Genomic DNA, 144,179 nt, shown 5'->3' on the forward strand with positions numbered 1-144,179 from the left:
GCTCTTCTTTCAAGTTTTAGTTGTCAGCTCCTGAATGGTATGTTTCTAGGAAGTGTTATGTTGGAAACTCCAACTCTGGTTTGTTCCTAAGGTCTTATCTCAGTTGTTCCAAGTGGTCAAGATTGAAAAAATTCAAAACTATGTCCTGAACGTTGATTGTTTTCTCCTAGATTTGCCAAAAAGCTAGTCTTGGATATCCCTGAATGAAAATGGAATTTTGAAGCCTTAAACGACATTTTTTTCAAAGTTTGGTCTCCTCCCTCTCTAACTCAACCGAATCCTCTTCACCTACTTTGTGTTGTCATTCACTTACCTTGAAAACCAACAGTAACAATAGAGCCATTGAAAACTTGAGCCACTCGGATTTGTTGGTGGCTTTATGCTTTAGTCGCCTTTTCATCCCACTTGCAATCAGCATCAGCGAAGTCTGAAATAAGTGAACATGTATATCGTGCCTAGGGGTACTCAATACATAAATTGTCTAAGGGGGTCTTATTATAGCATCTGTCATATCTCACAAAGAGACGGTTCCAAAACTAAAATGTCAATCCTAGAAAACAAGTGACTCAACTAGGGCATGGAGGCATGCCAAGAGGTTGTTTACTTACAGAGTCAACTTGTTTTGAGAGGACATGAGCAAGATGTGCAGAGATGAAAATCACCCTATTTTTGTTCCGTGAGGAACCTTTCACTACCGTGTTAAAAGATTTTGATAAGAATAGTAGGATTTTTGTAGAATCTTGAACCAATAGGTACTCTCTAGGAGCTCTTAGAAAAGCCATCCCTATAGTACTACTATCTTCCCTAGTGTCATAGACACACAAATACTCGTGTATATGAATCTCTAGATGAGAAAGACAAATACTTGTAAGAGAAGCCTAACAGCAACAACATTGTCTCCATTTGTAATTATTTTTATGAGGCTGGATTCCTCTATAAATGCAATATAAATATTTCTTTTTGTTAAATGGTGTCGCACTGAGTGAGAGTATTTTATTTAGATTACTGGAGTTTCATACAGATTTGAGAAATATTGTTGATTTTTTTGGATATTCTGATTTGCCTGTAAGATGTTTGAAGTTTCAAGTCTTAATCATTCCACCATGAAGAAATTCATGCAATATTTTGATTTCAGTTTAATCACTAATGGTTATTCTTATTAAGTGGATCATAACCTTTGTCAAGATGTCCTCATTTGGGGATGTTGAATATATATCAATAGCAACATTTCAAAAGTTGAGAAAGCTAAATTCTTGCTTTCCAAAATGTTATTGTTTCCATACTATGCCTATGCCAAGCTTGTGACTTAGAGAAATGACAACTTGAGATGGAGGTGTAGATATATAGGGGTGACTTATTATTGATTCTTGTTTCATCATATATATTATAAAGCCTTTGAGTTTCCACCTTTTTGAGTAGTGTTGACAAGTTTTTGGTATCAAACCTTCTTAAATATCCCTATTCATTCGCTATTGGTAGCTATTTATTTGGTATTGCTAAAGATCATACCAATAGCTATCACCTTGTGAACTTAATTATTGAATTGCGGATTTGATTTTTACTATGTAGCTCATTTGGATAGAGAAAGTGTAAACATAAATTATAGATACATGCATTGTTAACATAGAAGATATGTATCACTCGAACCTATATAACTGCTAATCAAGAAACCTTTGGTCAGATACTATAACAATAGGGGTCACATGTGGTTTTAAATACCAAAGAAATGGCTTAACCAAAACATTCCCAAGAACATGAGGTGAACACAAGGAAGTAAAAATTGGCTCCTTGTTTGGTTGATTTCTAGTGCTAAATGTTCTGAGTGCACAAAATTTGTGAGGCCTTTGACCTTGGGAGTTCACTAAAGTATATGTAACATGGCACATGTGTTCAACAGAAGGGAATTTATATTCTTGTAAAGTTACAGAAACATGTGTAGGTAAGGCCTATAAGGGCTACTTTCAATCCATTGTGGTGAACGCACATGATATAGGAAAATTTGACATAGTGAATACTCCGGACATCAAACACTACAACTCTATCTCATTGCCATACATTAAAACAAAGCTCCTATTTGTCATTTTGAAGCCCCAGGGACCCTCAACAAGAGGGACCACAACGGCACGTAGAATGCCCATCCAGGCACAAATAGGGACCAAGATATTTCCAAGAACAGGAGATGGACACAAGGAAGTAAAAAATGGTTGATAAGCATGATACAAGGTTTAGGTATCTGCCATTTGGGGGGGGGGAGGGGTTGCTATGAACACATTAAACTGCCCAGTTCTATCTCATGGCCATGAATTAAAAAAAGCTTGTACTTGTCATTTTAGGGGCCCAGGGACCCTCAACAAGAGGGGCCACAAGGGCACGCAAACTGGCCATCCAAAATTTTTGGCATGGCATGGCATGATACAATGTTTAGCTATTGGCCATTGGGGGGGGGGGGGGGAGTTTGCTATGAATACATTAATTTGCCCAATTCTATCTCATGGCTATGCATTAAAAAAAAAGTCATTTTAGGGCCCCAGGGACCCTCAACATGAGGGGCCACAAGGGCGCGCAAATCAGCCATCCAAAAATTTTGGATGGCTGATTTGCGCGCCCTTGTGGCCCCTCATGTTGAGGGTCCCTGGGGCCCTAAAATGAGAAGTACAAGATTTATTTTTATGCATGGTCATAATTCAAGTGTTGAACTTTTAGGCTGTTTTCAAGAGCTTCTAGTGTTCAATTGGCTCCGAATCTGTCTGGGCTTGTCTCACATAAATTTGTTCATCTCGTCGCGCTCTTCGACCATTGTGTGATGCAAAAAAATCATATCCTACTCGGATTTTTCAAAAATCAACATGCAAGTTAGCAATTTCTTAAAAAATGATGTAAAACAGACATTTCTTACTTTTTCCTTAATCTACGGGCTCGATCGAACGGGCATTAAAACCATGGAATCTGAAAATACTCAGAGAACCAATGTTTTTTATTATGTTAAGGACTGCATTTCCTACATACAAAACTTTCTCAAAATCTCACCCTAACACCTTCAAAAGTGGCTTCCAAGGAGTGCCCTCGATCAAAAATTGAAACTGAAGGAAAAAAATCAGATTGAACTCCTAGACTGTGTACAAACTTTAAAATAACCAAAATTTCCTTTTTAAAAAAGTTATTGCTAAAAATTTGAAAATAGACCACCCTTAGACTTCCCACAATGATAGAAATCAAAAGGTTAAAGGAGAGGTCTGGTGTCACAAGTGCATGATAGGAATCTATTCGAGGCTTATTCCGTCAAGATCTCTTATACTTTAATATGTCTTCTCATGTACAATCTTACCAAATAAAAACAAACTTACACTTTAAATGACTACAAATTTTATTTAACTTATCAAACAATCTAAAATATGGTAGACCTAGAGTGCTCTTACACATCAACAAACAAAAAAATCCAAATTTCTTCTCATTAACTTTGATAAACATATATCTTTGAACACTTTCCAAGGAGTAGTGCGGTCATAGTTCTTACATCCATTCCATGACATGGTATGCTCGTGGGGTGACCTATCACATAAAAATATCTTTGGTAGGAGTGCCCTCATGTTAGGAAAGAGTGTGTTGCTGCTGATGAAAAGTTTTTGCATTGTCCTACTAGGGATCTCTTCATGTCAGCATAATGATTTTTGGTGTAGTGGGAGCCACATTGCCGCTGAGGAGAGCTTTGTGCCACCGTAAAAGCTTCATGTTATGCCAGTTCCTTGAGCCATTCTTGCAAACAACGCCACTCAACTAGCATAGCAAGAGGTCACCTTGTAACAAAAACATGTATGAATTCAACATTTGCAAGCTATATAATGAAGACACTTGTTAAGTATATGTTGTACAAATTTGCAAGTATTTCTATCTAGCTGGGAATAAACAATACAAAAATATACATTAGGATGAGACTACCACCCCTAATAAGCATGGATTTGAAGCACCTACCTACAAGATGTAACAAAGAAGACTGTTTTAGAGGAAAAGTGGTGACACTTGGCCTCTCTAACCTGCAGCCTTTCACTATTTGTGCATAAAAGCAACCTTTGTGCCAAGCACTACAAAACAAGTAGAGGCAACACCTTAGACTTCAAAGTTTATGATAAGAAGAACACAATCAAAAGTAAGAAGTATATTGTTACCTTGCATAAAGGGGTGTTTTATTCAAATATGTGATGGTATTGGCAAGATATTGAAGAATCGTCAACATTTATCTCACCGATGGTACGACGTTCCTGGGATGACCTCTACTCACCCTCACGTGTGGCCTTCGGTGCAAACGTTGCGAACAAGCAAATATGTATGCATACGATTTGTGATGTTCTTGAGCACCATGGTAGCTGTTGCATGAGGAAGCAAAGGATGAAAAGAGAGAGGGGGGAGGGAGAGAGAGGAACATGGGAGAAGACAAGGGGGTAGTGGGGGAGAGAGAGAGTGAGTGGAGAAGGAGGAGAGAAGGGGGCAGGGAGGGAGAGGGAGGAACATGGGAGGAGAGAAGGGGCAGGGAGGGAGAGGAGAGGGAGAAAGAAGGGAGGAGGAAGAGAGAAGAAAGGTTTTTTTGGGGGGGGGAGTTTTTTTTTTAAAATTGGACTTTTAGTGCTTGTAAGTTTAAAAAAATGTCAAAAAATACTTTTTTGATATGGATATATGTTGGGAGGGATTTTTAAGTAAAAAATAAGTAAAAATAACTTTTTTTTTTAAAAGTCAAATTTTGGCTCTTAGTGATCCACGTTTTTGATGATGTGGCCGCACCTCGTTACTCCCTTCACTTTCAAAAAGCTAGAGAGAGAAGGTGACCTCCTAGGTCCACATCCTACATGTGTCTAAAAAAAAGGCTAGAAAAGCCTACTCAAAACTAGCTTCTTGAATGCCCTTGTCCCCTTAACCCTACACACCATTAGCGTTAATCCCTAAAAATTAGGATTCCTTACAAGGCCCATGCAAGGTTCATATTTCTCCTAATGACTTTGATCAACACCAAACTTGGCATGCATAGTTCTTACTAGGTCAAAAACACTTTTGAGCTAGCGAAAAAAACGTATTTTTTTCCCAACAACAAAATTGCATATCATCAAATCTAATGCTCGTGCTCCTCAGCACTGGGAATTTGATGCAATTGATGAAATCTAAAAATAACGATCGGATAGTATATCACCTCGAAGGTTGTGGAAGTTGACGCTTGAATCTTGCAAAACACTTGCAATGTAGATATCGACATGAAGAGCTTCTTGAGGCTAAATCGTTGATGCTCTCTGCTTGTGGATACGATAACCGTGCAGTGTGGTGCAAAGAGATGAAATCTTGATAACAAGAGCGTGCTCACGATGTACAAAGACAACCTTATCTGCTTATTTTCTATGATAAGAACTGACCGTTCAAAACCTTACAAAAATGCCTTTTATACCCTAGCTAAGGGTCTCATGTACAAGGGCTGAAACTACTTCAAAAAGAAGTGACCTATCTTGGCAATTATCTAACTTATGATACAACTGGAATCTTGTAGCCCCGGATTCCGCATAAATAAAAAGTGAACAGATATCTAATGGTTTTCTAGCAAGAAAATTACAATCACTTTCTGTTACAAGGGCTCAAAAAAACTCTCGAGCATCTTCTTTTTTGAAGCAAGCATCTGTTGTTGGAATCTTCCAACATGAATAGAGGTCACGTTGTGCACCAACAAAAGCCATTAATCATGACAATACCTACACAAATACCTTTCATTAATATCACTTGAATAGATAAAAACACTTACTTATTGATAGTTTGTAATACCACAAAAATCTCTACCTCTTCGTTCTCCTTAAACTTGCCACATGTGCACTCAACTTTAGACACAAGTTCCTTAGCCACTTTTTTCTACTTGATCCACTCATGCCAAGCACGGAGACGGTGCTTGCCATTCCAAACTAGGAACATCTTCTTCAACATGTGGCTCAATTTTGGGATGGCCTCCAGATGCACCACCAACTCATAAGAGAGTTGTAGGTCCCAACCATCTGCAAATTGTCGATCAAAAGATATGGGCTCCTTCCTTCAAAGGCTCTCCATAATGATGAAGCATGCCTTGATTGGTTGATACAAGTTGTTATGGATTGATGAAACCAAACTCTTGATGTGGTCGGTGTTTGAACGAATTGCAAGATCCTGCAAGATCTCATACAAGGGGATGCGATGAAAGAGGCACTGAAATGCCACTGTATGATCATCCACCCACATGGAGGAGATATGCCTATCTACTATGCAACCAAAAGTATCATTTACATTCTTCGCATCGATGTGAAATGCATCGCTAGAAGTACCTTCACTTGTATCGCTAGAAAGTGCTCGTTCAACGACATTTCCTTGGGTCTCAATGTAGGACGTATCGTGGACCTCGCTCTTGCATATTGCTTGCGATGTTGGTTTCTCCTACGTTATCTACATCTCCTCGGAACTCTTAATCACACGGAATTTCATTTGCATGTGGGTTTGGGGTGCCATAGCCAATGGGGGTGTGAGAGTGTGTGTGTGTGTGTGTGTGTGTGCGTGCGTGTGTGTGTTTTTAAGTAGGGGAGAGGCGAGTCCGTGAGAAACATAGGGGTGTGGGTCCATGAGAGAGAGAGGGGGGGGGGGGTGTCGTACCACACATACCCAAACCCTCTCTCACACGGACCCACACTTCTGCAAATACACATGGCAAAGAGAGGAGAGAGAGTGAGTGCAGCCTCTCTCTCACTACCACCTCTATCTCTCTCTCTCTCTCTCTCTCTCTCTCTCTCTCTCTCTCTCTCTCTCTCTCTACCTCCTCCCCCAATAGCCCAGTGACACGTGTACACTCTCTCTCTCTCTCTCTCTCTCTCTCTCTCTCTCTCTCTCTCTCTCTCTCTCTCTCTCACACACACACACACACACACACACACACACACACACAATTTGTGAGAGAAGGTGTGTGGATGCATGGGAGGGAGAGAGAGAGAGAGAGAGAGAGATAGTTCTATTATCATCCTCGGAGGTCAAATATGACCTATGGGACCAAATGAACATGTCACGTGGTGTGAGTGGAGGTCATAAGTGACTCTCGATGCTCAAAAATGGCTGAAATGAGTGTCGCAATAGAGAGTCCACATCGTGGTTGGGAAAGGAAGGTATGTAGGGAGAGTTCATGGATGAATATATGGGAAAAAGAGGACCTAATGTGGTCAAAAGCTGAGCACTCAAGTAGTGTGTGGTACTCACTCTCTCGCACTTGACGAGGGCATAAGGGGCAAAGTCGATGAAACTCCTCGTCAGTGCCCCAACGTCCTGTCTCGCAGCGTAGAGAATGGGAGCTAAGACGAATGGAGGCAATGGTGCGGATCACACTCAACGGGATGGGCTCAAGGATGTAGGGATGGGTTCGGTTACCTCGTTTGGAGAAGAAGAGAGATTTGTAGTTTGGGGCAATGTGTGTGGTGTAATGCATGAATCGAGAACCTCCGGATTTCTCCCAAGCTGTGATACATTGGCGTTGTAAGAAGGCCTCATTAACTTGGGAGTCGATCGACGCATCCTTGACCAAGTGACATGCATCCATCTTCCAAACCATTTCTTGATATCAAGCATCCACCCCGAACTTAGTATTTTTCTCTTGCATGTCTTTTGGACCTTTTGACTTGCTTCATATGCAATTCTAGGAAGTCGATGCAAAGGGCTACGTTGTGTCTTAAGCATGTACTCCACAACCCTTTGCATGCCCAAGACCTCAATGGGAAGCGATCCGGACTCAAGAAGTAAGAGCATGTAGGGTGTTTGTGTCTTGACTTGGAGAAAGTTGGTGAGAAAACGGTTTCGGACATTCTCAAACTCTTTCCAGGTAGACTTCCCGATGCTTCCACACCACACCTCCACTCCAGAAAGAAGCATCGGTGTTACCAATGTGTCAAAGAGGTACTTTTTGAGATCCCAACACTTGATCTCTCCAGCATTGCACATATTCTCAAATTCATAATAAGCCCTCTTTTTGGCTTCCAAGCGACACATTGCACAATCCTTCCATTTATGATTGGATAGAATCTCAAGGCCAAGGTGCTTGAAATGATCTACCACTTCAAGTTGCTCATTGTTGTATACAATGCATCGATTTTCGTCCTTAAGGGTCTTTACAAGCATAACCTTGGTTTTAAATCCATTCATGATCAACCCGCTATGTAGGCAAAATCGTTCCAAGACACTCATAAGCTTTTTTGCATCTTCTAAGGTATGTGCCAAGAGCACTACATCATCGGCATAAAGCAAAAGCATGATCACCGCATTTCCGATCTTAGCCTCTTCTATACCTTCTTGCGGCATAAAATCAAGAAACATGCATTCCATTTCATCAATGAGTAGCCCAAAGAGGGTTAGAGAGAGAGAGAGAGAGAGAGAGAGAGAGAGAGAGAGAGAGAGAGAGTGTGTACAACAAGAGAGTGTGTAGGGAGATAGAGAGACATTAGGTGTGTGTATGTGTGTGTGTGTGTATATATATATGTATATATATATATATATATATATATATATATATATATATATATATATATATATATAGAGAGAGAGAGAGAGAGAGAGAGAGAGAGAGAGAGAGAGAGAGAGATTGTGTGTATAAAGATAGAGAGGGAGAGTGTGTAGGCAGATAGAGACAGAGTATGAGTGTGTATCTGCATGGAGAGAGAGAGAGAGAGAGAGAGAGAGAGAGAGGAGAGAGGGAGAGTGTGTGTGGCAATAAAGATAGGGTGAGTGCATGTGTATTTTTGACATGTCGACTAGAGAGAAATTGTGCGTGTGCAGAGAGTCTGTGTATAGGAGAGGGAGAGAGAGAGAGAGAGAGAGAGAGAGAGAGAGAGAGAGAGAGAGACTAAGTGTGTGTAGAGAAACAGTGAGAGAGATAGGGAGTGTGTATGTGCATAGAGTGTGAGAGAGAGTGTGTGTGTGTGCATGTGCATGTGCATGTAATGAAAGTGTGTGCGTAGAGATAGAGATGGGGAGAGAGAGAGAGAGAGAGAGAGAGAGAGAGAGAGAGAGAGATTTTATGGAGCCTGCTTTGGTGAAAGGAAAAATATAATCTAAAATTGAAGTTTTCAACTAAAAATCTTGAAATTTGAGGCGACCTCAAATCTTCCTTGGAAAAATCCTCAGAGAGAGATGGTTAGATTTAGAAAAATCTTCCTTGGAAAAATCCTCAGAGAGAGATGGTTAGATTTAGATCAATTTTATTATCGTCCTCGGAGGTCAAATATGACCTATGGGACCAAAGTTACACGTGATGTAGAATGTGAGTGGCTAATGAGTGATTCTTGATGCTCCAAAATTGTGGTGATGAGAGTCGCAATGGAGAGCCCACATTGTGGCTGGGAGAGGAAAGTGATAGGTCTAAGTCATGGCTAAAAGAGAGTGTAAGAGCAAAGCTTGTACAAGTGTTTGTACGACAGTGAGAGAGAGAAGTAGTGTGTGAGAGAAGCGAAAGAGGTATTCTTGAAGTTTTGTTTTAAAAAACATGATTTTGTTTTAATGTTGATAATGGGCTTACATACCTAAGAGAGCTCAAGTCCGAACTTGATGGTGATCAATGCCCCCAAGTCAATGATCTTCTGATTGTGGTAAATGCAATCAAGTACATGAAAAACAAGCTTCTTGAGGGTAGATACCTCACTAGTTCAACAAGGTGCAAAATTATAAACTTGGTGATGGCAAAATACCAATTCATACTGTTGACCAAGATATGTAGCAGTAAAGATTATAGAAGATCTGGCCAAGAAGATACCAGATCAGCCCAAGTGCTTGGAGGCCAAGACCATCCATAGGTTGCTGCCACAGTCTTCAGTGGCTCAGGAGGATAAGCCCATCAAAATGTCTGAGGGGCCATACAAGTCGGACGCTGCCTATCCAAGGGTTCACTAGGCATATTCAAGTGAAGACTGATAATAGTAGAAGCTAGAAAAAGGCGATGAGACCATGAACACTACAAAAATTATGGAGCAAAGAAGATTGAGCCAATGCTCGCATTTATGAATACTTTTCCTATTGCAAAGGTTGATATGAATGTTGTCTTGATGGACAAAAAACATGCTAAGAGACAAAGACGACTATACCCTGACCAGATCATTGAATCCAACCGTGGTGAGAGGATAGTCTAGCTTGATAGGAGAACACCAAACCGAATGGACTAGGATAAAGAAGACCACACAATCCCAAGAAAATAAGAAGGCAAGGATATTCAAAAGTTTGAAGTTTACCATCATTGGAGGTGCTTTGTACATACTAGGCATTGATGGGGTACTTTGGAGATATGTGCCTATGCAAGGGAGAATGCAAGTGATTATAGAAGCTCACAATGGGAGTTCAAGAGGACATTTCTCCATTGATATCACATAAAATAAGATTTTGTAGGCAGGTTTATGGTGGCAGAGTATGATGGATGATGCTAGGGCCTTTTACAAGACTTATGATATTTGTCAGAGAATCGGAAGGCCAATAGCAATAGACATGACACCTTTGACCCCTATACAACCATTAGGGGTGTTTATGAAATGAGGATTGGACTTCATGAGTCCATTCAAGAAGTGACCCCCAGAAAGAACAAGTACATTGTAATGGCAACATGCTATGTCCGTAATAAGTGGGCTGAGACTAAAACGTTACCTAAGACTTTGGTGATCCGTTCGCAGAATGAAAGGAGTCCCCAATAAATAGTGCTTCCATGAGTCTAAGGCATGTAGAACTGCAAGGAGTTCCTTTTCATATATGCCTAGAGCTTGCTCAACAGGGTCGAGCCTTCGACTTTCATAGCCTATGGCGTGCCCTTCTTGGAGAAAAACAACTCCAAGGCAATCACCACAAGCATCACATTGGACCTCAAATGGTTTTGAGAGATCCGGTAGTGTAAGCACAGGTTGAGAGATAAGATCTTCTTTAAGCTTTTCGAAAGCATTGTTCTCCTTAGTAGACCATGTATACCTAACACTTTTCTTTGTTAGGTCATATAATGGTCCCGCAATTTGTGAGAACTTTTCTATGAAGCGTCTATAGTATGCACACATACCTATAAAGCTTCTTAGTTCATGAAGATTCTTTGGTTTAGGCCATCCTTTTATTACCTCTAACTTTGATGGATCCATTTGGATGCCATCTTGAGAGAGATAATGTGACCTAAATACTGAATCTCTTGCAAGAAAAATTCACTTTTCTTTCGATTAACATAAAGTTTATTCTCTCTTAAAACTTGAAATATTACCTGGAGGTGTTGCTTGTGTTCGTCTAATGAATTAGAGTAGATGATAATATCATCAAAGAACACTCCAGTGAAGGTTCGATGAGGCCTGAACAACTTCTCCATCAAGCGGTTGAACTGGTGCATTGATCAAGCCAAAAGGCATGACAATGTAGTCGTAAAGACCAAATGTGGTGCGAAATGCAGTCTTTACAATGTCTTGATCAACTATCCTTATTTGATGATAGCCACTTTTTAGGTCAATCCTACTGAAGTAGGTCGATCCTTGTAGCTTATCAAATAGGTCTTCTACCCGTGGAACGGGAAACCTATTCTTGATAGTGATCCTATTTAGTGCTCTATAGTCGAGACACATACGATATGTGCCGTCTTTCTTTTGCACTAAAAGCAAAGGTGAGCAAAATGGAGATGAGCTAGGCCTAACCATGCCCTTCTCAACTAACTCATGCACTTGCCGCATTATCTCCTCTTGTTGAGCTTGAGAAACTCTATAAGGAGGTTTGTTAGGCGGTGAACTTCCTGGAAGAAGTTCAATTGCATGGTCATCATTACCTCGTTTAGGAGGTAGCTCACAAAGGATGTCGTCAATAAAGACATCTTGAAACCCCTTGAGAAAATTGGATAACTCTAATTCCTTTTGGTTGCTTTTATTTTCTTTTGCTAAAGCATTAGGTTCATTTTGAGAATCTTTAACAAAAATCATATACATGGAAATAGAGCTCTTTGTTGACTTGTTGAAAGCTGGTGTATGTACAATGGGGATAGTGTTACCCATTTCCTTAGCATCTATATACATGTCTTTTTCCCTGAACTTAAAGGATATTCTCCTTTCAAGGAATTTAACATTGGCAGCCAGGCTATCAAACCATGGTGCCCCTAGGATTACATCCTCATGCTTGAGAGGAGAGATAAAGAAGTCCTCTTTGTCCACATAGCTTTGGACATGAGGCCTCAATTTCCCGATTAAGGAAGTGACTGAAGCTTCTTTCCCCTTGAAATCACTGTCTGCGGGTAGGACATCTCCCATCTCGTAGGCTTGTGTGCCTAGCTTGGTGGCCAAGTATATAGATATAAAATTGTGAGTAGAACCAAGGTCAAAGAGAATAAAAGCATCATTTTCTCTTACCTTTCCCCAAGCATGGCATAGAGGAGATCCTTTGTGGTGATTTTGGTGAGTCTCCTCCTCTTGGATTTCAACGAAGGTAGCTCTAGGAGGATCTTGGCGGTTGTTCTTTTGGGGACAAGCGCGGTACGTATGCCCTTGTTCGCCGCACTTGAAACACCGGTTATCCTTGCGATAATGCTCAAGCTCTTCAGGAGAGAGTTTGTTTTTACCTTTGTAAACTCCCTTCTCTTTAGCTTTGTTGGAGTTGCCCTTAGGAGACTTTTGGACATTTTCCTTCCCCTTAGGCTCGTTGGAACCCTTGTTTTCCGTGGGCTTATTATTTCTTTTAGCCCCCGTTTGGAAATTGATTCGAGAGGCCACCATAGTATGGTGTATTACTGCCGATATGGTACGTGGCCTTTGGGAGTTGACATACTCCGCCATTTCTTCGGTTAAGCCCACACAAAATTATTGCTTTTTCTCTCCAAAATCCAACTTTTTGAAGACAGTGGCTTTGAGTTGTAGGTCCCAAAACTTGTCTACATATTTGTGGATGGATTCATAGGGAGAGAGCTTTAAGCTTCGCCATTCGGTGAGTACTTTGTCTTTGACATCGGTGGCCAAAAACTACTTCATAATGGAATCTCTTAAAGCTTTCCATGTTCGTGGAGCTTCACCTTTGGCTCGTAGGCTAGACCACCATTGCCTGGCGGACTTTTGAAAGTGCATAGCTACATGGAGTAGCTTAGAGGACTCCATGAAGCCCTCATCTCCAAACGCTGCATCAAGCTGTTGGATAAAGGCCAAGACTTTGTCCGTAGCACCAAAGGTGCCATCATAGGTAAGGAAAGAGATGCTCTTCCCTCCCTCTTTGAACTTCTTCAGCTTGGACGACCTCTTCCATGCGGCATAGGATTTCCTATGGCCTCTTCTTTTTGATGGTTCAAAGGTTGCACCATCACTTTCTTCAGAAGGTGAAGAATTTGAAGAAGGCGGAGAAGAGGGTGACCTTTTTCTCGCCTTTTTCTTGTCTTGATCTTCGTTGTCTTCACCATCACTTTCATAAGAGGAAGAGGATGAAGAAGATGGAGAAGAGGGTGTCCTCTTTCTCGTCTTTTTCTTCTCTTGCTTTTTATCATCCCTCTTTGAATTATGGTGTGGAGAAGGGTGCGATGGTCTTCTCCGCTTTGGTGGTGAAGGAGAGCGTTTAGCCCGCCGTCTTTGTGGAGCCATCTCCGCCGAGGTGGCGGGAGACTCACTTCTTTCTCATTCCTTCGGTGGAGGCTCTTGAGTTCTCCTTTGGGAAGGAGATGCATCATCAAGAAGTAAATTCTTGAGCCCTTCATATGGATTCTCTTCTTCTTCCCGAATCGGAGAGAGACCTCTTTTGGAAGTCTCACAAGGAGGCTTCCTAGGTGTTCTCTCGTCATGGTGGTGAGCTTGGAGAATCCCATGAGCACGGAGCTACCGTTGCACTTCACTTTGGAGAGATGGATTGCCCATGGCTTGTTAACAAGCATCGGAGCATCATTAGTAGCTTGCTCATTAGCAAAATCAAAGTTATCAACATTAATTTCACTCTCTTTACTATTGTCAGCCATTCTAACAACTTTTAGGTGTACTTTGGCACTTCAATCCCTAGTTGCTACTCCTCTTTACCCCTTTAGAAAAAGCACTCAAGCTACTGTACCCGTGGCTCGAATACCATTAATTGCAAGGAATAGAAGAGAGGGTCGTTCAACACCAAAACAGCATCGGCTCCTGTCAAGCTTCTAATAGCTCAATAGTGGTTAAGCCATAGGCAAGCCCTGTAGGACTCCACTATTATTAAGGCCATAACTCTCAATGGTGATGCCCCGTTAGCTGCACGAAGGCAGGCGCACTGCAAGGCTGAAAAATCCTTATTCTACTTACTCACAGGCAATTAATAATACCAACCATTTATAGCTAGCTTGAGGACCTCCCTTCTTGAGCAAAAAAGAGAAACCTTGTGCTCTGATACCATTGTAACATTTAATGGCCTAAAAACTTGTGAACCTTGATCAATACACATCTTTTCCTCCATCCCATACTTCTTATGAGTTCGGGAGATTGAGAGGGCTCCTTCCCCAATCATTTCTCTCAATCCTTCCAGATGCTTAGAAAAGATTGGAAATACTCCTCACTTTGACACAAACATCTTAACTGATCTATCAACGATGTGTACAAAAATGGCATTATCTCTTTTCTACATTTATTGCAATTGAAACATCTTTCACACCATAAGTGACAATTTGATAGTGGCATCTTGATCGGACCCTCTCTATGAAAATAAACATCAAATTATCTCTTTTAGCACTCTCTTTACTAGGAAGAAATACTTGAGGATCATGGGGGAGGTTCCTAAGTGTATTGAGATAATTAAGATTGCCATCCCAATCTAAGAAAGTCATGTTTATAATAGTCAATGAACCCAGGAGCGAAGGGCTCTGCATCAGCTCTCAAAATTTTGCGGGAGCAAGGAGGCTCATGGGCAGGCTGTCTGGGGGAGGTGAGGGGGTTCTTGCAACTATGGTGCTCCGAGCTTGGTGGGGCATCTATTCGGGGGGATCTATGATGCAAAGGGTCAGGGTTGGCTCTGGGTGTGTGCCGCTTATTGTCCTTTTCCCTTCTTTCTCGATAAAATTGTGAAACTTATATTTTTCACTAGTGGTGGAGGTCACCCCTCCAGGGCATCCATGGGACAAAATGGTGGCTAGTTCTCTCCATGTGGCTCAATGAAAAGTTTTGCATGGGTGACAAGCCTATGGCTCTTGGTGGCATCATTCGGATCTTCTTTTTGATGGGGCAAGACTCCCATCAAACAGCCTCGCTCGTGTTGTTTTGGGATGCTTCAGGTGCTCCTTGGTTGTGTGTCATAGAAACTTCCTAGCATGCTTTTGGCTAAGATCAAGAACCCTAAAGATAAGATTAGCCTTAGCACATTCTTGCATAACAGTCTGATGCAGCAAACTACAAAATTCAAAAGTCAAAACTTGTTCAAAGCATGGTATGCTTAACAAATTCTATATTGGGCTTCTTGTATTCCACCTCATGTGAATGCTACCAGTGCTTGGAGAAAAGCCAAAGTGGAAGGATCTGAAGGCACTCAAAACACTGCACAAGAGACACGAGAGGGTGATGGCAATGATGAACAACCTCCTCCTCTAGCACCATGATCTAAAACTGGTGGTCAACAAGATGGCAATAGACAAGGAGCCAATGATACTTGTGGGCAATCTGAGGGTTAGACTGAGAACCGGACGCAATTTGATCAAACCCAGTAGTAGACTCAGCAAGAGTCCACGGGGCAACAACATGCTCAAGAGGCTTAGCAACTAAGGAAAGGCAAGGGTATTCGTTTAGACACTTATTTAGATTACTCTATTGAATTGTTGAGTCTGAACAAGCATCTACATAAGTAGAAGGCTACGTAGCTCTAGGAATACTTGCATGATAATGATGGCTATTCATATTTAGAGCGATCCTAGATTCTCTATGTGGGGGCTAGACAGATGGCACAACAATGGTATTTACAAGCTATCATGATCAAAATACTTGCCAGTTACCTCCTCATCCTGATACCATTCAATTGAAGGAGCGAGTACCAGAGTATTTGTTACCAATGATGTTGTTGTGGTCAATCCTCAATTGTAGCAACCAAGCACTGCGAATCTTCAGAGTTTGGCACTCCAATTGGAAATACTGTTGGGTGGTGTGACTGACCAACATATAGCTGCACGAAGGATTTTAGCATGGAAATCAAAGCCATGTTGGTCAAAATGCAGATTGCAAGAAAGGTGCTAGATCAGAAAGTCAAGATGTTGTTGGAAAACAATGTTAACAACAATAGAGGGCCCAAAACTAGAGTGAGCCTAAGGGATCAAGTGATGGCTATGAAAAGTGTGTTTCATTCGATTTGGATCTTGAAAAGTATGTTGCTTCAAGAGAACCAAAATTTCATTGAGTTTGTCCTTGATTCTCCAATTCTATTGTATGCATTACCAATGAAAGATGAGAAATTGCCAAAGTTTTACCCGATTGTGTACCCTAAGTATAATGAACCAGCTAATCAATAACAGTCTTTGAAAATAGTGGATTGGTTGAGAGAGTGGTATGACAATAGTAAAGCCATGTGGGTAGCTTGGAAAAATATCTTGAACAACACTGAATAGAAATCTAATGTGTCTGAGCTGAAGGAAGACCTCCATAACTTCCGTGTAATGATGAATCAATGGTGGGATCAAATCCGTGCATTGTTCAGATGTACTAACGAGCTCCTTCAGCTGTCAATTGAGGCTTCAAAGATTCTAGGAAAGGATCTAGCAAACAATGTATCATCAAAGTCCCAATTCAAGAAAATGGTTGAGATGTTGCATCAAGGCAAACCAACCATTACTAGAGCTAAAATCACCAGGGGCAGGCACAACCTGTATGATGTTGTCACAAAGACTTGGAATTCTGTGACGCATACAAAATGGAGATAATGATTAATCATAGGGAGGAGCTAGAGCAGGAAGCTATTTTTTGGCTTATTCAAAAGGAGAATGTGGGCACCACTGCTCAAGGCATAGGTCAACCTTTGGCAATTTAGGTTCCACCTCAGGCTCCAGATAAGAGGAAAAGATGACACTCAATGCCATGTACAAAAAGCTCAAGAACTAGCGTTTTTGAGAAGTCTAAGACCTATTGTAGAAGAGCGAGTTGGAAGGAAAGTAGGTGGATTTAGTTTACCTATTCCCAAGGATATCAATCATTTTCAGAATCATACCTGTAATTTTGAAATACTCCAAAATTCAAAACGAGGAAGGAAATGTAGACAGTGGGAACAGACTCTATTAAAAAATGAGAACAATAGTAGGTCCTCCATTCACCGACCACCGAGCGACCACCTTTGCCTTTCCTTTTTCCTTCCATGTAGCCTAATGATGTTCCCATCTCTTTGCTCCTTTGGTTTGCTTCACTTCCTTTTCAGATTCGTCTGGAATGACCTTAATAACCATTCCTCTGCTTTTGGTGATGAAACGAACTGGGACTAGTTTTGCTAGCTTCGGTTGAGCTCCTTCATGCTTCACATTATCAGGGCACTAGGCTACAAAATGACCATATTTGCAGCAAGTGTAGCGATTCAAGTTTCTCTTTGCAAACTCAGCTCTACCTTGCTCTCATCTATTGCCCACAATACCTACCTCTACTAGGTCTAGCACTTGTACTGGCCTCATTTTCTCTGGAGCCAGATGCTCCATCTGTTTTCACCACGTCTGGGTTTGTTAGTGCAACTATTAACAAATATTTACCCTTCTTGAAGGGATGGATTATGATCTTACAATTATTCCAGACATGGCCAAATGCCTTGCAATATGTACATTGAGTGCATTCATCAAATATGTGATCCTTAGATCAACACTTTGAACACCAGGTCTCCAATTTCCCACCTGAGGGTCTGGTCTTAGACATTTAAGTTATTTGCTTTTGACATTTCCTCCAGCTTCCTTGTCCATGATCCTTTGTTTTTCCCTTTAACGTGATTATTTGACAGATGAACTAGAATTGGAACTCGACTCCTCATTTAATGCTCCACTGTCAGTGGAATCCTCTCTACTCTTATGGCCCTTTTCTTTCTTAGCTTGCTGCTTGAGTTTCAACGCTCTTTGGACCATATCATTATACTTTTTAGTTGGTGCTAGGTTCTCATGTTCCCTAAGCTTCTTACTTCTGAATCTGAATCCACTGCAAAACCATGCCCTCATTCTCTTCTCTGATGGGGGTTCTTTGATCTTTTCTACGTAACTCTAAATTGAAAGTTTCCCTTGCTTAGTTTTTTCCATCTCACAAAGAATGTCCTCATCACCCCTATTATTAGAATATTTGAGGCAAAGAGCTTTGATTAACGTTGGCATGTCGGGTAATGATAATATCATTTTTGTGCCGCATCCTTCAGAGTTTTTGGAAAGTATTCTCCCCACTCATCTTCATCAATTAGCTCAGAATACTACTCAAACGCATGAATATGCATTCAGGATCATCCATTTTGTCCCCTTTGAATATTGAAAGGGATATTTTTGAATCAATGGAGCATTCACGATGTCTAGACCTATTCTTTGAAGTCGATTTCATGTCTCTGGTCTGACCCTTTCTATAATGATATGTGTCGGTATCCCATTTATCATTATCATCTGTTTCAATCACATTATGCGACTCAACTTTTTTTCCGACTTCCTATGTGTCAATTTGCGACTTCTTCTACTGCCTTCATTGTCCTCGGCCTGATTTTGTCCCTTGCTCTTATCCTTCTTCCAAGATCCACTTGACCTAGAGCGCCTCTCAAGTCATTCTGAATGCCTTCGCCAGGACTAAGTGGATTGTTGGGAATCTCCAAGCTCCTCATCATTCGTTTGGTCCAAGTGTGCATCAGTCTCATTTCCACATAAAGTGTCAATGTTAGAGGCTCGCTTTGACTCCTCCCATATGATATAGACATGATCTTGCTCTTCCATGAATCTCGTAGTCGGCCTTCTTCCACGTCCAACTTTTCTGGGTGGCATGGTTGAATTTTAGCTAACTCCAAACTCCAACTAGGAGATAGATTCTTTGTCAAGAGCTATTCAACTCACCACCATGATCGCCAAAATGGAATGAGCTAGTCACTTCTAACAACTATCCTAGGTTGGAGTGTTTAGAGTTAGTCAGATCAGATCAAACAAGTAGATTTAAAATAACATACGATCAAAACTGGAAATAGAAACAAGAGAGATTGGAGCTGGAATATATTCAGATACTGAGAGTACAATTGATATTAGATACAGTGATGAAATTCAAGTAATGCTCGGACAAATTCCAAAAGAGTGACGTGAGACTTCGAGAACAACTAATAGCCCACAAAATGAAATGATGGGCTCTATATATAGGTACCCGACTGGGTCTTTGATTGACTCTGCGTTGTACATTTACTGTGGTAATTGTATCCAATAATCCCCAATTCCTAACAACTATTCTAATTTTTTACCAGGATCTATTCCCACTATCTGCACAAAAGCGCGCGCGCGCGCACACACACACAAAGAGAGAGAGAGAGAGAGAGAGAGAGAGAGAGAGAGAGAGAGAGAGAGAGAGAGAGAGAGAGAGATTACGTGCAAAAATCGCTCCCACATTGACCCTATGGCACACAAATCATTAGCATATAAATCCATGGCAAATTAGTTTCTTTATATAAGAAACGACAATGAGTTGTCCAAAAATCAGATGCGAGCATAAAAGGACAATAGCAAAAAAACATCGTCAAATTTAAATATCTGTCTATAGGCTATTACTAGCATATGCTGGTGAAAAATGGTATCAAGTAACCAAAACATCCTCTCACATAGAATAATTGAAATTAAAAAAATATTTAATTAATTTAAATTTCAAAAAATAGCTTTTAAGGTTAGCAAGACCGTACTATTCTGTTGCATGCACCACTTTGGGCTCCATGCCCTTCCCTTGCTTTAGTGCCATGTCTCAATTCAATCTTGGACTTCATGTCTGGGTTTGTGTTGTCTAGTACATCGGTAAGCACTGGGTGCCAAACTGGCATCCACTTCTCCTACAACTACTGCTTGAGCATCATGTACCATCTAAGTGCTTTGAGCTCTCACTGCCTTTTGCTCCATCCACTTGACAAAAACTGAACTGGTTTGTGGTAACTCAAGCCCTCTAGTAGTCGGTCTCAGGTTCCAGATGGTTAATCTCAGGTTCCTCTAGCTCTACAATTGCAACATCATCCACTCTTGTTGTTGTTATTTTCGGCTAGCTGTTGAAATCGGCTTGTAATTGTAGCTTGTCGAGCTATTTTGTGTTTATGCATCAAAGGACAAGTATTGATAACATGACTTGGATCATTACAATAGAAACAACCATGGCTATATTGGCCACCTCCTCAACTTTTGTGGAAGCTGCATCCACGCCCTCGACCATATACTCCTCTATAGTTGTTGATTCCCCATCTAGCATTTTGGTTAATGTTCTCTTGACTCAAGATTGGCTGAGTTGGTGTGGCAACTTCTACGACAACTACTATTGATCGTGGTCATATTTGGCCGACCATCTGCATCAGCATGGGTTGGAACTATTGAGGGTAGATACCCATAGATTGCAATGTGGGTGATGTGATAGAAGGTGAGGCTATGGGGCATTGTGACATGAAACGTTTTGGGGTTTCGTGCATTTTGAGGTTTTGAGGTTTCTGAAACGTTTCATTTCAGAGCTCAAAAAAAGTAAAACACAAGTTCCGTTTTACATGTATGTACCTATAATTTTACATTGAATATACATTTAATTACACATGTCAAGACATATGAAATACCAAAATCTAGATGTGTGACTTGAGTCATGAGTGAACAAAGTATGTCGGCAGTGTTGCGTAAAGGCAGTGTGCCTGCACGCGGGGACTAGTTAGTGTACGACCGTCCACATGTGTTCATACCTTATTCTTTATATACATATGAATAAGGGGCTCACTCACACATAGTTGATAGAGAGTGAAGCTCCACCCACATCATGTGTGCTCTCTTCCCTTCCTTCTCTTGCGTGTCTTTTCTTCGCTCACACACCCCCCATGTCCAACAACTGGTATTAGAGCTGCGGCGGCGGTGGTGCGGTGGAGTATGACAGTGCCTTGAGCTCGGAGCTCGGCTATGGTGGAGAGAGCTTGAGATGCAACAGATATGAGCTCATGGAAGCTTGAGGGACATTCCCAAGCTTAAGGGGAGAGTGTATTGCATGTGTGTATGGTTATTTGCAGTCACACTTGCAGGAGGTTTGCAAAAATTGATTTCTGCAGGTGTGGTTTTTTGCTCGAAAAACACATTTTTGGGCATAACTCCCTAGCACGGACTAAGAACTACGCAACCCAGGACTCTACCCCAGGATTTTGGCACGTTCCGGATGCGATGGTGGTGCCTATGTGACCTAATTCTGACCACATAATTTTCTGCAACATTTGTGTGTATTCTGAAATTTTTATTTTCGGAGCGTAGTTGTCGGCATCGGCACTACAGGTGGAGTCCTTTCCCTGATCAACACAGATTACATCCTGTTTCACCTTCTTTTGGTGAGTACAGAGCAAGGTAGCCCATAGCTTTGGTGTGTGTGTGCTAGCAGCCGACTCGCCATAGTAGGTACAGGGACAGTTTCTCTCAGGAGGGAGCATTTTCTGGTGGCGTACAGATTCTTGTTGTAGATACAGGTGGCATTTTGGTTCTGCAATTTGCAGATTGTGAGAGCCTGGTTTGCTCTTTTGTGTTTGCATGCAAGTTATCTACTCGCCATAGATCTGCGGGTTTTGGCAGATATTGTGAGCGTGCTATGCTTAGTGGTTGGCTGTGCAGTGTTGCATACGAGACAGTTATACTTTGTTGACGTCAAAGAGCTTTGTGTACATAGCGTTGTGGCAGTTGAAAGGCATTTTGGCAAGTATATGGGCTGATTTTGCAGCCATTGTGGATGCTTATTTGATGCACGGTTAGTGCATAGGCTGGTGCTCTATTGTATTGCCATGTGGTTGCACTTGTAGTGCGCTTTTTGGACATAGTGCTCCGTGATTTATCGAGGCAATAAGAGCTATTTTGAGCATCATTTGTGCCTTGATTTGGCATTGATTATGCATCCAAGTATCTTGCCATTTGATATGCCTATTTCCACAGTGCATGCATGATACGATTTTGCATATCAGGAGTGATTTAGCATCTATGGTCTCATGAGGTGATATGCACAGTTTGTGTTGAGCTTTTGGGATAGCTCATATGTATTGAGTGTAGATTGACTGCGCATTGGCTCTTGTTGAGCATGTTCTTTTGGCCTATGGTTATTTTGGGTTAGATAGCCATTTTACGTCAGAACTCTGGCAAATTTTTCCCAGGAGTTCTTGTTCTTATGCGCATGATTACTCGCCATAGTTTTTGATCTTGAGCATTGTTTGCTTTGTTTTTAATAGTGCTAGCAAGCTTTGGATTGCGACGAGTTTCCGCATCCAGGTTTGTGGCAGTGTTGGTCACAGGTTTGCCATATTGTGTGGCAATTTGGATTGTGACGTGTATTCCGCATCCATCTCTTTTGCCCATAGTTGTGGTTCTAGTGGGAGGAGACCTTGTGCGTATTTTGTGCGTCGAGCTATTCCGCACTTGCTTTTTTGGTTCTGTCTCAGTTGTGTGGTTGTCGACAGTTTTTTGGATTGGTTTGACCGCTCCTTGGTTGTACAGGTTGCCAGACATGGCAGTACGCACGTCAAAGTTTGAGCTCTTTGTTACGAGATTTGACAGGTCAGATTTCGCTTGGTGGAGCTCGCATATGCTTGATGCATTGACTTGTTTGGGCCACGCATTGCCACTGCAAGGCAAGGATGCAAGGTCAGAGTCTATGTCTAATAGTGCGTGGGAGGACTTGGATGCACTAGCGCGATCGATGATTATGTTGAGCCTAGTAGAGTCAGTCTATTGCATAGTTATGCAAGCACGTACAACTAGAGATTTATGGCAGCTGTTGTGTCAGGGATATGACACTTCAGAGTCCAGAAATGCGCCTAGAGTGAGATGCAGGTCTCAGAGACGGAGACTGCGCACTTGATGGCATTGTGGACACAGAGGACACATTCAAAGGCGTTGTTTTCGCAGGATGCGACACCGCAAACGTCAGTACAGGTTGGATGCTTCAGCTTTGACTACATCGGAGGCAAATGTTGTGTATGAGGCTACACACGACGGTGAGGTCGTTCTTGCTTCCATGTTTACTCCTGAGGTTCTCATGTCATGCGTCGGCACATTACCTTCGCAGTGGATGTTAGATATTGATGCTTCATTTCACGTCTCGTCGAGACGCGAGTACTTTTGCTCGTATGCTAGCGGTTTCCTTGGACATGTGCACTTGACTCATGGTTCAGTCCATGACATTGTTGGTCCAGGAGATGTTCAGATGTCATTGCCGAGTGGAGCAATGCTAGTGCTGAGGCATGTTTGCCATGTGCCGAGTTTGACTTGGAGTTTGGTCTCTGTGAGTCAGTGGGTGCCATGTTGTGCTAGATGAGCACGGTTTTAGTTTGCGTCGTGGACAGCTTGTTTTCACGAGAGGTGCTAGTGTTGATAGCACATATCTGATGCATGTTAATCACGTGAGAGATGGCACTATCTCTGTGACATTGCTGCAACCATGTAGACAGCAGAGACGAATTTCCTTTGCTAGTGGGTTGTATGATGCTTTGCCTTTGTGTCAGCAGAGCACTGAGACAATTGTGTGTGTGCCTACTGAGGTTAGGCAAGTAGAGCAGGCAGGCTCTTGTGAGACACAGTTGGTTGTGCATTTGGCTTGTCGAGACAATGGTATCGACCGATGCATTCTTTTATGATGCATCTGATACATTTGAGGGCGATGGTGTCCTTCAGACAGCTGTGTGTGATTGCAATGGTGCTGATCATTCGGTTTTGCAGTCATTCTCAACAGATATGCCTTTGCCAGACGATGCTGACATGGTGATGCATAGTCAGGTGGTTCCTGATGAGGATGCATATGGCACTAAGGTTGCTGACAGGGATAGGTTGGCACACATAGTGCATGTTTCGTCAACTTTCGGGTCTCATATATGACCTTTTGGTCTTGAGATTTGATTGCATATGCGGTTGGTACATTTGCAGCGGGAGTTGTCAGTCGTGCGGTGACTGACACTAGCATGGTGCATAGTGGAGCATTGCAGATCCTTACTAGTTACATGCACAAGGAGTGTCATCGTGGCTCTAGCCCCAGTGGTACGCACATTGCGTTTACGCTAGAGCGGTTACAGATGCACTCACATACTTGGAGTGAGCCAGTAGACGTAGTTTGAGAGCCGTCTTCTCTCACCTTTTGTACATACTAGTTTAGTCTAGTTTTCTCACCACTTACCAACACATAACCTTTAGTGGGAGATTGTTGGGTAAAGGCAGTGTGCCTGCGCCCGGGGACCAGTTAGTGTCCAATTGTCCACATGTGTTCATACCTTATTCATTATATACATATGAATAAGGGGCTCACTCACACATAGTTGACATAGAGTGAAGCTCCACCCACATCGTGTGTGCTCTCTTCCCTTCCCTCTCTCGCGTGTCTTGTCTTCGCTCTCGCACCCCCAATCTCCAACAGGTAGCCAACTACAACAGCAACATACAGGTAAAGACGAGGAGGCTAGGCTGACGTGTAAGGTTCAGAGAGAGAGAGAGAGAGAGAGAGAGAGAGAGAGAGAGAGAGAGAGGGATTATTTGATGTTAGGAGGTCAAAAGATCTATCAATTTTTTGAGGCGGCCTTTGTACATGGCTTTAAAAATCCCCAAACAAGTGGTTTGAGGTCAATTGGTCAAAAAGGGTTTTTTTTTTTTTTTGGGGGGGGGGGGGGGGATCAACTCATTCATCTGTTCTGTTGAAACGTTTCAGTCGTTTCATGGTTTCGGGGCTTCGGAGGGCCGAAACGTGTTTCTATGCTATGGGGGCTACATACCAAGGGATTGTTGGTTGTTGATTTTCCATTATTTGGCTCCTCTCGCTAAACAAACACCCTATTGTGGGATGGTTATCAGTTTGGCAAATGTCGTATGCCAAGGTCTGCCACACTCAATATCCATGTGACCTTTTGTTTTGCAGCATCCAAACCACACTAGGATTGAATATAGAGGTTGCCCCCTCCCCTCCAAATTGCCTACACTGTCAAAAGCGACACCGCCCATTCCTTTCTGAGCCTTTTGGTTGGCCATGCTCAACACTTTCCAATATGTGGGGTGACTACATGTTCCTCCCATTGCCAAAGCATCCAATGCTCTAGTGTTATTTGATGAAGGGTTGTAAGGCTGCTTGATTGGTGCCTTTAGTCTTTATGCTCTGGCCACCTTGGCCACCAAGCTATCAAGCGTTTAGTCCAATATGTCACTGTCGACATAGGGATCGTTTTTGTCGAGCCTTCGAATAAATGTTTCACACTGAACCAAACCCTAGGGCTGGTTGACTATGTCAAGCTAGTTCACTAACTTTTGAATCTCCAATGCATACGCACAAATTGAGCATCCTTGTTGTTTGATGTTTTCAATGCATTCAAAATGTGTGTTGATGTGTGCTGCAACCAAAACACACCCAAAGACTCTGTCTTAAGCTTGGCTTATGTTGTTGTGGATATGTATTGTGTCACCCAAGCTTGTGCCGCACCAATCATTGTGGTGGAAAAATTCATTGTCATCAGCAATTATTCGGTTGCTTTCATGTTGTTATCTACCAGGGAATTGTTCACGTAATACGTGATGCAATGATCATCAAGATCTTGCATGGACGCTATAACAAACTTAGGTTTAACATATCAACCACGACTAATGAGATTGAAAAGAGCTTCAGGGATGGAAGGTTGGTCGCCTAGCAACAAGGAGCTTGAAGGTGCTTTGAACAACATGGTTCCAAGCAGACTCGACAATTCTTGGGATACTGGCGGTGAGGGTTTGGGATACTCTACCCATATTACACGATTTGTTGACCAGATAGAGAGAGTAGTGCTTAGTGATCTATATGCCTTGAAGCTTGAAGTTCAATGCTCAAAGCCGATTGAAGGGGCTTGGAACCCTTGGGAAGAAGCCGTGGGAAGGGGCTCTTGAATGGGTGAGGCTTGGGAGCCCTTGCTTGTGAAAAGATTTCACAAGCCCGCGAGAATAAGTGTGTTGAGTAAGAGCCAACCCGAAAATAGGAGCAAAATGAAATTGAAGATTCTCGACCACATTCGCCGACCATGGTCCAAGTGGCATGTGCACGAGAACCTAGGATTGCGGACCCGCATAGGGTGATAAAGCCAACTTTACGCAATTTTTTGGCGTTTGTCCACCTTGCACAAAAATAGTGTATAAAGTTTAACCCCAAATCGGAAGATTGACTCCCACCTTTAGTGAGCAAACCACATGGCCCTCCACAGTTGGGCGTGAGGGCTCCACAAAGTAGACTTATGAACTCAGTAGGGCACAGTACACACACACACATAAACAATTTAAAGCCCAATTAAGATTTTCTAATCACCTCAATTTCCAAAGCTTAAGGGTTCTAATTAATTATTACTCAGATTCCTCCATGGAATCTTTGGTCCCAGCTTAGTCAATCCGATAGGACCCAAAAGCAGCACCAGAGAATTCGAACCTAGCCCCTATCGTACTACAACCATTCTACAGCTGGCTAAGACCACCCCACCTCCGTAAAATCGTTGTTACAAGTTTCAATTTTAACATATAAAAAAAAGAACTTTGCTTGTCAACGACAGACGCGTCACTTGGTCCCCATCTTCGCCCCCTGCTTTGAGTTCAACGCCACCTCCGCCTTCTTCTTTGTTACAATCTCTACCTCATGCTCTCTCTCCCACCCTCCATTCCTTTTTTCGTGCTTCGATGGCGGCGTAGCATCATTTTTTATTCGGCTCTGTATTATTTTTGTTGAAAATGGGTAACACCTACTTGGAGCAGATGCAAAGAGCTCTTTAGTAGTGCAATTCTCAATTGAAGTGAAGAGTGCAAGGGCAATTGAAAATCTAGGAGAACCACACCTAAGAAGAAGGAAAAACACCTAATTCTTAATCCCAATTAAGTATGCCATTAGCAAAGAAAGTGACCATATAGACATTTCCAACGCTAATGACATGATCTAATTAGCATCAAGATAATCCATCCTATAGAGGTATGACTCAACCTAGTGCTTGCAAGGAGAGGGAACATTAGATCTAACTTAGGATAAAATAGAGTGGAGTGCATACACAAACTTGATTGCTGGATTGAACAAAAATGTGTACAAAAAGGCTCATTATATAGAGCTAGTGTACGCATTTCATCTGGCATCATACATAATGTCATATGAAGCTTCAATTTAGCGCAATCCACTTCATGACTCGTAGGTGACCTTTTAGACAACTTTAGAGACCTATAAACTATCTCTAGATGAGTCCACACGCTCTAGTTATTGCGCCCATAGGTACCCACAGCCCTTAAGTGCCTTTGCCACATGCAACCGTATGGTTCTATGCCACTTACGCATCTCAATAGACAAGAGGTGTTACACACAAACATAGGCTAAATCCCATGACCTTAACAATGTCTTTCATCCATTCTTGCAACCATGTGTTCCAACAAGGTACACATGTTGGGAGAGAAGCCCTTTCCATTGAATGAGAATATGCCAAAGATTCTTTCCTTGCCCATCTCAAACAAGAGTATCAATACTAAAGAGTATCCGCATCAACGAGAGGGTATCTATATTGGAAGGAGGATATAAGGTCATTCACATTCAAGCTTTTAATTTCGTGACGTACTTTTGATTGTGTTTACAATCAAAGATATTAAGCAATAGACTTAAAGATTTTTTATGCATCGACTTCTTTTTGGCTTGTTTAATTAAGAAGAGTATTTTTTGAATAGGGTGCACGTGGATGTTAGTGATCTCTTGCTTTTTCTATCTATCTATTAGGTAATGGAGATAAAGAAGCAAATGTGCCCACATGTAAAAATCCATGTAAATTTTTACATGGATCATGTGCCCACAAGTAGTGTGCACATGATCCGGTCTTTATTGAGAAGTTTCCTATTCATTCGCATAAATTTCAAGGTAGATATTTGGTATTGTAACAATACATTCCAATGTGTACACATTTGTTGAATTAGTTTTTCTTCAAAAGTAAAAGTTAGAAAAGAAATTTTATTTTGAGGAATGAACGAAGGCCAACTTCTTGTGTAATTTCCAATCATTAAATGCCCGGTGTTTCTTAGTGTTGAGGCTAGTACAGTTTCCAAGAACTCAACTAAATTGACAATCACATAACTCAGAATTTCAGGACTTGACTGAGGCATCAAGTATATCCACAATCAAATCACCCCCCTAAGCCCAAATCTTCATTGAAGTGAACCCAAGAACCAGAATTCCAACAAACTTTGATCGCAACTTATTACAAGTATCAAAATTTATCACAATTTTGTTCACCAAACAAAAAATTTAAGATGATTATGGAAAGAATCAACAAGATGGTCTTGAGGCACATATATTGCAAGTGTTATATTCTACTAGCGTGTTGCACAAAAGGCCCACAAAGATGTTAATGTACTATGAGAACTATGTACCTTATTCTGTCCACAAAACTACTTCATTCAGAGACCAATGAGCCAAAGTAACAATGATGTTTATTGAAAAAAACCTAAATTTGCAAGAGTTTAAGGTGCACGATCATTATTTGGATGACACATACGGTAATCGTTCAACATACATCAATACAATATTCCACAAAGCAAGTGGAAAGCCCATGGTCTTGCACCCCCTTAAGGGCAAACAAATGTGGGATCATCAATCAAGCGTTCAAGTGACAATGCATCAAGCTTAACGCAAACATCCACTGCGTTCAAAGAACATGGGAACAGACAAATTTCACCATCACCACCGGCACGAATAGGGCGAGCACAAGTAGGTGGACCCCATCCAAAATCAACAAGGTGGGTCGGGAAACGAGGAGAACTAGCAACATTAATGTTGACGCCCCCATACCACAAGGGTTCATCTTGGCTACGTACATCAAAAAGCTCGAAGCAATGAATCATTCCATGTAAGTTATTAGGATGCACACAATCATCAACCACTTTGGCGATGCGTGCTAATGTTGTTGCAAATGTCTCGTTTCTTAAAGTGCGAGGGGTTGATTTTGCACATGTCCATGTAATGGCATTGCCAAAGAAGTTTTCAGGGACTTGTGGAGGAAGGTTTGTGTTTGGGCGTGTTCTCCGCGTATCCGCGAGCACAATAAAACTAAGTTCTTGATCATCTGGTAGCATCCTTGCTTCTGTTATGTGTCTCCAGCAATGTGCAAACAATGCCTGCAATGAGCTTACTCCCCGTTTTGGACCCTCAATCTCGTTTTGTGCATCTACTCCCATATCCTTAAGCTTTTTCATAGCCTCGGCGCTAAAGTGAAAAACTTTGTCAACCAATGGGATGCTTGACTTTGCGTTTGTTATGTCAATAGGCATCATTTCCAAAGGAATCAACTTTGCAATCTCATGTGAAACATTAGCAGGTTTGAAAATTGTTCTTGTAACGATTGGGGGTTTTGATAGTGGAATTCCCCGTGCACATTCACCCCACGAAACCCAAAATTGCCAAAGAGAGGGCCCATCCATGGCAATATGGCTATGACTAATAGCCACTGCCACCCCTCCCTCTAAAAATGTAGTAACCTGCAAATTTTCCAAGAGGCACACACCAACATAAAAAAATTATTTGTGACGAATAAATCGTTACTTTTCTTCAAACATTCTTAGGTGACATGCTTACATCATACATAGGTGCATGCCTCCACAATGGCAACATGCTCAGTCTACTGCAACTATATGAGGCACAAAGGGCCTAACAAATTTATGAAAAATCAACAAGAGAGTGGGCATAAATACCAAATACTCAAAAGTAGAGGCTACAAACTTTTTTTAAAAAGGCTCAATTGCATTTGTATAAGTGCGGATGTACGAATGTATATCATACGACCGTACAGTACAGGCAGTCATGTGCCGTACGGAGACTTTTAAGTTCAGCAACATAGCCAAGACAAACGTTTTGTATAATATCATGCTATCAGCTTCTCAAACAAAACGGATAGCTTGTATAATACTCATTGTACACCAACAACTACTTATGTGATGTCTCCTTGACAAAGTAGCCATGAAACAAACAAATGTGCAAAAAGAGAACAATATAGAGGAGACAATAGCCATCCCTGCCTTGATGTTTGGTTCAAGAATGCCCTTGATCTACTATGATTAGAGATATTTTCATGCCTCGGACAAACTGTTTTTTAAATATTATGTTTCCGTCTATGTATAATTCGTGGCTAAAGTCCTACAAAATGTCACTACTTCCCTGTCTACTAAATTCTTGGTCTTAGAGAGGTTCCATAGATCCAGCCTTCACCACTTTCACCAAAATCTTTGGTCAAAACTTATAAATTGTATTGGAATGTTGATATACATGTCAATAGTACACGCCTGAGTTTGCACCACGTCACATACTATGGGTACCCCATACACTTCAAAAAAGAGTTCTAGTGGTTGATGAAGAGACGTTGGCAACTAGAAGACTTTCTCATTGGACCTTATTGCATCAACTAGAGATACATGAAGATGACTTCCAAAGTGGTAAATGCAAGGAGAGAATTACTTTTCTTTTGTGCTTATTATATGGATGACATCGATAACAGGTGCTTTGTGAACTTGACACCTGCAATCCATGCTTGAAATACTGATTCGATTTTTGCATGATGGATGCAGGTAACATTTGCAACGCTTTCGACATACTCTAGAGGTGGCGGATAATCCCTACACACAAACTCCTCCTTTCTCCTTTGATACTTAAATTCCATGTTCTAAGATAGTTAACATATTTTAGCTCCTTATCTTATATATTGACAGGTATTGTTACCTTCATTTGTAACCTATACACACACACACACACACACACACACACACACACACACACACACACACACAAACACACACACAGTGTTAACCATCCTTGTGCTTCATAATTAACTAATGAGAAAATCAGTTAGATACATCGTTGAGGTCCCCTCGGATTGTTCCTACGATGCTAAAACTTCTCTTCGTCTTTTTCTTCTTCTCTCATTCTCTGTCAGATTGCCTGCAAGCTCTCTGCCAAACCAAAAAAGAACGAGGATGAGGAGAGAAGGTACCTGAACGGCAAGAAGGGGCAAATTGGGCAGATCCGAGCGGGTGAGGTGACCGAAGGGCGCCAATTGGGAGAAGAGGGGGGTGAAATCGAAGTGGGCGTCTTGCAGCTCTCTGAAGGAGGCAGCAGTCTGCGCCTCCACGAAATCCACGCCCGCATCATTGCAATGGAGAGCAAGCCTGCCACAGTCGTCGTCTAGGAGGCGGCCGGCGAGCGGGTAGAAGTGCACCAACGCCTCTGCCAGGCTCTCCTTGAGAGTGCCCACAAATTCAGAAATGTCTGCTGGCTTGATCTGCTCGTAGAAGAGCACCCTCAGGTTGTAGTGCACCTTCGCGAAGAAGATATCCAAGCTCGACAGGTACATGAGCTGCCTCTCGGTAGGTTTGCTGGGTACGACCGTGCTCGACCTCACGATACTTACTGCCATGGCGCGCGCGCGCGCGTGTGTGTGTGTGTGTGTGTGAGAGAGAGAGAGAGAGAGAGAGCGCCTGTGCAAGAGCATGTCAGATCCTCACGTCTCTTACGAGCAATAGCCACATGAATCAGACTGAGTCTTAATCTTAGTCTTTAGACTGTGCTAGAAAAAAACCGGGTCTAGTGTATTTTAACAGACTAAAATTGTAAAATCCCCGATAGATTTTGAGCTTGCCTGTAAGAAAACCGGCAAGTTTTAGTGTAATTGGCTTTCATGTCAAAATTTGAAGCTTTTGGGAGAATTTCAAGTTTCCCCTTATTTTGATCTGTTAGGAAAAATGTGTTTTTCTAGCCCTGCTCACATCAACGCAGCTTTACGGCCATGAAGCCTTCGCTGAATCTAAACACTGACAGATTTGACACCTCTTGTCACATGGGATCGACGGTCCATGATCTCTGGATGATGTGGACCGTTTGTTCATTCTCAAGAATAAAAAGATTTCAGTCGGATTTGTTCCCGTGGCGTAAACCCACCGCCTCCCACATGAGAGGCAATGACTCTCCCAATAAGCCATTGGACGGCGCAACACCAATCTCGTCGCCCCCAACTAATAGGGACCATTGATCCTACCTGACAGAGGAGGTGTCAAATAATCACGAGGGGCCCCCTCGACACTATTTGATACCCCCTTGTCAGATGGGATCGACGGTCTACGATCTCTGGATGATGCGGATCGTTCGTTTATTCTCCAAAATAAAAAGATTCCAGACGGGTTTACCCCTGTGACTCAAACCCACCACCTCTCACACGAGAGGCAATATCTTTCTTATTAAGCTATCGCGCAGCACTTGAAACGGGGGCGAGAACGTAAAATAATATGGTAAAAGTGACGAGGTGGGGATCACATGGTGTTCACTTAAAGATCACTTTGGGATGGATGGGGCCACACAATGATCACTTTGGAATAGGTGGATTCACAAGGTGATCACATCTCGATTGGGATTTACATGAGGATCAATTGGCGATCACTTGATGTTCACATCGAGTTTCCTTGGGGTTCACTTTGGTTGCGATCACACGATGATCACTTGAGGATTAATCCACCATCGGACGACGCAAAAACCAATCCCGTCGTCCCCAATTATTAGGGACCATTGATCCCACCTGACAGAAGGGATGACAAATGATCACAAGGCTTAGGTCCCTCTCACACATGACCGTCGGTCATGTGTATCATGTCAGTCCTTGGGCCCTCACCTTTTCCCTTCACGCAAAGGATGTCCAACCTGGTTGTCACACTGAAAGGCTTCGCACATGTGTTCAAGGATAAGTCGCAGCGTCCAAACTGATGACATGGATCAAATTATTCCACCCACCATTGTTGTTGCGTGAAAGTAGGATTCATCACACAGTTAGCCGCTGCATCAACGTGATTTTCGCTCTCGAGGACATTTTGTGAGGCGCTCGGTGTGGAAAAAGGGTCTTCATGTGCGTGCAACAGGCATAGCGGCCGTCTCCGAAGATGAAGGCCCTTTGAAAACTTTCTGCAAGGTACCTTCATGTGCGTACCCTTTGAGCGGAGGACATCGACGAGAAAACGGACAGTTGAAGATCGTACAACCAATCAACGCTTTAAGAAAGGAGGCTAGCTAAGTGCAAGGCAGCTTTGGAGGGGTCGCCCACAAACCAAAGAATCTTGGACATTAGCTAACTGCCAAGTCAATTGCATCCATAGAGTCCGTTTGCCTTGTGTAACAGCCATCGCCAAAGGCAAGCTTGCTAATTGGGCCACGTCAAACTGCAAGAAAGGTCGTACGACCTCGTTGCACATGGACCTTAGTCAATAGGGTCTCAAGGGGACACTCTTCTTTTATAAGACTATGGCTAGAGGTGTCTAAAGCATACCTAGGGTGGCATATTATGAAGCCGCAGGGCAGTGTCGTCATGCACAGGTCATCATGTGGCAAGTCACGATGCACACTTTCATGGGTATGGCCAGGTACTGCATGAAAGACCTATAGAAACCACACTTCTTATGGTACCCAAGGTTCGCGAAGGGAGTTGAAGCGAACGAGATCACAGAGGGTCGAGCATTGCACGCTCAATACGGCCAAGGTGAGTTGAAGCATCGTGTGGTGTACATGCCCATCAACATGTTTGACCAAGCATACTTGTACATGTACATGCGGGACTGTCGAGTTGGGAAGAGCTTGCGCAAGAGCGCCCGCCTGCGGAGCCAAAAAACGCCCCAAATTTTGGTTTTCATAGAAATGCTCACGTCCGGATGCTGCGTTAAAATGGGAACTCCAGTTCCACACGTGAATCACAATCACGAACCCACCAATGGAATTAGGCCAAAATTGACCGCATATCTCACGTCCGCCCGCATAGCCCTTAGGCGACCTATATTCGAACTCTTTTCGAGCTCGTGACCTCGTGAGTCTCCCCATCTAGGGTAAGCCACTAAGCCTCAAAGCTTTGGTGTGTGAGAGAAGCCAAAAATGAAAGTTTTATTCTCAACTGAGCAAGGACGCTCGCACGCACACAAAAATGAGCACACACCTAATTATAGAATAGATTGGGGGATGAAGATGAGGGGGCTCCCCGTGCTCAAAATGGAGACCTTGAAGGCCCATAGAAGAGAGCTCGAAGAATTGTTTCTCCACACATGGATAATGCACACAAAGGATTTACGGGGCCGGAATAATTGAAGATGCAAAGTATGTAAAACCGATGCCAAAATGCACCAAAAAAAAAAAAAGCAAATGCACTAATTGCTAGCCATTGCCATTAATCGAGCGTTCCTCTCATGGATGAAGATAGCGACTCGCCATGAAGATGCCCAAAATCCAAGAGTCGCACCGCAATTGTGTGGCTTATTTGCTACTAACTCATGATTTTTTTTTAAAAGTAATCAAGTGTGCAATTAGAGTAGCTAATTAGTGAATGTTAATCACACCAAAACACACAAAATCATAACAATCCTAGCTAGCATAACCTGGAGCTTTGATATCACTTGATGGGAATGGGATCGTGCTAGGTAAGGTGAATGAAAGAGAAACATCGTTCACACAAGTGAATGTGTATATGCTAGATTATCACTCAAGCGAATTAGGTTCCAAGATGAATTAACTTGGACTCATAAACACAATCTTAAACACAATCTTGAGTAATTGCTAAGTCATCACAAGCTCACCAAAATGGAATGGTTTTGTTTATTCATTAAATGAGCTTTAAGTAGCTCTACAGCCTTGCACCAATACATGTGAGATAATTCCACTTCTCTCCTTGACTCACACTCTAGTGACTCTAGGACAAAGCTCACACCTTACACTATGTGCAAGCAGACAGATCCCAATGTGGATTTGGGAAGATGGCAGGGTGAAGGGTGGTAAATGTTAAGGCACCGCCTGAGTCAAGGGGCTTGAGGTGGGCTGGTGGGTAAGGAAACGGGTAAATGTGTGGGTAGTGTGGTCAATTGGTGTATATACAGCAGCTTTTGCAAGGTTCCAGTGAGCCCAAATGAGCAGCGCATACAACTCGCAGGTCGGTCAACGAGCAGCTGAATGATGCTTAGAATTGTAAAGGATGCAAAAGTTTGCAAAAGAGATCGAAGTGTGTGGTACAACTTTGCAGCAATTGATCAGCAGCACACAGTATCATCAGCTCTTTAGTGAGGGAACAACATAGCTAGCCAGCTTGCAAATAAATGCTATCCTCCTCATAACTGAAATGGCACACACATCCTCCTGCATAGCTATATAAACACTCTTATGTAGACAGGACAATCCGTAGCAACGGTCGCCTGAACAAAAAGAAGTGCAAGCGAAAATAAACAAGCACAGTAAATCCCTATTTCCTGACAGGAATATACATCAGGTGTAAGAAGCAATCGTATGATATTCTTCAACTCATTGCATGTACATACTGGCGTGAAACTCTCCACCTCATAACATATACAAATGTAAGTCTTGATAAGCAGAGTTACTAAAAATTTACATGACCGCATTGCCAACTTGCATGGTCTGTATCAACAGAAATCCAGGCAATACACAACTCTGTAAAAAATGCCTGAACTTGCTCGGGTATGTACAGAGTGGCCTCCCCCTTCTTCCAGTCATGGAAAATAGCTTCGGGGAAGAGCATACTCTATATGAGGGTCATGATCCCAAGAATCCATATCAAGCCCCGAACTTAATTGGTAGAAGACTTGGGAGGTGTGAAGAGTTGCACAACAGTGCTAGAATTGGAATCCCGTCGGGAAAACTGTGCAGATCGAGGGGGATTGCTCTTGTGAGATGACCCTTTGAGCTTCAAGATCCGTCGGATGGACCTAGGTAAAAGCAATCCAACTCTGTTGGAGTCCATAAGAAGAATAACTCCCAGGATGATCAGCAACCTGCACATATTATGAAGTATCAATTCAACGCCTCTTACTTATACATACAATATAAAAACTGCTGTGTAATAAGACAAGGCGAAAGGTATTACCATCCGATCAACAGACAAAATTGTCGAAAGGCCGATACAGGTAATGTCTCTCCAAGAACCAACATGCCTATAATCACTCCTGTGATGATCGATGCTACTGCCGCACATGTGGAAACCACAACTGCTCTGCCATCCTTCAGACCTTTTGTCTGAAATTCACAACCGCAGTGAAAAATGCAGGCTCAAGAGAGAGTATAAAATTCAGTCAGTTCACGTAAGACGGAAAAGCCCTTTATTTTTACTTTTTGATTTTTTGGGGTTTTTTTTTTGGGGGGGGGGGGGGGAACCTCGTCGTCAAGTCAACCACTATTCCTGAAAACGGAATATTTGCCTCGATTTCACATATAAGGTTATCACTGATCAGATTGTCAGACCAGCCAATCAAATTTCTCTAGAGATATGCTTCACCCCCCTCATACATATACTAAGCTGTGATCTAATTCATTAGAGCGTAAATAGGAGGGAAAAAGAAAATGAACTTCATAGCCTTCGACGGAAGTGTCATTTTGCCCAGCAAAAGTCCTCAAAAACTGACAGTTGGATCTTTCTCTTAACAGAAATCATCAGTGACTTCTGATAATTATCAGCAACAATTCTGAGCAAGCTGCACTGCTGGTAATAGAGAAATCCTTTTAGGATGCAACAGAATTGAGGATTTTGTATCTAAACAGGTAAAATTGGATACCATAGAGCTTTTACAGAATATTCCAAAAGTATGAACAACTTTAAATGCAGTCCGGTCAAAATACGTTTTCCATTGCAACAAATTATTGGTGATAAAGTGCAAAAGCCAATATGGGAGAGGATGAAAAAGACCAAGGTATCACATCTCAAAGAGACTCAAAAAGTAAAGATTTAGCAACCAGGGTAGAAGTGCACGCCTTGATAAAGGCTCGAGCAGGGACTGACAGATTATTTGCACTTTCCCTGACATGCAGTTAAACCTACAAATGAATACTACAGTTACCGGCAGATGTTGGCCGAAATTATGAGGGGCAAAATCTGAAAAAGTGAAATCAAAGTTATCCTTGTCTGAGAAGGATATCTTGAAACAGTCTTTTAGAGCAGAAGGAATGTGCTTCAAGAGACTTCAATTACACAACTAAATATTGGGGCTACTCCATGGAAGCTTCTGTTTATCCTCACTGAATCCTTCAAATTGGCAACCTAAAGCATCTGCGTTCATCTCTTAAATAGGATTTCCCTCTCTCAAGTAGAGAAAGGCAGAATCTCTTCTTAAAACGTGTGAAGTACCAACGGAGTTATGTTTCTAGTGAAAAACAGTCAGATTTTGTAGCCAAAAACCTGAGGGAGACCAAAATCAGCATTGAAAAAGGGAATCTAATATCTCTATGTCGCTGCAGATGAAGGCAAACCAAGCCATGATATAATTCTAGAACAGTGAAATATCAGGCTCTGCAATTGAGCATTGAGAAGCTCAGCTTCTGCAACCACATTAAATACAAAACTGTTCCTCAAGCTGGAGAATACAAGAAGTTTTGACAAACAAAATTTCACCGCATGCCACACAAGAACCAAACCTCCTAACAAGCAGTCAGCAACACATATATAAAAATAGGACAAGTGATACCTGACAAAAGAATCCACTGGCACTGCAACACACACCAGCCAATATGCCAGCTGGTATATAAAACTTAGAGTGGCCCTTTTCCACCAGCATGAATCCCAGTCGGGCAAAGATGGAAGCCATTCTATATTGAAAAAAGAGACAGCCAATAATCAAGTTTGAAATTCCTACATCAGGCCAGTTTGAAAGAATATATTAAACAAAGATTAAGGGGCACATACCCAAAACAAGTTCCTGCTTCCATACCAGCAACCATTTCTTCAATGACACCACTATGACTCTACAAAACAGTGAAAGTAAAAAGCATACCATTGACTAAAAAACAAAATTCGAAACATTGAACTCAATGATACCGTTGCAATTGGTGGCAAAACAGATCCCGGCAACTCATGCATTCGAGCACTTTTCTTTTTGGCACGAACCCACCAGTTCACAGCACCCTGAAGAGCGCTCTCTCTCTCTCTCTCTCTCTCTCTCTCTCTCTCTCTCTCTCTCTCTCTCAAGAAAGATCTCGCCGAAGCACGATCAAGAAACACACTGGAAGAGGGCGAACTGCAACCCTCAGTAATCGAAGAAATCAACACGATCAAGGAGCAAGTACGGGCCATCAAAGAGGGAGAAGAGCAACACAAAGAAATGACGACTTCTTGGATGGATGTTCTTACCAAAACTCAACAGAAGGCGGATGAAGCCGAGAAATGGATCAAGGTGGCCAAGAAAGGAAAAGGCAAGGAGATAACGCCCACGTCCACACCCACTATCATTAATCAGACACTAGAGGAGGAGCAAAGAAGACGGGTGCGCGCTTTACATGTGAGAATTTGCTGTCTTAAAGACAAAGGCAATGTGGACGAAGAAGTAAAAGAACTCACAGCCTTGATGGGGGTTCATGAGCCGACGCACACAAGGGCATGGAGAGTGGGCAACATAAAGAAAAATGGAAGCAGTGGAGAAACCTCAAAAGAAAGAGCACTCATCCTCCGTTTTCCCTCCATGGAAGCAAAGAAGTCCTTCTTGAAGAAAAGACCAACTCTTAAAGAGACTAGCATCTTTCTCGGGGATGATCTCACCCTCTCGCAGATCGCTCATATGCAGGAAGTAATGCCGGAGATTAGAGCGGCAAGGGGAAAAGGCAAGATTGCCTTTTACCGAGATGGAAAAGTGGTAATACTAGAGTGACGCTCCACATGACCGTGCGAGACTTATGGGACCACACTCAAAGTGGCTGCCTGGAAATGTAATGGATCTATGCGTCTTGATGTGGGTGCTTTTGAGGATAGCTTTACTGGAAGAGACATCATCTTTTACTCTGAGACACACCAGGCCCCTGGGCAATCCATGCCTCACATCAGTGGATACAAGTGGGAGACAACTTACAGACAGGAGACACGCTCAGAGCACAGAAGGCGGGGCTTGGGGGGAGTGGCAGTGTTATTTAGAGAGGATCTGCAGCCACTGATACATATAGCCCGCAGGGATGAGCAGGCTAGGTACATGTGGGTGAGATTGAAAGCAGAGACGGGCAGATATCTCTACCTAGCTATTTGCTACTTTCCCCCGAGTACATCAGTTTATGCATCACCGAGAGGATAGTCCCCTTTCTCTATTTTGGATGATGACATATGGGAGTTCTCTAGGGATGGTGACATTATCATCCTAGGGGACTTCAATGCTAGGACTACCCATCACCAGGCAGTGTTTTATGATACTTCAGAGGAGATGCTAAGAGAGCTAGATGTTGTAGAGACGGGATTGTCCAGACTATCACACGATGTGGAATATACTGAGTATGGGCGACACCTGATAGACATGGGCACCGCACATGGATTGGTCATCTTGAACGGCCTACAAAGATTTCCTGATGCGGGAGGTTTTACATGCTTCCCACACAGACATGGAGCCAGCACAGTGGACTATGTCATGGCACAGCCGAATCTCATCTCTAGTATCCAGGATCTCACAGTTGGGCCCAGACCGGTTGGGGTGGCAGTGGATCATGCTCTGGTGTCGATGACCATCTCCTTCCAGATCAGTGTAGCACACAGGCCACGGGTAGCATTCCCTACTCGCTACACATTCACACGGGAGACGGATTCTATATACATGGACGGGATCTACAGACGCCTATGCACTGAGGACCCGGGGTGACCTCTGGAGGAGCTAACTACTATACTGACACAGACATTACATGATGCAGCAGCAGAACATACCCACACACCCAGCCTGAGCAGAGCCACCGATCAGGGAGCATGCCTCAGAACAGCTGGTACGATGAGGAGTGCCGCCAAACTAGAGCCAGACTTCAGAGGGAGGTGCTTTTGGGGGACGTCACTCACAGACAGTCACAGATTGACTTCCGATGCCTGGTGCGGCGGAAGAAGAGGGCCTTTTTGGCTCGACTCGAGCAGGATCTATATCAGCTATTCTTGAGTCAGGACTCGCGTGAGGCATGGCGGCTCTTTCATGAGCAATCCCTCCCCCCTGCTATTTCCTCCACAGAGACATGGGGTCAGTACGCATCATCTTTGTACACAGTACCTGGACAGCCGCCCCTCCCCAACCCCCCCGATCCATGCCCACACACATGTGTTTTTTTCACCGCTGAGATGGTGAAGAAAGCTATTGACAAGATGAGGACTGGGAGAGCATATGATCATGATGGCTTAGTCGCTGAGCATTTCATGCATGCCAAAGACCTACTAGCAGAGCTTCTAGCAGTTATGTTTAACTGTGCCATGTGTGAGGGCCTACCGAACACTTGGAGCCTATCTACGATCGTACCTATCTTCAAGTCAGGAGACTCCATGGAGCCTGGGAATTATCGCACTATTATGATTGGGCACACACTGGCACGGTTGTATGCATCCATTCTTGAGCAACAGCTGAGTAGATGGGCAGAGAGGGAAGGAATGCGTGCAACTGGGCAGGCAGGGTTCAGGAGAGGCTTCTCTACTCTTGACCATATCTTGACACTCAAAGCCATCATTGAGGAAGGCAGATCTCATGGGAGACGGATCTATTGTAGCTTTGTGGACTTCCGCAAAGCTTTTGACACAGTACGCAGAGAGCAGATTACAGGAAATGGGAGTACCCACAGAGCTCATTTGGGGGATCATGGCATTGTACAAATCAGTAGTAGGGCATGTACGCACCCCGGAGGGACTTTCTACACCGGTTCACTCCACTATTGGGGTGAAGCAGGGCTGCCCGCTCTCTCCTACTCTTTTCGGTATGTATGTGGATGAGGTTTCTGACTACATTGAGAGCGATGGGGATAGAGGTGCACAGTTGGCAGGGACATGGATTCCACTTTTGTTATATGTTGATGATATAGTGTTGATCTCCGAATCCCCAGAGGGAATGCGACGTCAATTGGATGCTTTGCATACGTTTGCCCACGAAAGTGGTTTGTCTGTCAACCTTGGTAAAACCAAGGTTATGGTGTTTAATACCACCCCACAGCAGGAGGTCAGCACCTACATTCACATACGGCCAGGAGATTGTGGAGTACACAGATGCTTACACTTACCTTGGAGTGGTTTTTAGGGGACCTGCATTCTCACTCAGAAGAGCAGCAGAGACCAGACTGACTAGAGCCCACGCAGCATTGGGTAGATTGGAGAAGATGTGTTCGCAGGTTCAGTTTCAGGAGCCCCGGACGAAGCTCTAGCTCTTTGACACTTTGGTGGCTTCAGCATTGCTCTATGGAGCTGAGATATGGGGACCTTCATTGGATCACCGCGGGAGGCCGGGTCGCACAGACCGATGGGGGAACATGGAGAAACCTCTCGTCTCTATGATCTCGCGGCTCATTAGAGCCAAGGCATCAATACCACGGGCCATTATCCGAGAAGAGCTAGCGGCCCCCCCACTAGTGGTGGAGGCGCTCACCAAATCAGTCTCCTTCATAAACCGCACATGGGAACTTCCTAGAGACAGATATGCTCGCATAGCACTTGAGTCCTCTCGACAGTTAGCCATACAAGGAGATACAACATGTTGGTATGGGGAGATGACATCATGGTTTCAGGCGCATGGGTTCAGCATAGACAGGCTGCCACCATTCCAGTACTCATTCGATGCACCATCTCTCACTCTTACACAGTCAGAGATCACCAAGCTCATCCGCCAAGACCTGACCCAGCTAGACACCAGGAGGACATGGATACAACCAGCACAAGAATTGGACACGAAGTTGGCTTTCTACAGAGACCGCCTTCTCCAGCTTACAAAAGATGGTTTTGTGACGAGACCCAGATACATGGATACCCACTTGTCTCATGGGATACGATGTGCTATTGGCCAGTTACGCACATCTTCTCACCAGCTGCAGATTGAGACTGGGAGATACAGCGGAGTACCAGCAAAGGCCAGGACATGCCCCTTGTGTGACATGGAACCTGAGACAGAGCTGCATTATACATGCCGCTGCCCCGTCTACTACGAGATACGAGGCCGCTTCCATTGCTTGTTCAGAGAGGGTTTTGGACCACTCTCAAGAGTCATGGGATACGAAGATCAGAGATGCCTGGGTTTGTTCTTGCTCGAGCTGCGCAGACACAAAGATAGCCTGATGAATGGCGAGGCTAGCCAGTCTCAAAGACGGATCACAGACTTCTTCAGAGCTGACACGGGACACCCGCAAGAGCCACTCCCACAACAGAGCTCCCCCTGGCCTCACACCAGAGGCACACTGATCGACCGAGCGATTGAACTGGGGAAATCCAGGCGCCCACGACTGCGGAGGACTACACAGCATCGACGGAGACTACGTCAGAAGATTCGGAGCACGCGCGCCAGGCATGCACGACGCCCGGTCAAATTACTAACCATGGAGGAAATTGATGAGATTCGCCAACGACCGATGATAGATCTCTTGTGATTCAACTATCCCAACAAGCCGCCCATTTTTGCTTAGTTTTTGCTTAGTTCACATCGACCAATCTAGGATCCCATAGTATATATCTTTGTTTTGTACTGTTGTTATGTTATTTTGTTACTCTGACTTTGTATCAGATCCACCACCTTGTAACTTTCTGGTCTCATAGGTCACTATGGCTTTTTGAAGTAGTTAATATAAAATTTCATTTCATTTCATTTCATTTCTCTCTCTCTCTCTCTCTCTCTCTCTCTCTCTCTCTCTCTCTCTCTCTCTCTCTCTCTCTCTCTCTCTCTCTCTCTCTCTCTCTCTCTCTCTTTCTCTCTTTTCACGAATCTCCCCTCTCTCACCCATCTGATCGCAGAGCTCACGCAAGCTGCAAGGCAATGCAAGCTCCCCCAATGCAGCATATAGACTCTCTCTCTCTCTCTCTCTCTCTCTCTCTCTCTCTCTCTCTCTCTCTCTCTCTCTCATGGGTCTCTCGCTGTTTTTAGGGTTTCGAAATTGCTATTTGGTTGTTTTGAGAGTTTCGCCACTGTTTTTTGCTATTTTTAGGGTTTTGACACTGTTTTTTTGCTGTTGTTTTGGGTTTCAAAACCGTTTTTTGCTATATTTTAGGGTTTTAAATCTGTGTTTTGCTGTTTTTTAAGGTTTCACAAGCGTTTCTTGCTGTTTTTCAGAGTTTCTTGTATTTTTTTGTTGTTTTAAACTCTCTCTCTCTCTCTCTCTCTCTCTCTCTCTCTCTCTCTCTCTCTCTCAAGGAAGCATCGAAGAAGTGCCATCTCGGCAATAGAGGAGGAAATGAGAGAATGGACAAACGAAGTGGAAGAGTAGAGGAAGGAGAGAAGCACTATTCTTCAAAGATGGACCAAAGCAAGAGATGGCATGCGTAGGAGGATCGCTTCGCTCGAGGAGAAAGTGGTCATCCAGGATTCCATCATTCAAAATCTACAAGGTGAGCTTCTTGAAGTCAAAAGTGGGCGACTTGAAGAAGGGGAATTTCAGCCTTCGATGATGGAGGAGTTGAACACAATCAAAGAACAAGTGCGGGTCATCAAGGAGGAGGAAAAGAACTCATCTTGGGTCGAGGTCATCACCAAGACACAAAAGAAAGTGGAGACGGCCGAGAAATGCATGGAGGTCGCCAAGAAAGGGAAAGGTAAAGAGGCTTCTTCTACACCTGCCATCATTAACATGACCCTCGACGAAGAGCAAAGAAGGCGGCTACGTGCCTTACATGTGAGGGTCACCAGCCTCAAGGATGAAGTCACAAGCCTCGTGGCCATGATGGGAATGGAGAAGCCTTTACACACAAAGGCATGGAGCGTGCGCAAGAGGAGTGAAGGCCCGGGAGAGTCCTCAAAGCAAAGAGCACTCAAACTACATTTCCCCTCCTTGGAAGAGGAGTTGTTGATGAAGAGGCCAACCCTCAAGAATACAGGTATTTTTCTCAGTGATGATCTCACCCTCTCGCAACTAGCTCACATGAGAGAGGTGATGCCCGAGATTACAGCAGCAAGGGAGAAGGGAAAGACTGCCTTCTAAAAAGATGGTCGGGTGGTGATTGTAGAGCGACGCTCTACATGACGGTGTGAGACCTATGAAGATGGCAGCCTGGAATTGTAATGGATCTTATAGGTTGGATGTGGGTACCTTTGAGGATAGCTTTCGAGACAGGGACATTATATTTTTCTCAGAGACTCGTCAAGCCCTTGGACAACATGTGATAGGATATGGATGGGAGACAGCTTGCCGGACTGACACACGATCTGAGCGTGGGAGCAGAGGATCGAGGGGAGTAGCAGTATTATTCAAAGAGGAGCTACAGCCAATTCTACACATTGTATGAAGAGAAGATCATGCTAGATACATGTGGGTGAGGCTGAGGGCCGACACAGGCCAATTTTTATACATTGCCATATGCTACTTTCCCCCTAGTACTTCAATCTATGCTAGGCCTAGAGGTCAATCACCTTTCTCAATCCTAGACAATGACATATGGGAGTTTTCCAAGGATGGTGACATCATCCTCCTAAGGGACTTCAATGCCCGGACGGGCAAAGTCTTCTATGACATTTCAGAGGAGATGCTTAGAGAACTGGATGTAGGAGATTTGGGGCTTGATAGACATTCACAAGATAGAGAGCAGACAGAGAGTATGGGAGACATCTCACGGAGATGGCGACTACACATGGTCTGGCGATACTTAATGGCCTACAACGTTTTCGCGGCTGGTGTCACATGCTTTTCACACAGGCATGGGGCCAGCACAGTGGACTATGTCATGGCACATCCGAGCTTCATTCCCTGCATTCACGATTTCACAGTAGGACCAAGACCAGTGGGTGTAGCAGTGGATCATGCTCTCTTGACTTTCCGTCTCCTTTTAGTACAATACAGCCCAAGTGTTAGGAGGGAAGACACATACCCGCTATACATTTACACCAGAGACTGATTGTTATACAGAGGAGATCTGTAGTCGTCTAGGCCACGACTCTCAGTGGAGGAGATCACCAATTTATTGACTGAGACATTGCATGATGCAACAGCAGAGGCATACCCACACACTCAGCCTAATCAAAGACGCCGTTCTGGGACTATGCCTCAAAACAGTTGGTATGACAAGGAGTGTAGAGAGACCATAGCACAGCTTCAGAGAGATCTTCTCCTAGGGGTCATCAATCACAGACAGACTCGGATAGCCTTCACTGCCCTGTGTGACGGAAGAAGCGAGCATTTTTAGCTCAAATGGAACGAGACTTATACCAGTTGTTCTTGACTAGAGACTTAGGAGAGGCATGGCATTTCTTTCATGAGCACTCCCCTCTCCCATCGAATACTTCTCTTGATGTGCGGGGTCGATATGTGAAACGAACGTGGAGAATGGATCTCCCGGCTACACAGACCGCCTACAGATAGCGTCGGACGAACCACCCGACCATAGCCACCATCCAGCAACTCCCCCGCGCTGGGGCCAGCATCCGAGGACGTAGGCGTGCACTTGTAAGACCGAGCGTCCCATACCACCCGGCCTCACCTCCTCGAGGTGACCTCGTGCACTCCTAGCCTCGCAGGCTAACCACTGGCACTTTGCCAGTGGGGGTCGATAACTGCAAATGAGGCCTTGTGGCCTCCCTTTTATAATAATGGCCGGCCACACTGGCCGTGTTCACCTATGTCCGCCTGGACACTGGACGCCCATCCCGACGGCATCTGGGCTAGATCCACTCTCTTGTGAGCGGGACATAACATACTTCCCCCCTTGAGAACCATTGATGTCCTCATCAATGAAGTGGGGATATTGAGCCTTCAAAGCTCTAACAGGTTCCAAAGTAGCAAACCTTTCAGATTGACCCTTCCATTTAATTAAGTACTCGTCATAAGCTTTTTGACGTGAATGACGGATACGATGATCCAAAACTGCTTCTGGTTCTAGAGGAATATACTCAGTTTGCATATCTTGCCATACATTTTCCTCGATAGGCACAACAACGTCGGCTTCGCCTTCGCCCAATTTCACTCTAAGGCGGCTGACATGAAACACTGGATGTACACTAACATCCCAAGGAAGAGCTAATTTGTAGGCAACTTGGCCAATTTTCTTTGTAATCAAGAATAGACCACAATATCTAGCTGAAAGCTTATTATGCTTTCCTGTTCGCATAGTCTTGGAATCCTTGGGTATCTTCAAATAGACCCATTGTCCCACATCTAGAGTCCTTGGAGACCTCTTTTGATTAGCATAAGTAGTGACTCGGTCACGAGCCGTTCTTATACTATTCTTAGCCAATTCGAGCATTTTGTGCATGTCATACAGGAAATCACAAGCTTGGCGCTCCTTGACTTTCTCTAAGCCAATAGCTATTGGGGATTTAGGCTCAAATCCATACATCAGAATGAATGGGCTAAATCCGGTAGCAGAATGCTTGCTACTATTATAGGCAAACTCTAACTGTGGGAGATACCTTTCCCAATCAGATTGCATGTGAGAGACATAGGCTCTCAACATGTCCTCTAACGTCTGATTCATCCTCTCAGTTTGTCCGTCGGACTCACAATGGTCAGAAGACGACATACTCAACTTCGTCAGAAGGTGAGCAAAGACATCTCGCCAAAATCCGCCAATGAACTTAGTATCTCGATCACTGACGATATCCTCTGGGAGACCATACAGCTTATAAAGTTGATCGACGAATAAAACCGCCAACTCATGGCTTTTTACTGTGGACTTCGTTGGTATAAACTTCGCCATTTTGTGAGTCTATCGACCACAACCCAAATAGCGTCATTGCCCCGACTAGTATTTGGCAAACCAACGATGAAGTCCATGGAAATACTTTCCCACTTGGCATCTGGGATTTCCAATGGATGTAGCAGGCCAGCTTTCCTAAGGCGCTCTGCCTTATTGACCTGACACTGAGCGCATTTCTTCACATAGCTCTCTATGTAAGAGCGCATTCTTGGCCAATAGAAATATCGCTTGACCAAAGCCAAAGTTCTCTGGATACCTGGGTGCGTGCTCAACGCTAGGAACATCGTGGCATTCACACAAAATCCTTTGTCGAATCTCATCGATTTCCGGCACGCAGACTTTACCATTTCTGAACAACAGTCCACCTCTAATGGAATATTGTCGCTGTCTCGTCTCTCCAGCACGACTCACTTGGATCTCCGGATAACCCAAGCCTGTATGCGAGTCATGCCCTGCTTCGACCTCGTTCAATATCTTGCCAAAATGGCCATCAGAACGACATAGCCTTCGGGGAGAGAGATAGAAATCCGTCGAGATTTCAGCCATAGACAAGGCATTAACCTCAGGAATCCTGTTGAGTGCATCGGCAACTCGATTGCTGGATCCTTTTCTATAACGGATCTCAAAGTCAAACTCTTGCATAAGCTCAACCCATCTAGCCTTCCGGCCTCTGAGATCACCCTGATCAAAGATATAGCGCAAGGAGTGATGATCTGTCCATGCAACAAACGTACAGCCATACACGTAGTGCCGCCATTTCCTCAGGGCGTGGACTACGGCGTAAAGCTCCTTTTCATACGTTGGATAACGCATCTCAGCGTCAGAAAGCTTCTTACTTTCAAACGCAACAGGACGTCCATCTTGATATAACGCCGCACCAATAGCATAATCACTAGCATCCGTTTCAACCACAAACGGTTTGCTAGGATCCACAATGTGTAATATTTGCGCAGTAGTCACCAAGTGCTTTAGTGTCCGAAAGCTCTCGTCGAGACACTCATTCCAGACAACAAGGGGATTACCTTTACGATGAGGACCCGAAGTCTTCGGCCCTTTCACCCCTCCTTTTAAAAGTTGCGTAAGCGGAGCAGCAACTTTAGAGTAATCCTTGATAAACTTGCGAAAGAATCCAGTAAAGCCTAAAAAGGACTTTACTTGGCGTACATTCTTGAGAATGGGCCAATTTCGCACTTTATCCAACTTTTCAGGGTCAACGCGAATTCCATCGCGAGTAATGATGTGACCCAAATACAGAAGCTCTTTTTTAAAGAATCCACACTTCGAAGCCTTAGCATAAAGCTTCTCAGATCTCAGTACTTCGAGAACAGTGCGTATATGCACTAGGTGCTCAGACAAACTTCGGCTGTAGATCAAGATATTATCGAGAAATACAACAACGAAGTTCCCTAAAAATGGTCTCAGCAGATCATTCATCATCTGCTGAAACGTAGCTGGAGCATTGGTCAAACCAAAAGGCAAGACCAAAAACTTGTAGTGACCATAACACGTATGGAAGCCTGTATTAGGAATATCTTCTAGTTTGATCCGTATCTAATGATAGCCTGATCGCAGGTCTATCTTCGTAAAATACAACGCTCCATGGAGCCAATCTATCAGATCGTCCATGCACGGGAGCGGATACTTGTTCTTGACAGTGAGTTTATTCAACCCCTTGTAATCCACGCAGAAGCGCATAGTGTTATCCTTCTTTCGAGAAAGTAGCACTGACGCTCCCCACGGGGATTTGCTAAGCCGAACAAGACCCCTATCAAGATAATCCTTCAGCTGTCGCTGAATCTCGTCCTCCTCGGTTTTACTAAACCGATAGGGTTGCTTTGAGAAGGCTGCAAGCCAGGAGGTGGATCATCAGCCACCAACTCAATGCCATGATCTACTCCTCTCGAAGGCGGCAAGCCAGGAGGTGGATCATCAGGAAAAACATCCTTGAAATCAGTCATGATTTCTCGGATAAGGTTGGATTCGTCGGAATCCCCAAGTTCAACAGAAGAACATGAAACACTTTTACGAAATTTAGTGACAGAGGGCCAAGCACTAATGAATCAAACCAAGTAGATGGTACACATTGATAAAAGTCAACATCAGAAGACTTTATTTCTTTATACATTTCCAAAGCAGTAACAACTGGTATTGCAAAACCATTATTTACAGACTTCTGATTACAAAGCGACACAGATACATGAGGTATGTTCTGTTTAACAAAAACAAGAGTGATGTACATAGTCTATATACAATGAGTCTTGTTTATCATAAAACCATGGAATTCCTAAAATAACATCTGCTCTGTCCAGACGCATGATGTGGAAATCCAAGTTCTCTTTGTAATCAGCCAGCTCAAGCGACAAGTCTGGAACCATCCGATTCCATACATCCGTATCCACGCCACGAGCCATCTTCACGCGATACTCATGGTCACTGTCCCGCGTCCGCAGGCTCAGTTTCTGCACCAATTTTGCATCCACAAAATTGTGTGAGCTTCCATTATCAAGGAGTACAGTCACATCGTGACCATTGATCTTTCCGAGAAAACGGAGAAGATCGTGCTTACCAAACACTTTGGTGCTAAAAGTACAATTAGTGCATGAATTGTGCGCTAAATGATGGATTTCAACTTGAACAACATGAGAGTTACCTGAGATCTCGTGAATCTGAACCGAAGGACGGCCTTGCGGTTTCTGCGTCTTCTTCTTCTTGGGGCAATCCTTGATTTGGTGACCTGTCTGGCCACATCCGAAGCAAGCCCCCTTCTTCACTACATCAGCAACTGAAGCATTTCTGGCTTTCTTATTCTTCTGAGAAGATCTCGGCGGTGATTTGGACTTATACTAGAATCGGGGTCGCTTCATCGAAGCACCCTCACCGGATTGATGGTCAGCAGTTCTTTTCTTCTCATAATTCGCTCCATTTTTATCAAATGGAACGTCCTAGCCTTTGCCACTGCATCCTCGACGTCAATCGGGGCTTTATCCTTAATTAAGGCCCAACGGTAGTCCTCGTGCAATCCCAGCAGATACATGTGCACAACGTGCGTAGAATCCACCTTGCAGAAGGTGAGCGCCTCTTTGAAAGCTGTCGTATATTTATCAAAAGACAATTTTCATCGAAAGACACTGCAGTTTGGCATAAGCTTTCAAAGGGTCCATTTTAGCGAAATCCCTCTTGAATTTCACACAAAAGTCAGCCCACGTCGTAGGCTTCTCTGTCATGTCGCGCCACCAGGTAAGCGCCTTGCTGCACAGATAGAGAGGAATCGTCTGTATCCTCCGTTCATCATGCTCCCCATGGAGATCAAAGTATGTGGTCCACTGGTGCAGCCAGTAATTTACGGCCAATTCCGTACACTCCTTCTCTTCACCTGAGAAATTTGTAGTTTTGTACGGAATTGTGGCAGTCGACCACCCTGCGAACGCCCAAAAGCAACAATTTGCATCCGCAATTGCTGGAGATGGGTTTCCCTCTCGGAAATACGCACAGTCGTCGACTGAGCCCCTATACGACCCCTTCGAGAGAGGCCAAGCGAAGGTTCGTCTGAACATTCGCGTTTTCCAAAGCGGTAACACGTTGGTCGAAACTCTGGAAAGTGCTTGTAATCCATGTGTAGAGAGTATGCGTGAATAGAATTTGGATGTTACCTGGCGCGTCGTCACGCTGCACATCAAAGCTGGAGGAATCCATGGCGAAGTGCGTGAAAAACTAGAATTTTCACGCGAAACCGGGCCGGCGTGAGAGTCTAAAGGCGAGCAGGTGATGGCGGGAGCGCGAGCAGGTGAGAGAGAGTAGGCTTAAGAGAGGAGCAGGAGAGCCAAAATTGAGTTCTCAATGAGTTTCTGCAAGTCTCTGTAAGTGAGTTTTAATAAAACTCAGGTTTCACACTTATTAAAAAAACAAAGTGTCCTGCCACTTTAAATTAAAAGGCCAAACAAAGTGTCCTGGCAACTTTAAATTAAAAGGCCCACTTAATAGTATTAAAAAAAAAACCCACTTAATTAAACCAAGGCAACGTGCTATAACAGCGCAAGGCTCAGAGCGTTAAAAAAAAATCCAACGAATTGCCAGCGCTGCCAAACACATGGAGAGAGAGAAATTGGGTGCTGGAGCATGTGTTCGCTCGTGGCCAGCAGAGGAAAGGAGCGCCAGTTTGGAGCCAGCGCTGCACATCTTTTCCACGCCAGCAGCCCCCTCTCTGAGCATACAGGAAAGCTCTCCCCACACACAGTAGATGGAGAGAGGTAACTCTCTCTCTCTCTCTCTCTCTCTCTCTCTCTCTCTCTCTCTCTCTCTCTCTCTCTCTATGCTTCGCACAGAGGAAGAGTATAGAGAAAGATTAAAGAAAATAGGTACTGTATACTGAAATTTCCTGCAAATTAGTCTAATTCTCTGATTTTCATCGAAAATCAGCAAGACTAGTGAAAAAAAAACTCTGATTTTGTCAAAAAACAGAAAAATTCAGCAATCGTACCTAATAAATCCCTGAATTTTATCAAAAATGAGCAAAAACAACATCAATTTTTCGCCTGTACACATGCTTGTGAGAAGAAAAAGAAATTAATCACTGAAAATTACACAAAATTGAGGTTTTCCGACCCGAACCAATCCGTAGGTGGGCACACGGTCCTTCGTGCAGCCAAGCCGGCTCTGATACCATGAAACGAACGTGGAGAATGGATCTCCCGGCTACACAAACCGCCTACAGATACGCGTCGGACGAACCACCCGACCATAGCCACCATCCGACAGCTCCCCCGTGCTGGGGCCAGCATCCGAGGACGTGGGCGTGCACCTGTAAGACCGAGCGTCCCATACCACCCGGCCTCACCTCCTCGAGGTGAACTCGCGCACTCCTAGCCTCACGGGCTAACCACTGGCACTCTGCCAGTGGGGGTCGATAACTGCAAATGAGGCCTTGGCCTCCCTTTTATAATAATGGCCGGCCACACTGGCCATGTTCACACTACGTCCGCTCGGACATTGGATGCCCATCCCGACGGCATTTGGGCTAGATCCCCTCTCCTATGAGCGGGACATAACAATATGCAACATCCTTATATATGGTCCCTGGACAGACACCCCTTCCAGATCCTCCTGAGCCATGCCCATCTGCGAGTACCTTCTTTACCACTGAGATGGTAAAGACGGACATTGACAGGATGAGGACCAAGAGGGCATATGATCATGACGGTCTAGTAGCAGAGCACTTTATACATGCTGGAGATATGTTGGCAGAGGTTCTTGCGGTTCTCTTCAATCGTGTCATGTGTGAGAGTCTACATGAGACTTGGAGACTGTCTACTATTGTGCCTATCTTCAAGGCAGGTGATCCTACGGAGCCTAGAAACTACCGTACTAATATGATTGGACACACATTGGCACGGTTGTATGCATCTATCCTTGAGCAGCAGTTGAGCAAATGGGCAAAGAGTGAGGGCATACCAGCAGCGGGACAGACCGGTTTTAGGAGAGGCTTCTCCACTCTTGACCATATTCTGACACTCAGAGCCATCATTGAGGAGGGTAGGGCACATGGGAGACGGATTTGTTGTAGCTTTGTGGATTTCCGCAAAGCATTTGACATAGTGCCTAGAGCCAGATTGATGCATAGACTACAGGAGATGGGAGTGCCCATTGAGTTGATTCGAGGGATCATGGCTCTATACACATCAGTGATGGGACATGTACGCACTCCAGAGGGGATATCTAATTTAGTTCACTCCACTATTAAAGTGAAACAAGGTTGTCCATTGTCTCCTACTCTATTTGGCATGTATATAGATGAGGTTTCTCATTACATTGACAAAGAGGGTGACAGAGCTGTCCAGCTCGCAGGGACATGGATTCCATTGTTGTTATATACCGATGATATTGTGTTGATCCCTGACTCACCGGGAGTATGCAGCGACACTTGCATGCGTTATATAACTTTGCGGAGGATAGTGGATTGTGTGTAAACCTTGGTAAAACCAAGGTTATAGTGTTTAACACCACACCGCAGTGGATCAGGAGATCGGCACCTAAATTCACTTATGGTCAAGGGACTGTGGAGTACACAGATGCATACACTTATCTTGGGGTAGTCTTCACTAGACTATGGAGTACACAGATGCATACACTTATCTTGGGGTAGTCTTCACTGGGCCAAAGTTTTCTTTGAAGAGAGCGGCAGAGACTAGACTGGTCAAAGCATATGCGGCCTTGGGAGGATTGGAGAGGATGTGTTCGCACGTTCAATTCCAGGAACCCCAAACAAAGCTCTCGCTCTTTGATACCTTGGTAGCTTCAGCTATGCTCTATGGGGTTAGGTTTGGGGACCCTCTGTAGGTCAGGATGGGTGGAGAGGTATGGAGACCATTGGAGAGGCCCTTGGTATCTATGATCTCTCAATTGATTAGAGCCAAAGCCTCCGTGCCACACGAGATCATTAGAGCGGAGTTACTGACCCCCCCTATGGCGATAGAGGCACTTACCAGATCCGTCTCCTTTATGCGTAGTTTATGGGATACTACCAGAGACAGATAAGCCAGATTGGCCCTTGAGTCCTCCAGACAATTAGCTTTACAGGGGGACACATCATGCTTGTCACAAATCAGTGACGTGGCAGCCTGCAGGGGAGCAGCAGATACACACACACACCCTTTCTCTGGCCAACTCTCAGAAATGCAGGATTTCCCGCTGGATGCTGACGTGGCACTACCGTACGGGCATTTTCGTGATTTCCAGCGCGTTTTGCGGCGCAGATTACGACAACCTGGCTCAGCTTTTGGGACTTGCTTTTTGCTACGCAAATTGAAGAGAGAGAGAGAGAGAGAGAGAGAGAGAGAGAGAGAGAGAGAGAGAGAGAGAGAGAGAGAGAGAGAGAATCTTTTAAAATCAAGTGCTTTAATTTACAAGCCTTGAGAGAGGGAGCCTTGCTTTATTTCTGAAGGCTTTTGATTTTCAGCTTTTGGGGCTCTGCTTTTAGCATCCCTTGTAAACATTTAAATAGGTGGGCAGGGCCTCACAACTCAGAGCATCTGGACGTAGAGTCTGAGAGTGAGCGCATGCCTACTCTCTTGTACTCTGAACACAGATTAATACAAAAGAAAAACCGAAAGGGTCGCCAGTCTTTGGGGCCAATATCTCTAGGCATGGAACTCCGCCGGGCCAGTGTCGAATCAATTGTGGACTGTGAACTGTTTTGAAGTGATTATTTGTGGTGGATCGCGGTAGATTCTTGACTTGGAGTGTCCAAGTTTGTTACAATGGTATCAGAGCGTGGCCGATTTCTCTACTACCGGGAAATCCGATCCTTTATACGCGGCACTTATGGCTTCAGACAGAGATCAATCGACTCCCTCTGCATCCGGAGATGCGGGAGGAGAGCACGAAGAAGATTCACGCGAGGAGTACGGCCCGCCTCGGTCTACTCCAGTGGAGCTCGAAGAGCTGGAGCGTCGACAACTGGTCGACGACGCAGGAAAGATGATGCTAAATTTTGCGAAGGACCCAAAATTTGCAAAAGTTATGAGTCAAACCTCCGTCGACCAAGTGTATGCACAGTGGCTGCAGACCACTGAACCAACCCCAAACTGGTACTCAAGAAACCTCCTACCCCAAGGATGTTTACTGAGCAGGAATTAGAAGAGGTGGTTGATGCACGGATTTCTCAGCTTTTTGACATGCAGAACAAAGCAGAAACGCACGACAAAAAGCAGAAGAAAGGAACTGACTTCCCTAGTTATTTGGGTCGTCAGTCTACTTTTGCCTCGACTAAAAAGCAGAAAAAGCGTGTGCGGTTTGAAGGATTACCTACTTCTTGTTCTTCTTCTTCTTCTTCTGAGAGTTCTTCTAGCTCTTCCGATTCGAGCAAAGAAGACAGAAAAGGCAAAAAGCGAACTAAAAAGCACAACGGCAAGAAAAAGGCAAAGAAGTCTAAATCTCACCCAGTTTCAGACAGTTCTTCAGAGGACTCATCTTCAAATAGTTCGGACTTCAACGACCGCAGATTTTATTCAAAGAAGAAAAAATTTTACAAAGCCAACCAGTATGACTTTCTGGAAGATAAAACCAAGAAAGTCCGAGAGTTCAAAGAAGGTGGACAATCGGTTAAATTTAACACTTTTTCTGGTTTTCGAGATGCTTCAAAGGCTTTGGCCTTCATACAGCAGTTTGACATAGCCTTCTCTGGAGGACATTACTCAAGATTCGGGGGGGCTACTTCCTATTTCAGAGGGAATGCTCAAACTTGGTGGTCCACGCTCTGTTGCAGAGGAAAGCGCCAGTTAAATGGCTGAAATTTAAAAGGCTTTTTATTTCTTCTTGGCTAACTCGAGAGTACGAACCTGACATACGAACTGCTTGGAACCATCTTCGGATGGACGACCAAGAAGGATACTTTGGAAGCATATTGCGAGAGATTCTGGAGCTCTTTTCTACCCGCCTCTTCATTTAAGAAGATCTCGTTCAGAGAGCACATTGAGCGGTTTACCTTGGGTCTTCCTACAGAGATCCGAGATCACTGCTTAGAACAAAAGTCAAATTCCATTCAAGAATTGATGAGTCATGTGAAACAGGGTTTTGCCATTCACTCTGCCAATTTGACCTACCCCACAGATGAAATCATGAAAAAAAGGAATGAATAGACTTCGAACGATGAAAGTAGAAAGAAGAAGAGTAACCTAGAAAAAAAAAGAAAAGAATGCACGACCCAAGCTTACTCTTTCACAGAGAGCTCTTTACATCAAAGAGGGGAAGTGCTTTGGATGCGGGGAAACTAGGCATATCTCCCCAAAGTGCCCTAAAAAGACACCGAAAGAACAGAACGACAATGATAAAGACAAGCCAGAGAGTTCGAGAGCAGCTGAGGACCGTGGACAAAAAGGCAAGTTGAAAGCAAGACTGCTTCTAGATTGCATGGGTACTGACCCAAGCACGATTGATGAGAGTACAGAACTTTCCCGAGCTTGGGGCAAAGTGAAAGACCAAGAAGCCTGACTTTTTTTTACCGAGGAGTTAAGGCCAACTTCATTTCACCTGAATTGGCGGCGCGGCTCGAGATCACACCATATTGGATGGGACCACTAGTAGAGGCAGTTCTAGCGGCACCCGGCAGGGACGTAGCCATTACACTTGCCGTTGGAAAACTTTGGTTGCATTGTCAAGGGTATTTGGGGCATGAGGACTTCTACATAATGCCTTTGGAAGGTTGTGATGTCCTCTTGGGAATTCCCTGGTACCACAAGAACAACGCCGTGGTCGACTATCGGGCGAGAAAAGCGACTTTGACCACACTGAAGGGCAGAACCATTGTACTTGATGTAAAACTTAAGAGCGAGTCTGTCCCTATTGTATCAGCTTCGGCCATTTCAAAATTAATGAAATCCACTCTGTTTGTTTACTTGAGAGAGATGAATGATGAGAATAGGACAAATATGTCTGAACTTGATAAAGAATGCCAAGATTTTCTCCACACTCATGCTGATTGCTTCTCAGAGGGGCTGCCAAGCGAGTTACCACCCCCTCGTCCTGAGGATCATACCATTGATCTGATACCTGGAAGCACACCACCGAACCAGCCATGTTACTGTGTGAGCCGAGCCCAGAACGAAGAAATTATTAACCAAGTGAAAGACCTCTTGGAAAAGGGTCTTGTCCAGCCTAGTACTTCACCGTATTGCTCTCCAGTGTTGTTGGTTTTGAAGAAAGACGGATCTTGGAGAATGTGCATCGATTATAGAGCTCTCAACAAAATCACCATCAAGAACAGATTTCCGATTCCTAGGATCGATGATATACTTGACCGACTACAGGGATCCTCGTGCTTTAGCAGGATTAATTTGAAGAGTGGATATCATCAGATCCGCATCGCACCGGGAGACCTCTACAAGAGAGCCTTTCGGATGACTTTTGGGTTATTTAAGGTTTTGGTGATACCTTTTGGCTTAACCAATGATCCTGCGACATTTAACCGGATGATGGATAGGATTTTTCTAGAGTACACGCTATTTGTTGGCAATTTCATTGAGGATATCATTGTTTTCTCCAAGGGGGAGGAAGAACATAGAGAACATCTGCTTCAGGTCTTTCAGGTATTACAAGATCACAAGTTAGTGATTAATGTGAAGAAAAGTGAATTTTTCCTACCAAAGATACACTTTTTGGCACATTGTGTCTCGATAGCAGGAGTGCAGATGGACCCGGCCAAGATAGACACTATCCGTGATTGGCCCGATTTGAAGAATGTCCATGAAGTTAGAAGCTTCTTGGGTTTGTGTTCGTACTACAAGCGGTTCATTAGAAAGTTTGCAGAGGTTGCTTCCCCTTTGCATATCTTGACACAGAAAGGAGTACCTTTTTCGTGGGGACCCACAGAGGTGACTGCCTTTCAGACATTGAAAGAGAAATTGACTACAGGACCAGTTTTGACTTTGCCGGACTTGCAGAAGTCATTTGAAGTATATTGTGATGCTTGTGGTCGTAGTCTGGGTGCGGTCTTAATGCAAGAAGGCCATGTCATTGCTTACGAGAGCCGATTGTTCTCAAGGCCATAATTGACAGCGGTTATCCATGCTCTTACTCAGTGGCGACATTACCTACTCGGAGCGGATTTTACTGTCTTTACAAACGATCAGACTTTACGCTACTTCTTGTCACAGAAGCAGCTATCGGAAAAGCGGATGCGGTGGACGAACATCTTGTCACAGTTTCACTTCCAGATTGTCCATGTTCAGGGACACAAGAATTTGGTGGCAGATGCTTTGTCTGGGAAGCCGTTGGTTCTGGCTATTTCCGAGATACATCATAGGAGCTTCGAGGATATGGTCGATCAATATGCCACAGATACAGATTTTGCAAATATCTTTACACGGATACGGTATAGGGAGATAGTAGCAAGATATTCCATTCGGGATCGCTACTTGATGAGGAAAACCATGTTGTGTGATACACAGCCGTTGAGGGAAAAGGTTATGACCGAATGCCACTGTCCACCTTTTACGGGTCACCGCGGCATTGCTACCACCTTGAAAGAGGTAGAGAGATACTTCTTTTGGCCGACACTCAAGAAGGATGTGGACGAGTTTGTGCGCAGGTGCTTGGTATGCCAGAAGGTCAAGTTTGACAGGCATAAAGCACAGGGATTGTTACAGCCTTTGCCCATACCCACCCGCCCCTGGGAAAGTATTGCAATGGATTTCATTTTTGATCTCCGGAGAACACAGAGTGGTCACGATGGTATCTGCATTGTTATTGACAGGTTTAGCAAGCAAGCTCATTTCATTCCAGTGAAGTAAACAGTCAAGCCGGATCACTTAGCGAGACTGTTTGTGGCCCAGATCTTCAAATTACATGGCATGCCCGGGACGATTGTCTCCGACATGGACCCTAGATTTACAAGTTTGTTTTGGAAGGCAATCTGGGAGAACATTGGCACGCGGTTGCAGTTCTCGTCATCTTTCCACCCACAGACTGACGGGCAATCCGAGATTGCCAATTCAGTGGTTCTCGATATATTGAAGTCTTACATCTCGGATCAGAAGACTCAATGGGTAAAGTATTTACCTTTGGTGGAATTTGCCTACAACAACACGATACAGTCTTCGACGGGGAAGGTGCCATTTGAGATTATCGAAGGTGCTACGAATGTTCCACCCTTTCTAAGCACGAATGATAAGATTTTTGAGTACACGCACGACTTGGACACGGCTTTTGCCAAGGTCCGTGAGGCTTTGCAGAAATCTCAAGAAAGACAGAAAAAGGCAACAAATCGCCATCGTCGCGATTTGAAATTGAAGGAGAACGATTGGGTGCTCTTACATTTTGAGAAGGCACGCCTGAGAAAGAAAAAGGAAAAGGAGAGGCTTTTTCCAAAGCTTAGTATGCGATACTACGGACCTTTCCAAATCTCCGAAAAGATAAATGATGTCTCCTTCCGACTGAAGCTGCCCGAAACTTGGAGGATTCACAATGCTTTTCATGTGAGTCTCCTGCGGCTTTTTAGAGGCGATGTGCCCGAAGAAAACGAGGAGATCCTTGTTCTAGAACAGATATTGGCACATAAAGACAGAAAGATTAAGGGTAAAGTGATAAGGCGGTTTTTGGTTAAATTCAAGAACTATCCTGCACTGGATGCGAAGTGGATGGAGGAGGAGGACCTAGCAGATACTCCTCAGATTGTGAAACTTTACCATGAATCTTTAGGTTTAGCATAGTCTATTCCAATTGGAACCCCGAATTCAGCTTGGCCGGAGATATGGTGCAGTGGGTATGCACAAGAGGGGAGTTACTCCGCTCCTTTGTCAACAGATGCCACGAGGTTTTGATAATAGAGTCATTGATGTCTGTTTGAGCTTCAAGGATACTGAGAACTGACAGTATTCTCTTGTAATGACTTTATGAAATGGAATTCCCGAATATGAAACTGATTTGTTCTTGACTTGTTTTCAAGTGCAGGAACTGATAGATGAAATGACTGCAGCATTTTGGTCTGAATGATCTCGATAGACATGGTTGCAATAGGGATTAGTCAATCGGGCATCTTTGAGGTCCTGAGTGGATCTAGATAAGATTGCTAATTGCATTGTCGATAAATCATGGTCTAAGATTCGAATGAAATGTTGAATGTGATTTGTCATGTGATGTCCTGTGATGCCAAGTGATGTCCTGTGATGTCATGTGATGTGACTATCGATTGGTACATGTGCTAGATGTGTGCTCCTACTGCGTCGGTACTAACAGTCAGTATCTGCTAAGGCAGTTTATGGCTTCTGTCTGTTTTGCAGGTGTAATCGAGGGCAATTACAATGCTCCCGAAAATGCAGGATTTCCCGCTGGATGCTGAAGTGGCATTGCCGTATGGACATTTCCGTGATTTCTAGCGCGTTTTGCGGCGCAGATTACGGCAGCCTGGCTCAGCTTTTGGGACTTGCTTTTTGCTACGCAAATTGACTTGACGAGAGAGAGAGAGAGAGAGAGAGAGAGAGAGAGAGAGAGAGAGAGAGAGAGAGAGAGAGAGAGAGAGAGAGAGAGAGATCTTTTAAAATCAAGTGCTTTAATTTACAAGCCTTGAGAGAGAGAGCCTTGCTTCATTTCTGAAGGCTTTTGATTTTCAGCTTTTGGGGCTCTGCTTTTAGCATCCCTTGTAAACATTTAAATAGGTGGGCAGGGCCTCACAACTCGGAGCATCTGGACGCACAGTCTGAGAGTGAGCGCCTGCCTACTCTCTTGTACTTTGAACACAGACTAATACAAAAAGAAATACCGGAAGGGGCGCCAATCTTTGGGGACAATATCTCTAGGCACGGAACTCCGTCGGGCCAGTGTCGAATTAATTGTGAACTGTGAACTGTTTTGAAGTGATTATTTATCGTGTCACGCTAGATTCTTGACTTGAAGTGTCCAAGTCTATTACAATGTTGGTATGCACGGATGTCATCACGGTTCCAGATACATGGCTTTAGCATGGACAGCTTGCCTCCCTTTCAGCACTCCCTTGATGCACCATTGTTGTCTCTTACACGGGTGGAGATTACTAGACTCATCCGCCAGGACCTGACCCAATTGGACACCAAGAGGACATGGATAGAGCCGACACAGGAGCTAGGCACGAAGATGGCTTTCTATAGAGATCATCTTCTCCAACTCACAAGGGATGGGTTTGTAACTCGTCCCAGCTATATCGATACACATCTATCTCATGGGTTACGGTGTGCCATTGGTCAGATACGGACATCTTCACACCAGCTTGAGATTGAGACTAGTAGATTCAGAGGGATACCAGCAGCTAGCAAGATATGTCGCCTATGCCATACAGAGCCAAAGACGGAGACACATTATATATGTCAGTGCATAGTATATTACGAGATATGGGGTCGCTTCCATTGTCTATTTAGAGAAGGCTTCGGACCCTTCTCGAAAGATATGAGCTATTAGGACTAGAGATGTGTTGGCCTGTATCTACTTGAGTTACACAGACACAGAAATAGTTTACTGAGGAGATATGGAGAGAGACAATCCTAGAGACAGATTACTGATTTCTTCACACCAAACACTGGACAAATAGAGGAGCAGCCACTACTGCAAAGCTCGGCTCATACTCACACACGCGGTACTCTCATTGACCGAGCATTGAAACTAGGGAGATCAAGATGCACACGAGTGAGGAGAGGAGCTTCATAACATCGACGGAGACTACAACAGAGGATTCGACGAGGATGGATCCATCATCCATTGTATCTTTCTCTTGTATCGGGCACCCATTGTAACGGTGATCATACATACCCCACACAGTTCCAGCTAGTAGCACTTCTAGATTCATTTTAGTATCTCTTTTTTGTACTCAGACACGGTACCAGATTCACAAGTTTGTAACGATTGGTCTCATTGTTGGACAGGGTCAAACTTGCATGGGTGTAATTGTAGGCGTACTTGGTACTTCTTAGAATGTCTTTTGTATCTCCACACATTGAATTATTTTCTAGCATGCCACCCATGCTGCAATAAGTAAAGGAATATATAAGTCATCATACAACTAAACATTAGTCCTGGATTCATAACCTAATCTTCATACTTTTAACTCATAATTAAATGGAATCTATGCTACTGAATTCTATTCACCGCAGAAAGAAAAATCAACCTTTTCTCACAAAACAAATTCTCTCTAGAAAAGTCATAATGTGATATGATACCTACAAAAAGAAGAAACACCCATAGGATGATCCATACTAATCGCAAAAGGTGTAATTGAGAGCTCCTTTGCTCTTCTCCAGCCATCCCAACACCTGATATATAAAATCATTTAATAATACGTCAAAAATCCACATGCTAGATGTATTTTATTTACTTTTGAAGTTATCAAAAAAAGGTTCTCGCTCTGTGTGAAGTTTGCAGTCTCAAAGAGCATTGAAAATTGTGATCATTCCAGGAGACCGTGTCTAACATGTCAGTGCTGTGCCATTCATACATTCCCTCAACTTACAAGAAATAATTAACTTCACCTACCCCTTTGTTGTGTTTATATGGATCACAATATTCTGCATACAACACAGTGATCAAAAGAGGCACACTATACTCATTAAGTGGACTGGTATATTAGCTGTCATGTTAATTGGTAGGTGCATGGCCAAGTGTTTGAAGGTCTTTTTAGTGGAAAAAAATCGAAAAATCAACTCTTCTTTGGTGTCTCAAGGCTCCCTATAGATATATGGAGAGACCATTTTCGATTGATGATTTTGTGTCACAACACAGAAACCATCATAATTTCAGTACTCAAGATACTCCATTTCGAAGCCAGATATGGAGATAGGAGGAAAGTAGAAGATAGAGAAAATCGAAACAAGACTAGGGACCAAAATATGGGCTAGTCCATTGTTAATAGTCCCTAGCCGGATAACATGACACAAGCCATACTCACGCATAAACAAGCAAAGAGAGGCTAGAGCAAACATGTCATCCATTCTTGACACGAGCCATATTCACACATAAACAAGAATAGAGAACGGACATCAAACTCACCTCCTAGCCATAGAACCAATACGGGCTCACCCTCCAGCCTAGGAGGCTGCAGTGCACAGGCTAGCCTCTATCACAAGGACTGGCACCCCATACCACCAAGCCCACACCGATACGGGTGTGCAGGTAGCACTGCCAAGGGCTTAGAGTCCAAGTGTGGTGTACACATAAATGCCTCACAAATGAGCCCAAGGTCCTATTTATAGGACTCCTTAACTGTCGTCACCATACGGCCTTGTTCACACTTGACCGGACATAACTCAAATGCCCATCCTGATGTCTGGGAACAGGACACCTCCCTCCTTATTTTTAATTGTTGTCCTCCACCTTGGTTAGAAAACCGGGGAAACTACTCTTCAATGACTGTACTAATTCCCAAGTAGCACTCAACTCACGGCCATGCTTCCACTTGGCCAAATACTCGGGGTAAGAAGCCTTTCGAGACCATCTGATCTTTTGATCAAGAACCAACTCGATTTCAAGTGGAATGAAATGAGTGGTATCCTCCAAACTCGGAACTTCCTAAAGAAGAAGAACTTGTTCATCCTGTCCCAACCGCCCCTGCAAGCAGCTAACGAGGAAAACGGGATGGACAATTATGTTTGAGGGTAGATCCAATTTATAGGAGAGATCCCTAATCTTCTTGATAATCTCGAATGGTCCACAATATTGCAGAGATAATTTCGAGCATTGGCCAGTACATATAGTTTTAAAAACCTTCAGTAAGATTAGGTACACCCACACTCTCTTGGAGATCACAAGAATGTCAATGCTGGTTAGCATAAAAGGTAGCCCGCCACTCTTGGGTGGTCTTGATGCTTTCCTTCGCGATTACGAGCATTTCTCGCAAGTTGTACAACGAATTGGCTACAGATTGCATCATGACGCCTTGGAGCACAATGGCGATTGAAAATGGGCCTGTAGACTCGCTAAAGGGCGGAAGACTTTAGCTTTCACCCGATTTTGACACTGTTTAACTTTACAACACAAAGGATCTTCACGAAGAAACCTATGACTGGAATTCAACACTTGAAACAAACCACGGCTTGGTAGCTAGAATGCTCCCAAGCAAACAGTGACACCTCCTTGGCCCTTTTGGTATTTCTTTATTCAACTAAACTTTGGAAAAAAATCATGTAAATTCCTACGAGCTGTCCCGCTTTTATTGGGCTGAAAATGACCTACTCTAGCCCAATTTCGGTAACATAACTGCAGGAGGAGGCTTCACAGACAAAATCCCCATACCCTAGGTGACCTCCCGTGCCCATTAGAGCACTTTGAAAAACATGGCAAAAAAATACAGCATGCTGAAAACTCTGTTTTTCGCCCCTAAAATGCACCAGATTGCCTATTTCGCAATTCCCTAGCTTTCCCGAAGCTCCTAGAACTATTAGGGTTCAAAAAGGGTCAAAACCCTAAACCTGCAGAAAAACACAGCAAGCTGTAAATCCCTGTGCGGGCTGTGTTTCGCATGTCGGTCGCATCCATAGCAAGCCCTCGAGCTCCCGCACCTGTAGGGCTACTTGCCCTTTGATTTGGACTAGATTTCTCGCGAGAAATCTCTCCGAATCAACCTATACCTGCGGGGATTAGCAATTAGCTAGTCCGGAGCTTGTGTGCAAGAGGCTCTTGCCTCGGCAATCGCGCATAAACCCACACAACTGTACATACAAATGAGTAGCCCTTGAGCTGGGCATCACGATTCTGCATTCATAAGGGGAGAGAGGTGCACGAAAGCGGAATCATTGTGCTACATAGAACAAAGGAGAAGGCAAGCTTTCCATTGAAGCTGTGATCACCGGCACCCACTACTCACAATCAATTCCAAAATCAGCCTCTCTCTCTCTTCATTGATTTGGGGCGCCCAAATTCACCTGAGGTGGCCTGCAAGTTGCTCATGTGCTGCCAAGTGTCTCTTATGCTCTTTGGAGTTAAATTCCTAGTACCCACCAACTTATAAAGTGTCACGTGGGGCCTAAATGACTTTGAATTGAGCCTAGCCAACCTTTTACTGCTCGGATTTCAGTGTCGATTGGCCCGACCAACTCGTAGCGACCTGGCCTTCATTGCTATGGTGAAACTCTCCACCGTCGGCCGTTTCACACTAGCTACACAATGTTCGACTATTTAAGACTTTCAAAAGAGGGTTCCAAAAACTAAATAAAAATCTAAAAAAAAGAGACCAACAACTAAGGTTAGTGGTTGTCACGCAATCGGTGGTTTTGACTCATAACCATACATGAGCATGAACACGCTATACCGAGTAGTTGACACCCTAGTACTGTCATAAGAAAATGCAATCTGTGGGAGATAACGTTCCCAATCAGATTGACGAAGGGAGACATGCGCGAAGCATGTCTTCAATTGTCTAATTAGTACACTCATTCTATCCATTGGTTTCCCGGAAGACCGTGTCTACCAAAAATTACCAGAGAATTTGGGATCACAATCACTCACAATCTCCTCGCGCAAACCATTAAAGTTTATATAAGTGCTCCACAAAAAGCTTAGCTAATTCATGGCTCTTTACGGTGGTGCGAGTAGGAATAAAGCGCGCCACTTCGCGAGTTGATCAACGACAACCCTCATGGCATCATGACCATGATTGCCCCCAAGGCAATCCAACTAGAAAATCCATAGAAATGCTAGTCCACTTCTTATCGGGAATCTATAGAGAATGTAACAACCCAACACGTCCTTGACGTTCAGCTTTATTGAGCTAACATTGCACGCAATCTCACAGATACTTCCCAACAGAATCTTTCATGTGCGGCGAATAGAAATACCGGCTTAGGAAGGCCAAAGTACGGTGTGTACCAGGGTGTCTTGCACTCAATGCATCATGACACTCAAACAAAATTTGCTTGCGGATATCCTCATCAATGAGCACACACACTTTGCCTTATTAAAAAGCAGTCCACCTCAAATGGAATCCTTGACCGTTACTTTTTTTGTAGCCAACCAACGGGCGTCTTGACTGCCATTACTCTCCGTTCTACATAATCGCAAGACATACACAAGTGAAATCTTTCCTAGGTTCAACTGAATTTTTCACGAAATTCATCAAAACTACACACACACACTTTGCCTTGTTTAAAAGCAATCCACCTAAAATGGAGTCCTTGTCCACTACCTTTCTCTCCATAGCCAACCCGGAACCGACAGGCATCTAGACCGCCATTGCTCTTCGGGCTACGCAATCACAAACCATACCGCAAGTGAAATCTTTCCTAAGTGTCACCGGATTTTTCAAAAAACTCATCCAAGACTACGCCAAGATTGTTGAGCCCATTACAAGTTTACACGCTTGCTACAGGGAGTTAAAACCAAGCAACGTAGTGATAGTCCATCTATCACGTGGACCGATGAGCTCAATCAACTTTTTCAAACATTGAAGCAACTTGTTACATCTACACTGATGTTGCAGATAGTAGATCCGAACACACCCTTTGCGGTGGAAACGGATGCAGGTGATTATGCCATGGGTGTTGTTGTCTATCAAGAGCATTTGAAAGTCACAAACTCAAGAACACGCAAACCCACTACTCCACACGAAAAGGAATTGTTGGCAATCATCCATGCTTTGAAAATTTGGCATCATTACCTCTATGGTGCTTACATCATGATATGGATTGACCACCATTCATTAAAATATCTTTGTGATCAGCTTGACCTTCGAGGTTACATGGCAAGGTAGGTCGAGCTATGCTACCGTAAGGGTGCTACCAATGCGATGGCCGATACCCTTAGTAGGATCTTGGAGGTGAATGTTCTTGAGATCTTGATTGACTTCCATCTCTCTCTCGAAGGGCGTTGCCAGACAAATCCTCACTTTGGTGAGATATGACGACGAGTCAAGGAGGGAAACCGGGCCATTGCAGGATCATTCGCACCTTTTCGAGATCAACGAGTCTTCTTTTGCATCTGCAAGAAAGCAGAAGAAGCGTGTACGATTTGAAGGACTACCCGGTTCTTCTTCTTCTTCTTCTTCCGACAGTTCTTCTAGCTCCTTTGACTCGAGCGAGGAGGACAGAAAAGGCAAACAGCGAGGCAAAAAGCAAAGCTTCGGAAAGGGCAAGAAAAAGGCAAAGAAACCCAGATTTCGCCCAATTTCTGACAGTTCTACAAAGGAGTCATCCTCTGACAGTTCGGACTCCGATGACCACATGTTTTATGCAAAGAAGAAGCATTTTTACAGAGCCAACCAATATGACTTCCTTGAAGACAAAAGCAAGAAAGTAAAAGAATTCAAAGAAGGTGGACAGTCAATTAAATTTGAATCCTTTTCTGGATTCCGAGATGCTTCGAGGGCTTTGGCCTTCATTCAATTGTTTGACATAGCCTTCTCTGGAGGGCACTACTCAGAGCACTCCAAGATTAGGAGGGCTACATCTTTCTTCAAGGAAAATGCTCGAACGTGGTGGTTGTCACAAACTGTTGACGTGTCAAAGCCCTGAAAAATGGAGCCAACTTGCAGATCCTGGCCGAGGGGCCTAAACCCTAAGAAGAACAAGTAACAGAAGAAGAAGTCTTACCAACTTATGGGGACCCCGTCCGATGGGGGCCTAGTGACATAAAGGAAGTAAAATAAAGCAAGACCCACACACACATGCGCGCGCGCAAAAATTGATGATGTGGCAGTTGTACGGACGCTCCGTGTTTTGCACTGACTGTTGACGTGGCAGTTGTACGGAATTCCGCAAAATGCGTTGGCAGCTTTTTGGCATTGCTTTTGGACCAGAAGCTTTTGAGTTTTAAAGGCTTTTCACTGTAATTGCTTTTCAGGCCAACGGCCTTTAAATATGAGGTTAGGGCTCATTCTCTGGCATTCTTCCTAGAGAAGGTGCAGAGTTTGGAGTACCGGCTTGTAGTGTGTTGATGCAATACAAAGAAATACCGAAAGGGGCGCCAAGGTTTGGGGCCAATACTCTCTGGGGTGGAATTCCGCCACTCCGTGTCGCGTGTCGTCTCTCTCTTTCAGTTCAGCTGTTATTAAAGTGCTAAAAGTCTGTTCAGTCTGTTCTTTTCTATTGGCACGTGGTGCCCATCTTGTGACAGTGGTATCAGAGCATCAGGTGTGTGCTCCATAGTTACCGGGGAACGCCCCCTAGCCCCCGTTCCGGCGTTCCGGGGGGCAGTTCTCTTCCCGAACGTTCCGGAACGTCCCGGAATGTCTGACATTCCGGGTGGCCAATGCAAACCGGAACGGCCGTTCCGGAACGTTCCGAAACGCCCCCGGACCGTTCCGGAATGCCCCTGGAACGGCCAACGGCTACAAACAAATTTGGCAAAAATTGAAAAAATTGAAGTAAATGTTTGGGCTTCTTTTGAAAGTGTGCAAGGCCTCAAGGACTCATAAAATGCACCCCCCTTCCCCTTTCTCTTCACAAGCTAATCCTCAAGGCTCAAGCTCTCCCTCTCACTCTCAAGATCTCTCCCTCTCAAGACTCACTCTCTCAAGGCTCAAGGCTTCAAGCCTTCAAGCTCTCTTCCTCTCCCTCCCACTCTCTCAAATCTCTCTCTCTCTCTCTCTCTCTCTCTCTCTCTCTCTCTCTCTCTCACATCATCTAGTCATAGCAAGGTTGAATGGTCTTCAAAACGAGTTTTTTGTGAGTATTAGAGTCAAAGCACTCTAATACTCCTTGTATTTAAACACAAGGAGCTAAAAATTGTACTATTTGGGTGTTTTTTATACCTCCCGTTCCGCGACGTTCCCGTTCCGGACCCCTAGCCGTTCCTTCGTTCCGCGGGGATCCCGTTGCCGTTCCCGTTCCGCGTTCCGGGTAACTATGGTGTGCTTTTCTGAAAGCACACCGGTCCTACAAAAGAGCAGACAGAGCTATTGGAATTTTACTTGAAGTATCTTCGGGTCCCGACCCCGAACTTGTTAGGCACTCCCACCCTTACTACATCGCGCATCGGACGCGCTCCCGTCTTCATCGCTCTGTCTTACATGGCATAAGCCATAAAGAACCCAAGACATAGAATTTATGGATTCAGCAGAATATTTGCAGTTTTTCCTCAACGAGCTTCACGACATTCTTTGGCGGCATCCTCAACAGAATCTTCTGATGCTGCAAAGTTTTCAACAATTTTTGAACTACATGTTACCCCCTCTGATGCCCCAAGTGGTACCTCCTCCTTCGGCATCAGAAAGTACAAGAGCTTCCAACCAGCAACCTTCTCATCCATCTGTTCCGATCGAGGGAGTCTTCAGGAATATGGTGTAGCCATCTGACCCTGATCCAGTGCAACCGCCTTTGCCACCGCCATTGGCCCCACCTCCACCACCGCCACCGCCACCAGGCTACAATGGTTGGAGCCCATATGGATATCCTTATTATCCATACCTAGGATATGCGGCTAACCAACCCAAAGATTTCAAAGACGATGGCACGACAATCAAATTTTTCACTTTTTCCGGGGTGAAAGATCGCAAGAAAGCATTGCAGTTCCTACAGCAATTTGACAACATCTATGCTTTGGGGAACTATACAAAAGAATACAAGATTTCTCGAGCAACAGGATTTCTTAAAGATAATGCTATGCAATGGTGGAGTTCAATCGCGACACAACCGCATGCTCCAAGGACTTGGCAAGCTTTCAAGACAGTTTTTACACGTAGTTACATGACTTCGATGTTTGAAGTTCGGATTTTGGCAAAGTGGGGCAACTTGAAAATGCTTGCCACCGAAACCATGGACGACTATAACCGAAGGTTTCTTGACGTGTACCTTCCAGTGTCCTTCTTTAAGTTCATTTCCTTGGAGGACTCTTCAACAACAAAAGGGAGAGACAAAGAAGAAGAGAAGATTAACCGCTTATTCTTTACTTCTTCTTGAGAAATTGTTACCTAATTCCCATATCCTGAATTCAAGTCTTGGGTTGATAATCACCACGAGGGATCAAAGATGTCATCAAAAACCAAATATGGCAAAGTCGGACAAAATTGGGCCATAAACTAGGAAACTTAGAAAACTTGGGAAATCTTGTCCAAATCTGAAAAGATTTCAGCAGTGTACTAAGATAGGCTCTATAAACATGTGCACCAAGTTTCACCTCAAAAGGATGCCAAACATGGATTGCGATCCATTACCTTTTTTAGTTTTTCCAGCCAAAACCATACCATCAAGTCCTAATTGTTAAGAAAAGCCTAACCCTAAAGTTTCAAGTCATTTGGATTCCTCCTTATTAGATTGGAGACCCATCATGATGGGTATTCTGTACAAATTGACGGCTAAAGCCATGGCAGTGAGACTATCTCCATTTCTAAAGAAAAGTATACATGTAGCCCAGTCTGGATTTATTTGGGGTAGATCTATTCTAGATAATATACTCACAGTCATGTTGGGAGTTGAGGCTTTCCAAAAACTAACCAAAAAATGGTTTACCAATGCGAGCGCTAGACCATTGGACTACCATCACCATTGTAAGAATATTGTCTCTCCAAGCAAGTTACCATGCAAGAGCTTATGGACCATGCCGCGGTTGGCTACAAGCTCATGAAAGGAAAGTTGGAGTTTACCACAGAAGAACCTCCGGCCACTAACCAGAACTCACGACAACAACGAACAAATTCTCGGGAATCCCATGAAAACCAACCTTAACAGCCTCGTCTGACACAACGTCAACGAGACACCTTGTTACAAGAAGGCCGATGCTTCGAATGTTTCCAAACCGGGCATACGTTCAATACATGTCCTGAGCGAGCCTCGACATCCTCAGTGCAACCTTCTGCTCCCACGTCAGACAGATCCCCAAGGCCACCTCCGGCCAAGAGGGCTAGACTTGCTATTGGACTAGTACCCGATATTTATGGTATACACCTCGAGAGTTTTAATGAATTAAACAAAAAAGTCAACGGAAAAGTCAACGGCTTGAAAGCTCTTATTTTCTTTGACCCCGGAGCTATGGAGAACATCATCCATCCAGAATTCTTGAAGCAGATGCACTTTGATTATGATGCAGAGGGCGGAGAAATTGAAGTTGAGCTAGCCACGGGGCAAACTCAAAAAGTGGTACCGCTCAATGGTTCTCTTCCAGTGACTATACAAGATTATCATGGAAAGCAGATTTCCACATTATGAAGTTGGGCAATTGCGACGTTCTCTTGAGCATGCCCTCGCACGACAAGAATGATGCAACTCTCCAAGTTCGGAACCGAACCATCACCGTCATGCAGAAGGGCAAGCCAGTTGTCCTCAAAGTTCGGTTGTCCGAACAAAGCCCTGAATAACCTCTCCAGTTGTTTTCTAGTTAAATACTTTTGAACATTGTTTGAGAAAGTATTGTTTGAAGTTTGTTTGAAATGGATGCTATCTGTTTTAAACCTGTCTTGGTGTCGATTTGAATTGTTTGACTCTGGTTTTAATACTTGTTTCAATGATTGGTGATTTTACTCCCAGGTGGAGAAGTGAGAAATACTGTTTTGGTATTGTTTGAACCTCGGAACGACACAGGCCGATGCCTGGGGAGCATTTCGTTGTATGCTAGAAAAGCTCCGAACGACGCAGGCCGATGCCTGGGGAGCATTTGGTTGTATGCTTGAACCTCCAAGAGACGCAGACTGCAGTCTGGGGAGCGTTTGGTTGTACGGTCCTCTGAGCTCATGGCCCGGACCTTTTTAGGTTATTTGCGGGTGGAGTGACGAGGTAGTCATTGAGTAGCCTCATACCGCAGACCGTTTGTCTCGGGGGAGTACTCAACGGCGTTGTTTGTTGTGTCTTGTAACATGCATATGTAAGCATTTGTGTTGCATTGTGATGTGCCAACTACTGAATATTCCTAACTGGATAAGATTGCCTGGGTATGTAATTGCATCAAGAGTCAAGACACCCGTGGAAGATCAGTGCGGTCTAGGTGTGATGGCTAATTTTACTACGCCAGCATATCAAGAGTTCCGATCTGGACGAAAGGAGAAGCCAACTCCTTGATCAAAAGAGCCGAGAGGAGAAGCCAACTCCTTAACAAAAAAATAGCAAACTGATTGACCCTCGGAATGACCCTCGGACATTTTTGAGCTAACTTGAGTTGTTTTGTAGATATGTTGTAATCGTGGACGATTACTTTCTTTCAAGAAGGGGGGATGTCACAAACTGCTGACATGTCAAAGCCCTGAAGAATGGAGCCAACTTGCAGATCTTGGCCGAGGGGCCTAAACCCTAAGAAGAACAAGTAACAGAAGAAGAAGTCTTACCAACTTATGGGGACCCCGTTCAATGGGGCCCCAGTGACATAAAGGAAGTAAAATAAAGCAAGACCCCCACACACACGCGTGCGCGCAAAAACTGATGACGTGGTAGCTGTACAGACGCTTCGCGTTTTGCGCTGACTGCTAACGTGGCAATTGTGCGGAATTCCGCAGAACGCGCTAGAAGCTTTTGAGTTTTGAAGGCTTTTCACTGTACCTGGTTTTCAGGCCAAGGGCCTTTAAATATGAGGTTAGGGCTCATTCTCTGGCATGCTTTCTGGAGAAGGTGTAGAGTTTGGAGTACCGGCTTGCTAGCATACTTCCTGAAGAAGGTGCAGAGTCTAGAGTACCGGCTTGTACTATGTTGATGCAATATAAAGAAATACCGAAAGGGGCACCAAGGTTTGGCGCCAATACTCTCTGGGGTGGAATTCCGCCACTTCGTGTCGCGTATTCTCTCTCTCTCTCTCTCTCTCTCTCTCTCTCTCTCAGTTTAGTTGTTATTTGAAGTGCTTAAAGTTGTTCAGTCTGTTCTTTTCTATTGGCACGTGGTGCCCGCCTTGTGACAGCCACTCGGAAATTCACAACTTTATAAGTCCAATTGAAACTAGGGAATTAACTCAAAGGGGCAAACTGGACACTTGGCAGAAGGAGAGCAGCCTGCAGGACACCTCAGCAAGAGGGGGCGCCCAATTTGAGAGAGGAGGCTGATTTTTACACTAAGTGACCTACAATGTGTGTGTGAGTAGTGGGTGCAAGTCTACAGCTTTAATGGAAAGCTTGCCTTCTCCTCTGTCTCATGTAGCGCGATGATTTGCTCTCGTGCATCTCTCTCTCCCCTTTGGCACATATGGTAATGCCCCACTACTTGGGCTACTCAGATGAATATGTACACTTTATGGGCGTTTTGCCAAGGCAAGAGCCTTCTGAACAGGAACCAGATTAGCTAACTGCTAATCCCCCACAGGTATGCACAGTTCCATCACGAAAAATTGCAAGTTTGGAGAGTTTTCTCGCGTGAAAACTCGTCCAATTTACAGGGGAACTGTCCCATTGCGTGCGGGAGCCCTTGGGACACGCGTAGGCGTGCTCGCTCCGCTAAAAACGATCCGAAACAGCGAATTACAGCCTGCTGTGTTTTTCTGCAGGTTTAGGGTTTCGCACCTAAACTGCAAGGGAACACCAGGGGAGAGCCTTGGGATGCGTGTATAGGCTTTTGGGCACCCGGCAGTGAAAAACAGAGAATTACAGGCCGCTGAATTTCTGTGACAGCTCACCAGAAAAGCTTCCAGATAGCGAGGGAATCCGCCCTAGACAGGTACTTTTGACCTACAGGGGTTTTTGCCCCTTATGCTACCAAAATCAGGTCGGAAACCTGCCTTTTCAGCTTGTACTAAGTGGTCGGATCGTCTACCTTAAATTGAATAAAGAAATACCGAAAGGGACGCCAGTCTTTCGGGCCTACAGGGTGTCGGTCTCGTGTGCACAGTGACATTCTAGTCGCTCTTTCCTTCTCAGTGCTCTGTGTAAAGTTAACAGGTAATTGAAATAGTACCGCCCTCTACGTTGTACAGGCCGGTTATACGCTTCTTTCTGTATTTCTTTTTGTATTAATCTGCAACTCCAAGTACAAAGGAGTGGGAGGCTCTCAGTCTCAGACTCTGCGTCCAGATGCTCTGCAGAGTGGGAGGCCTGCCCCCCCTTATAAAGGTTTTACAAGGGATGCCAAAAGCAGAGCCCCAAAAGCTGTAAATAAAAACCCTTGTAAAAATAAAGCAACTTTTCTCTCACAAGCCTTGCTTGAGAAAAATAAAACTATCTCTATCTCTTGCTTATTGCGTAGAATAGAGCAAGTCAAAAAACTGCTGCTGTCTTCCGTAAACAGCGCCGCAATTCATGGGCTTCCATACGGCATGCCACATCAGCAGGGCTGCGTGATTTCCGGATCCGTACAGGGCTGCCACATCATCATTTCAGCGAGCAGCATGTGTGTGTGTACCAGGCAGCCACGTCACCAGTTTGTGACACTGGTTTTACGGTCTTCACTGATCATCAGAGTTTACGCTACTTCTTGTCACAGAAGCAACTTTCGGAAAAGCAAATACGGTGGGCTAACATCTTGTCACAGTTTCACTTCCAGATTGTCCATGGTCAAGGATAGAAGAACTTGGTGGTAGATGCTTCGTCTCAAAAGCTGCTAGTCTTGGCTATTTCCGTGATTCATCATAGAAGCTTCGAGGACATGGTTGATCAGTATGCCACAGATCCAAATTTTTCAGATGCATTCACTCAAATACAGAATGGGGAGGTAGTAGCAGGATATTCCATACGGGATGGCTACTTGATGAAGAAAACGATGTTGTGCGTTACACAGCCGTTGAGGAAAAAGGTTCACTGAATGCCATTGTCCACCTTTTACGGGTCACCGCGGCATCGTTACTTCTTTTGGCAGAGACTAAAGAAAGATATGGACGACTTTGTACGCAGTTGCTTGGTATGTCAAAAGGTCAAGTTTGACACGCATAAAGCACAAGGATTGTTACAACCTTTACCCATTCCCACCCGCCGCTATGGATTTCATTTTTGATCTCCTGAAGACACAAAGTGGGCATGATGGCATTTGGCCGTCACCGACAGATTTAGCAAGCAAGCTCACTTCATACCAATGAAGAAAACAGTCAACTCGGATCATTTAGCGAGACTGTTCATTGCTCACATTTCAGATTACATGGCATGCTTGAGACAATAGTCTCTGACGGAGATCCCCGATCACGAGTTTGTTTTGGAAGGCTATTTGGGAGAACATTGGCACACGGTTGCAATTCACGTCATCAATCCACCCGCAGACATATGAGCAATCTGAAATTGCAAATTCAATCGTACTGGATTTATTGAAGTCTTACATTTCTTATCAGAAGACTCAATGGAAAAAAAACTTGCCCTTGGTGGAATTTGCCTACAATAACACGATCCACTCTTCGACGGGGAAAGAGTCATTTGAGATCATTGAAGGTGCTCCGAAGGTTCCATCCTTCCTTAGCACGAAAGATAAGATTTTTGAAACCGACCAATACATGAGGGACTTGGACACTGCATTTGCCGAGGTCCAAAAGGCTTTAGCAAAATCTCAGGAACGACACAAGAAAGCAGCAGATCGACACCGTCGCGATTTAAAATTAAAGGAAGACGATTGGGTGCTCTTACGTTTTGAGAAGGCACGCCTAAGAAAGAAAAGGGAAAGGAGCGGCTTTTTCCAAAGCTTAGCATGAGGTACTATGGCCCTTTCCAGATAAAAGAAAAGATAAATGATGTCTCCTTTAGACTGTAGCTACCCGATACTTGGAAGATTCACAATGCATTTCATGTGAGTCTATTGAAGCCTTTTAAAGGTGATGTGCCCGATGATGGGGAGCCTGATGAGCAACCCGAAGTGGAGGAAAGCAAGGAGATACTCATTCCAGAACAGATTTTGGCACACAAAGACAAAAAGATAAAAGGTAAAGCAATTAGGCAGCTCTTGGTTAAATTCAAGAACTATCCTACATTGGATGCGAAGTGGATGGAGGAGGACGACCTAGCAGATACTCCTCAGATTTTGGAACTTTACCTTGAAGCATTCGGTTTAGCATAGTCTACTCTGATAGAACCCCGATTTCAGCATGAGTGAATCTAGTGCAGCAGGTTTGCACAAGAGGGGAGTCACTCCGCTCCTTTGTCAACGGATTACCCCGATTTTGAATAGTCACTGATGTCCCCCTTTGGGTTTCAGGGATACTAGTGCAAGAACTGAAAGACGAAATGATTGCAGCATTTCGGTCTCATAAATCTCTATAAACATGATTGCAATAATGATTAGTTAATCGAGCATCTGCGAGGTCTGGAATAGATCTAGATGCGATTACTAAATACGTTGCCAATTAATCATGGTCTGAGATTTGGAATGAATTTGTACGTGATTTGTCATGTGATGTCTTGTGATGTCCTGTGATGTCCAGTGATGTGACTGTCGATTTGTACAAGTGCTAGATGTGTTGTGCCTAGTGCGTCGGTAGTAACAGTCAGTGTCTACTAAGACAGTTTATGGTCTCTGTCTGTTTTGCAAGCGTAATTGAGGGCGATTAAAATTCTTTCAAGAGGGGGGTATGTCACAAACCAGTGATGTGGCAAGTCCCCGGATACACACACAACATGCCACGTGGCAGCAAGCCCGAAAAACGCGGCGCTGACAGGTAGAACGGACCTCCGCAATATCTGTTGACATGTTGACATGGCAGTGTATGGACACCCGTAATTTGCGCTGGCTGTTTTTACGTTGGCTGATTTTGGGGCAGCTTTTGGATTATAGTTGCTTTTGAGTTTGAGATTTTGGGCCTCTGCTTTTGGGCCTCCCTTGTAACAATAAATATGTCTGTTGGGCCTCATTACTCAGAGCATCTGGATGCAGAGTCTTGAGTATGAGTTCCCGCAGACTCCCTTGTGCTTTGCACACAGATTAATATAAAAGGAAATACTGAAAGGGGCACCAGCCTTTGGGGCCAATACCTCTTGGCACGGAACTACGTCGGGCCGTGTCGACTTTTGTTTTAAAGTGAATCTCTGATGTGTCGCGGTAGAATTTAGACTTGGGGTGTCCAAGTTTGTTACATTAACAGACGGTAACTTGAGCCATCGGGAATATTTACCGGTGTTCAAATAATATGATAAGTAGAACAGCAGCCAAATTCAATGCAGAACGCGTCGGGACAAACATATGAATAAGATGGTGTCCCCGGTTTGTTCAAAAGAATCACAATTTAATATTTTGACTTTGACCGCCCAAGAAAGTGGCCGATCGGACACAGTATAAACACATCTCGGCATGAGCAAGCAAACTGAGTCTAAAGGGACATGGAAATAACAGAGTACCAGAAGATGGGTTGGTCCCCCCCCCCCCCCCCCCCCCTAATAGTATCTTTATTACTGAGGAGAAGTCTATACAAGCACTTGAACCGAACATATTACCACGTTCATTCTAGAATAAGACTTGATGGCTCCCAGAAGCCTCGCCTTCCTATTCCTAGGGCAAAACCCTATTCCAAGAAGCTTCTGTTCCTTATTGCAAATCCTCGAGAACCAAGGTTCTCGCTTCTAGATCTCACCTTCCAGACTCAGGGCATAGCATCCCTGCAACTCTCTTCCGATTCGGTTTCCACAGTCCTCTTCCTACAGAATAACTCTGCTTTCCTGGACACAAAGTTCTTCCCTTGGGAATTTCAACTTTCGGATCACATCTCGAGAGTCTACCACTCTCGGATCCGTGGATCTACTTCCCAAACTCGGGTACGAAACCCTTGGGCTGATCTGGCTCTAGTTCCTCAGAGCGTTTTTCTCCTACAGAGACTTATGCCTTCCTCTGCTCCTACTCTCTCGTGAAGAGGTAGTACACCTGCAAACACACACAAACACGGGACCACAATTCGTTTGGCGAATCCACAATTCATACCTCTCGCTCTTTGCGCGGGAAAAACGACCTCCGTGCTTCGTGGTCTTGCGATCTCTTGCGTCTTCTGGCGGCAGTCTTCTCTTGCTAGCGCTGGCAACTCCTCCCTGAGAGAGGGTGTGTTCTGCTAGAAAGAGGGAGAGAGAAAGCGCTCGCGCATCTGTTGCCTTATTTATTAGAGGTTGCCAGCTTATTATGTGGGCGACCGGTCACCTTTTAAAAATGGTTTGAACCTACCCAAAAACATAATAAAACCTTATAAGTTGAAAAGATGCTTACACAGCACTTCCCAGGCGTCTCTGGATGCAACCACATGCACACATGCAATGCAGACATAGACTTCCTCGCGAGAAAGCATCTGCTTTTCCGAAAAGCAACCTGCTTTCTCAGAAAGCAACTGTATTTCCTCAAAGTTTCCTCTGAACCCATCTTCATTCAAGTGCTTGCTCTTCCTTGTGCACAATTCTAACACAATTCGGAATTTCCTCCTGACTATGGATAATCCCTTTCCGATGCACCCGTCACCCACCTTGTGACGCATCAGGAATACCCATCACCTAGTCCTTTCCTATCGAACTTACGATACAATCTCCTTCGTGATGCTCTATGTCACCCATCCTATGACGCATCAGAAATGTCCGTTCCCGGATGGTCGAATACTTCTTCCTGATGCTCCCTGTCACCCATCTGATGTGACGCATCAGAAGTACCCGTTCCCGGTGGCCTTACAGATATTCCCTTTCACAGTGCTCCCGTCATCACTTTGAATGACGCACTAGAAGTATCTTTACTCGGATGTCTCCAGTGAGAAAAACCCTATCACTTAAAATTCCAATGATTCATTTGGAATTATTTTTCTGTCAGATAAAGCCAATTTAGCAACAAGAGCCCTAACCACAAGTCCCATTGTAAGCATAGAAGGCTCATTGTTCAAAACATGTAGGCGGCAGACCTTCCACACCACCCAAGAATAGTAAGTAACATGGGACACATCCCGAACAGCTCAAACAGGGAACGAGATACAAGGCTTAGAGAAAAATCTCGTTTCCACAAGAGGGGTATGACACAAGGAAATGGTGCTCGGAGGAGGGGAAAGAGAGGACAGTGGGGATGAGAAGCCCAAAAATGAGTGTCCCACGTTACTACGCACCCAAGTCATTAGGGAGCAGAGAGTAGAGAAGAAAATATCATTGGCCCACAACTCAAAATCATGAACGAGAGGACAGTGGGGATGAGAAGCCCAGAAATGGGTGTCCCCATGTTACTACGCACCCAAGTCATTAGGGAGCAGAGAGTAGAGAAGAAAATATCATTGGCCCACAACTCAAAATCGTGAATAGTAGCTGGAAACGTCTCTATCTCTTAGATGGAGACAGTCAATATGGCTTGGGTGTCCCCATGTTACTACGCACCCAAGTCATTAGGGAGCAGAGAGTAGAGAAGAAAATATCATTGGCCCACAACTCAAAATCGTGAATAGTAGCTGGAAACGTCTCTATCTCTTAGATGGAGACAGTCAATATGAAGATCGGGTCCTCAATTACCCCTTCCAAAGTCAAATGAGAACCAAGGAATTGCAAAAGCCGGTAAACTGCATGTAAGTCACAAAATTATTATGGAGCCATGCACAACAGATGAGGGTACATACTGCATGCCAAACAATATGAAACTAGGTACATAACCATTAGCAGTGTAGCAAAATCTATGGCACATATATGTGGCAGTGAATGCATGTTGGACCATGGCATTGGTCGTGCATGAAGTGTGACAACCACTTCAAAGGCCCCAAATGCATGATTGATACAAGCCAAGCTCTAAAACGAATGCTGACAGTGTACTCAAAGACAAAGACAAACATCTGGAGCCTTAGCAGAAGGCCAACACTAGCCATGGGGTCTACTTGCATAATCCACCAAAAGCCCAGATTCAGATTTAAAGGAAAGTGCAAGCTATAGACTTGAGGTCGTCATCCATAAGACAACATAACATGAGCTCCATAGTATTGACTCCATGACATCCCCACTAACGACGTCGAAGCCCAATCGTGGGTGTGGAACTAGGCATAAATATATGCTCCCACACATACACAAGCCCATCTTTCTACAGTCATGAATTTGCATGCACAAGGGAGCACTGTCAATTGGGTGTTCACATGCAAAAATCTTCTAATCAGCTGTTATTTTGAAGTTTAAAAGTGCTCTTACCCTACTGTTTCAAGGTTCACCCCCTGTCCATCCAATCATTAGAAACAAGGGAGAACAAACGCCTTCAAATGGCCCAGATTACTAAAAGACTAGTAAACTTGGGAATGGTTCATTATGCAAAGCTAACGGAAGTGCTCCTGATAGAAGGGCAGCTGACCAAAAAAAAAATCAGTGGGCTTAGTAGGATCAAAACAAGGTCAAGTTTTGAATACAAACACAGAATCTGTTACCAGCTGAATGAGAATACTGATAAAAAACCAACAAGCTTCGATTCAATATGAGAAGTCACTTACCGACAGTTCCAGTACCAGCTAAGGCTACACCAAGCCAGTCAAGTGAATTCATGGTCTCGCGTAGATGAAAATGGGAGAAAACTGCTAGTATTGCCAACCCACAACCAGAAACAGGTTGAACAACTGAAACCTACATCAAAATTCATATTATATAATCAGAAAGTACAATAATTGGGAGAAAAATGTATTGGAAAGTGTATACAAGTTGTGCAAAAGTACACAGAACTCTTTTTTTTTTTTTTGGCAAAAGAAGGGGTTTGTAGCCTTTGCATTTATTTCATACCTTTCACACATACCATAAGGGATTTAATATAAGAGAGTTCGATTTTTAAATCAACAGTAAAAGGTCACTTTAGGTTTAGTACTAATGTCATTCCTTTGTGTGCATGAGGTGGTTAAAATTGCATGGCTGTTCCAGAAAAACTAAAAAATTCAAAATAAACAGCCATACAGGAGCTTCAGAAACTGCCTTCAACATTGCCAATGCTCCGAGGATATCCAAGCAAAATCCCAAAATCCAAGTTCTGCTTGAAATATATGCTCGCATTACCTGTCAGAAATAGACAGCCCAACTCTCAGTCCACGAGTGTCAATTGCGCCATCCTAGCAATCTTATCAAAGGATACTACAGAAAACATATGCAAAATGTTGCAATACTTACATACTTGAATTTGTGGTAACCATATATGATAAACTAATCATAATCTAGAAATATAGATGAGTTGCAAATTAGAGTTTCACCAATAGAATAAACCATCAAGAAAGTCTGAAACACCATGAACATCTTTAATCCGTCTCTGCCTTTACTAGTAGGGACCACCACTAGAAGAATAGAGTGACAATCAATCGTCCCCCCCCCCCAGCATCTGCCTAAAGTTGGAATTTGCCCTACCCTTGTACTGACTCCATATCCAAACCCATGCAAGAAACAGGTGTAAGGCTGATTGGGTTCCTATCTTCCCAGAACCATTTTCACGATAGTACATTTGAATTCTTCCATTTACCATCGTACATTGAAAAGTACGCAGACATAATATCAGATGATTAATTATGGGCTAAAGTATCTTTGATGTGTAAATATAAAAAGAATTGGATAAAAGAGAAAAAATCCTCTATCCCCAAGCTGCCATGACAATATCAAAAGTGGTTTGTCTCAAAGTAACACGTAAAATCGGCAAAGCTATCCATGTGAGTTAGGCATCACTTTCATTTGAAAATCTTTGACAAGAACGATTTCAAAAAGTGTGTGTGTGTGTGTGCGCGCGCACGCACGTTTCAACGGTCACTATGACTCCCTTGTAGGTGCCATGGATGTTGCTGAAGAGAAATTGTAATCACCCACCAGCCAGTTATCCTCACAAGGCAGTGGAAGACAGCAAATCTGCAATTTTCAGCACAATTGTAATGTGCAGCGGAAGTGTTTATGGATTTAGCTCGGATCTAGTACTCCGCATAAACACAAGGACACTTTACTTCACTTGAAGAACTGAACTGAAAGAGAGAGAGAGAGAGAGAGAGAGAGAGAGGGATGCCAGGTCCCAACCCTCAAAAACCCCTTGCTCTATAGCCAAAGCAAGTACTTTCTTTAATCTTGCACAAATGCTCATACAATGACTGAATGTTGAGATGCTAATGCTAATGGATGTTGATGCTACTGATGCTGGGTACTGGGATGACGATGTCGACGACGACGATGATGTCAAGGCTGAAATCTGAAAACGCTAGGTACTTTTGCTGTAACAGACTTGGACACTCCAAGTCGAGAATCTATCGCGACACCACAAATAATCACTTCAAACAGTTCACAGTTTACAATTGATTCGAAACTGGCCCGGCGGAGTTCCGTGCCTAGAGATATTGGCCCCAAAGACTGGCGCCCCTTTCGGTATTTCTTTCTGTATTTATCTGTGTTCAAAGTACAAGAGTGGAGGCAGGCGCTCACACTCAGACTCTGCGTCCAGATGCTCTGAGTTATGAGAAGCCTACCCGCATATTTAAAGGTTACAAGGGGTGCTAAAAGCAGAGCCCCAAAAGATAGTAAACTCAAAAGCTTGTTCTCTCTCTCTCACACAAGCTCTCTTGAGCCAATAGAAATAAAGCAAGAGCTTCTCTCTCTCTCCCATCTCTTGCGTAGAAAAAGCAAAGTCCAAAAGCTGTCCAAAAATTGCCGCAAATTGCGCCGCGATTTGTGGGCGTCCGTACAGCTGCCACGTGTCACCAGCGTGGAATCCGGAAATCCGCAGCCAGCCACGTCAGAATTTCTGCAACTGCAATTTCCCTACAAGAGAGTGTGTGTATTAGGGTTATGCAACGTCACCATTTTGTGACATACCCCCCTCTTCCACTTCGGGTTGCTCATCAGGCTCCCCATCTTCGAGCACATCGCCTTAAAAAGGTTTCAAGAGACTCACATGAAATGCATTGTGAATCCTCCAAGTGTCACGCAGTTTCAATCGGAAGGAGACATCATTGATCTTCTCGAAGATCTGGAAAGGTCCGTAGTATCGCATACTAAGCTTTCGCAAAAGCCTCTCCTTTCCCTTCTTCTTTCTCAGGCATGCCTTCTCAAAACGTAAGAGCACCCAATCATCCTCCTTCAATTTCAAATCGCGACGATGGCTATTTCTTTCTTAAGATTTCGGCAAAGCTTCACGGACCTTGGCAAAAGCCGTGTCTAAGTCGCGCATATACTCATCAGCTTCAAAAAATCTTATCTTTCATGCTTAGGAAGGGTGGAACCTTCGCAATACCTTCAATAATCTCAAATGGCGCCTTCCCTGTCGAAGAGTGTATCGTGTTGTTGTAGGAAAATTCCACCAAAGGTAGATACTTTTCCCATTGAGTCTTCCAATCCGAAATATAAGACTTCAATAAATCTAAAACCACTGAATTGGCAATCTCAGATTCCGCGTCAGTCTGCGGGTGAAAAGATGATGAGAACTGCAACGGCGTGCCAATGTTCTCCCAAATTGCCTTCCAAAACAAACTCGTAAATCTGGGGTCCCTATCGGAGACAATCGTCTCGGGTATGCCATGTAATCTGAAAATCTGGGCCACAAACAGTCACGTTAAGTGATCCGGTTTGACTGTTTTCTTCACTAGAATGAAATGAGCCTGCTTGCTAAATCTGTCAAGAACAGCCCAGAAACCATCGTGATCACTCTATGTTCTCGGGAGATCAAAAATGAAATCCATTGCAATACTTTCCCAGGGGCGGGTGGGTATGGGCAAAGGCTGTAACAATCCCTGTGCTTTATGCCTATCAAACTTGACCTTCTGGCATACCAAGCAACTGCGTACAAAATCGTCCACATCCTTCTTGAGTCTCGAACAAAAGAAGTATCTCTCTACCCCTTTCAAGGTGGTAGCAATGCCGCGGTGAGACGTAAAAGGTGGACAGTGGCATTCGGTCATAACCTTTTCCCTCAACGGCTGTGTAACGCACAACATGGTTTTTCTCATCAAGTAGTCATCCCGAATGGAATATCCCACTACTGTCTCCCCATCCCGTATCCGTGTGAAAACGTCTGCAACATCTGGATCTGTGGCATACTGGTCGACCATATCCTCGAAGCTCCTATGATGTATCGCAAAAATAGCCAGAACCAACGGCTTCCGAGACAAAGCATTTGCCACCACATTCTTCTGCCCATGAACATGGACAATCTGGAAGTGAAATTGTGACAAGATGTTCGCCCACCACATCTGCTTTTCCGATAGCTGATTCTGTGACAAGAAGTAGCTTAAACTCCGATGATCTGTGAAGACAATAAAATCCGCTCCAAATAGGTCATGTCGCCACTGAGTAAGAGCATGAATAACCGCCAAAAGCTCTTTCTCATAAAGTTGTTCTGTCAATTCCGGCCTTGAGAACAATCGGCTCTCGTAAGCAATGACATGGCCTTCTTGCATTAAGACCGCACCCAGACTACGACCACAAGCATCACAATATACTTCAAATGACTTCTGCAAGTCCGGCAAAGTCAAAATTGGTCCTCTAGTCAATTTCTCTTTCAATGTCTGAAAGGCAAGTCGCGTCTGTGGGTCCCCACGAGAAAGGGACTCCTTTCTGTGTCAAGATATGCAAAGGGGAAGCAACCTCTGCAAACTTTCTAATGAACCGCCTGTAGTACGAACACAAGCCCAAGAAGCTTCTATCTTCATGGACATTCTTATAATCGGGCCAATCACGGATGGTCTCTATCTTGGCCGAGTCTATCTGCACTCCTACTGCTGACACAATGTGTCCCAATAAGTGTATCTCGGGTAGGAAAAAATCCCTTTTCTTCCCATTAATCACCAACTTGTGCTCTCGTAATGCCTGAAAGACCTGTAGCAGATGTTCTCTATGTTCTGCCTCATCCTTGCAGAAAACAATGATGTCGTCAAAGAAAGTGCCAACAAATAGTCTGTACTCTCTAAAAATCCTGTCCATCATCCGGTTAAATGTCGAAGGAGCATTGGTTAGGCCAAAAGGCATCACCAAAAACTCAAATAACCAAAAAGTCGTCCGAAAAGCTGTCTTGTAGACATCTCCCGACGCGATTCGGATCTGATGATATCCGCTCTTCATATCGATCCTGCTAAACACCAGAATCCCTGTAGTCGGTCAAGAATATCATCGATCCTAAGAATCGAAAATCTGTTCTTGATGGTGATTTTGTTGAGAGCTCTATAATCGATGCACATTCTCCAAGATCCGTCTTTCTTCAAAACCAACAACACTGGAGAGCAGTACGGTGACGTACTAGGCTGGACAAGACCCTTTTCCAAAAGGTCTTTCACTTGGTTCATAATTTCTTCGTTCTGGGCTCAGCTCACACGGTAAGGTGGGCCAGTTCGGTGGTGTGCATCCAGGTATCAGATCAATGGTATGATCCTCAGGACGAGCGGGTGGTGGCTCGCCTGGCAGGACCTCTAAAAAGCAATCGGCATGAGTGTGGAGAAAATCTTGGCATTCTTTATCAAGTTCAGACATATATGTCGTATTCTCATCATTCAACTCTCTCAAAAAGATCGAGTAAACAAACAGACTGGATTTCAATAATTTTAAAACGGCCGAAGACGATACAATAGGGACAGACTTGCCCTTAAGTTTCACATCAAGTACAATTATTCGGCCCTTCTCTGTAGTCAAAGTTTCTTTTCTTGCCCGATAATCAACCACAGTATTGTTCTTATGGTACGAGGCAATTTCCAAGAGGACATCACAACCTTCCAAGGGCATTACGTAGAAGTCCTCGTGCCCCAAATACCCCTGACAATGCAACCGAAGGTTGCCAATGACAGGTGTAATGGCTACATCCCTGCCGGGTGCCGCTAGAACTACCTCTGCAAGTGGTCCCATCCGATCGGGAGTGATCTCGAGCCGCGCCACCAATTCCGGTGAAATGAAGTTGGTCTTGGCTCCTCCATCAAAGAAGATGAGGGCTTCTTGGTCTTTCACTTTGCCCCAAGCTCGGCAAAGTTCTGTACTCTCGTCCATCGTGCTAGGATCGGTACCTATGCAATCTGGAACCAGTCCAGTTTTCATCTTGCCTTTTCTTCCACATTCCTCAACTGCTCTCGAACTCTGGCCTTTCGTCGTCCTTGTCGTTCTGTTCTTTCTGTGCCTTTTTAGGGCACTTCGCAGAGGTGTGTCCAGTTTCCCCGCATCCGAGGCACTTTCCCTCCTTTATGTAGCGAGCCCTCTCTTGAGGAGTAAGTTTTGGTCGTGCATCTTTCTCTTTCTTGTCTGAATTGCTCTTCCTCTTTCTACTTTCATTTGTCGAAGTCTGTTCAACCTTTTGCGTCATGATTTCATCTGTGGGGTAGGTCAAACTGCCTGAGTGTATGGCAAAACCCCGTTTCACATGACTCATCAACTCCTGAATGGAAGCTGACTTTTGTTCCAAGCAGTGATCTCGGATCTCTATAGGAAGACCCAAAGTAAACCGCTCAATCTGTTCCTTGAACGAGATCTTCTTAAATGAAGAGGTTGGTAGAAAAGAGCTCTAGAATCGCTCGCAATAAGCGTCCACTGTATCCTTCTTGGTCATCCGAAGATGGTTCCAAGCAGCTCGTATGTCGCGTTCATACTCTCGAGTCAGCCAAGAAGAATAAAAAGCCTCTTGAATTTCAGTCATTTAACTGGTGCTATCTTGTTTAACAGAAGCGTGGACCACCAAGTTCGAGCATTTCCCTTAAAGTAAGAGACAGCTCTCCGAATCTTTGAGTGCTCTGAGTAACGCCCTCCTGAGAAAGCTATGTCAAACTGTTGTACAAAAGACAAAGCCTTCGAAGCATCTCTATAACCAAAAAACGTGTCAAATTTAATTGACTGTCCACTTCCTTAAACTCTCGAACTTTCTTGCTTTTGTCTTCCAGAAAGTCATATTGGTTGGCTTTATAAGAACTATTCTTCTTTGCATAAAAGCTATTGTCATCAGAGTCCGAAGTAGACGAGTCCTCTGTAGAACTGTCAATCATGGGGCGAGATTTAGACTTCTTTGCCTTTTTCTTGCCCTTTCCGAAGCTTTGCTTTTTGCTTCGCTTTTTGCCTTTCCTCTCTTCTTCGCTCAAGTCAAAGGAGCTAGAAGAACTCGAAGAAGAAGAAGAAGAAGAACTGGGTACTCCTTCAAATCGAACACGCTTCTTTTGCTTTCTTGCCTTTTCAAATGTAGACTGACGACCCAAATAACCCGTGAAGTGAGGGCCTTTCTTTTGCTTTTTGTTGTGCTTTTTAACTTTGTTCTGCACGTCAAAAAGCTAAGCAATTCATGCATCAACCACCTCTTCTAATTCTTGTTCTGTATACTTCTTGGGAGTAGGAGGTTTCTTGAGAGCCGGTTTGCGGGGTGGTTTTGTGGTCTACCGCCACTGCGTGTGCACCTCATCGAAAGAAGTCTGGCTCATATGTTTTGCAAATTTCGCGTCCTTCGCAAAATTAAGCATCATCTTTGTTGCATCGCCGATCAATTGTGGACGCTCCATCTCTTGACGCTCCGCCGGAGTAGGCCGAGGCGGGCCGTACTCCTCGCGTGAATCTTCGTTGTGATCTCTTCCCGCATCTCCAGATGCAGAGGAAGTCGACAGATCTTTGCATGAAGCCATAGGTGCCGCGTAAAAAGGATCAGATTTGCCGTAGGAGAGAAATCGGCCGTGCTCTGATACCACTATAACAGACTTGGGCACTCCAAGTCGAGAATCTACCGCAACACCACAAATAATTACTTTAAACAGTTCACAGTTCACAATTGATTCAGACACTAGCCCAACGGAGTCCCGTGCCTAGAGATATTGGCCCCAAAGACTGGCGCCCCTTTTCGGTATTTATCTATGTTCAAAGTACAAGATTGCAAGCAGGCACTCACACTCAGACTCTGCGTCCAGATGCTCTGAGTTGTGAGAAGCCTACCCGCATATTTAAAGGTTACAAGGGATGCTAAAAGCAGAGCCCCAAAAGATGGTAAACTCAAAGCGTGTTCTCTCTCTCTCTCACAAGCTCTCTTGAGCCAATAGAAATAAAGCAAGAGCTTCTCTCTCTCTCCCATCTCTTGCGTAGAAAAAGCAAAGTCCAAGAGCTGTCCAAAAACTGCCGCAAATTGCGCCGCGATTTGCGAGCATCCGTACAGTTGCCACGTGTCACCAGCATGGAATCCGAAAACCCGCAACCAGCCACGTCAACCTTTCTGCAACTGCAATTTCCTTGCAAGAGAGTGTGTGTGTGTGTGTTAGGGTTATGCCACGTCACCATTTTGTGACATTTGCTGTGAATCTGCAACTGCGGCAGTAATGCGGCGAGGATCTACAACCGCCAATTCATGCAAAGCCGAAATGCAAAAATGCTAGCTGATCTGGGCTAATCTGCAAAGCGCTGGCTGCTTTGGGCTGAAACCAAAAACACTAGGCTGATTCTGCTAGTGATGGTCGATGCGGCGAGGATCTGCAACCGGGAAGGGTGCGGTACAAAGAGGTTCAGAACTGATCTGAAAACGCAGGTTTTATGGGCTGAAAACGCCGGTCTTCTGTGGCTGAAAACGCTGGGCTGAATCTGAGAAAACGCGATAGCTTTTGAGGTGCTGCCGATCGGGTGCTTGCATCCTTGTATCCCTACTTCTTCTGCTCTCTACTGGCACCCCATGCTTCCTTATTAATAAATGACCTATAAGAGGTGGTTCACGTGGTAAAATGCCAGCATGATGAATGTCGTCCTGTGCAAGAGAGGGTATGCAATTGTGACCGGCCTAGACATGCACGTCCTGCTGGAGGCTCACAAAGGTGCCAGGCTCAGTCCTAAGCTACTGGATCATGCTAGACTGTGGCAGAACATGTCCACATTAGCGCAAGACAACAATGGAGAGAGAGAGAGAGAGAGAGATCAGCTCACAAATGGATGAGACAACAAGCTCACAACTCATAGAATTAATACTAGAGAAAGAGAGAATACAGCTCATACAGAATGTAGAGGAAATGGAGATTACAAGGTAGAATAAGAGAGAAAGGGAGATAGATTGATGGAGAGGCGGAGTTCCTCTCCTACACACTATTGGCCACTGAGTAGGCGCCCCAGCTGGTATTTCTTTATATCATTAAAATTCAGATAAAGTACGAAGTGCAGAGAGAGAGAGAGAGAGAGAGAGAGAGAGAGAGAGAGAGAGAGAGAGAGAGAGAGAGAGAGAGAGAGAGAGAGATGGTGCCTAGTGAGGGATGACAAGAACCCCTTAAATAAGTGTGTGCAGGCTGAGATATTCTTGTGCCAATCGCCTACTCCTGCTATGCACGAACTGCCTCTGTGTAGGGCATGTAACAAACTTGGACACTCCAAGTCAAGATTCTACCGCGACACAGCAGAGATTTACTTCAAAACAGTTCACAGTTCACAATTGATTCGAAACTGGCCCGGCGGAGTTCCATGCCTAGAGATGTTGGCCCCAAAGACTGGTGCCCCTTTTGGTATTTCTTTTTGTATTAATCTGTTGCGCAAAGTACACGGAGTGGCTGGGTCTCACTCTCAGACTCTGTGTCCAGATGCTCTGAGAAGTGAGAGACCAAGCCACACTTATAAAGAGTTCCAAGGGATGCCAAAAGCAGTCTGCAGAGCCCCAAAAGCTGTCCCAAAAGCTGGCGATTAAAAAGCATTCAAAAATAATGCATCACCTCTCACAAGGCTTGGTAAAAATAAAGCAAGGCTTTAAAAAAATAAAGCTCTCTCTCTCTCACTCAAGCATTGCGTAATGACTGCATAGCCAAAGGCAGGACCAAAACTGCCGCAAAAGCTGCCTTTTCCGTACGTTTTCTGCCATGTCAGCCTTCTGCGTTTTCAGCCGGATTTTGCGCCGCATTTCATGGGGAGGTCCGTACGCTGCATTGCCACGTGTCATTGCAGGTGTGTGTGTGTGTGTGTGTGTGTGTGTGTGTGTGTGTGTGTGTACCATGGGCAGCCACGTCACCAGTTTGTGACATACCCCCCTCTTGAAAGCATTGTAATCGCCCTCGATTACGCCTGCAAAACAGACAGAAGCCATAAATTGTCTTAGCAGACACTGACTGTTAGTACCGACGCACTAGGAACACACATCTAGCACATGTACCAATCGACAGTCTCATCACAGGACATCACTTGACATCACATGACAAATCACATTCAAAAATTCATTCGGATCTCAAACCATGATTTATCGGCAACGTAATTAGCAATCGCATCTAGATCGACTCAAGACCTTATAGATGCTCGATTGGCTAATCCCTATTGCAACCATGTCTATCGAGATCATTCAGACCAAAATGTTGCAATCATTTCGTCTATCAGTTCCTACACTTAAACAAGTTAAGAACAAATAAGTTAAGAACAAATCAGTATCATATTATCGGGAATTCCAATTCATATAGTCATTACAACAAAATATTGTCAGCTCACAGTATCCCTGAAACTCAAAGAGACATCAGTGACTTTAATATGAAAAATCGAGGCAATCCGCTGACAAAGGAGTGGAGCGACTCCCCTCATGTGCATACCTGTTGCACCAAATTCCGCCCAAGCTGAATTCGGGGTTCCATTTAGAATAGACTATGCTAATCCAAATGCTTCAAGGTAAAGATTCACAATTTGAGGAGTATCTGCTAGGTCCTCCTCCATCATCCACTTCGCATCCAATGCAGGATAGTTCTTGAATTAGACCAAGAACCGCCTTATCGCTTTACCCAATATCTTTCTCTTTATGTGCCAATATCTATTCTAGAACAAGGATCTCCTCGTGTTCTTCCACCTCGGGAAGCTCATCCGGCTCCCCATCTTCGGGCACATAGCCTTTAGAAGGCTTCAGGAGACTCACATGAGAAGCAATGTGAATCCTCCAAGTTTAGGGCAGCTTCAGTCTGAAGGAGACATCATTAAACTTTTTGAAAATCTGGAAAGGTCCATAGTATCACATACTAAGCTTTGGAAAAAGCCTCTCCTTTCCCTTCTTCTTTCTCAGGCGTGCCTTCTCAAAACATAAGAGCACCCAATCGTTCTCCTTCAATTTCAAATCGCGACGATGACGATCTGCTGCCTTTTTCTGTCTTTCTTGAGATTTCTGCAAAGCCTCGCGGACCTTAGCAAAAGCCGTGTCCAAGTCAAGCGTGTACTCATCGGCTTCAAAAATCTTATATTTCGTGCTTAGAAAGGGTCAAACCTTCGTAGCACCTTCAATAATCTCAAATGGCACCTTCCCCGTCGAAGAGATATCATGTTATTGTAGGCAAATTCCACCAAAGGTAAATACTTTTCCCATTGAGTCTTCTGATCCGAGATGTAAGACTTCAATAAATCTAGTACCACTCAATTGGCAATCTCACATTGCCCGTCAATCTGCGGGTGGAAAGATGACGAGAACAGCAACCGCGTGCCAATGTTCTCCCAAATAGCCTTCCAAAACAAACTCGTAAATATTGGGTCCCAATCAGAGACAATCGTCTCGGGCATGCCATGTACTACGAAGATCAGGGCTACAAACAGTCTCGCTAAGTGCTCCGGCTTGACTGTTTTCTTCACTGGAATGAAATGAGCTTGCTTGCTAAACCTGTCAATAATAGTCCAGATACCGTCGTGACCACTCTGTGTTCTCGGGAGATCAAAATTGAAATCCACTGCAATATTTTCCCAGGGGCGGGTGGGTATGGGTAAAGGCTATAACAATCCTGTGCTTTATGCCTGTCAAACTTGACCTTCTAGCATACCAAGCAACTGCGTACAAAATCGTCCACATCCTTCTCGAGTCTCGGCCAAAAGAAGTATCTCTCTACCCCTTTCAAGGTGGTAGCAATGCCGCGGTGACCCGTAAAAGGTGGCATTCGGTCATAACCTTTTCCCTCAACAACTGTGTAACGCACAACATGGTTTTCCTCAGCAAGTAACCATTCCCTGAATGGAATATCCCGCTACTATCTCCCCATGCCGTATCCGATTGAAATATCTACAAAATCTGTATCTATGGCATACCGATCGACCATATCCTCGAAGCTCCTATGATGTATCGCAGAAATAGCCAGAACCAACGGCTTCCGAGACAAAGCATCTACCACCAAGTTCTAATGTCCCTGCACATGGACAATCTGGAAGTGAAACTGTGACAAGATGTTCGCCCACCGCATCTGCTTTTCCGATACCTGCTTATGTGATAAGAAGTAGCATAAACTCTGATGGTCTGTGAAGACAATAAAACCCGCTCCAAGTAGGTAATGTCGCCACTGAGTAAGAGCATGAATAACCGCCAAAAGCTCTTTCTCATAAATCTGTTTTGTCAATTTCGGCCTTGAGAACAATCGGCTCTCATAGGCAATGACATGGCCTTCTTGCATTAAGACCGCACCCAGACTACGACCACAAGCATCACAATATACTTCAAATGACTTCTGCAAGTCCGGCAAAGTCAAAACTGGTCCCGTAGTCAATTTCTCTTTCAATGTCTGAAAGGCAAGTCGCGTATGTGGGTCCCCACGAGAAAGGGACTCCTTTCTGTGTCAAGATATGCAAAGGGGAAGCAACCTCTGCAAACTTTCTAATGAACCGCCTGTAGTACGAACACAAGCCCAAGAAGCTTCTATCTTCATGGACATTCTTATAATCGGGCCAATCACGGATGGTCTCTATCTTGGCCGGGTCTATCTGCACTCCTACTGCTGACACAATGTGTCCCAATAAGTGTATCTCGGGTAGGAAAAAATCCCTTTTCTTCCCATTAATCACCAACTTGTGCTCTCGTAATGCCTGAAAGACCTGTAGCAGATGTTCTCTATGTTCTGCCTCATCCTTGCAGAAAACAATGATGTCGTCAAAGAAAGTGCCAACAAATAGTCTGTACTCTCTAAAAATCATGTCCATCATCCGGTTAAATGTCGAAGGAGCATTGGTTAGGCCAAAAGGCATCACCAAAAACTCAAATAACCAAAAAGTCGTCCGAAAAGCTGTCTTGTAGACATCTCCCGACGCGATTCGGATCTGATGATATCCGCTCTTCATATCGATCCTGCTAAAACACGAGAATCCCTGTAGTCGGTCAAGAATATCATCGATCCTAAGAATCGAAAATCTGTTCTTGATGGTGATTTTGTTGAGAGCTCTATAATCGATGCACATTCTCCAAGATACGTCTTTCTTCAAAACCGACAACACTGGAGAGCAGTACGGTGACGTACTAGGCTGGACAAGACCCTTTTCCAAGAGGTCTTTCACTTGGTTCATAATTTCTTCGTTCTGGGCTCAGCTCACACGATAAGGTGGGCCGGTTCGGTGGTGTGCGTCCACATATCAAATAAATGGTATGATCCTCAGGACGAGCGGCTAGTGGCTCGCCTGGCAGGACCTCTAAAAAGCAATCGGCATGAGTGTGGAGAAAATCTTGGCATTCTTTATCAAGTTCATACATATTTGTCGTATTCTCATCATTCAACTCTCTCAAAAAGATCGAGTAAACAAACAGACTGGATTTCAATAATTTTAAAACGGCCGAAGACGATACAATAGGGACAGACTTGCCCTTAAGTTTCACATCAAGTACAATTATTCGGCCCTTCTCTGTAGTCAAAGTTTCTTTTCTCGCCCGATAATCAACCACAATATTGTTCTTATGGTACGAGGGAATTTCCAAGAGGACATCACAACCTTCCAAGGGCATTACGTAGAAGTCCTCATGCCCCAAATATCCCTGACAATGCAACCGAAGTTTGCCAATGACAGGTGTAATGGCTACATCCTTGCCGGGTGCCACTAGAACTACCTCTGCAAGTGGTCCCATCCAATCGGGAGTAATCTCGAGCCGCGCCGCCAATTCCGGTGAAATGAAGTTGGTGAAACCAGCCTGTTCAATCCAAAAAGGGCGGTAGACTTTACTGTAAACCTTGATTTAGCTTTCACCCATTATTAGTCGTCTATTTTACCTGTACTTTCAAGACACAACAAAGGGGAAAGGGATACAGGCTGCTAGATTGCACCTGTATGAGTAGACGGACACCAGATTGGCCCCTAACTTAGGCGCCCCTTTCGGTATTTCTTTATTGTTCAAAATAGGGAATAAACGCTGTGGTTCCCTACAAGCTGCCCCGCACAAACTCGGCTGAATTTCCACTGTTCCAGCCCGATTTCGGCAGCATAACTGTACTAGAACCCTTCACGATCAGTATTCCCACGCATTGACTGACTTTCCCGACGCATACGGGCACTTTGCAAAACCTGGCGAGAATCTACAGCACGCTGAATTCTCTGTTTTCAGCCCTGAAAATGCGCCAGATCACATGTACAGCGGTCCCCTTGCGTCCCCGAACCTCCTGGGGGTATTAGGGTCTGTTTAGGGCCAAAACCCTAAACCTGCAAAAATACACAGCAGGCTGTAATTTACTGCTTTGGGCTCCGTTTCGCGTGCCGGTCGCATCCGTAGCAAGTCCTCGAGCTCCCGCACCTGTAGGGCTACTTGCCCTTTGAATCGGACGAGATTTCTGGCGTGAAACCTCTCCGAATTCACCTGTACCTGCGGGGGGATTAGCCGCTAGCTAATCCAGTACCTGTGCAAGAGGCTCTTGCCTCGGCAATCGCGCATGAACCCACACAACTGTACATTGGTCAAATGAAGAGCCCACTAGAGGGGCATAACATACTGCCAAAGGGGAGAGAGAGGGCAGTGCGTAGCGTGCAGGGCATCACTCCTGGCACCGCACTGTGCATAAGAGGGAAAGCAAGCACTCCATAGCTCTTAACCTATGACAAATCTGAAAATGAGGCTCTCCCTCCTTCAAATTCAGCACCACTTCTTGTTGCATGAGGCAAGTGCACCAGAAGGTGCCACTTGGCACATTTATAAGCATTTTCCCGTTTCGGGGTTGCCGCTGTCAGGAGTTTTTTGGAGCAAGGGATTGCGCATATGTACATATACATGCATGGTGCATCAAATAAAGAATTGCCCAATTTCCTTAGCCAGGTGGTTATGTGGGGCCCACATGTGTAAAGGCAGGACAACATGTACATAGTGCAACGATTTTCACTATTATCAATACTAGTGTGTTTTTTCTACAATAAGGAGGAGTTGGTAGCGCGTAAAACTTCTCGAGGAAGCTATCCGCGGGCCGACGACGTGAGGTCAGCAGGTGCGTCAGATGGCATCTAGTGGCGTCAGGAGGGCGAACGAGGTCAATATTTGCACGCGGATGAGGATGGACACAACGTGGGTGTTTTCTGGTGAGAGTTACGCAGAAAGGTCATCATTAGGACCACTTTTTGGGGCCACTTCACATGGTGGCGAGATGCATTATTGGAAAAAAGCTGAGTGCCAGGTGTGCGAATGATGCAAAAAGGTGACAACTATGCACTGCGAGGTCAGTTTTTAGCCTGTTCGGGGTCCGTTTGAGGTCATCTAAAAGGCCAAGGGTGCCCAAGTAATAAAGCTAAGTGTGGGAACTGAAAAAATAGAGAGAAGAGCAGAAAAAAACGTGGAGAAGAGAGGAGGGACAGCCGCAAGTGTGTTTTTTGCTCATTTTGGAGCCTGTTTTGGCCGTAAACTGTTCATCCGAGGTCGGATTTGAGCACTTTGACATTGTAGACTGGGGTTTTGGGCCGTTCCGGACGCGTAGGCGCTGTCCATTTTGCCAAATTCCTCACTCTTTTTCTGCTGTTTTTCTGTGTAATCTTCTCCGGTGAGTGAAGCTTCTTCTCCAATTTGTGATTGTATCTGGTATCTTTTACCCATATTGTGTGAGCTGTTTGCCCCATTGGTGTTGGCCCAAGCTCATTTGTATCTAAACATCAGAAGTTCTCCTTTTTTTAGCTGAGTTTTTGTGTGTGTGTGTGTGTGTGTGTGTCTGTGTGGAGTGGGCAAGTGGATAGTCTCTCTCCTCTCACTCCAGAGGTGTGTTCCCTGTCTCGGCCAGGTGTGTTGTGTAAGCCGAGTGGTGCCCCATAGTGTGTGTGTATCATTCCAAGAGTGTGTGTCGGGTCGTTATAGAGGCGTTGTGTGTGTTTTCATCCCACTCACACCGCCTAAAAATCTCCCAACCGACTGCCCAGTTGACTTCACGGCAGAGTAAGAAAATGTTCCCCTTGTCATTCCGGCGGTAATGACGTCGACACATTTTCAGGTCCCAAAATAGCAGTTCCCTAAATTTTAGGAGATGCTGCCATTGTATCTTTCTAGGTCATCCGACCCTCTTTGTACACTGCGGCCACATCCAGAACTGAAATGTAGCCTCTGTAGCAAAGGATTCCACTTTGGCTAGTCAATGACCCCACTTGGCTAACCATAGTCCTTGTCCAACCTTAGTGCTCTCTTGCCCTCAAGCCTGGACTCCCTCTGGACAGTTCCACACTAGCTATGCAATGCAGGGCAGTTAGATTTCCCGAGGGGTGTTTCCAAAAAGTGAAAGTAAATAGATAATAAGAAAGAAATCAACAAAAGGGATAGATAGTAGTCACACGTTGGTGACATACCCCCCTCTTGAAATCTCAAACGTCCTCGTTTGCATCTATGTCGTACATGCTTATTGTCAACACTGATGTATTCAACACCTGTCGACACATATACGACACATACATGCTCATTGTCAACCCTGGTGTATTCAACACCTCGTCAACTCATGTATTGCCTGCGTGTGAACCCTGTCCCAATGACATAGTGGTAGCTTCGCACTCTGCCATTGCTTTGAGTCACTAACTTTCCAATGACAAAATGGTAGCTGCACATTTTGCCACTGTCTTATAGTACACGTTGGATCCCGTAACACTTTCGAGCATACCCAAACCGACAGTTTAAGAATGCAGTTACACATGTACTCTTCAATAGAAGCAATCACTGTATCCTTGACAAACTGACAAGAAATACTCACTTCTATAGCACTAACCAAACTTTTGGACATTCCATAAGAGCAATTGCCAAACTGACAATCTGTACAGCTCTAACATTCATGTAACAGGTATTTCATTTGAGCTCACTTTAAATACCATGTACATCATTTGTTTCAGAAGCCATTGTCACACTGACAATCGATGTAGCTCTGAAACTCAAGGGGTCAAGGTAGGTTGCAAATCGAAGGCTTCCAGGTAAAGTGATAACACAGTTGGTGACTCTGCAAGTTCACCTTCTTCCATCCACTTAGCATCCATTGGTGGATAGTTTCTGAACTTTACCAAGTAACGCCTAGTAACCTTGCCTTTCACTTTCCTTTCTTTGTGTGCCAAAATCTGTTCCGAGACCAAGATCTCGTCAAGTTCTTCGACTTCCGGCTGATCTTCAGCTGGCATATCTTCTGGCACATCACCCACATAGGGTCTGAGAAGACTCACATGAAACGCATTGTGAATCTTCCAACTGTCAGGCAATTTCAGCCTATATGCAACATCACTGATTATGTCGCACACTTGAAAAGGCCCATAGTAACGCATGCTGAGCTTTGGAAAGTCTTTCCTTGCCCTTCATCTTCTTTAACCTTGCCTTTTCAAAGTGTAAAAGCACCCAATCACCAAGTGAATATACCACTTCACGACGGTGATGATCAGCTGCTTTCTTTTGTTTTGCCTGAGTCCTTTCTAAGGCCACTTTGACCTTCTTGTACATTTCATCCATGTCCTGAACATACTTATCTGCTTCAAATATCTTGTCCTTTGTATGCAGTATGGGAGGAACTTTCTTGCCACCTTCAACTATCTCAAAGGGTGCCTTGCCAGTTGATGAATGCACTGTATTATTGTATGCATACTCCACCAATGGCAAATACTGCTCCCACTTTCCTTTATGCTCTGACACATAACACTTCAGCAGATCTAGGACAGTAGAATTTGCCTCTTCTGACTACCCATCTGTTTGAGGATGAAATGACGAAGAGAATTTGAGCGTGGTGCCCATATTCTCAAACAAGCCTCTCCAGAATAAACTTGTCATGCGTGGATCACGGTCGCTAACAATCGACTGTGGCATGCCATGATACTTGAAAATATTGCTCATAAACAAGCGTGCCATCTGATCTGGCTTTATCTTCTTCCTGACAGGAATAAAATGAGCCTGTTTGCTGAATCTGCAAATAATGGTCCAAATACCATCGTTTCCTGTCTACGTTCTCGGAAGATCAAAGATAAAATCCATAGCAATACTTTCCCATGGTTTATCTGGAATAGGTAGTGGTTGCAATAACCCTGGTGCCTTTTGCCTGTCAAACTTGACCTTTTGGCATATTAGGCATTCTCGCACAAAGGCATCCACATCCCTTCTCAATGTAGGCCAATAGAAGAATGTCTCAACCGCTTTAACTGTAGCATCGATACCACCATGCCCTGCATACGGTGGGACATGACTCTCTTCCATAACTTTGCGTCGCAATGGCTTTGTGACACACAATCTGCCATGCATCATCATGAACCCATCTTTGAGAAGATAGTGTTCATGACGTTGTCCATCCATTAGCTGCTCGAAGACCCTTGCAAAATCTTCATCATTTGCATACTGTTCTCTCATATCATCAAGTTCATGATGATAAGGAATCGACACAGCTGAAATTTGTGGCTTCCTTGACAAGGCATCAGCCACAACGTTCTTCTTGCCTTCCACATGCACAATCTGAAAATGGAACATGGACAAGATATTTGCCCATCGCATATGCTTCTCAGATAACTTTGTTTGTGTCAAGAAGTATCGCAAGGTCTGATGATCCGTTTGGACAACGAAATCTGCACCTAGCAGGTAGTGTTTCCAACTTAAGAGCGCATGAATCACAGCCAGTAACTCTTTCTCATAGACCTGCATGGTCATCTCTAGCCCTTGCAAAATTCTGCTCTCATAGGCTACTACCCTGCCATCTTGCATTAGCACTGCACCAATGCTACTACCGCAGGCATCACACTGGACCACAAATGACTTCCTAAGATCTGGCAACACAATGACTGGATCTGAAGTCATCTTTTCCTTTAAGAGATTAAAAGCTGAAATCTCTTTTTGTGTCCATCTAAAGGTGACTGCCTTCTTTTGAAGAGGATGTAAAGGTGAAGCAATCTCAGCGAAATTTCGGATAAACCTTCTGTAATAGGAGCATAGTCCCAAAAAGCTTCGGACATCATGCACCGTCTTCAAATTTGGCCATGACTTGATCGCTTCAACTTTTGCAGGATCCATTCTGACACCATCCTTTGAGACAATGTGTCCCAGAAAGTGAATCTCTTCCAGAAAAAACTCACTTTTCTTTGCATTGATGAGCAACCTATGACTGCGTAGCTCTTTGAACACAATGGCCAAGTGATGCCTATGCTCCTCTTCATTCTTTGAGTAGACTATCATGTCATCAAAGAATGTACCAACAAACTGCTGGTGTGGACGGAAAATTCTGTCCATCATCCTATTGAACGTAGCAGGAGCATTTGTGAGACCAAAGGGCATCACTAAAAATTCGTGAAGGCCAAACGTTGTTCTAAAAGCAGTCTTGTGCACATCCTCTGATCTAATGCGGATCTGATGGTACCCACTCTTTAGATCTATCCTGCTAAACATAGCTGCTCCTTCTAATTTGTCCATAATATCATCAATTCTAGGTATAGGAAACCTATTCTTGATGGTATTCTTGTTCAGTGCACGGTAGTCGATGCACATACGCCATGAGCCATCCTTTTTCTACACCAACAACACTGGAGAACAGAATGGAGATGAACTGGGCTGAATCAGCCCCTTTTCTAACAGCTCCTGTACTTGGCCCATTATCTCTTTCTGCTGAGCCGCACTAACCCTGTACGGAGGCTTATTTGGTGGGCTACTGCCTGGCACCAAATCTATCGCATGGTCCTCGGGTCTCTCTGGCGGTAATTGAGACGGTAATGAATCGGAAAAACAGTCACTATACTGTTGTAAAAACATTGACCTTTCTTTATCTAGCACAGATAAATTTGATTCATCACAATCTGACAATTCACGTGCAAAAACCAAGTACGCAGAAAGATGCTTTTTCATTACAGAAGTAATAGCAGAAGCTGATACAGTAGGAATAGACTCCCCTTTAAGCTTTACATCCAGAATGTGAGTCTTTCCCCTGCTCTGTACAATGATCTTTTTGTTGTAGGCATCCATGATTCCCTGTACACGAAACAACCAAGGAATACCTAACAACACATCACATCCGTCCAGTGGCATGATGTAAAATTCTTCAGCATCTACATAGGACTGGATATGTAGACGCAACTTTCCAATGATGGGTGTCACAGCCTCTGTATGGCCAGGACATGCCAAACCTGCCTCTGCTGTATACCCCATCTCTTCAGGTCTGATTCCCAACTTTGAAGCCAATTCTGGGGAAATGAAGTTGGCTTTGGCACCTGGATCAAAGAAGATAAGCACTGTTTGATCCCTGACCTTTCCCCATGCTCTGCAAAGCTCACTTGCGTCTGAATTTGGCTTGTCGCCCACCATATCTGGCACTAGACCAGCCATGGGCTTCTTTCCTTTCCTGTCCTCCTTGTCTTTAGAATCAGCTGGCCTTTTCTTTGTAGGACAGTTGTAAGCAATGTGGCCAGGCTGCTCACATATAAAGCATTTGTTCTCTGTCCTCAGGACCTTCTTTTGCTCTTCTGACTTGCGAGGAAAACGTCTTTTCCATTTCTTTGCTAGTCCTTTTTCTGATTTAGCCGTAGCTTTGTCTTTCCCTGTGTTGGCTGACTCCCGAGTCCCTTTAGGAGCCTCATTGGGAACGTGCTTCTTGGCTGAATTTTTCTTGCCTGATCCTGCTTTGACGCCAGTGTTAAATTCACAATCTTCTCCCTTGAGCAAACCATTGCCAGTGTTTGCTACCTCGATGAGCTGCGTCAAAGTAGTGACTTTTGTCTTCGTGCAGTATTTTCTCAATCCTTTGGGTAGGCCACAACAGTATTTTTCAATCTGTTCTGTCAATGGCACAAACCTATAGGAAGTTACTGGAAGTAGAGCTTTCCAAAACTTCCGATTGTAATCATCCAGATTTCTACAAGTGGCAGCATTAAGCTGGTGCCATTCTGTCATGACATCTGCTTCAAAGTCATCAGATAACCATGCTGCTGCAAAAATCTGCTTGAAGTAAATCCATGTGGACGGAGCTTGCCCTTGAAGCAATAAAGTTGTCCACCATTGTCCCGCATTCCCTGTCAAGAAAGTGGCTTCCTTGCGGACCTTTGAAGCCTCTGTAAAGTTTCCCCCTGCATAGGCCTTGTCAAACTGCTGGAGGAATGAGAGAGCCTTCTTCCTGTCATCAAACCCTGTAAAGGTCGTGAATGACACACCTTTGCCACCTTCTTTGTATGGAGTTGGCCTCTCCAACGGCGTTAAATTGTCATATGGAAGTGACTGAAACATGGGAACACTATTAGGGTTCATCTGTGTTTCTTGGCCGCTATTAACTTGACCTAGAAATGCCATATTTGGCTGCTGATTTGTAATTCCAGCCATACCAAAATTTGCTTGTGGCATCCCAAATTGGCCCTGAGTGCTTTGAAACCCTGGTAGCATACCCATGACACTGTACATGGGGTTAGGCATCATCGTTTGAGCACCCCCAAACACTGTTCCTGGCGTGTAAAACTGATTTCCAGGTGCATGACCAGCCATGCTCTGGAATACCGATCCACCTCCAAAATAGCCAGGGTGTACTGAAGGTGGTGGGAAGACCTGTTGCATAGCCTGTAGGTTGCTTCCCTGCCCATTAGAACCAGCTATAGGCTGCTGAAAGGTGGCGGGCTGAACTGGTACAGCTTGAAAGACTGGAATCTCAGCCACCTGTTCTTGCACCTTAGGCACAGGTTGTGGAGACTGCATGTTCTCCGTTAAGTGTACAGGTGTTTCCATTGACTGTGCGGTATGAATCACCTGTGCTCGAGCCTTAACAGGCTTTTGAATATGATCCAGTGACCCAACTTGCTGAGACGGAACAGGAGGTTGCAGAAAGGCTAAAAACCTCGGGTTCTGCATTACTTGTGTGAACATAGCCACAGCAGTAACCAACTGGGTCCTGAATATATCGTCATCTATCTGTGGTGGTCTTGAGGACTCACCCACTTCATGTGTCTGTTGACCCTGTGAAGAGGAAACCTCTTCAGTCACATCATCTGGTCTGTCAACCATAATTGCAATTCCCTGTGTCCGGTCTATGATCCCCTGTGTCTTCAAGCCCAAAACTGACCAAGGCTCACTTCTATGGGAAAAAGTGATTTAGTCCCGTCGATGGAACCATGAAACCGGCCTGTTCAATCCAAAAAGGGCGGTAGACTTTACTTTAAACCTTGATTTAGCTTTCACCCATTATTAGTCGTCTATTTTACCTGTACTTTCAAGACACAACAAAGGGGAAAGGGATACAGGCTGCTAGATTGCACCTGTATGAGTAGACGGACACCAGATTGGCCCCTAACTTAGGCGCCCCTTTCGGTATTTCTTTATTGTTCTAAAGAGGGAATAAACGCTGTGGTTCCCTACAAGCTGCCCCGCACAAACTCGGCTGAATTTCCACTGTTCCAGCCCGATTTTTGCAGCATAACTGTACTAGAACCCTTCACGGTCAGTATTCCCACGCATTGACTGACTTTCCCGACGCATACGAGCACTTTGCGAAACCTGGCGAGAATCTGCAGCACGCTGAATTCTCTGTTTTCAGCCCTGAAAACAGCCCTGAAAATGCGCCAGATCACCTGTACAGCGGTCCCCTTGCGTCCCCGAACCTCTTGGGGGTATTAGGGTCCGTTTAGGGCCAAAACCCTAAACCTGCAAAAATACACAGCAGGCTGTAATTTACTGCTTTGGGCTCCGTTTCGTGTGCCGGTCGCATCCGTAGCAAGTCCTCGAGCTCCCGCACCTGTAGGGCTACTTGCCCTTTGAATCGGACGAGATTTCTGGCATGAAACCTCTCCGAATTCACCTGTACCTGCGGGGGGATTAGCCGCTAGCTAATCCAGTACCTGTGCAAGAGGCTCTTGCCTCGGCAATCGCGCATGAACCCACACAACTGTACATTGGTCAAATGAAGAGCCCACTAGAGGGGCATAACATACTGCCAAAGGGGAGAGAGAGGGTAGTGTGTAGCGTGCAGGGCATCACTCCTGGCACCGCACTGTGCATAAGAGGGAAAGCAAGCACTCCATAGCTCTTAACCTGTGACAAATCTGAAAATGAGGCTCTCCCTCCTTCAAATTCAGCGCCACTTCTTGTTGCATGAGGCAAGTGCACCAGAAGGTGCCACTTGGCACATTTATAAGCATTTTCCCGTTTCGGGGTTGCCGCCTAAAAATCTCCCAACCGATTGCCCAGTTGACTTCACGGCAGAGTAAGAAAATGTTCCCCTTGTCATTCCGGCGGTAATGATGTCGACACATTTTCAGGTCCCAAAATAGCAGTTCCCTAAATTTTAGGAGATGTTGCCATTGTATCTTTCTAGGTCATCCGACCCTCTTTGTACACTGCGGCCACATCCAGAACTGAAATGTAGCCTCTGTAGCAAAGGATTCCACTTTGGCTAGTCAATGACCCCACTTGGCTAACCATAGTCCTTGTCCAACCTTAGTGCTCTCTTGCCCTCAGGCCTGGACTCCCTCTGGACAATTCCACACTAGCTATGCAATGCAGGGCAGTTAGATTTCCTGAGGGGTGTTTCCAAAAAGTGAAAGTAAATAGATAATAAGAAACAAATCAACAAAAAGGATAGATAGTAGTCACACGCTGGTGATAGTTGGTCTTGGCTCCTCCATCAAAGAAGATGAGGGCTTCTTGGTCTTTCACTTTGCCCCAAGCTCTCGGCAAAGTTCTGTACTCTCGTGCATCGTGCTGGGATCGGTACCTACGCAATCTGGAACCAGTCCTGTTTTCATCTTGCCTTTTCTTCCACATTCCTCAACTGCTCTCGAACTCTGGCCTTTCGTCGTCCTTGTCGTTTTGTTCTTTCTGTGCCTTTTTAGGGCACTTCGCGGAGGTATGTCCAGTTTCCCCGCATCCGAGGCACTTTCCCTCCTTTATGTAGCGAGCGTTGTTCTTATGGTACCAGGGAATTTCCAAGAGGACATCACAACCTTCCAAGGGCGTTATGTAGAAGTCCTCATGCCCCAAATACCCTTGACAATGCAAGTGAAGTTTTCCAATGACAGGTGTAATGGCTACGTCCCTACCGCGTGCCGCTAGAACTGCCTCTGCTAGCAGTCCCATCCAATCGGGAGTGAACTCGAGCCATGCTGCCAATTCAGGTGAAATGAAGTTGGCCTTGGCTCCTCCATCAAAGAAAACCAGGGCTTCTTAGTCTTTCACTTTTCCCCAAGCTCGGCAACGTTCTGTATTCTCATCAATCGTGCTTGTGTCAATACCCATGCAATCTGGAACTAGTCCTGCTTTCATCTTGCCTTGTCGTCCACATTTCTCAGCTGCTTTTGAATCCTCATGCCTGTCTTCATCCTTGTTGTTCTGTTCTTTCGGTGCCTTTTTAGGGCACTTCACGGAGATATGCCCAGTTTCCCCGCATCCAAAGCACTTCCCCTCTTTGATGTAGAGAGCTCTCTCTCAAAGAGTAAGCTTGGGTCGTGCATCCTTTTCCTTCTTTTCTAGGTTGCTCTTCTTCTTTTTACTTTCATTATTCGAAGTGTGTTCGGTCCTTTGCATCATGATTTCATATGTGGGGTAGGTCAAACTGCTTGAATGAATGGCAAAACCCCGTTTCGCATGACTCGTCAATTCCTGAATGAAATATGAATTTTGCTCTAAGTAGTGATCTCGGATGTCTGTAGGAAGTCCCAAGGTAAACCGCTCAATCTGTTCTTTGAACAAGATCTTCTTAAATGAAGAGGCTGGTAGAAAAGAGCTCCAGAATCTCTCGCAATATGTGTCCAATGAATCTCTCTTGGTCATCCGAAGATGGTTCCAAGCAATTTGTATGTCACGTTCGTACTCCCGAGTCAGCCAAGAAGAAATAAAAAGCCTTTTAAATTTCAGCCATTTAACTGGCACTTTCTTGTTCGATAGAAGCATGGACCACCAAGTTTGAGCATTTTCCCTAAAGTAAGAAGTATCCCTCCGAATCTTGGAATGATTTGAGTAACGCCCTCCAGAGAAAGCTATGTCAAACTGCTGTATGAAGACCAAAGCCTTCGAAGCATCTCGAACTCCACAAAACGTGTCAAATTTAATTGACTGTCCACCTTCTTTAAACTCTCGAACTTTCTTGCTTTTATCTTCCAGAAAGTCATACTGGTTGGCTTTGTAAATATTCTTCTTCCTTGCATAAAATCTGCGGTCATCGGAGTCCGAACTATCCGAAGACGAGTCTTCTGTAGAACTATCCGAAACTGGGCGAGATTTAGACTTCTTTGCCTTTTTCTTTCCCTTTCCAAAGCATTGCTTTTTGCTTCGCTTTTTGCCCTTTCTGTCTTCTTTACTCGAATCGGAAGAGCTAGAAGAACTCGAAGAAGAAGAAGAACTAGGTAATCCTCAAACCACACACGCTTCTTCTGCTTTCTTGCCAAGGCAAAAGTAGATTGACGACCCAAATAACCCGGGAAATCAGTTCCTTTCTTCTGCTTTTTGTCGTGCTTTTCAGTTTTGTTCTGCACGTCAAAAAGCTGAGAAATCCGTGCATCAACCACCTCTTCTAATTCTTGCTCAATAAACGTCCTTGGAGTAGGAGGTTTCTTGAGTACCGGTTTTGGGGGTGGTTCTGTGGTTTATTGCCACTGTGCATACACCTCGTCGAAGGAGGTCTAGGTCATAAATTTTGCAAATTTCGGGTCCTTCGCAAAATTTAACATCTTTCCTGCATCATTGATCAATCGTCGGCGCTCCATCTCTTCAAGCTCCGCCGGAGTAGGCTGAGGCAGGCCGTATTCCTCGCGTGAATCTTCTTCGTGATCTCTTCCCGCATCTCCGGATGCAGAGGAAGACGACTGATCTCTGTCTGAATCTATAAGCGGATTAGCTAATTAGCATCCCCCACAGGTACGCACAGTTTCATCGCGAAGGATTGCAAAAACGGAGAGTTTTCTCGTGTGAAAACTCATCCGTTTCAAAGGGGAATTGTTCCATTGCATGCTGGAGCACCTGAGACACACGTAGGCGTCCTCGCTCCGCCCAAAACGATCCAAAACAGAGAATTACAGCCTGCTGGGTTTTTCTGCAGGTTTAGGGTTTCGCACCTAAACTGTAGGACAATGTCAGGGGAGCCTCGGGTAAGCCTTGGGATGTGTAAAGAGGGCTTTGGACACCTGACAGTGACAAAACAGGGAATTACAGCACACTGAAATTGACCTGCAGCTCAGTCAGGGGAGCCTCGGGTAAGCCTTGGGATGTGTAAAGAGGGCTTTGGACACCTGACAGTGACAAAACAGGGAATTACAGCACACTGAAATTGACCTGCAGCTCACTAGAAAGCTTCCAAACGTCCTTGACGTGTACGTTTGACCTACAGGGGTTTTGCGACGTTATGCTGGCGAAGTTGGGTCAAAAAACTGCAATTACAGCCATGGACAGGTTTGGGCAGCTTGGTGAGTGAAAGTGCTCAGATCGGGTTTTGCATAAGAATAAAGAAATACCGAAAGGGTCGCCAGTTTTTGGGGCCAACACGTTGTCGGCATCTGCTTGGTAGCGCTCTAGCTTCCAAGCCGGGTTCATTTGAAGTGTTAATACCCGTTACAAGTTTTATTTGCAAAGTTTCTTTGTGTCCTAAAGTCTAAAGTAAAGTTTCAGGTGAAAGCCAAAGTCTACCGCCCTACGGGCTGGTTTCACTGGAAGTGTTGTGTGTCCATTTTCCATGCAGGCACTACCCATGTTTCCACTTTCCATGCACGCACTGCCAGTGTGTCCTCCAGCTCCTATTTGTGGATCACCAAATCGACCACCTGCTATTTTTTCATGCTGTTTTTGGGCACCACTTGCTAATTTTGGGTCACCGACTCAACCACCCACTATCCCAAATCAGCCACCTGCTATTTTTAGATCCCCGAGTCAGCCACTTCCTAATTTTGGGCACCAGGCACCTACATGATTATGTAGCAATTTTGTGACATTCCCTCCTCTTAAAAGATTCGTTGTCCCCGATTACACCAGTAGAGACAACATAAAGGTGAGTAGACATTGCTTACAAGCATCCATGCATACCCTCAAGTCACACTGAGCCAGTAGTCAACATTGCACATTGAACCAGGTATGCATTAACATTGGATAGCGTCTACAATTCCGACATTTCACACATCCACATTGGAAGATACGTTTTTGCACTATCCACATCAACCAAGTCCAGTATTTAACATTAGACTCATCCAAACATGGTTGTGGGTTAGCACATGGAAATGATTTGCTGCAGCCATTCATTCCCCTAACTCAATCAAATTAACAAGTCTATCATGACCAAACATTTAAAGAGTTTTCATCACAATGTACATACAAAGTAGTCCATAGGCAGAATACTGTCAGCTTAATATTTGAAATGTACAACAATATAAGTAAATACATGACGACTATTATCAAATTCGATTGACCTATGACAAGGGAGTGAAGTGGCTCCCCTCAATGCATCAGGCTCCACAAATGAGCTGTTTGTACTTGTGGAATGGGTTCCAAACCAAAGTTTTCAAGGTAGAGATCCAAAAACTGAGGTAATCTTCCAAATCACCCTCCTCCAACCACTTGGCATCCAAGGCAGGAAAATTCTTGAACTCCATTAAGTACCTTTAGATCATCTTACCTTTGACTTTCCTTTCCTTATGTGCAGGACTTGTTCGGGCTGAAGAATTTCCTCCATTTCTCAACTTCTTGTTGTTGATCTTCAGTCGTGTCTTCACACACATTGCCTTGAAAGGGGTGAAAGACACTCACAATAAATGCGTTGTGAATTCTCCAATGAGTGGGCAGCTTCAAACGAAAAGATACATTGTTTCTCTTTAAAAATCTGGAAAGGTCCATTATACTGCATACTGAGCTTTGGATAGAGCTTTTCTTTGCCACGCTTTTGCACAATCAAGCCTTCTCAAAGCGGAGCAGAACCCAATCGCTTTCTTTTAAGTCCAAGATCCTCCAATGCTTATCCACTACCTTCTTGTGCTTTTCTTGTTATCTTTTTGTGTTTTGACTTTAGCGTAGGAAGTAGCCATGTCCTCCACCAAGTAATCAGCTTGGTAATTTTATCCTTTGTGCATAGAATAGGTGGACTTCCTTTCCTCCTACAACTTCAAATGGGGCTTATTGCACACTAGGATCCTTTGATTTGCGACCACACTTGTTGCACCATCGGTTGCTCTTGCTACTCCTCAGTGGAGCGCCTATACAGTGCCACGTCAACCACTTGTCACGCAGACCGCATAAAAATAAACCGATTCCTATAGATATATGTCCCAACTTTTGAGTATTAGAGAGAGATTGAAAAAATGAATCGAACGAAGTCAGCCTAGGGAAAGTAGCAGTGAGGTAAGCACTACCGAGAGGAGTATAGGAGTAAGAGAAACCCGATGCACCTATTGGATTGACAATAGTAGTGTAATAGGCTTGGACACTCCAAGAGAGAAATCAATAGCAACAACAGAACTTGAAATAGAGAGAGAAGAGGAGAGTGAAGCGGCGGAGTTCCACTTCCAAATGCACTGGCCCCAAGGTCTAGTACTCCTTTTGGTACAAAGTTTCTCTGTGTCTTAAAGTCTAAAATAAAGTTTCAGGTGGAAGCCTACATCTGCCGCCCTACAGGCCGGTTTCATGAAATGACTGCAACATTTCGGTCTTGAGAATCTATAGACATGATTGCAATAAAAATTAGCTAATCTGACATCAGTGAGGTCCGGGATGAATCTAGATGCGATTGCTAAATACGTTGCCAGGAATCATGGTCTTAGATCTGGAATCAATTTCTATGTGATTGATGATGTGAATGTGCACTGACTGAGTCGTCTTTATGCAAGTAATAGATTTGTGTTTGTCGATAATTTAAACAATAAAAATTCGGCTAATGACATTTTTGAACAAAGTATATAATCAACCAACGAAGAAACAGATAACGACGAGCAAATGAGTTTAAAAAATCTAAAAATGTTCCCAAAATCTCTGGTGTGAGAACATTCTAGTGCATCGATACTTAAGAGTCAGTGTCTACTGAATTGGTATATGGCCTCTGTCTGTTTTGCAAGTGTAATCCAGGGCGATTACAACTCTTTCAAGAGGGGGGTATGTCACAAAATGATGAAGTAGCAGTACTGCCCGGGACAGAGGAAAGCTGACGCGGCAACAAGTTGTACGGATAGGCCCTGGGATTTGCGCCAACAGGCTGACGTGGCAAACAGTACGGATTTCCACGTTATGCGCTGACAAGTGATGACGTGGTAGGCTGTACATAATTTTGTAATTTGCGCTGGCTGCATTTTATGGCAGATTTTGGACCAGATGCTTTTGGGACAATTTGCTTTTGAGTTTAATGCTTTTGGGGCATCCCTTGTAAGTTTATAAGAGCCCCTCGAGCCTCACTCTGCAGAGCATCTAGACGCAGATTCTGAGAGCAGAGGTCCCTCGGGAGTTGTACTTTGCAATGATTAATGATAAAAAAATACCGAAAGGGACGCCACACTTTGGGGCCAATACCTCTCGGCACGAAACTCCGCCGAGCCGTGTCGTCTCTCTCTCTCTCTCTCTCTCTCTCTCTCTCTCTCTCTCTCTCTCTCTCTCTCTCTCTCTCTCTCTCTCTCTATTAAAGTTCAATGATTTTGAAGTTTCTGTTCGTGTGTTGCTATTGATTTCATGCTTGGAGTGTCCAAGCCTGTCACAGTTAGGCCGGTCACTGATTTTTAAGTTGGTTGGGTTAAGATTTTTAATCCTAACCCCTTCTATCTTTTAGGCTACTCAGCCAGCTTCGATAAGTTGGTAGGAACTTCTTCTGCTTCTTCTTTAGTTAGGTTTTAGGCCCCTCGGCCGACATCTACAGGTTGCCTTAGTTTAGGATCAGAGAGTCTTAAACCCCTTCATCTTCAGTGGTTGACACGTCAGCAATTTGTGACAAAAATTGCAACAACAAATAGAGAGAGAGGAGGAGAGTCGATACGAAGCGGCGGAGTTGAGCTTCCATATACATTGGCCCCAAAGTACGCGCCCATTTTGGTACTTCTTTCTTTATTACTTCGCAAAAGTATACTAATAGCTAGGCCTCTGCTCTGCTTCCACTGAACCTAGAATGCCACACACACACACACACACACACACACACAGAGAACCCTCGTTAAATATTTAAAGGCCCTTGGCCCCAAAAGCAATTGATATGAAAAGATATGTGTCCGAAAACTTCATCGCAGTTGTGTCCAAAAACTTATCCATTGAAGACCAAAGAGGTTAGGATTAAATCCTAACCCTAACCAAGTTCCAAGACCTAGGCGAGGGGCCTAAACCCTAAAAAGACTAAGTAAAACCTCTAAGTGCGTAAACCTAAATGTACGACAGATCCCGTGTTTGCAGAGTTGATAACGTGGCACTGTACAGAATCCCACGTTTTACAGGACAGCTTCCCAACGTCAGTTTTGGCCATCTGTTGCTTTTTGAACCATTAGCTTTTGATAGCAAAGCTTTTGGGGCCAAGGGTCTTTAAATAAGTGTAAGGGTCTCTCCCTCTAGAGTTCCCAGTGATGATAGGAAGCAAAGCAGAGCAGAGCCCTTAGTTGTACCTTGTTGAAGCAATATAAAGAAATACCAAAAGGGACCTAGGAGTGGAGCTCCGCCACTGTGTCTCTTGCGTGGATTCTCTCTCTCTCTCTCTCTCTCTCTCTCTCTCTCTCTCTCTCTCTCTCTCTCTCTCTCTCTCTCTCTCTCTCTCTCTCTCTCTCTCTCTGAGTTAATTATTTAGAAGTGCTAAAAGTTTGTTCCAATCTATTCTTTCCAGTTGGCACGTGATGTCCTCTCGTAATCACAAGCGTCTGTACAGCTGGCTATGTCAGCAAGAAATTTGCAATCAGAGCATACATACCTCAATCAGAGAACCGCCAACGATGGATCCAATGAGATATATTGCCTCCTAGAGTCAAAACAGCTCCTGAAATGTTCGCTTTGTCACATCAAAGTCGGAGAAGCGGTGAAGTCAGGGGCGCGCTCAATGCATGATGAACATGGGTGGGAGTGGATAAATATTAAGATGTATATGCAAAGCCATCGTGGCTATACAACCATGTTGTGCAACCTAAGATGCCGCCATCTGCATTACATATCTCCAACAATGGAGTTTGAATTGCCAACAACGAGACAATCCACTCTTTTCGAGGAGCACCAAAGACATGGAAAGAACAAGAAGAAGGCCAAGAAAGAAAATCCCACCGACGATCTCGGAAATTTTCTGAATAAAGTCAACAAACCATTGCAAATTTGGGGCAGTTTCTAGTATCTACAGACATTCAGCGCCACAAAAAGACCTCCTTGCAGCAAGGACTACAAAGACAGAGAATAGCATTTACGAACACACTTTTCTTGGAACTCTGTCCATGCTAACATAGTGCAGAGTCACATTTCAACGGACAAAGAATCTTCAAGCCACCAGGAGACAAAGAGCCCCACACTACTAGAACCTGGGCTCTAACATAGAGAGATGAAAAAAATCTAACTCCAACACCATCAAGAGTCAGAGAAGTAACTTGCTCAGCATCATTCAGATCTATGCACATTTTCAAGGAGCTCCTTTATCCTGCCCCCATTGATGTTCACCATTTAATACCCCCCATATAGGTCAAGAGTCAGAGAAGCATAACTAACTTCAATCACATTTTCTTATCTCAATTTCTTTGAAAGTAAAGACGTAAAAGAAAGTGATACGTAAAAGAAAGTGATACGAAGTGAGACAAGATGGGTTGGTTCCTCCCCCTGTGAAATTTGCTTCAAATTAATTGAGGACATTCATGTACAAGCACAGAGACCAACAGCTAGAGAGAGAGAGAGAGAGAGAGAGAGAGAGAGAGAGAGAGAGAGAGAGAGGACAATCTCCGCTCTCTCCTCCATCTAATTCTAATATTCTGAGGAAAGGGAAAAATTAGCTCTTTCCTATTCTTAGAGAGAGAGCTTTATCTCTTCCAAATCTATAATTCTGATTCTTTTGAGGACTTAACTATAGTTTTGTGAAGAATTTGATTACTCTAAATTGCATGGGAATAAGGGAAGAAAGTGGCAGAGAGCTGAAGCAAAAATGGGCCACCCAGACTCCTCGAGAGGCCGACAACTCTACCACAGAATCTCCAATATCCAACTCCACACCTCCAAGGCTGTATACAACGGGGCATCCAGCAGAAGAAACATCACCACTACAAAAAGAGCCTGCATCAAAACTTCGAGAGAGAGATAGCCTCTAGACATCCTGGACATCGATCAGCAGGGCTATGGCTCTCTTCAACCTGCAAACACAACAAGTTGAAGACGAAGCAGAAACGAGCGTCGCTCGCACACCCCAAAACCACCACTGAACCGGATGTGGAGTACACTCTCTTGTACATTCATAGCAAGCTAGCGAAAGGATTCATAAGCGGCAGGTGTAAGAGAGCGCTAACTGTAAAGTAGCCACACACGTACCACAGAAGATTAACATTGTGCAGCATTTTGTGTCTTAAGGTATGACCACCGTTGTATTTACGTATTCTGATGGGGGTGTGTATGCACGCGTGCGCGCGTTTTTGGTGTTAAAACGATCGTAGGAGAGACATCGTGTTAGTAACAGACGCCATACCTTGATACTGAGAGAGAGTTGAGGAAGACCCTTGGTGCCTTGCTTCTGCAAAACTTTGCCTATGCTATTACCAGCCGAGGAAAGTACAGTAAAAAGCACGGCCACCCACATCCTCTCCCCCCTCACGGAGACGAGCGAATCAGAAGGAACGATCGCAGAGAGAAGACTTGGATCTAGCGTAGGTGGTAATTAAGGTGACCAGAAATAATCACCTCGACGTTGTGTCGGGCTCTAGGCAGCCCCTCTAAAATTTCAATCCCTTTCCTTGTATTCTTTAATAGATAGAAATTCGTTGAGGTAAAATTAGGACAATTGGGCTTGATCCTATTTTCCATTGGCTCGTAAAATTGTTGTTGGTGAGCAGTGCCTCTTGTACGCATATGTGTGGGTACCCAAACAATCTGTTGTTGACCAAAAACCAAACCAACTGCCAAGCCCCTCTGGTACCCCAAAACATTTCAATAGGATGCATAGGTTAGCCACAAGACTCTTCAATTTGGTTGCTAATATTAAATTTATGTTTCACACTAGTTTCATTATCACAATAATTGCTAGCATTCCCATGAGTCAACAAGCAAACCGACACACGCCCTAATACAATACATATTACAGTGGCTTGGCTACCTTGCTACATAAGTGCATTTCTCATAAATGGCAATAATGCCTCATGTCCAATTTATGCTAATGCCAAACAACAAACATATACGTCACGAAATTTTCCATCTATCTACTTTCCACCGCTTTCATTCAACAACCCCTCTTGCAACCCATTTAGTGAATTTTTCTCATAACTACTCTTCCCTTGCTACATCAACAATGGCTACAATGTTTGCCAACTTTCCATCTACATGCACCTACACCTTCACAGCTCATGCAATTTTTTGTACGATGGAGCAATTGTAGTTTTTGGAATGAGTTGATCACTCTGACATTTATTCCAAGTTGGAGATTCAGAATCAGATGTCAAATCAGATAGAATGGAATAACGAATTTAGACTTCAGACGAACATAAGAAAATCAGATAATGAACTTGATTGAAAGTACAAAGCCAGATGTTGGACACAAGATATTAGAACTGTTGTATCTAGATGATGGATTAGAAGTACAATTGGCACTGAATACTGGATTACAACAAAGCTTGATTACAATTAGAGCAGCAGCTCGACAACTACAAAGGACTAAAGACAAAATGAATATAGGTGGTCCTATATATAGGTGCCCATACTTGGTTCTGACCGACTATGCCGTGTACATTTACTCGCCATAATAACTACCGGTAACTGCTAACATGACTATGTACAAGAGCCTGTATAGATGCAGTTCCCACCATCTACATTCTCCTCCCCTTTCTTTGAAGTTTGGCATATTCCAGAATTTCAAATGCCACGCGGATGTCAGTTTTTGCACTTGCATTTATTTGGAGCCTTCTTCAAAGTGGCCTTTTGGACCGTTGTCTTGAGACCCAACGGTCAAGACCTATCACATCTTAGAAAGTGACGGAACCTATACTAAAATGTCAATCCTAGGAAGCAAGCCACTCGACTAGGGCATGGAGGCACGCTAAGAGGTTGTCAATCTCTCGTCTGAACACAGTACATTGCACTTTGATGTTCAATGCGCGTTCTATCTATCGAAAACCTGGAATCTTTCCTCTAATCTCTTCACACATCCACTAGCATATCAGCTCCACATGACTCCAAACGCGATAGACAACATCCTTCAACTATCCGAAACAGAACTAGATCATCAGACTCATAGTTTGGGAAAAAAGCAATTTTCTCCAATAGGCAATTTGCAAGTCATCAACTCAGATATCGGACATACCTACTAGGTTCTTCTAAGTGTCGGGAACCTTGTATAATTGACAAGATCACAATACAACACTCGCGTAATGATATATGTCACCTCGAAGGTTGCACAAGTCGTTGTTCGATTCTCGCGATGCGCTTGCAATGCAGGTATCCACACGTAGAGTTCACGAGACTTAACACAATGGTGCCCTCGAAATTTCGATGCGACAACTGTGCGGCGCAATGCATAGAGATAAAGCTCACAGTAGAAAGAAGAAAACACATGACATACAGAAGAGGACCTTATCTCCTCGCTTTATTCATAATAATGCCTCCAAAAATTTTACAAAGTTGCCTTTCATACCCTGGCTCCGAGTTTCATGTACAAAGGCGAAATTTGTCGCAATATTAACGGGGATTACATCTCATGCTCGTAACATTGATGTCTTCAAAATTACAAAATGATAGTGGTTGGGTGTAGTGCTTTGCTTGCTCTTGTAATCCTTCTCGATATGCTCTTGCTAGCTCTCTATCTTCAGGGGCAAAGGGTGTGATGGTGTCAGTTTGGTGAATTTCCATTGCCTGGTAACTCACAAACCTTGCCCATATGTCATTGACTTTTGGTCCAAAGAGAGTGGTACTCATCATGAAAAATCTTGTATAGAAATCTTCTTCAAATGTGTTCATGAAGTAGGATGGCATGAATATTAGGCGTGCAAAGAAGCCATGTAGAATCTGCTCGTCCGGTTGCTTGTTGAGGTCGTAGACTAGACCCTTGTTTCCTTCCAAGAATGATAACCATGGAGTTTCTAAGATCCATAGTTAGCGGTACATTGTGATGCACACATCCATCATCCTACATATTTTCATGAGCATTTGACAAGACAGGTTGGGAAGTCCATCATATTGTTTGACAATTTCTATGAGAGTATTAAGCATATACTTCTCATCTAATCTTTCTTTGTCTCTGGGCCCTGGCAAAGTTGGGTAGTTCAGTTAGTCGTGGTGTCATTTTTTTAGTGTTTCATACAGAATCCAAGTCCGGATTCAGGGCACAAAGCAAAAAGTGACATCTTTCTGAGTGGATTGGGTACCCTCATCATGTGAATTCTCCACTCCGGATGCTTCTCAAGCCATGCCATTCTCCATTTTGGTTAACACTTGCTTGGTTGATTGGTGGAGAATTCTTATCTCACGTTCTATTGTTTTTTTCCAATGATCCTCCTCTGTGCCTGCAATCTGTTTCTTCATTTCAATGATGGCCAGTTCTGTCAAGTGGTGTGACCTATTCGCTTGTACCCCCTGCTCTTGTTTCTGGAGCGGTACTTGTCTCAGGAGCTTCTTGGGTAGTACACATTGCGGTTGTAATGGAATTGGCCTATTAGCTTGAGAGTAGCGGGAATTAGAGAGAGTACTTTTGTGAAATTACTTTGTGAGCATAGCGGGTGAACATATTGATGGTAGCAACATAAACAGAGCATTTAGTTAACTTGGCATGAACAATACTTTTGCAAGAGAGAGAGAATTTAGAGAACATGACAACAATTGTGGACCAGATTTATGTGGAGCCGGTCCCCCCTCCAATAGGCATTTGTATTATGATTTCTCCCATCAAGAGAAACTTGTTACAATACAATCTTTGTGTTCTTTGTGACCTAGGTGATGCAATGAAGATGGAAAGCTTCATGCATCACGAGCATAACATAAACTTTGAAGAAAGCGTTAACTATCCCAAGCCTCAGTTCCAAGACCTTGAACACCTTCGAAGGTGGAGAGAGCTAGCAGGGAATGAGGGTAGGGAAGAGGAAGAAGAAACATTTCATAGGAGAAAGAAATAGTTCCTCACTTATCATCACTCTTCTTGTTGCATACTTAATAGCATAGTACTGAAGATTGAGAAGATGGCAAGCTTAAGCATTGAAGCATGGCTCTTGGTTGGATTTGCACTCCATAGCCAAAAGTCTTGGTGTAGGCTCTCAACCTCTCTACTTGCTTGGAGGGGGAGAGGGAGCTCTTACACTTTGCACCACACAATGAGAGTGTGTGTGAGTATGTGTGAGAGAGTATACCCCCTAAGCAGGCCCCTAGCTTCCTTGGTCGACCCCCCCTTGTAGCTCATGCTTGAAGCTCATTGGACCCCTCCAGGCCTAGCCAATCACAAGCAGGAGGTAAATCAAGTAACCAGGGTAGCCTTGGGACAAGTGTCCCCCTTTCCCCTTTGAGAGAGAGGACTGGATAAATGCTAAAACAATTAATTAAATCTTCTAAATTATCATTGGACCCCTTGGGTGGCAACCAATAGGCTTTAGGCACACCATGAGGGCAACACGAGGAGGAACTTGACAAGTGTCCCTTTTGCTTTCTTTGTACCAAGCTTGCCTTGAGTAAGTGTGTGGGTGTTCTCTCTCATCCCCCCTCTTGTAGGATTCGCTCCCTCCTTGTAGGGAATGGTGTTGACTTTTGTACACCTCAAGCCACTCAACCTTGGCCCCATTCCCACCACAGGCTTGGTCCTTAAGCCCCTCAAGCTTGGGTCGGGTTCTCATCTCAAGTACAACCCTAGCATCTCAAGCATGACAAGCACCTCAAGCATCCCAGTCATCAAGCACCTTAAGCATCCCAATGATCAAGCACCTTAGTCATCAAGCACGACACGCACCTCAAGCACCTTAAGCTTGGGCCGGGTTCCCACCTCAAGCTTAGCCCTAGCTTACCTAAGGTCAAAGGACTTTTACACTAACTATTGGAGGTGTTCAATGAAGTTAACCCTAAGGTCTTATGCTCCAGTGGTTAGCCTTTCTCTTTGATAGACCATCTCTCATTTGGGCCCATTTACCTTTGGCCCCGTGTTGAGATAGATCTATAATCACATGTCTATATCTTAACCCTTGTTCCGTTTATTCTCCCACATTAAATAATCAGTTTAATATGAGAAAATCATTTGGGTTGGCTAGATATTAGATTTTATGACAGCGGTTCGTTGTTTTCCTATGTTGTGACCACTATTGGGTGCAATGTGTGTTACTTCAAAAGATGACTTGGCTTATTCCGTTTGTCCCTGATGTACATCAGATTCTCTTTGTGAATCTCTCGGGCCACCTTGGCCATCATTGCCATGATCATCTGTCTAGGTAAACTAAGGCTTCTTGCAATCGATTTTTGCTTATAGGGCACCTACCAAAGCTTTCAGGTCTTTGTTTTCTTTCTTAAGAGCATCATTATTCGCTTTGAGACCTTCTTCTCCTGCTAGTTTTGCTGATGTGGCATCTTATTGCATGCGTTCTTGAATTTTGATTGCCCTTTCCAACTCTAATATCATGGCACTCATATGAGAAGATGTAGCACCGGTGTTTGTCAGTCGGGTTAGTCGAGGATTGGCCTTGATCTTCTCGACTATGCGTCATTTGGCCATCATTTCCTCTTTTACACTCACCAATTTCACTTCTTTTATAGCCCATTGGTTCTCTAGAGCAACTGCCTGTTTGACTACCTCTATGAAGACCACTTGCAGATCCTCTATTACACCTTTATGTGTGTCTATCGCTCTTTGAGCTACTGCTAACTCCTCATAAGCATTGGCCAATTTTTGTTGTTGTGTAGCAATAGACCCTTTGATTCCTACACTTCTTGTCTTGCTATCTGAGCCTCTATAATGTCTTCTTCCTATTCATTTATGAGCATGTGCAGCTCATTGTAAGCTTTTGTTAACTCACCTTGTATAGCCAAAATAGTGTTCATATCTTGAGTATGCTCCTGCACTCCGACATTGTATATATCTGCTGCTACTCTTTGCAGATTGATAGTATGGATCCTTCATGCTCCACTATCAATCTGAAGTGCTGGGTATGGGGATGGGTTACCTTATTTCTTCTTGCACTATAGGGGGATTTTGTAGCTTCAGGCAACTATTCTGATCCTTAGGTTCCTCTTGAGCTTGGGATGTTTTAGGTTGAGATTCCTCCCCTTTGTGCTAAAATCCCCGTAGGATTGTCAGCCTGATTGGTAATGCGAGCTCTCAATGTGGAGTTATATGACTCTGGCCTCTCATCTTTTTAGCCTCTTCCACCGCCACCACTTCTTCAGCCAATTTTCTCACTCCATTTGAGCATACATCTCCTCCAACTGCTCTGCAGTGATAGATGGGGCCATAGGATTCCTCGTGCGTATCTTACATGGAACCCACTTTTTTGCGAAGTCCCCTTCATCCTCTCTTTTCTTTTTGAATTCTTTGGCCAGCCTCTCTTCTTTGGCTTGCTTCTCAGCCTTCTCCTCTTTGCCAGGTTTGTCAGTGGTCATTGGTCTTTTGCCTTTCCTATCTACAAGCTCTTCTTCTGTAAAGTCTGATTCTTGCAGCTTTCTCTTTGATCTGGTGCGAGTTGTAGTCTAAGTAGAGCCAAAATTTGTTGTTTTCTCATCCACTTTCCTCTTCTTGATATTGGTTCTAGTCATTCTGAGAGGGAGCCTCTATAAATCTTGAGCCACACCAATTGGCTAATATGCTATACTTGTTAGTACTGATAAGTAGGCTAGCTTTGTGTGTTTTTTCTTTTTGGTTAGCATCTCAAGGATTTACTGAACGTGGTTGATTGTCACAAGTGTGCTTTGCTGATAAGCCTAGGTGTAGCATTGTAGCGATTGTGTGGTTTGGTGTTGTATAGTGGCTTGGTGTTTTGTCATCTATATGAATGAATTGCATGAACATGCGAGTGGGTAATTCGGCTTCTTGGCATGTCATGTCAGCAAATGTCTTCATTGCTCCCTTCTTTGTGAAGGCCTCCATTTCCAAACCTTTCTTTCCTCCCATAGTCGCACCTTTATCTAATAGTTGTAATGCTTCAGAGATCAACTTTGAGGTGATTCTTACTTGAAGCTTGTCATTCTCTAGTGTTGAAATTTCAATTGTGCCATCCTTCATAATGCTGGTATAAATATCATGAGCTCTCTGAATGTTGATTCCACAAGGTGGAAGTAGCTAGAAGTAGTTTAAGAAGTCCGTCTTTTCTAGAGATTCTTCAATGGGTAGGTTTCTTGCCATATTGTAAGCTTTGCTAGGTATCATGTGGGTGACATGACCATATTACTCTCGGCATCTCTGTAGACTACTTCATAAACAGTGGCACCTTCTAGATCCTCCTCTATGTATGTGGATGCTTTCCACAGGGAGTCCTTGAGGATAGTGAACTCTGGGATTTGTTCGAGCCTCTTTTTGTGACTCCACCTTTTCTTGTTGCCTTTGGTGTCAGACTTCATAGCTCCTATGAACGATTGTCGCATTTCAGAGAATGGTTAGAGTTAGAAGTGGTGTTTTCTCATTTTCAGGCATTTGTATTTGTGAGCCTGGTTTAAAACACTTGTATGAACCGTGCAGAATCTCAACATTTTGAAAAAAGTTTGTTTCATGCAAAATCAAGAAAAAATCACGTTTTTTTTCTTAGGCATGATCGAGCTAGTTTTTTAAAAAACTTGACTGCATGGGCTTGATGGATACAACAAGTTAAGGTTCTAGCTCTGGTGTGATGAGATTTGGGTAGGAGATTTGGTTGTGGTCGAGGTTTTTGACCCCTTCTTCAGGCTTATTGGGTCCTATATGACATTAATGTCATTTTTTTTCACTTTTGACCACATAGGGGCAATCTAAGGACTCATACCGACATTTGCATGAGGTCAAACTAACTTTTTGGGATTATTGGTTGCACTCTGTGGAAGAAAATTGTGATTTTCTCTCCCTTTCTTCATGTGGCTTCCGATGTCCATCAAACTTGGTAAGCATCCTTCCATTGGTGTTTAGAGGTTACTTACCCATCTGTAGCCTAATTTGGAACTGTTGGGCAAGAGGTAAGTCAATTTCAGTCTCCTGACCAAGTGAAAAATTGAAGGGGGCAAGATGTATGCTTCCAATGGTTTTCAAACCTTTTGGGTAGGGTTTACTAACTTAGAGTATCATAAGGGTAGCTTCACAACTGAATTTGGTGTCTTACTGGTAATTGAGAAGAGAAAATCGGTAATCGAGAAGAGAAAATTGCGATTTTCCCCTTGGATGCCCCATTTGAGCTGTGATTGAAGTTGGTTAGCCCCTTTCACATGATGTTTTAAGACTAATTGATCCCTTTACAATTTAATGTGGACTACTCACACAAGCTTAGGACTAGTTTCAGACTCTGACACTGTGAAAAATCCGTTCAATGGAATGTGTAGACTCCTTTTTCATAGAGAATCTTCCTAAATATGGTTTTTATCATATATTGAACATGGGTGACACCTTCATAGCCTATGTTACTCAAAAATGCAGAGTGAGAAGGAAAAAAAGCGATTTTTTCCCTACTTAACATGAAAACAAACTTTTTCAAACATGCAAAGACTCAAACATGGTCATACATCCCTTTGAAGCATTTCTATGGTGTTATTTAATCAATTAGGTAGCCGCATTGAGCATGATGGGACCATTTTTCCATCTGAAAGAACTCTCTAACTCATAGATCCAATCACCGACTATTGTGTGGCACAATTTACCATTGTTGACTTGGTTGGGGTGGTCATTAGAATCTTTGTGTGAGGTCTCTCCCCAATCTGACATCCCCTTACTGTTTTATGTTAAAACAACAGTTACTTGAGCTACATGAGTGTTTTGTTGTCAAAACCCTCTTAGACAATACCACTATTGAAGCGTCTTCACAAAAGTCCCCCTAGTGGTTTGAAGCCATTCGGCGCAGAGAAAAACGTGATTTTCTCTTACAAGGGATTTCCACTATTGTCAAAATGAAACTGAAGGCTAGGGGCATGTTAGTAGACTCAAGAGTGAGCTACTCATGGAGTTTGGTAATCATTGGGTCTCCCTGGGTTACTTATTATTTTTGGCATGCACAAGCGTCAAACCATAGTGTGCCACCAGGTAGGGAACACACCTTTTAAAATTGGTGTCGAAGCTCGAAATGTATAGAGCATAGGGATTGCAAGAAAGGTGCTCCAAAATAGCTCTCTCTCTCTCTCTCTCTCACACACACACACACACACACACACACACACAAAAGAAGAAATGAGACTTCTAAATGGGGTCAAACTATACATACCCTAGGCTCCCGAGTCAGGTTTTGTCTAAACCTCACAATTAGTCCCACCTCATGTGTACGATGACCACTGTGTCAATTTTTTTTGAAATTGGACGTTGTCAAATCAAGCTTTTTCAGCTTAAAAAGTGATTTTCGCAACTCATCCAATTTTGATCATAAGTTGATCATTCTCGCCCCAAATTGACTTATGAAAGTTCCTTTCTGAAGGTAGCAGATTACTTGCAATTGCACCTTCAAGACTATCAATAGACCCTATATAGCCGCCGTTTCTAGTATCATCAGTGGTACCTGTCATTGTGCCTCTGTTGCATTGAAGTTGTTGGCCAATTCCTTGGTATTTTAACTTTCATTCTTGAAAAAGTACCTAGTATCTTCCTTGGAAGCAAACTTGACATATTTCACATTATGGTCAGCTATTAAATACACTTGGTTCTTTGATCAATTTATATACTCCTTGTATTTGCATTGCCATGGTGTACCAAATATTAGTTGATTAACAGGGGAATCTAAAGGTAGTATGAAGAAGTTATGGGGACATGGAATCCTTTGATGTGTATCATGAGCTCCACATAACCTATAGGAATACTGACAGTCCCATTGAATCCTGTAAATGTTCTTTTTAACGATTGTAGGACCAATTGTGGCATTGTCTGGTACAGATCCCAACTAATTGTATTCAAATGCACACCAGAATTGACCAATGCATGAATAGGTACATGTTGGCATCTAGTTTTGCATAAATATATGGGTCCAAACTTTCTTCATCCTCTTCAATGCTTGTATCTAATGAATCCGCACAGTCTTACGCATCTTAAAATTTTCTTTTCTATGTTTCCTCTTTGTTGCATGTTTGTTGGCTTCCTATTGAGCCTATTGAATCTCAAGATCTTGCTTTTATTTTATGTTTTTGACTGAATGTGTCCTCCCAAGAATCTCTTGAGTTAGTGGCAAGTGATATTTTTTTAACCTGCAACCACCACTGATCTAATTGGGCATTTCCTATCCATCCAATGTAGCAAGCTTAATGGCCCCACTGGGTGATATAGAATGAATCATGAATGGTCCCATTCCTTGCTTTTTCAATTTCTTTGTTTTTTTGCTTAAGAGTATAAACAAGTACATAATCTCATGGAGCAAAGTCTTTAGACTTCACATGCTTGTCATGAAACTCTTTTATGCGTTGTTTTTGGGCGTATATCATGACGGCTTCCTTCAACTTTATTTCATCCAAGTTCTCCAGGTCGTTCAATCGATCAGACCATTCATGTCCAATCCATTCAAGTTTTTTTGTTATACGCAAGGTTGAAATCAGAAACTCTATGGGTAAAATTGCATTAAGTCCAAACACCATGTTATAAGGTGTAGTCCTTAGAACATTCTTGTATGCAACTCTATAGGCCCAAAGAACATTGCAAAATTTGATCCCAATCCGAACTATTATTGTTTACAATTTTGGTTAAAATTGTGCACAAGACTTTGTTGGTACTCTCGGCTTGACCATTAGCATGTGGGTGATACGAAGCTGATTTTTTTATGTATGACCATTAACTCATCACGTAAATACTCAATGACTTTATTAGCAAAATGTGTTCCCTTGTCAATGACAATCTCAATAGGCAAACCATATCGTGTGAAAACATTCTCATACAAGAATTGTGTTGTAGTGCATGCATCGTTCTTTTGTGTAACTTTAGCCTCGACCCATTTGATCACATAGTTTGTGGCTGCTATAATATACTTTGCATGAGTCCTGTAAGTCGGCGGTGCTATGGGACCCACAAAATCTAATCCTCAATTAGCAAACACACATGTTCCCATCATTGGTCTCATAGACATTTCATCTCTTTTAAGTGAAACTTTTGTTCATTGACATTAATCACACCACCTCATATATGTGTTAGCGTCCATGAAGAGTGTTGGCCACCAAACACTGGCAAACATTATAGCCTTAGCAGTTTTTTCAACAGAAAAATGATCTCCTACTTGCCGTGAATGTGCTTCTTGTAAGATCGGCAAGTATTTATTTTTTGACATTCAAAGTCTGAGTTGATTATCCTTACATTGCTTGTACAATTGATTGCCAATCAATTCATATGATTGTGCTTTAGCTTTGATAGATTTTATCGTGGTTTTGGACATGTTTGTAGGAAAAGGAACTTGATTCAAACAATCCATTGTGTACTTACTCCAAAGCGGTGCTATGGTTATCTAAAATAGTGTAGCATACTCCATAGGCGTCCATAGGAGGTTGGTTGTACATGATCTTCAATTCTTAACATACATGTGCATCAAATTTCATACTAGGCTAGAAAACTCCCATTCTCATAAAATTTTGGTAGGTTCAGACTTTCTCATGATGGATAAAGCCCATCATGATATGTGCTTCCCTTAGGTACAAAGGAATATCATAGGTTTTGGTAGACAACCGTAGTATGCCATCTAATCCTCTATATTATTGTCATAATAATCAATATCTAATTCTCCTAAATGATTTTCTCATATTAAACTGATCATTTAATGTGGGGAAGTGCCAGGGGAGAAAAAGCTAGAATATTGGTTAAGCTAGTAGACCGGCCACAGTAGGGATCCAAAGGAGGGAAAATAGGGATCTAAAGGGGGGGCCATCTGCAAAAGATCCATGTGCAACAATGGGCTAAAAAGACCCTAAGGTTCAGCCCATTAAGACTTCCAAAATGCTAAGGTTCCAAAATTCAAAGGTTGTGCCCAAAGGGTTAAAGCTTAGGGGGAATTGGATGCTTTGTGTGCTCTCCAAAGTCAATGCACATCCCTACATGGGAGGGGGCGAGCCCTTCTTCTAGGGGATGAGAGAGAAAGCCACACACACACACACACAAGCCCCTTTACACAAAGGGAATTAGGGACACATGTCAGCTCCCTAGCCCAGATGCCCACAAGGTGTGCCCAATTCCTATTGGATGACCCTTGAAGTCGACCAATGAGAATTAAGCTAGAGTAAATCTAGTTTAATTAATTTAAAAACATTTAATAAAAGAAACCAATAAGAATTAAGTCTCCTAAAAGACTATTGGGCAGTCTCCCAAAGGGTCCAATGAGCATTCAGGAGCCCCATGGCTTGCATGATTCCTATTGGCGAGAAGGCAAAGGGGTCCAATGAGAGTTTAGTTTAAGTATTTAATTACCTAAAGCTCTCACAAAAGGGGAAAGGGGGACACATGTCAGAAGGCTATCACTTATGCTGCTTAATTGTGATTGGCTTGACTTGGGGAGGGCCAATGAGGCTACAGGAAGAGCAAATAGTAAGGGGGCTCGCCCAAGAGAGAGAGGGGGCTGATTTTTGCAAGGCATTAACACACACACACTCACACAATCTCATGTGTGAAGAAAAGAAGACTATCTCTTCCCAAGCTTTAATGGAGAGCTCATCACCTACTCTAAGCTTGTGAGATAGAAGCCTACATCAACACTCTCTTGGCATGTGGATGCAAATCCAACCAAGAGCCAAGCTTCAATGCATGCTCATCTCCTCTATCAAGCTAATTACTAAGCTAAGCTATGCTAATATGAGTGATTATGTGAGGAGATGTACATCTTTCTCGTAAGATACACCTTCTTCCTCTCAATCTACTCTCATACCCTGCTAGCTCTCACCATCTTCGAAGGTGTGTGAGGTCTTGGGTCTGAGAACGGGGATAATTCAAGTTGTGTTTGCTAAGTGTTTTGCTTAGTGTATGAAGCTTTCATCTTCGTTGCACTAGCTAGTCTTGAAGGAACACAAAGAATTGTATTGTACAATGTCTCTCTTGATGGGAGAAACCATAATACAAAGCCTTTTGGAGGGGGGACTGGCTCCATGCAAATCCGGTCCTCAACTGTTGTCATTATCTTAATTTCTCCCTCTTTTGAAAGTATTGTCGATGCTATCTAACTAGGTGTTATGCTTTTTGTTGCTCTCTCCACCCAAGCACTCTTGTAATTCTCATTAGGAATCTATTCTAATAAAATGCCCAATATGTTCGTGCTCATTTCCGCTACACACAAGTTATTAGGCCATTAAATGTTACATTGGTATCAGAGCTCAAGGTTTCTCTTTTCTTGCTCAAGAAGGGAGGTCCTCAAGCTAGCTACAAATGGTTGGTATTATTAATTGCCTGTGAGTAAGTAGAATAGGGATTTTTCAGCCTTGCAGTGCGCCTGCCTTTGTGCAGTTAACGGGGCATCACCGTCGAGAGATATGGTCTTAATTGTGGATTCCTACGAGGCTTGCCTATGGCTTAACCACCATTGAGCTATTAGAAGCTTGACAGGAGCCGGTGCTGTTTTGGTGTCGAAAGACCCTCTCTTCTATTCCTTGCAATTAATGGTATTCGAGCTGCGGATATAGTAGCTTGAGTGCTTTTTCTAAAGGGGTAAAGAGGAGTAGCAACTAGGGCTTGAAGTGCCAAAGTACACCTAAAAAGTTTACACCTAAAAGTTGTTAGAATGGCTGACAATAGTAAAGAGAGTGAAATTAATGTTGATAACTTTGATTTTGCTCATGAGCAAGCTACTAATGATGCTTCAATGCTTGTTAACTATCTTGTTTCTAGGCTTCAACAAGCCATGGGCAATCCATCTCTCCAAAGTGAAGTGCAACGACAGCTCCGTGCTCATGGGATTCTCCAAGCTCATCACCATGACGAGAGAACACCTAGGAAGCCTCCTTGTGAGACTACCAAAAGAGGTCTCTCTCCGATTCGGGAAGAAGAAGAGAATCCTTATGAAGGGCTCAAGAATTTACTTCTCGATGATGCATCTCCCTCCCAAAGGAGAACTCAAGAGCCTCCACCGAAGGAATGAGAAAGAAGTGAGTCTCCCGCCACCTCGGCGGAGATGGCTCCACGAAGACGGCGGGCTAAACGCTCTCCATCACCACCAAAGCGGAGAAGACCATCGCACCCTTCTCCACACCATAATTCAAAGAGGGATGATAAAAAGCAAGAGAAGAAAAAGACGAGAAAGAGGACACCCTCTTCTCCATCTTCTTCATCCTCTTCCTCTTATGAAAGTGATGGTGAAGACGACGAAGATCAAGACAAGAAAAAGGCGAGAAAAAGGTCACCCTCTTCTCCGCCTTCTTCAAATTCTTCACCTTCTGAAGAAAGTGATGGTGCAACTTTTGAACCATCAAAAAGAAGAGGCCATAGGAAATCCTATGCCGCATGGAAGAGGTCATCCAAGCTGAAGAAATTCAAAGAGGGAGGGAAGAGCATCTCTTTCCTTACCTATGATGGCACCTTTGGTGCTACGGACAAAGTCTTGGCCTTTATCCAGCAATTCGATGCGGCGTTTGGAGATGAGGGCTTCACGGAGTCCTCTAAGCTATGCCATGTAGCTATGCACTTTCAAAAGTCTGCTAGACAATGGTGGTCTAGCCTACGAGCCAACGGTGAAGCTCCACGAACATGGAAGGCTTTAAGAGATTCCATTATGAAGCAATTTTTGGCCACCGATGCCAAAGACAAAGTACTCACCGAATGGCGAAGCTTAAAGCTCTCTCCTAATGAATCCATCCACAAATATGTAGACAAGTTTTGGGACTTACAACTCAAAGCCACTGTCTTCAAAAAGTTGGATTTTGGAGAGCAAAAGCAACAGTTTTGTGCGGGCTTAACCGAAGAAATGGCGGAGTATGTCAACTCCCAAAGGCCACGTACCATATCGGCGGTAATACACCATACTATGGTTGCCTCTTGAATCAATTTCCAAACGGGGGTTAAAAGAAATAATAAGCCCCCGGAAAACAAGGGTTCCAATGAGCCTAAGGGGAAGGACAATGTCCAAAAGTCTCCTAAGGGCAACTCCAACAAAGCTAAAGAGAAGGGAGTTTACAAAGGTAAGAATAAACTCTCTCCTAAAGAGCTTGAGCGTTATCGTAAGGATAACCGGTGTTTCAAGTGCTGCGAACAAGGGCATGCGTACCGCGCTTGTTCCCAAAAGAACAACCGCCAAGATCCTCCTAGAGCTTCCTTGGTTGAAATCCAAGAGGAGGAGACTCACCAAACTCACCACAGAGGATCTCCTCTATGCCATGCTTGGGGAAAGGTAAGAGAACATGATGCTTTTATTCTCTTTGACCCTGGTTCTACTCATAATTTTATATCTATGGAGTTAGCCACCAAGCTAGGCATACAATCCTACGAGATGGGAGATGTCCTACCCGCAGTCAGTGCCTTCAAGGGGCAAGAAGCTTCAGTCACTCCCTTAATTGGGAAATTGAGGCTTCATGTCCAAGGCTATGTGGACAAAGAGGACTTCTTTATCTCTCCTCTCAAGCATGAGGATGTAATCCTAGGGGCACCATGGTTTGACCGCCTGGCTGCCGATGTTAAATTTCCTGAAAGGAGAATCTCCTTTAAGTTCAGGGAAAAAGACATGTATATAGATGCTAAGGAAATGGGTAACACCATCCCCATTGTACATACACCAGCTTTCAACAAGTCAATAAAGAGCTCTATTTCCGTGTACATGATTTTTGTTAAAGATTCTAAAAATGAACCTAATGCTTTAGCAAAAGAAAATAAAAGCAACCAAAAGGAATTAGAGTTATCCAATTTTCTCAAGGGGTTTAAAGATGTTTTTATTGACGACATCCCTTGTGAACTACCTCCTAAACGAGGTTATGATGACCATGCAGTTGAACTTCTTCTAGGAAGTTCACCGCCTAACAAACCTCCTTATAGAGTTTCTCAAGCTCAACAAGAGGAGATTATGCGGCAAGTGCATGAGTTAGTTGAGAAGGGCATGGTTAGGCCTAGCTCATCTCCATTTTGCTCACCTGTGCTATTAGTGCAAAAGAAAGATGGCACATATCGTATGCGTGTCGACTATAGAGCACTAAATACGATCACTATCAAGAATAGGTTTCCCGTTCCACGGGTAGAAGACCTATTTGATAAGCTACAAGGATCGACCTACTTCAGTAGGATTGACCTAAAAAGTGGCTATCATCAAATAAGGATAGTTGATCAAGACATTGTAAAGACCGCATTTCGTACTACATTTGGTCTTTATGAATACATTGTCATGCCTTTTGGCTTGACCAATGCACCAGCCACATTCAACCACTTGATGGAGAAGCTGTTCAGGCCTCATCGAACCTTCACTGGAGTGTTCTTTGATGATATTATCATCTACTCTAATTCATTGGAGGAACACAAGCAACATCTCCAGGTAATATTTCAAGTTTTAAGAGAGAATAAACTTTATGTTAATCGAAAGAAAAGTGAATTTTTCTTGCAAGAGATTCAGTATTTAGGTCATATTATCTCTCAAGATGGCATCCAAATGGATCCATCTAAGTTAGAGGTAATAAAAGGATGGCCTAAACCAAGGAATCTTCATGAACTAAGAAGCTTTATAGGTATGTGTGCATACTATAGACGCTTCATAGAAAAGTTCTCACAAATTGCGGGACCATTACATGACCTAACAAAGAAAAGCGTTAGGTATACATGGTTTGCTAAAGAGAACAATGCTTTCGAAAAGCTTATCTCTCAACCTGTGCTTACACTACCGGATCTCTCAAAACCATTTGAGGTCCAATGTGATGCTTGTGGTGATTGCCTTGGAGCTGTTTTGCTCCAAGAAGGGCACGCCATAGGCTATGAGAGTCGAAGTCTCGACCCTGTTGAGCAAGCTCTAGGCATATACGAAAAGGAACTCCTTGCAGTTCTACATGCCTTAGACTCATGGAAGCACTATTTATTGGGGACTCCTTTCATTCTGCGAACGGATCACCAAAGTCTTAAGTACTTCATGATGCAGACCAAGCTCTCTGACAAACAAATGAGGTGGGCAAATTTCCTTTCGCAATTTCATTTTCATATTGCTCACATTGCTGGCAAGCATAATCAAGTAGCTGATGCACTCTCAAGACGTCCGAGAGTGAATGTGGTTTCCATAGCAACTCACAATGATAAATCTTCAATGATATATGAGTACGCTATTGATCCCGATTTTAGAAATGTGATTTCAGCCCTTGCATTAGGGAAGAAAGAAGAACCATTTACTTTACAAGATGGTTATCTTCTCTATGGCAATAGACTATGCGTTACTAACTCACTACGTGAGAAAGTAATGTATGAATCTCATGCTCCACCTTATGCGGGGCATAGAGGGATTCAGTCTACCTTAAAGGGAATTGAAACATATTTTTATTGGCCTACCATGAAAGTGAACATACAAGAGTATGTTTCCAAATGTGTGGTATGCCAAAAGACAAAATTTGATAGAGGGAAGCAACTTGGATTGCTTCAATCCTTGCCAATCCCTAATTCACCATGGGAGAGCATATCCATGGATTTTATCTTTGGATTGCCTAAGTCTATCCATGGGAATACGGGAATATGGACGATAGTAGACAGGTTCAGTAAACAAGCTCATTTTATACCTGTCAAAAAGACTATCAAAGCCCATCAAATGGCAACCCTCTTCATTTCACAAATTTTCAAGTACCATGGCTTGCCAATGTCCATAGTGTCGGATAGAGATCCTAGAATGACCAGTAACTTCTGGAAGGGTCTCTTTGAGAATTTAGGGACAAGGCTAAATTTCTCTTCGGCCTATCATCCACAAACGGATGGCCAAAGTGAAATAGCTAACCTAACAATTCTCGATCTACTAAAAGCCTATGTAACGGAAGTAGATCAAAGATCCCAATGGGAGAAGTACTTACCCTTAGTGGAGTATGCTTACAATAACATTGTACATACTTCCATGGGAAAAGCACCTTTCGAGGTAATTGAGGGAAGATCAAAAAGTCCATTGCTACTTAAGGTACATGGGAAGATCTTCGCTGCAGATGAGTATAGCCGTGACCTACAAGAATCTTTTCAAAAGATTAAGGACGCTATCTCTATCTCACAGCAAAGGCAAAAGGTTGCTGCTGACAAGCAAAGAAGAGCCCAAGTCTTTAAAGAAAACGATTGGGTCTTGTTAAAGTTTCCCAAGGCTCGATTAAGGCACACGACGGGCAAGAATCCTACGGGCCACCAAAAGTACTATGCTAAACTAGCAAAAAGGTACTATGGTCCCTTCCAGATTCTTAGGCCAATCAATGAGATGGCCTATCAACTCAAGTTGCCCACTCCTTGGCTCATACACAATGCTTTCCATGTGAGCCTATTAAAAAGGAGAGCCACCTCAAGAACCACACCTCAAGAACCAACTATTGAAGACCCACCGGAGATCGAGGACCAAGAGGAGGTGCTGCAGCCCGAGTCCATTCTCCGACATGAAGACAAGGTACTAAGAGGTGGTAAGACTATCCGACGATATCTTATTAAGTTTAAGAATTATCCTTTTGAAGATGCTAGATGGATGCAAGGCATACAATTCAAGGATAACCTAAACCTTGTCAATGCTTACAATGCTTCCCAAGAGTAAGCAAATGTACAAAATGTTAAAAATGAACAAAGTTTTTGTCTTATAAGACTCTCTTTTTCTTTATTTGTGCACAAAAATGAAGTAGTATGCATGCTTAGATCAAGTTTGTGGAGACGACGTCTCCCAAACACCAAGTAGAGCTTGTCACTCTACTATGGAAGACTGATAGGACTGATGTGCAGACATGCTTGCGGCAGCCTCAGGCTCTCAAGCGCCAAATGGACTAGTCATCCATTATGGAATGATGTCGTAGGGTAACATAGGGATCCTCTACCCGCTAAGAAAAGGACTCATGAATATGCTTTATCTTCTCTACACCATAGTCGAGGACGACTATGATTTCAAGAGAGAGGTAATGTCATAATAATCAATATCTAATTCTCCTAAATGATTTTCTCATATTAAACTGATCATTTAATGTGGGGAAGTGCAAGGGGAGAAAAAGCTAGAATATTGGTTAAGCTAGCAGACCGGCCACAGTAGGGATCCAAAGGAGGGAAAATAGGGATCTAAAGGGGGGGCCATCTGCAAAAGAGCCATGTGCAACAATGGGCTAAAAAGACCCTAAGGTTCAGCCCATTAAGACTTCCAAAATGCTAAGGTTCCAAAATTCAAAGGTTGTGGCCAAAGGGTTAAAGCTTAGGGGGAATTGGATGCTTTGTGTGCTCTCCAAAGTCAATGCACATCCCTACATGGGAGGGGGCGAGCCCTTCTTCTAGGGGATGAGAGAGAAATCCACACACACACACAAGGCCCTTTACACAAAGGGAATTAGGGACACATGTCAGCTCCCTAGCCCAGATGCCCACAAGGTGTGCCCAATTCCTATTGGATGACCCTTGAAGTGGACCAATAAGAATTAAGTCTCCTAGAAGACTATTGGGCAGTCTCCCAAAGGGTCCAATGAGCATTCAGGAGCCCCATGGCTTGCCTGATTCCTATTGGCCAGGAGGCAAAGGGGTCCAATGAGAGTTTAGTTTAATTATTTAATTACCTAAAGCTCTCACAAAAGGGGAAAGGGGGACACATGTCAGAAGGCTATCACTTATGCTGCTTAATTGTGATTGGCTTGACTTGGGGAGGGCCAATGAGGCTACAGGAAGAGTAAATAGTAAGGGGGCTCGCCCAAGAGAGAGAGAGGGGGCTGATTTTTGCAAGGCATTAACACACACACACTCACACAATCTCATGTGTGAAGAAAAGAAGACTATCTCTTCCCAAGCTTTAATGGAGAGCTCATCACCTACTCCAAGCTTGTGAGATAGAAGCCTACATCAACACTTTCTTGGCATGTGGATGCAAATCCAACCAAGAGCCAAGCTTCAATGCATGCTCATCTCCTCTACCAAGCTAATTACTAAGCTAAGCTATGCTAATATGAGTGATTATGTGAGGAGATGTACATCTTTCTCGTAAGATACTCCTTCTTCCTCTCAATCTACTCTCATACCCTGCTAGCTCTCACCCTCTTCGAAGGTGTGTGAGTTCTTGGGTCTGAGAACGGGGATAATTCAAATTGTGTTTGCTAAGTGTTTTGCTTAGTGCATGAAGCTTTCATATTCATTGCACTAGCTAGTCTTGAAGGAACACAAAGAGTTGTATTGTACAATGTCTCTCTTGATGGGAGAAACCATAATACAAAGCCTTTTGGAGGGGGGACTGGCTCCATGCAAATCCGGTCCTCAACTGTTGTCATTATCTTAATTTCTCTCTCTTTTGAAAGTATTGTCGATGCTATCTAACTAGGTGTTATGCTTTTTGTTGCTCTCTCCACCCAAGCACTCTTGTAATTCTCATTAGGAATCTATTCTAATAAAATGCCCACTATGTTCATGCTCATTTCCGCTACACACAAGTTATTAGGCCATTAAATGTTACATTATAGCCATCCATTAAGCAATAAAAGGACTCCTTTGTTCGATCATCTTCCTTCAACTATCTTCTCTCGGTCTATTAACAACTACCTATGGTCAAAATTGGTACTATATTCTCACTCCATCTAAGTATCATTTTTATGTTAAAGATATACGCATTTGGAAAATCATCTTCAACTCCTTCTGGGTTCCCTCTATTTACTAGCCGAGAAAGGTGATCAACCCTTTGATGGGTTGTCCCCTTCTTTACCACAATTGTGAAATCAAATTTAAGCAAGATGATGAACCATATCACTATCTTGCCTGTGTTCTATGGCTTGTTAACAAGATGCACCAATGCTTGATGATCCACACATCCTCAAGTCCATCATAAGATTTCCCTGGTTCAACCTTCCTTCTATTTGGATGTTCAACATTGATTTTGCAAACCTGAATAGTGTACTTCTTGTAACGAGATGGTACACTTATTCTGTCCTTTTTAACTCTTCCCTGTTTTCATTTTCAGTTTCCATCTCTGTCGTCCACACCTCTTTCAATGTCCGTTTTAGTTCATTGTATTTCTTTTTTTTTCTCTACCTTTGTCCATGGAGGCGCACTAGCAACATCCACCTTCTTTGGGAGGTTTTGTTGTTTGTCATTTTTTTGGTTTTGAATTACTTGGCTGAGAAAATGGAATGTTGAGGGCTCTCTGGTCACATTGTCTTTTATGCAATCATGTGCTCTTATCAGCCTCAAGTATGAATTTTTCCCATCTATGTGTGGCAACGGGTTGTTTCTTATTCCCCTTTTTCTTTGTTTGTTCTTGTATCGTTGTTGTCATCTGGGTTTTTGATTTGGGAAATCAAAGAATTACTCAAATTTGGTTTTTGGACCACTTTCATTTTCTTCTAATTTTTTATCATCTGCACAAAGGTCAAATCCTTTCTGAGTGTTGAGGGTGTCATAGTAACATTCATTACTTGGCTCCCCATTCTCCCTTGGGATGCTGCTCAAGTCATTTTCCATGGTAAGATCTCGAATAGAAATCTCGTCTTGGATATGCAAACACTCCATTTCAATCTCTAATTCTCACGTCGCTTTATTATCCCCGGTCTTTTCTTGATTGTTTTGTACTTGGGTCACACTGGTAATGCAAAATGGGACCAATTCTAGGCCATTCTCATCACAAAAGTTGGTAGGTGCAATCTCATTGATAAACACATCCAGGGTGGCTAAAATTTGAGTCCACTCCAAGGGTGCCATTATGTCTTCAAAAAAAGGTTCAAGTATATAGTTGGAATCTTCAAATTGTCTATTTTGCCTATGCTCGTTTTTTATAGGAATGTCACAATCGAAGCTTCACTCATCCACAAATGAGCTTTAGAGTTCAACCATGCACATACTTTCGTTTTTGTAGGAGTAGCCGAATCAAAATATTTTACAAGAGTTCTTCGTACATCTCTCTAGCTATGGTCTCTTATTAAGATGCGTGTGGTGGTATCCATGTGGTGCAAGTAGATATAATCATAGCCCGAGTCTTGAACCATCTTTAGCTGTGGTGCATGAAAGGTCTTCCTAGAATAACATCATAGTTATTCTGACTACGAAAATCTACTATTGCAAGTGTATGTTAATATTCAATTCCACAAGAATTCATCACCACCTATTCCAAAATTCCAATAGAATTTGCAATATAGCCATTAGCTAACTATAATTCCATTCAGGTTCTCATAAGGCCAGATTTCCCCATTTCTCCCTAATCATCTTAGTGGCAATGGCAACCCCTACTCCACTGTCCAAAATAGCGATGTTTTCTATGCCTTGATACCCTCTGGGCAATGTGGTGTTCCCCTCTTCCCCTTCGCAATAGTCACCAACTTTGTTTATAGGAACTGGCTTCGCATCCTTTTTGGGTTGGTTCCAATCCTCCATTTCTCGACCTAGGTTTTCAACAGGGTTTTTGATTCCCATTTTCTCAAGGCATTTCCCAACATCCTTCCACATATGATGTCTGACTTTTAGTAGCTCGGCTATCGATAACGTACATGTCACTGGCATTGACATGAATTCTTGCAACCCATTAGAATCTATGATTGGCTTAGGGTCCCTCATTGTGATGGTAGGATCATGATGTTTGATCTCTTCTCATATGGTACTAAGTAGGAAGGCAACTGGTACAAACGGAGAACGCGGTTGCCCTACAAAATACGTAAATAACATGTTGCAATCCATGAAAAGCACAAATCGGCATACCTAAGACAACCATAGCACGTATGCAATGCCGTACTCAAACAGAGAGAGACAGAGAGCAGGAGAGAGAGAAAGGAATCTTGCAAGCGCACCTCCTAAAGCGGAGTGCTACGACGGCATGGTGAGAGAGTAAAGAGGAGAGGAGAGGAAACACACGAGCATTGGGTGCAATCTCCCCCATGCAAGAGTGAGCATTTCCCTCTTGCACGTATTTCATTTATAGATTCTTCAGTGCTAAAAAATGAATAGACATTGGCCAGCCAACACAAAATGACCATAGCTCCTTATGAGCACTTGAATAATAAATATACATATCCCTTATCCATAACAACAACTCCCTAAGGATTTCCTCTCTACTATCCTTTGATTTATCTATTCCTTGGTCGCCATACATGGATTGCATGTTGACATCCATCATGCCTTTGTCGAGGTTGACTTCCTCGATGGGTGTTGATCCCCACTCTTGATTCTCATTTCCTAGCCTTCCTGACTATATCCCTCAGTTCTTGAGGCCAATTGCCCTGGACCTCTAGCACGGTGGGCAATATTTGGTAAAAAGAATCATCCGTCGTGTTTTCTACCACTTGACATGTCACCCCCTTTTTGGCATGTGTCTGCATGTTCCCCCTCTTGAGGATGTTGCAACTCTTTTTCCTCACCTCTTTCGTTTGATGTTTCTTGACTATTTTTGCATGCAACTAAGATCTCATAACTCTGTACTTGTTCGCTTCTTTCTTTTTCTCCATTTGTTTCTTTAAGGTCTGTAGACGATTGAGGTATTCTCCTAGTCTGGACATACGTTGCTGGTGGAGGTTCCATGAGGACTTAAGCAGTCTCAATTGACTTTTTGCACATCTCCAGCCTAAGCTTTTGTCATTCAGCATTGGAATAAGCCATCCATCTAGGTTCCATTCTCTATTGGTTGTCTAGTCTAGCTTCATATGCCTTCAAAAATTGCTTCTAATGGCTTGAATTTCTTGTCGACTTGTATTGGACCTCCTGATCTAGCTTCTATTGGCTTTGTTTTGCTCTGTTTTTGTTCAGTCTCAGGCACTTCTTCTAGCATGACACTAGATAAGGGTTTTGTTGGTTGTTGTGATTGCTCTCGAACTTGTGACAACTCAGTCGTATACCAGCCTTTAACTTCTTATGTTATTGAGCTCTACCTCTATCTCTAGTGGATTTCTAGATTGATTTCACATTAACAGATCTATTAGAGTCCTTACTGAAGTGCACAAGCGAGAGCGTGTGTGAATGTGTGCAGCAATGGAGAAGAGAGGAGAAGAGGAGACCTTGTGTGTGTAGGGTCTAAAACTCACTCTCAATATGTGAGCCCCCTTATTCTATTATGTACATAATGAATAAGTATAGTGTTAGTTCTGTTGTTGTTGGCGTTGCCTTTAGAAGACTTTTGGACATTGTCCTTCCCCTTAGGCTCGTTACGGTCCTTGTTTTTCGTGGCTTAGGATTTCTCTTAGCCCCTTGTTGGAAATTGATTCATGAAGCCACCATGGTATGGTGTATGACCACAGATATGGTGCGTGGCCTTTGGGAGTTGACATAATCTACCATATCTTCAATTAAATCCGCACATTTGTTGTTTTTGCTCTCCAAAACCCATCTTTTTGAAGGCAGTGGCTTTGAGATGTAAATCCCAAAACTTGTCTACATATTTGTGCATAGGTTTGTAGGGAGAGAGCTTCAAGCTTTGCCATTTGGTGAGTACTTTGTCTTTGGCATGGGTAGCCAAAAACTGCTTCATGATGGAAGTTTTTAAAGCTTTCCATGTTAGTGGAGCTTCACCGTTTGCTCGTAGGCTAGACCACCATTGCCTGGTGGACTTTTGAAAATGCATAGCTACATGGTGTAGCTTAGAGGACTCTCTGAAGCCCTGATCTCCAAACGTGGCATCAAATTGTTGGATGAAGGCCAAGACTTTGTCCATAGCACCAAAGGTGCCATCGTAGGTAAGGAAAGAGATGTTCTTTCCTCCCTCTTTGAACTTTTTGAGCTTGGACGACCTCTTCCATGTGGCATAGGATTTTCTATGGCTTGTACTTTTAGGTGGTTCAAAAGTTGCACCATCACTTTCTTCATAAGAGGAAGAGTATGAGGAGGATGGAGAAGAGGGTGACCTCTTTCTCGCCTTTTTCTTCCCTTGTCTGCACCATCACCGTCTTCATAAGAGGAAGAGGATGAAGAAGATGGAGAAGAGGGTGGCCTCTTTCCCGCCTTTTTCTTCTCTTGTTTTCTGTCATCCCTCTTGAATTATGGTGTAGGAAGTGTACGATGGTCTTCTCTATTTAGGGGGTGTTGGAGAGCGTTTTGCTTGCCATCTTAGTGGAGCCATCTCCACCAAGGTGGCAAGAGACTCACTTCTTTCTCGTTCTTTCGGTGGGGGCTCTACCATTGAAACTTGAGTTCTCCTTTGGGAAGAAGATGCGTCGTCAAGTAGTAGATTTTTGAGCCCTTAGTACGGATCCTCTTCTTCTTCCCTTATCGGAGAGAGGCCTCTTTTGGAAGTCTCACAAGGAGGCTTTCTAGGTACTCTCTCTCCTTGGTGGGGAGTTTGGAGAATCCCATGAGCACGTAGCTTTGTTGCACTACACTTTGGAGGGATGGATTGCCCATGGCTTGTTGAAGCCTAGCAACAAGGTAATTAACAAGCATATGGGCATCATTAATAGCCTGTTCATTAGCAAAATCAAAGCTATCAACACTAATTTCACTTTCTTTACTATTGTTAGCCATTCTAACAACTTTAAGTTGTAAAAATTTAAAGTGTACTTTGGCACTTCAAGCCCTAGTTGCTACTCCTCTTAACCCCTTTAGAAAAGCACTCAAGCTCCTATACCCGTGGCTCGAATATCATTAATTGCAAGGAATAGAAGAGAGGGTCTTTCACCACCAAAACAATACCGGATCCTGTCAAGCTTCTAATAGCTCAATAGTGGCCCCGTAGGACTCCACTATTAAGACCATAGCTTTCGACGATGATGCCCCGTTATCTGCACAAAGCAGGTACACTGCAAGGCTAAAAAATCCCTATTCTACTTACTCAATTGCAATTAATAATACCAACCATTTATAGTCAGCTTGAGGACCTCTCTTCTTGAGCAACTAAAGAGAAACCTTGTGCTCTAATACCAATGTAACATTTAATGGTCTAGTAACTTGTGTGTAGCAGAAAATAACATAGACATAGTGAGCATTTCATTAAAAATAGATTCCTAATGAGCATAGCAAGAGTTCTTGGATGTAGAAATCAACAAAAGCATAACACGTAGTTAGATAGGCATGAACAATACTTTAAAATGAGAGAGAAATTAAGCTATTGACAATAGTTGAGGACCGGATTTACATGGAGCTGGTCCCCCCTCCAAAAGGCTTTGTATTATAGGTTTCCCCCATCAAGGGAAACATTTTACAATACGATACTTTGTGCTCCATCAATAAATTTCTGGTGCAATGAATATGGAAGCTTCAAGCACCAGGCTTACACTTGAAAACACAACATCAATTCCCTCACGGTCTCAGACCCAAGACCTCACACACCTTTGAAGATGGTGAGAGCTAGCGGGGTATGAGAGTAGATTGAGAGGAAGGAGTATTCTTACGAGAAATAAGTATGTCTCCTCACATATTCACTCTTAATAGCTTAGCATAGCTTAGTAATTAGCATGGTAGAGGATATGAGCATGAATTGGAGCTTGGCTCTTGGTTAGATTTGCATCACAAAGCCAAGAGTTGTTGGCGTAGGCCTCCCTTCTCACAAGCTTGGAGTAGATGATGAGCTTTCCATTAAAGCTTGAGAAGGAGATAGTCTTCTTTACTTCAGACATGAGCTTGTGTGAGTGTGTGTGTGTGTGATAATGCTTTGCAAAAACCAGGCCCCTCTCTCTCTTGGTGGACCCCTCTTGCTATTTGCTTATGCTGGCATCATATTGGTCGCTGCAAAGCTTAGCCAATGACAATTAAGAAGCATAAGTGATAACCTTGTGACATGTGTCCCCCTTTCCCCTTTTGTGAGAGCTTTAGGTATTTGAATAATGCAATTAAACTCTCATTGGACCTCTTAGTCTTCTGGCCAATAGGAATCAGGCAAGCCATTGGGGGCTACTGAATGCTCATTGGACCCCTTGGGAGACTGTCCAATAGCCTTCTAGAGAGCTTAATTTCTATTGATTCTTTTATCAAGTGGCTTTAAATGAATTAAACTAAATTTACTTTAGCCTAATTTTCATTGGTCCACCTCTATGGCCATCTAATAAAATTGAATGCACCTTGGGGGCAACAGGGCTAGGAAGCTGACATGTGTCCACTATGCCCTTTGTGTAAAGGGAGCTTGGAAGAGTGTGTGTGTGTGTGTGTGTGTGTGTGTGTGTGTTTCTCTCTCATCCCCTACAAAATGGCTCGCCCCCTCCTAGATAGGGATGTGGGAAGACTTTTGAGTCTTCCCACAAGCATCCAATTTTCCCTAAGGTTTCCATTGAAGATTTCATTTAATTTTGGAACCTTAGTATTTTGGAAGTCTTAATGGGATGAATCTTAGGGTCTTTGAAGCCCATTGATACACATTTCTCTTTTATAGATGCACCCCCCTTTGGATCCCTATTTTCCCTCCTTTAGATCTCTACTGTGTGACAAGTCTGCGAGCCTAACCAATATTGTAGCGTTTTCTCCCCTTGTACTTCCCCATATTAAATGGTCAGTTTAACATGAGAAAATCATTTAGGAGAATTAGATATTAGTTATTATGATAGTTCCTCTTAGTGAGCTGCCACTGCTTTCTTTTTCACTGCTTCCCTCCTAGCCCTGGTTTCTTCGTTGTTAGAGCTTTCACTGATGTGGGCTTCATGGGAACTTTTTGCGGATTCCTCATTTGATTTATATACTCTTTTTGTTGATCAAGTGGTCCGCGGAGAAGGATGAGCTGAAATGATCCATGTGTTCTGATCTGGGGTTGGTGGCAAGTTGTCGGCCATTCTAATAGCATGATATGCTATTCTTGTTAGCACTTTTGGAGCACCCAGATATGTGATATTTCCCTCTTTCTTCGTGCCCTTCAGTATTATAAGCATGTACTGTGCGTGATCAATTGCTTGCCTGGTTGTCGACTTCAATACTTGAGTGAAAGTAGTCACAACTGCATAGTTTGGAGTTGTGTACCATGGCGGTCTCTTTGAGAGGAAGTGGAAATGTTGGTGGCAGAGGCGAGTTGGATCCTCCACTTTCCTTTGGATGAGATCAAAAATGTGGCAACAACAGTATTCTTGGTAAAAGTACGTGCTGTCTTTCTATCCCTGGCCCGCATTATCAATCCTTCTGTTGGCAGCTTCAGTGCCTCGACCACTATATCTTTATCACCACTTCAGCCTTTTTCCTCTGTTGATCCGTGATTTGGACATATCCATCTTCTTTGATCATGGATAGAAATTCATATGTATTCTGGAAATCCACTCTGCATGGTTCCTGGTCGTAGAAATCTCAATTCCCCAACCTTTTGTTGGCTTCTTTGGTGTGGATTTGCAGCTACATCATAAACCTCCTTAGGTAGCATTTGCAATTCTACCTGGTGTCCTTCTTCACTCTTAAGTCTTCCAGTGAAGACCGTTGTGTTGTCTTCTTCGAGCTGCTCTTTAGATAGGTAGGTTGCCTTTGCCATCTCTTTACTGAGCTCGGATCTAACTAGTAGGGTGGCAATTCTTGTAGCTTATCTTTTTGAGGCATTCTTTTCTTTGCCTTCTTAGCCGCTTGCATTGCATCTGTTAGGTGCATACAGTGTCAAAGTTGGAAAATTCTGCAAATTCCACTCTGAAATGCCGTGAGTATAAATGGTTGGCAAATGATGTCCATTTTGCTTCAAAACAATTTTGGAGCATGCATAGATGCATAAAAACATGTAGAGATCAAAATCATGCAGTCTAGGCAAAATTTGCAACAAAAGTAAATAATCACGATTATTTACAGCTTGGGATTTTTCCAATATTTTGCATTTTTGACATCACAGGCTTGGAACATGTGGCATTTAGGTACTTTGAGTGAAGTGTGGGCTCATTTGAGTGCACTGGGTGGAAATGGTGCCAGATTTAGGCTTTTAAACTTTGAAATAGTAGATATAAAGAGATTTTGAGTTTTTGAGATCCAAACTTGCTCAAACTTGATTAGTGGGCTTGGGACATCATGTTCTTTGGTCCCATAAGGTCAAAGTTACAAATTGCATCCATTTTGGTAAAAAAGATAAATAATTGTGATTATTAACTTTTTCATCAATTTGTACATTTTTTGTTGCAACTTGGTTCTAGGCATGATGTAGAGTCTGTGTGTGAGATATGGGCTGATTTGGATAAAAAAAAATGTGACAGTTAACTCAAAAATTGGATTGAAAAGACTTTGGTGCGTTTTTTTGACAAATTCAGAGTTTTTCTTGATCATTTTGGCTCATACTTGACATGTGGCATGTAATAGATGTGTACACGTGATAGGTGAAGTAAAGTGATCAATTTTAAGCCAAACAAGCACAAAAGTAAATAAGCGCGATTATTTACAGCAGTCATTTTTTTTGCAAGAATTGACAATTTGATGACCTAAACATCTTAAATATATCTAAAATAAGTCCTAAAATAAATTTGGTAAAGTTCGATCGTGTTGGCATCACTTCGTGATTTGTCGACTATGAAATCACCGATTTTTGTGACTACTTGGCATGTAGAGTTGGTTAGTCACTTTTGAGGCTATGAACTTGTGTGGTAAATAGTCTTGATGCAACTCATCCACTTTTGGTCTATTCGGAGTCAGTTTGACTTCATATGTCATAATTTGACGCTTTATAGACTTCGAGCTATTTTCTGCTGTTTGAGAGCTTGCCTTGACTCTTTCCATGAAACCATCTAGATACATTGTGTATAGACCTCGTCTATAAGCTACCCATGGAGTCAGAATCCAATTCTGGCATATGGCAAAAACCTAGATTATTTACTTGGGAGACCCTCGACCCCTGCCAAATGGTCATCTCGTGATATGGAAGTGTTATATTATATAGGGGCATGCTATAGTTCAAGTATCGTCCAATTCGGTTGAGCTAACAGGCTGCTATGGTCAATTTGGTGTTGTAGGACTTCATGTACAAGTGAGTTTCTAGGGTTTTATCATGAGCCTAGACTTGCTACCCAGCCATATAGAAATGCTCATTGATAAGTTTAGAACTTACCCCTTATGTCTCGTGTGAGACGGTGTTGTAAATGGACGATTGTAGACTCCGAAAATCGCGCGAAGAAGACAAAAAGCTCTCTGCTCCAAGAATGACTAGTGGAAATGAGGAGATTTTGAGCTACCTTGGATATCTATAGTCGGACTTTCCAAACTATTTTTCCCTAGATTCCCGTGTTAGTCCTACTAGGCCGTGAAATCTATGTTAGACTCAAAATTTTCTTCAATCGAGATTCCGTTAGCTCATTCTGCAAAAAATTGCAATAGTAGGCCTTGGCGGCCCAATTTAGGCTTCCCACTTTCATCTGTCGATTCGATTGAAATTTTTTGTGCATGAGCGCCTTGTCCTTCTAATCATCAACGTATCTTCAGTTTCTCCATCTGAGCTCATTTGCTATTTATTATTAATTTTTTACATGTTTATTGAAAAATGAAAGAAAATAATAAAATGCACTAAAGAAGCAAAGTGAAAAATCAACAATTAAGAAAACCCATTAAGAAACACTGCTTTATTGTTTTTTGGTGGATTTCTTCACTTTTAAGTTCCAATATCAAGAAAAATGATGAAAATAAGCAAAAAATGCAAAATTTTTATAGTGTATACACTATTCACACTCATCGCAGAGATGTTATCACTAAACTTCCCCTGTCGATGATTTTGTAAGGGTACTATTAGGTAATTTTACAAAAATCACACGTTAACATCCAACTTTTTCCTTCCTCTTTAAACATTGCCCTTACTTACTTAGTTTCCTTCCACCCCTCTTAGATGGAGTACTCAGGGACGACTGTGTGCATGGGTTGAACAATCATGTCTATGCATAGCCTTGGGGTGCTCTACCATGCTTCGAAGCTCAATGCAATTCAAACCATTATGTTGTGCAAGAGTTGGGTCTTGAGTAATTAACTCGAGGGTTTCTGTGGTCGAGGTTTCTTATTATTGTTTCCCAAAGAGCAAATCTTGTAGCTTGTGTGCTCTTTGCGTTATTTTATCGTCGGGATGCTTTGGCACGTTGAATTGTTGAGCTGTCGATATCAATGATGACAATTGTTGAGCTTTAACTCGCCATTGGTATCTTTGTTTTTCATTGATGAACTATTGTGGTTGAGTGTTTTGAGACTTAACTTTCCACTGCTTCATCGGTTGTACAATTTGCAGAGAAGATAAGTGCTCCTTTTTCCTCAAAATCCATCTTGTGTTAGGTTCCCTACTCGATGATGCTCTTCTTTGTGTCTTTAACTTTGGAACCTTCTTCAGTACGGTAGATGATGTCTTGGGCACCCAAATTTGAGACGGCTTGTCCTTGAGTTGTGCTTTTGGTAGCCATATATTCCTGACTTCTTGCATGCTACTAGTAGCATTTGCTTGTCTAGAGGACGAAGAAGACTGATTGCTTCACGGTTTCTTTTGCTGGTAATCTCCTTTCCATTCCTCTTTTCTTGGTGCTATTGGAATGATGACTTGTCCTCCTTTAGGTGATAGCTTGAGTTGATTGGTATCCCAATCTGGTACTGCCTTGTACGTCCGAATCCATGAGATTCCAAGAATCATTCTTTCATTCATGTGTTCATCTGGTAAGTATACAAACTGGTGAGGGCATGAACATCCATGTACTATCACATTTAAGTTGACTACTCCCAATGCCGGTGTTGGGTTCTCGTTGCATCCTTTGATAGCCGATATTCCCGATGTCAAATATTGATTCATTGCTTTTTTGTACATGGAATAACTGACTGCATTTACTCGAGCTCCTGTATCGACCAATGCGTTTGTGCTATGATTGTTCAGTTGTACTTTGATGCGAAGGTCCATTCCATCTAACCATTCATCATCTGTTGACACTGCATCCTCCTGTAATTTCCATAGTCGTTCATATAGTTTCAGAGTATAGATGGGAATAGGTATTTGTTGATTTTTGAGAGTAGCTTTCCTTTTGAGTATGCAAAGCCGAGCTTCCTCTTGGGCTTCATCAATGACCTGCTGTTGTTTCATCTTTCTCTGCTTTGTTGCATGCATCTTTTCTAGCAATTCATTGGTTAGTGGCAAATTGTAATTCTTTAAACGACATCCACGAATCCAATTGGCCATTGCGTCACCATGTAGAGTGGACAACTTAACTGCTCCACTTGGGGATACATCTTCAATGATAAATGGTTCGTTTCCCTTTTTCTTAAACTTGGGAATGTGTTGCCTAAGGGAGTAGACTAAAACTAAGTCCCCTTTTTTGAAGATTTTTGTGACTAGATGGGAATAAAAAAAACTGTTTTTGTTTCTGCTTTTGTGCATAGATGTGAGTTACAGCTGTTAGCCTTTGCTCATCAAGCTTTTCTAAATCTTTGAGCCTCTGTGATAGTTCATGTCCAGTGCACTCAAGATCCTTAGCTACCTTAGTGTCGGCAATAGAAATTCTATCGACAGTATGGCATCAAGACCGTAAACAAGGTTAAAGGGTGTAGCATTTAAAGTTGTCTTGAATGAAACTCTATAAGCCCATAGAGCCGCATGTAGTTTCATTTTCCAATCAGTTTGTCTTGAACTAACCACTTTAGTCAATACCGAGCTAAGAATTTTATTCGTGTGCTCAGCTTGTCCATTTGCTTGTGGGTAACAGAGAGCCGATTTGCTATGGATGACCATAAATTCATTCAGCAGATACTCAAGTACCGCATTGAGGAAATGAGTTTCCTTATCACTAAGAATTTTTATTGGCAGTCCATATCTTGTCAACACATTTTCATATAAGAATGCGGCTATGGTTCTGGTACCATTCCTTTGGGTTGCCTTAGCCTCTACCCACTTGGTCAAATAGTCCGTGGCTTCAGTTCTATAAGCCGGTGGTTGTATTGGCTCGATAAAATCTATGTACCATTTTGCAAAAGCTCTAGCTCCCATCATTGGTCTTAAAGGCATGCTATCTACACGAGTAGGCATTTTTGCTCGTTGACATGCATCACATCTTCGAACATATTCATTGGCATCTGCAAAAAGTGTTGGCCACCATTTGCCTGCCATTAAGATTGCTCTAGTGGAGGTTCACTAGAGAGACTTCCTTTGGGAGTCTCATCGAGAGACTTCCTAAGCAGTCTCT

General features: G+C 43.6%; 2 protein-coding genes across 4 annotated transcripts; both read right to left on the reverse strand.

The window, feature by feature from the left end:
• Nucleotides 1-28,526: 28,526 nt before the first annotated feature.
• Nucleotides 28,527-31,700, reverse strand: LOC147449831 (shikimate O-hydroxycinnamoyltransferase-like). Its single transcript, XM_086522188.1, has 2 exons — nucleotides 31,096-31,700; nucleotides 28,527-29,590 (listed from the first exon to the last, which is right to left on the reverse strand). The coding sequence occupies exons 1-2, from the start codon at nucleotides 31,591-31,593 to the stop codon at nucleotides 28,682-28,684; spliced, it is 1,407 nt and encodes a 468-aa protein (XP_086378314.1). The 5' UTR covers nucleotides 31,594-31,700; the 3' UTR covers nucleotides 28,527-28,681.
• A 3,353-nt stretch (nucleotides 31,701-35,053) lies between these two features.
• LOC147449832 (magnesium transporter, putative (DUF803)) lies at nucleotides 35,054-111,751 on the reverse strand. Of its 3 annotated transcripts, none has more exons than XM_086522189.1 (9): nucleotides 111,517-111,748; nucleotides 79,832-79,930; nucleotides 79,381-79,510; nucleotides 61,396-61,484; nucleotides 37,939-38,025; nucleotides 37,807-37,865; nucleotides 37,589-37,709; nucleotides 35,998-36,146; nucleotides 35,054-35,905 (listed from the first exon to the last, which is right to left on the reverse strand). In XM_086522189.1, the coding sequence occupies exons 1-9, from the start codon at nucleotides 111,625-111,627 to the stop codon at nucleotides 35,701-35,703; spliced, it is 1,050 nt and encodes a 349-aa protein (XP_086378315.1). In that variant the 5' UTR covers nucleotides 111,628-111,748; the 3' UTR covers nucleotides 35,054-35,700. The 3 variants fall into 3 exon arrangements, with proteins under 3 accessions (XP_086378315.1, XP_086378317.1, XP_086378316.1); XM_086522191.1 differs by lacking the exon at nucleotides 111,517-111,748 and adding an exon at nucleotides 111,363-111,470; XM_086522190.1 differs by lacking the exons at nucleotides 37,807-37,865; nucleotides 37,939-38,025 and having other exon boundaries at nucleotides 37,589-37,752; nucleotides 61,392-61,484; nucleotides 111,517-111,751.
• Nucleotides 111,752-144,179: the final 32,428 nt, after the last annotated feature.

This window comes from Adiantum capillus-veneris, chromosome 10 (genome assembly GCF_014529385.1).
Source record: "Adiantum capillus-veneris isolate H3 chromosome 10, ASM1452938v2, whole genome shotgun sequence".
Lineage (NCBI taxonomy): Eukaryota > Viridiplantae > Streptophyta > Polypodiopsida > Polypodiales > Pteridaceae > Adiantum > Adiantum capillus-veneris.

Coding starts and splice junctions, on each gene's coding strand:
- LOC147449831 (XM_086522188.1), bottom strand. CDS start 31,593: ATGCTCTTGCACAGGCGCTCTCTCTCTCTCTCTCTCTCTCACACACAC. Junction 29,591..31,095: donor TGCCCCTTCTTGCCGTTCAG/GTACCTTCTCTC, acceptor GAAAATTTGCAG/GTTACTACATTTTTAGAGGG.
- LOC147449832 (XM_086522189.1), bottom strand. CDS start 111,627: ATGTGGGTGGCCGTGCTTTTTACTGTACTTTCCTCGGCTGGTAATAGC. Junction 79,931..111,516: donor AACTCTCTCTCAGTATCAAG/GTATGGCGTCTG, acceptor TATTTCTGACAG/GTAATGCGAGCATATATTTC. Junction 61,485..79,380: donor AGCTGGTACTGGAACTGTCG/GTAAGTGACTTC, acceptor TTTATATATCAG/GTGTTGGGATGGCTGGAGAA.